This window comes from Tinamus guttatus, unplaced genomic scaffold, assembly GCF_059628265.1.
Source record: "Tinamus guttatus ecotype Peru unplaced genomic scaffold, ASM5962826v1 Tinamus_guttatus_pri_ptg000530l, whole genome shotgun sequence".
Taxonomy (NCBI): Eukaryota; Metazoa; Chordata; class Aves; order Tinamiformes; family Tinamidae; genus Tinamus; species Tinamus guttatus.
The window spans coordinates 2693011-2836887 of record NW_028289064.1 but is presented as its reverse complement, the minus strand read 5'-3'; the positions used below and the strand labels follow the sequence as shown (position 1 = coordinate 2836887).

General features: G+C 42.1%; 1 protein-coding gene across 1 annotated transcript; it reads left to right on the top strand.

Moving 5' to 3' along the window:
* The first annotated feature begins 26695 nt into the window (after positions 1–26695).
* On the top strand, positions 26696–125179 carry SVIL (supervillin). The gene is made up of 39 exons (XM_088534007.1): positions 26696–26711; positions 61342–61408; positions 66298–66389; positions 70971–71028; positions 71163–71314; positions 71704–72388; positions 78907–79824; positions 80149–80319; positions 80973–81007; positions 81863–81924; positions 82288–82427; positions 83180–83275; positions 84528–84780; positions 86099–86122; positions 87141–87621; positions 88929–89148; positions 93771–93903; positions 97632–97709; positions 104014–104164; positions 106798–106887; positions 106972–107058; positions 107899–108076; positions 108500–108672; positions 109887–110042; positions 110743–110879; positions 111374–111521; positions 111647–111792; positions 112582–112757; positions 112863–113007; positions 113331–113607; positions 115533–115684; positions 116852–116957; positions 117780–117987; positions 118600–118733; positions 119400–119555; positions 119915–120058; positions 123492–123613; positions 123980–124135; positions 124243–125179. Exons 1-39 carry the CDS (start codon positions 26702–26704, stop codon positions 124327–124329), a joined length of 6804 nt encoding a protein of 2267 aa, XP_088390133.1. The 5' UTR covers positions 26696–26701; the 3' UTR covers positions 124330–125179.
* The last annotated feature ends 18698 nt before the right edge of the window (positions 125180–143877 follow it).

Below are 143877 nucleotides of genomic sequence, written 5' to 3'. Positions count from 1 at the left end.
TCCTGTAAACCTAAATTGGCTTTCCAAGCAACTTAGACGTGCCTGTCCATGTAGCGCCTTACAGCTCCAGGAGAGCTGGCAACCATAAGGCTCAGCAGAGGAGACCTTATGAGCTGCAGTAGTAGAAGTTGCTGCTCTGAAAGTATTGCTTGATTTCAGTCTTCAACCTTTGTTTCCTTATGCTGTAGTTAATGATTTCCCTTGCACTGCTAGTGTAAGTGCTACATTGCCTGTCTCACTTCCCTGCCCCTTCCAGTGTTCTCTGTAACCAAAAATGTGTTAAATGCAAAACAGAAAAAAGCAGTGACAGGTACACTGCTAGTAAAGTGCCAGACTGCCCCATTACATACAATTGCCTCTAGCACCAGAAAGACCAACAAGTTTGGAAGGAACTTCCTTAGGTGTAAGTTTGAAATAGTAAGCAAAATTCCAAAAGGAAACAAAATATATTTGTGGAGGAATATCAAGCAGTAGAGATTTGTCTTAATTAGGCTACTGCTTTCAGGATTCTTTGTTTTAAGCAGTGGTGCCCTGGATGCTTGCGTTGTTTCTGTGCTGCTCAGGAGCCTGCAGTCTCGCTTGTGGCTGGCATGGAGATGTTACGGGCTAATAATCCGTCCTTCCTTTCCCACCTTACTCCACCAGACTGCATAATTGGGCTATTCCTGATGATATCACACTCCTGGCCTGGCTTAAACTACTTAAGTTTATAATATTGTGTAATTTGTGCTTTGCAGTAAATACTGTGGCAAATATTGCTTGGTAAGAGTTAGTAAAAACCCTGACCTGTGCAAATCTCAGTGGCTGAAGAACCCAGAGAGCTCAAAGCATATGGATTGCACAACTGCCCCATAGCCCTTCCCATCGCCCTGCGTGCCCAGTTCGCAGTGGTTAGGCAAGGGGAACCCCAGTGCACGGACTTGAGTTCAGAGCTATTTGTACCCTCTTCCTTCCTTTTATAGTGCAGAGTGCCAGTAGTTGGCCAACAAATGATTTGATTATTCTTAAATACACTTGTTTATCTTTTCTCCACAATATTTGGTGCGTGTTTGACTTTACAACTCACATGCAGATGCCTATTTTGTGTTATTTTTGTGGGTTGGCAGCAAGGGCGTTCTGGCTTCCCATTCCAAGCAAAAGCCTGGAGTATGGAAATAACTGTTGTTTACATGGAGTCCTGGTATGGAATGCAAGTTTAACTCTTCCAGCTTGAAATAAAGTTACTTTGAATAAAATGAGCTCTGAATTAAGTGGGACAGAATCCAGCTAAAAACTTAGAACTTAAAGATAATGAAAGTGTAGCATTACTAACCACTACTAGGTATGCGTTTCAGGTCGTTAAAACCTGTGGTTTGGAAGAGGGTAGTACTTGCCTGCCAATTGTATAACAAGCTGCATGCCTATAAAATGTACTGGGTAGTGTACTCTGCTTGAAGGGAGTTGTGTGGGCAGCGAGAGAGCAGATTAAGCATCCCAGGTAAGAGAAAAGCTTTCAGTTGTTAGTTTGCGAACGTGATCTGCCTTTCAATAGAGAGGTGGGTTAAAAAGAATTACTAGTGTTCCTGTGTTCTGTGACATCCTGTTTGAGTCTTGGCCAAATATCCCTTTAAGCTAAATCTTTGGAGCAGTATTTGGTTGGCCATGCCCCTTCTGGACTCCCAGGAGGCTCTTGCCACCAGCAAGCTGCTGAAATCAGAAGCAAAACACCAAAAGGTGGGTATATGCATGTGAAGTAAGGGAGCTCTGGATTTGAGTGCTTTTGTGCTGAACTTCAGTACAAAACAATACCATAACAGAGACACCATAAATATATTCCAGAATTAGGATTACTTGCAAAATTCCTAGAACAGCATAGACAGACACTATCATAAACTATATAAACTATATCACTACCATAAACTATATAAACTATGTCTACAACTGTAGTGTCTGTGTAGTAAAGCAGATGCTATGTCCTCTGAACAATTCCTTTGCAAAGTCTAACATGAGAACTTGCAGTCATGCCAGGCTCTACTGAATGAGATCAAGTAATCTTGGTATTGAAGTTAATTGCTCAAGGAAGCCCCCAAAAAGACCTTTTTCCATGAACAAGCTGGTATGAATTGGCATTCTTCCTTGCACAGGAAACCACAAATTCTTATTGTGGAAAACTTCTAGCTCTTGTAAAACAGCCCTTAACTTTGTGCAGTAAAGTTGTTCAGAATGTTCTAGCTTTTTTGGTGTGGCCTCTAGAGAGCAGCTGTAGGAAACTTTAGTGTTTTGATACCCACAAAATCACTGGCTCCAAGCTTTCCGGTGCCTTGCATTCGTTCTTCACTCAGCATGTAACTAGGGCTTGGATGCTTATCAATTACCTACAAGCTGAGACCCTCTTTATTCCATGTTTAGTATGTAGCAATTGAACATGATCCTTCTCATTACAAGAGCGTTGTGTCCGATTAGCTCCTTTGTTGCGGTTTCTGAAACTGCTTTACCTGGGAATCATCCTCTGTGGTAGGGGAGTTGGGTAGGGCTCACCTTAACTTATGTATTTTGCTTCTCACTGGTCACTTTTCTGGGTTTTCAGAGTGCTTCATTTCTTTTGAAGTTTGACACATTGTTCTCAGTTTGCAATGTTTCTTTTTTATTCCTATTCTTATTCTTCCAAAGATCTTTTTTGGTTGTTTGTTTTTTGTTTTAATATAAGACTCTTAAATGAGAACTGCACCTGTGATCTATGCCTTTCAGATACACTATCAAGAATATAACTCAAATTACAGAGTGTGTTCTTCTTTTCTTAGTGAACGCCAGGGCATAGAGATGTAGTGAATTGCCAAGGCTAGCAGTGCTAAACGTGCCTTTGGCTTTGCAGGGCAGGCTACTTGCTTGAAGCTGCCGTATCACATGATCTTCATTAAAGTTTTATACTTTCTGCTATTTTGGAGTGTTCGCTGGGCTCTCAAATACTGGAACGTTCCCGTTGCTATTTAAGGCAGGACATCTGTCATGATGTGTCTAGAGTCTGATTTCTCCAAGCCTTGGAGAAATTCTTGCCTTTATACTCTACCTATGTAGCTATTGCGCCTTCTACAACCAAAAACATAGCAAATAAATAAAGCTACAAAGAGGTTAAGAGGCTCATTGAAAGCCTGGAGAGCAGAAACTTGCCAGTAGCTGCTTTGTTCTGTTGTCTGGACTATCCTCTGGCGGAAGTTTATGTGTTAAGAATTTGCTAAACTGGACTGCATTAACCTTACTCTGTAGCAGCACATAACTTTCTATCCTGGGAGGATGTGCATGAAGTAGCCTCATGTGGAGCCTCATCTCGCAGGCCGAGTTCTGCCTGCGTTGGGCGCTTGCCCTCACCTTGCACTGCTCCCGAAGCCTGCGGCCTGCCCTCCTTTGCCTTTGGAGCCCTCCCTTGAGCAGCCTCGGCGCTGGCTGCCCTCTCAGTAGCAGTTGGTGTCCCAGCAGCTAGGCAGTTTGTGCTTTTTTTACTCAAGAAGCCAGTATTATTGAAATACCCTGTGCAGGGCAGGGCAGAAGTTGGAGCTCACATCTAAAAGGAGCAGACTGGTAACTACTTCCTTTCTCCTGTTGAAACCCTACTCTGAAAACTTGTTTCTAGAAGTGCCTTTAACAAGCTTTGAAACTTGCATTGTAGTTTTCAGGGCAACCCTGTGTGTGTGTGTGTATATGTGTGTGGCTTTGCTGTAATACCATTTTGGGGATGAAGTTTCACAAACGCACTGTCTCCGCGCCCCTCCCATTTCCCTCCTTCCTTCCTGCTTGCTCACAGCGCAGTGCTGAGCTGCCTGCCCGGCGTGGGGGCTGGCCTGCCCGTTGAACGTCTTTGTTAGCTGTTTTATCCGTGTCCGTAGTTGCTAGGTCAGCAGATGCATGTTCCGCTAGGTTACTGGACCAAAGAAGCTCCAGGAGACCCATAAAGTAGGAGGCCCATAAAGGTGGGAACAGCCCATCTGGCAGTGACAGTTGGTGGGACAAGGCTTCCTTCCTCTTGACTTGAGGACCTTGGGCTTCATGTTGGCTGTGCAAGTTGAGATGGAGCCCAACCCAAGAGAGAAGGAAAAACTAAGTGCCCCCTTGGTAGTTCATTTGTCTAACTGCAATGTGAACTTGGATTTTCCCATTGCACCTATCATTAGACAAATTTGAAACCTTCAAATGGTGCACTGAAGAAGTGTTTCTTGATGCTAAAAATGCTGGATTGGGAATTTGAAGTTGGCTTTTTTCCTTGTTTCTTGTGGTTCCTATTTTTTGAAGCCGTTTTTTTTAAAGAAACTACAGTTTTCAGGAGGCAGCACAGCTGGGAAAGGCCAGAAACTAATGTAGTTGTGTGACAGGATTTGGCTCTGTTGGAGTGCACATGGCAAGCATTTCTGTTCCTAATTTAAAATTGCAGACCCTTTGCTTGCTCGCCAGTTAGTAAAGATGCCGTGAGAGCATCTTTTAAAGACAGCATGAGCTATTGTGTTTTGTTTTTTTTTTTTTTTTCCTGGCACTACAATAGTTGTGGTAACAATGTGCATCCTCTGTGTCTTTAAAAGGTAGATGAAATTAGGAGAAGAGGGAAAAATGTTGAGGAGGAAAGAGGTTCAGGAAAACTATAATCAGGTTAATAAAAACGTGATCCAAAGTTTTGGAAAGCTTTATTAAACATAACGTGAGTACTTAGTTTACTGGAGAGATGTAATATGTGTTACTTGACCTGATGGCTTTGTCTTGTGCTTGTAGGTAAAGGCCTGTTTTTTCACCTAGTTTTGCAATTGGGGATTTACTTTGGCACAAAGGAGACAAGTGTCTTGTTTGAGTTAGCATAATGCAAGTGTCTGATTGGAAACGTTCCCAGCAACAATCTGATTCCTAGTCTTTGCTGTAACTGCTCAATAGTGCCACCAATGCATATTTGGCCAAAAATAAATAAAAAGTTATAACAACATGCATAAACTCCACGATTTATACACATTTTAATATGCTAAAAACTGTTCATTAAAATATTGTCTGAAAATGCAGTAACGATCTTTACCACGTCAATTTTGTGTTTTGAGTGTGCTCAATTCCTGAAAATTGCTGTTGGCTGCTGCAGGTATTTAATTGCTGGAGTGTTTTAGAGAACACTGCTTCCTATCAGTATGTTCTGCAGGATAATTTGTGTGTGTGTAAATATTATATTTCTACTAAAATAAAAAAGACACTTTCTCCTTAACGAAGCTTTTTCTCTTTGAGGAATAAATTGAACTATTTACGTTATGTCAAAAAAAAAAAGAAAAAAAAGAAAATACAATTTCTCGCTGTGTTCTGGTAGTAGATGCACATCTGCTATGCAGAGGGGAGACCGATGGCTGTGCCGAGCTGCAGGTGTGGGAGGTTGTGCTGCATTACAGGTGCCTGAAACAATCTTTGAGCCGTTTGACGCTTTAATTGAAATGAGCCATTTGACTCTCTAACTGAAATGAGCACAAACTACAACTACTTCTACTACAAACAAGTCTTAGTCACAGAATCACTTCTAATTGGTTACAACAATGTCCTGAAAATCTCATTAATTTTTTTACTTTAGTTATCACAGAATGGTTGAGGTTGGAAGGGACCTCTAGAGATCATCTAGTCCAACCCCCTGCTCCAGCAGGGACACCCAGAGCACAGAGCACAGGGCGGCATCCAGGTGGGTTTTGAAGATCTCCAGTGAAGGAGACTCCACAGCCTCTCTGGGCAGCCTGTGCCAGGGCTCTGTCACCCTCACAGGAAAGAAGTTCTTCCTCATATGGAGGTGGAACTTCCTGTGTTTCAACTTGTACCCATTACCCCTTGTCCTGTCACTGGCCACCACCAAGAAGAGTTTGGCCCCATCTTCTTTACATTCTCCCCTCAGGTAGTTGTACATCTTGATAAGGTCTTGCTGTCCGAAATATTGAATAATTCTGATCTGGGGTTTAGACTTGGAGAGATATCTGCAAAGTCCCTGTTGCTCAGAGGTGTTCAGTGCTAATTGTTAACAGGGAGCCCTCACTACCTGTCTGAACTGCAGGACATGCTACGTGAGCACCACTGACGTAGCTTTGATTCCCACAGTGTTGATGTTTTTGACTTCACGGATGGGAAATGCAAGGCTCTTCTTAAATGTGCTGCTAGAGCTTTAAAGATGGACCTATATGGATTATGCCTGCAAATGGTACTTCATATTTTCTCCAGAATTAAATGCAGCATCTGTTTGGTTCGTTCTGTTTAAATAGTGTGCCATAATTAATCCAAGGGGAAGGAAATGCCAAACTTTGCTTTGATCTTCGGGCATGAGATCTGACGTTATCTGGTTGCTCATGGAAATTTTAATATGCTGTTTTGTTTTAAATCCTCTTACTGACCTCAGTGTTGAGTGCTGTGGTTTTAGGTTGTTCTCTCTCTCTGTTCTGTTTTGTTTAAAAAAAAAAAAAAAAAAAAAACCAATTACCCACCACATATTTTATTAAGGGAAGCCTGTGTCTTTATGTGTACCTGATTCATGCGAATCTCAATGATGTTCTTGTTATTTTAGTGTGTTCACCGGCTTGTTTCAGTTTAGCCTTGGCCCTCTGCCTCATTTGTTCCTGCCTTGTGTGGTACCATCTATGCCCAAAACCATGGGGAGGGATTTTTGACGATCTCTTTGCTCTTGCGCACATCTTTAGCCTTATTCTGCACTTCAGGAAGGAGAGCTGTCTCGGGCTTGTCAGGAAGCCGTCATGCTCTAAGGCATGCCAGAGGAAGCTGAGATGCTTTAAAGAGCTGCAGATCAGAAGGCAGTCAGAATTGTGCTACTTTTCCTGTTCAGTAGTTTAACTTAACCTCCATAGTATTATCAGATGGAGAATTTCTGAAAATCCACCCAGGTGAACAGCAGTGCGATGGGCTACATGATTGCCAGGTGGTCGTAATTATACGATCTGTTTAAAAAAAATCGTAGGCTTCAGAGATTAAGATTGTTGTTGTTGTAAATAATATTACTAGTTATGTCATCATAAGATGCTTAAGCCCAGGAAGTAAATTTTAAAAAGCAATGTCTGTCTCACATGCACTGGCAAGAGATGATCTGAATAGGCCAGTACATGTCCTGCTAGGTAATGGTCCTGACATTAGTCATGTCCTTCTAACTTATCTGGGAGAACGAAATACTTAATGTTCCTTCTATTTCTGAATCTGGCCTTTTGTAGAGACTGTTCTCAGTTGTGACTGTTGTCTTTGGGAGGGTATTTGGCTATTTCTATTTTGGACTTTATAGTCTGTTTCTGTCATTAGTCCATTCTTGGGTGTTTGGGAAGGTCTGTACGTGTGTGGGGGGTTTTTTTTTGTATTTTTTTTTCATTTTTTCCCCTTGTTTTATTTGGCTCTGTGTTTCTCAGTTATTACAAAGACTTCATCTCTATACATTCAGACCCATGTCCCGTTGATCCACAAAGTCCTGGCAGCCCCCAAAAAATCTTGTTTTCTCTTGGATTTGGAAGATGCATATTTTAGTATGGTGCTTAATACTCCTGACCAGGAGTAACAACTTTTGGAAAAAGAGGAAAATGAGATTCTGATTTAGATGGCCTCTCCCTACCCTTGGAGGAAGAGCTACTAGAAAGAAACTGCTTTTCCATTATGGGTCTCGAGATGCACTGTTTTACTTCTCATTTAAGACTTTTTGGGATTACTGTGTGAATTGCTGTTCCTGGCTTTATTCAGACACACAGAACAGCCTTGCTCTTGCTGTGAGGACGCGCTGCAAGACGCTGCTCCGGCGCGGAGCTGTGCTCGCTGCGAAGCTGCCTGGGGCAGGCAGTTGGTGTGTAGCTCTCTGCCAAGCCCAGCTTTGATTCCTGCTTTGCTGAGATATGAAAGGGCCCGTGCTGTCCTGCACAAAGCTGGTCTTGCAGGAGTGCTGATGACAACTGAAAGTCAGAGATACTTTCTAGGCCCCGTAGCGGGCGGTACGTGATTGGTCACGTGGAGACTAGTTTAATGGAAACTTGGGCCATCTTACTAAGACTTAATTTGTCAGGAATTGACACCAACTGCTCAGTTGAAGTGAAAAGACTTTTATCCAACAAAGACGTTAAACAGTTTGTCCCCTCTCCTAAGATACTCCTGGATGGGACACTTGCTAAATGTAGAGCTGTTCAGATCTGTAAGGGTTGTTGGTGATAGGGTTGAAATGAAGTGGTGCAACCTGAGCCAGCTCCCTCGCTGCTTTCCCTTTTCAGTGCTTGCTGGAGCAAACCTGTCCCTCTGCAGTCCTGGTTAACTGCTGTAGTAACGGTTAAAACAAAGTGCAATATATTAAAGCAGTAACATATGTTATGCTACAAGTAGCTTTGGACTAACCAGATTAAATGGGAACTGAGAAGTCATCCACTTAAATAATGCTCAAGACCTTATTTCTAAGCCCTATTTAGAGCTAAATGATGCATCTGGGTTTCACAGACCTTCCCTATATTTCAGCTGACAGAGATGTTGGAGACGATGAAAGCAGATGGAAACTTTTTTGTTAGAGGGAGAAAGGGCATTTTGGCCTGAAGAAATGGATTTTCAAGATCTTAATGCTAGGTATTACTATTGAAACTTTAGAGTACTTTATATGCTGCAAAATGAAGCTACAATAAGGAGGTAACATGACTGCAAACTGGGGTGAAGGTGGGGGAGCAAACAAGTCAAGTGAATGTTACTGTGTGGTGATGAGGTCTTGCACGTATGCTTTTTGTAGAGGTGGTTGAACTGTAAATTGCAGCATAACCCGGTCTGTCCTCTGAACACTGCTACTAGCGTGAAATCAGACCATGCGGATGTCCCTGTGCCTGAAAGAACGCTTCCAAAATTTCACTGTGAAAACTTGGAAGAAAAGCTCATGAGCAAATGTGGAAATCTGCTGTGTGGTACTTACTAGATTAAGACAGTCATTGGTTACACGCCAATTGAAATATCTCTTTCATAAGTGTTGCTACTCAAGAGGTCTAAGAACTTCATAATTCAGTTCTGTAGCTGTTTCAGAAGATGTCCTAAATAATTGATGTCCCTCCTTAAGGGACTAAGAAAGGCATTGTAATGGAACCATTCCTACTGTTGTCACGTTTCAATTGCATATGAGCTTTATTAAATAATGAAACCTCCTTTAACTTATTTAATTACAGACATGTTGTAAATTTGGGGGATTTATGAGAATTTTTTGAAAGCTGGAAATGTTCTTGCTCTAATGACTAGTCGAATGTGGTGATTTACAGTAAGTCTCATTGCACAACCATGCTAGGTTACTAGTTGAAGGGGAGCTACTGTGTGACTTGCGTTAATGGCAGCTAATTTAAAATATAAAAGACAACTTGTCTGCCAGGTGTATCTTATTGAAAGGTGGTGTCACTATTTGAGCATCCAGTCAGTGAGGCTTGTATGCAGGATCTGTTTAAAGGCTTAAATTACGTTGCACTTGGTTACCCACGCTCTGGCACCATTTGGTTTTAATCTGTCCAGAACATGTTACATTGCTTAGCTTTCTTAAATTGGATTTTGGAGATGAACTAGTTTATGCAGATAGCTCAGGCTTTTAATTTATCTAATTGATCTGTGAAGGATGAGGAAGGAATTCAAGCTGAAGACAGAGAAATGGTTATGCCAAAGAGAGCTCAAACAGTAGGATCTGTCCTCAGAAGAGATGATTGACAATTTAACTGTGTCTGTCCTGAAGCAGTCTGACTAAACAGATTCCCACCTCTCTTCCTTGCAGATTCACAGGTGTGAGGTAACTCTTGGTAAGAACACATTGTAAATATGCACAGTTCTGATTTCTAATGGGATCAGGCTGAACAGAGAGGGAGTGTTACACAGCACATAATTTTCTCAACTTTTCAGGAAGAGTTTGAAAGAAATGATGGATTTCTAGACCAGCTGTAAATCCAAAATCTCGTTTGTTTGCGTTGCACGTTGTTATTGTTGTTCTTTTCCCTGCTTTTCTTGTAGCCCTTAGGCAGGGAAATTCCAAAACTGCTTTCCGTGAACTTAGATGAAATTCAAAGATAGTGCAAATGTTTACTCATTGGCATCCAGCATAGTGGGTTACCTAGCTGAGAGGGAATTGCTTTCTCATGTTGTGGCTAGCTTGTAAGAAGTTCACCTGCCTAAAAATAGCGCCTCAGTCTCAGTAACCTCAAGTGAGACAAGACCTTGTGAGGGAGGTTGGGTGCTGGAGGCGAGCGGCGCGGCCGCGCGTTGTGTGCGCGGAGGCTGTTTCTTCCCTGCTGGCTACCGAGCCAGCCCAGCATCTGCCCTGGCAATGTAGGGTAGGAGTCTGCCTGAAGGGAGCAGGAGCTGGAGGGGCAACCGTCGCAAACGACATTGCACAGCTGCTTTCTGCAGGTTTGATATGGGCAGGTCTCCCTGATGCCTCTCCCTGCAGAGAGGCGGGAGGAGGAAAGAGGCTCTGCCTCCTGCTTGCCCCCTTGCCGGGAGCGGTGCAGCCTCCAGGCGGAGGTCATGGCAGACCCGCTATGGGAATGGCAGCGCTCCTCCTCCAGCAGCTACGGAAGGCGTGGATGTGCTTCCCTCGCAAGAAGAGGGCACGAAGCTTCCTCTGCCCTCGAGCAGCTGAAGGACACGCAGGGAAATGGAGCGATGGCTTGTCCGTTGTGCTGGGCAGCGTCCTGGGTTATGGCACTCTGCTTCATTTTCAGATTGGAATTTGTCAACATTTTCAGATTGGAATTTGTCAACAAAAGCAGACTGCTTCAGGAAGTCTCATCACAAGTACTTCTTGCATTGTGATAAACACATAATTTCCTTTTACAACAAGAGTTCTTTATGAGGCCTTTTTCATTGTGCTGTTGTTGTTTAATAGTCTGCCAAACAGCAATCTACTAAACAGATTAATGCAAAGCTGGCAAATTGGGTCATAATTACAGTGCTTCCCTTAAATTGAGCATTGCCCACTACATACAGTATCCATGGCTGTGTTACTGGGCAAGGCTGCTCTTAGCTGTGGTGAAATGCACCATAAAATTTCTCTGCTGTTAGACCTAAGCTCTAATTTGAGATAACTACTGTAAAACATGAGAACCCTAGTCCATAAATAAACAGTTAGCAGGGCAAGCTTTTTAAGAGCAAAGACAGTTAGCAAGGAACCAAGCAAATCCCGCAGGACTTAATAGTCTGTACCATAATTACGCACTCCACTAAGTGAATACAATTTCCAAAGCTTAATTCATAAATAAGATCTGCTTGTTTATGTTATGTGATTTGTGATGTGATTTTCTAAAACAAACAAGGTTTCAGTGGGGAAGACTAAAGGCTCCAGAAGCTACTTAAGGCTTTGCAGAGGGGCTAATGGGTGCTACTTAACTATTTAAAGTATGTACGAGGAGATATATAGCAGTTGTAGAAATCATTTCTAAGAAGGAAACTCTTCTGTGGATATGTTTTGGTTTGTCTGCCCATATAGCTGTGTTTCCAACAGACTGCATTTCTGTCTGCTATAACTTTTAAATGTTGAGTGACGTTTTCACTGCTTATTCTGTTGGCTAATACATGCTGCTAAATATTTTCCATCTCCTGTTTTCTAATTGTGTTCATGCAGAGTGTCCCAATCTGTTGCTATTAGCCCATACCTATTAAAACCCCACACATCCTGTCCAATCAGTCCACCCTGGACAGTTGTGCAAGTGGAAGGAAAAGAAGATGATGTTTGCAGCAGTTTAGACAAAAGCATCTCGAGAACGCAGGCCCTGAGGGAGGGAGGGCAGGGTAGAGGTGTTCAGCCAGGCAGGTGGGGGCTTCTTCACAGGTTTCATGGTCTTTCCTGGTCTTCAGGGAGTCAGCTGAAAAAGCAACAGGGGTACATTCACCACACTGAAGATTATATGAAATTGTAGGCTCTCTTTGAGGGGGTGTTTTAAGAATGGGTTGGATGGACCTTCTCTGAGGGAGCAGAGATGAGGTTCTGAGGCAGGAGAGTCCAGGCCAAACACTTAAGTCCTCCCTTCTGCAGATGCAGAAGGACAAGCCGACCCTTTGCTCTTACTTCTCTGGTTCCTTCTGTGTTTGGGGAAGGGGCACCACGCAGCAGGTCTGTCTGAACAAGTGCCCGTGCCTGTGTGAGAGGTATGTATCCCTCTTCCCCTTCATCAGACGTAGCTACGGGCACTCGTTCAGATCCTGCCTCTCTTCTCCTGGAACTTATTAGCACGTGAGTGCTTGGCCTGGGCTCTCCTGGTTCAGCATGACTTCCTTGGAAAAGTTTCCCTTGTTTCTCTGAGTCCTTGGCTCCTCATACAGAACTTTAAAATTTGGGTGACCAGACCTATGAAACCTGAGACAGATATTCTGTGAAAACAATATCTTTTTTTTCATAGAGATAACATCCAAAAAGTGCTCCAGGGGGTTAACAGGAGTCTTGGTGCCTTTTTAACCTCTGTTTATTCATCCTCACGAGATCTCTCTGAATTTGAGGAGCTCCTTCGTGTCAAATGACAGACTGGCAGCTTGCACATGCAGCTGGCTGTCAGGGTCTTATCTGCATTTACCAGCCTTCTCCTTTACAGCAACTCTGTTTTTTGGACCTTGCACTGACGCATTTGTGTACTAAATGTGTGAGGAAGCAATTGATTTTTGTTGTTGTTGGTCTGACATGAGTCAGCGCAGGGTCAAAGGAGTGGTGGAGCAGAGGGAGGGTTAGGGAGGTGCAGCCAGGGAGAGGAGCAGGAGTCTGGCAGCCGGAGCCGAGACTGCTCTGAGCCCCTGAGCAGCCAAGGTCACACCAACCTCTCTTAGCAAGGAATTGGAACTGTCCCTCTCCTGTTATGGGACACTGGCCTGTGGTCTGTCACATGCAATAACCAGTAGGCTTTGGATTTGTTTTACTTGAGTTTCTTGCAGGTACTGCTTTATGAATTAGTCTGTTCTCTATAGGATATGTAAAAATCCAAATGTTCTGAGTTGGTCATAATTAAATCTTTGTATGTTTGTGTGCCTTTGAAGAAACGGTTAACTACGGATGCTTCTCCAGAAGTGTGTTTGTCAGATAGGTGGTGATCCTTCAGTTACAGTGCTTTTATGTATAAGGGCTACTGCCTCTATCAGAATAGTTCAGGAATTGGTGCTTGAAACAAATCCTTGCATGGCGTTGTGCTTCTGATTCGTAAACCCGGGTCGATGCCCTGTTGGCCTGATAACTCTCCCAGCCTGCAGCACAGCACTTTATCAATGGTGAAATACCAAGTTTAAGCATGAAGCATTTCACAAATCCCGGACACAAAATATTTTAGTAGATGCAACATCTTGAGCCATATTCCTTATGATTAAAGCCATGCTGAATGTAAGGATTTGAGGGAAGAGCTTACAGGTAATGCATGCTGTTTTCTATTTCTGTGCCTTGTTTTTGTTCAGATCCATTTTAGGAGGAATCAACTAGAAAACTTCTGAGTGATGTTTTTGGAGGTCTGTGCTAGCTATCAGTTTGCTTCACTCGTGCATTTTTACAATTTCTTTAGGGAAATGGCTAACCAGAACAAAATGAATCTGGATGCAACTGTATGCCATGTGTGTGCATTTGTTCTTCCACAGTGCACTATAGTTAGTTCAATTTGAAGGACTCTTTCCTAGGTCTGTCAAATTTTGTCAAGCTACATGCTTTTGTCAAGCATTTAACTTAATTGCTCTTTTTCTTTTCTTTTTTTTTTTTATTTGTTGAAACCAAGAAAAGCTTATTGCTGTTTAAATAAATAAGACGCTATTAGCGAAGTGTCTCCACCGGTCTAATATATTAACAAATGTTCCTCTAGGAGCAAATACATCATGTGTGAATTTTTATGTAGGAGGATTTTTAGACTGTTCATGTTTGGATGTTGGCCACAAGGTTCCTGTGAGATGACAAATGTGGAACATCTGTGTACTGATGCTCACCGCTGCTCTGCAAGTCATTCCATCACCACATGCATTGAATTAAGTACAAGAATTTTGGGAAGAAATAGTCGGAAGAGCATATTCCATCAAATATGCTGCAAGGATCTGTTGTATAAGCCATTGGAACTTGCTTATGTAATTCTTAGGCACTTTTATTTGGAAATTTGCCTGATATGCTTTACAGATTAACTTTTGCCCCTTTGGACTAGGAGGGTCAGGACTGGTACGCGCTTCCCTAATCAGGGGAAAGAGATTTGCAAAGCAGAAATAACAGTTTGGTGTTGGGAATTCTCAGTGTGTTGGTTTGTTTGGTGTGCTTGGCCCTGTGGGAGGTAAGCAGCAGGCCAGGGCGGCCTGCAGGAATGGGAATTTGAGTGTGGCTCAGTGGGCTAGGCCAAAATCCCCCATCTTATCTATATAGGAAGTTCCACCTCCATATGAGGGAGAACTTCTTTCCTATGAGGGTGACAGAGCCCTGGAACAGGCTGCCCAGAGAGGCTGTGGAGTCTCCTTCACTGGAGATCTTCTAGGTGTCCCTGCTGGAGCAGAGAGTTGGACTAGATGATTTCTAGAGGTCCCTTCCAGCCTCAACCACTCTCTGATTCTGTGACATTAAAGCAAACTTTTTTAGTCAGTATCTCTGAATTGACTGAACTTTAGCTACTAACATCCTTCTAATTCCTAGTGTTGTTGTTTGGCTCTGTGATAGAGTTGCAGTAAAAGATTTTGCCTATAAAAGGATTGTGGTGTACATGGAAAAGGAAGATGATTTCTAGAGGTGAGTTTGGGCCTTTCGAGTTCCGGACTGGTGGCCAGGAATTCCCTGTCCTCTCCACTATCTCCTGACCTGCACAAGGGAATGTGCTGTACCACATTGCTTCCATGACAAAAAGCTGTGGCATTGCTGCTGCAATAAAAATAGCAAATCTTCCTATGAAGATAACTGTTGTGGAGAAAGCAATTGTGGTAAACCTTAGCAGTTGTCTTCCTCAGATTTCAGAAATTGCCTTTAAACTTGAATATTTATCTTTATTTGAATATTTATCTGTATTCTGGGTTGTATTTACAGACTTAAATGTGGGCTCATAGGCAAAAAGGATAATTTTCAGTTGATCTGGACTGGATTTCAGTTAAGTGTCTTTGAAATGGTTTCTGAATATTTCTTACATACTTTGAAGTTGTGATGGCTCTTCCCAAGTCGTACTTGATTCTTTTGGCGTTTTCACAGCTTGGAGTGCTCTTGTTCCAACATAACCATGCATGCCTGCTTTTCAGAGAAAATGAGCCTGGAAATCTAAGTACTTGGTGATTTTTGAGAAGGTCACTTCACTTGGAAGCAGCTCCCAAAAGACTCCCTGCCTTTTAAGGGAGGGCTTTTCCATGGTCTTCTGGATGGGAACTTGGGAAGTGGAGAGTAGCTGTGTAAAAGGCTCCACAAAGAGCGTGGGTTGTCCCTTTCCCATCTCAATTGTCCCTTTCAGTTACACCAGTTATTTCAGTTAGAACTTGCTGCACTTCCACTGAATAGTTTTTATGATAAAGCTATGGTTGGCTTATGACAAAACGCAGAATTTTCATCAGTAGAGCTGGGAGGAAAGGTTTTTGCATGGCGGGTTTAAGCTGATAGTCTTGAAGCCAACTTGCTGTTTAGTGGGTTGGTTGGTTGTATTTTTTGTCCTGCACGACTCTTCCATCCCAGGCTGTCCGTAGTCTCTATAAGGAGCTACCCACCCTGGCTGAGCCCTGGAAGGTCTTCAGGGAGTGAGGGATCCCTGAGGACCTCTGTATCATATTGAGAGTGACGTTCCCTCAGGTTCCTAGCAGATCGTGTCCTGAGTGTTGGCTGCAGTAAGTGCATCTGAGTCGATGACTCTTTCTGCACCCCCTCCAAAACTGATATGGAGTCTGGGCTGATTTAATTGTTCTACTTGCCCCAGCCAAGTGCTTCTATTTCAGATGTTTTTATTTGAATACTGTAAAATTGTAGTTAAGAAGTAATTCTGTACATCCAGAACATTTAAGTGTTCAAAGCTAGTGTTCAAAGTAGTTAAATGTTGCTTTGATGTGAATTACTTTATGTAAACACAGCGGTAGCCTCACATCCTTTAAAGCACTTTAAGCTTTGTAGCTTCCCACCCGCAACCTGTTCCAGTTTTGTTAAACAATTGAAAGCAATCCTGTGAGACCCGTCTCGCTTCAGTCCGCTTTATTGCGTGAAAGCGCCCTTCAGAGTGCCGGGGAAATAGCTTGGTAAATGTTTTCTGAAGCTTTGAAGAGCCTTCCGATGTCTTGAGTCTTTATTACACTAGAGGTCAGTGTATGACGGGAGCTTCTGTGAGGCGGTGTAGAGTTTCTTGCAGAATCCTGTTTCATCAAATTTGAAACCAGATTCTAAGTAGCCTACTATCATGGAAAAAAAAACCAAAAACAAAACAAAAAAACCTTTGCATTAACATGTCTTATGATTTCCTTGGCTAAAAGGCTTGTTTGAACTTCCTGCTTTTAATTCTCCTTGCTTAAGGAGTATCTGAGCACTTCAATAAGAGCACTTTAATATGGTAAGCATGAACACACGATTATTTCAGCACACCTCAAGCACTCAATTTGCATTGCAATAACATTACTTTGGGGGTTAGATTTATATATGTTACTCAGTATTTACAGAAGCTGTCCTTATTCTGTGCGCTGTATAAGCTTACATGGTGGGAGAATTACCTGTGCACCTACTGTTCCTGTAGCTGTCGACTGCCTGAGTAGTGAGCTGATATCTTGAAGAGTTTCACCTGTGGCTTTTGGGGGACATGTAGTCATGCATACTTTTATCATGGTACTTGGAAAGACTGGCTCTTCAGCAGGTCTTTTCCAGCTCTCCAGAGAAATAATTTCTTGAAATATCTGGAACATGCAAAAGCATGTTGTTTCTGAAAAACTCATTGGGCAGAGAGGCCAAAACATATGGTCCAGCTATGACAGTGGTATGTGAAATCAAATGGAAGAAAAATTAATTGCAGGAGAGTCGGGGTGACTGTAGTAGATCATTACCCCATGTACATACTCAAGTTGTTCTTTTTAAAGATAGGGAAAAAAATAGCAGTAAGGGTAGTTTTGAGCTCTTGAATGTGTTTCTAAGAGAATTGGCCAGAAGCAGAAGCGTCTGTACCCTCTGGTCCACTTCTGTTGGATTCTTCCTAAACAACTGAAAAAACATGCAAAATAAGAATATGAGATGTTCAAAGTTCACAGGCAAGTGTCGGTCTTCAGGGTAGGTGAGGACATAAAGCCAAATCTTGCTATTCCTAACGGGGTTTCTCAGAGTTTGAGAGAGATCCATGAAGACTTTGTGGCTCCTCTCTATGGTAGGATGAGAAGGGGGATAGTGTAAAAGCATGACCAGTGGTTTGAAAAATCTGCCTTGCTCCTGGCTGCTGTCCAGTGTGATTTGTTGCATGCTTCTGACCCAGGAAGGGTGGTGGACGATGACACCTTGACTGAGGTAGCACGAAGGAGGTGTTAGATTCCGTTTTGACTGACTGCGCAGTGGTGATTCCTGGCCTCACAATAAGGCTGTTGCACTCCTCTGACTCCTTCCCAAGTCTTTCTAGGCTACATTTTTTTTTCTCTATAAGAAATGAAGATGTACTACAGTTTCTCAGAACACCGCCTCATCACACATCTCGTTAAAAGTTTTGTGGTATCAGGCTTATTTGGTTATATTTGAAGAGTCACAGAAAAGGATAGTTTTGCAGGATTAATGTGACTTAACATTATTAAACAATAACTAAAACTCCTCAAAATGTCTCTCCTTTTCCTGTCCTTTTGATATTTGAGAGAGTCAATGAGAAAAAATATCTTCTAGACTATATGAACCCATGTTGTCTGCTGGAACTTGAGAGCCCTTTTGAGAAAAGGGTCAGATTTGTATTCGGACTAAAAGAGAACTTCTTACATGTATTTAATTTACTTTTGACACTGGTAGAGACTTTGTCTGGGTCTTACTTGGTTTGTGTCTTTAGACTGGAATAAATTCCAGTTTTAACTAGGACTCTTTTGCCTTACCATTAATGTGTAAGGGCAGCCCGCCTTGTTCAGCCTGGGTTTCCTCTTTGTTGGGTCCCCTTTCCTTAAGGACAACTTAAGCACCTCTGAGATACAGCTCCCTTCTGTACCCTGGTAGGTTGTGATTGAGTGCAGGGCGAGAATGTCAGAAAAGCATTTATTGCAGGTGGACCAAGCAGATGAACCAAGGTCAGTTTAGCAAAATCTCTTTTCTCAATGCCCTCCACATACCTGCTTGCCTTTCTAGCCATTATACTTCAGGGATGTTTTAATTATAGAAAGCAATAATAAATGAACAAAAGTTAGAAATGGGGAAATAATAATATGTGGGCTTCCAGGATTCAAGGAGCTTCAGACTACCTGCCTTCTGCAAATACAAAGATAGATATGGATAGACCATAAAAACTGGATCAGTGAAAATATGTGAACAGCTGCATGACATCAGGGATCCTCATCAGCAGGATGAGTTGCTGCCTTACCTGTTCCCATGGGCTATAATTATTTTTTCCTTTCAAATAATTATTTTTATTTTGACCTCCTCTCTAGATACTTATTAGTGTCTGACGCATCCAGCAGCTGCAGTGGAAGCAGAGCAGTGATCTGATCACTCTTGGCAGTTGTTGCTCTGGTCCCTAAGGATGTCACAACTTGATTTTATGACTCTCTAGATTTAGAGAAAGGAAGTTTAATAAAGGAGCTACATTAGCCACAAGTGAAAGACTTAAGCAGTATATTCGATACTTAAATTTAACGTGCAAGTGAGCTCAGTCTCAACCTGGACAATAGCAAAGATAGCAAAAATTATTGCTACCAGTTGTCAGAGGAAGAAGGAAATTATCTGTTGGGCAGAACAGACTCTTTTCATGGAGGTCAGTTCTGTGTGGGGGAACTGTTCTGCACTGCTGTGTAGAAAGAAACGACTGCATTGGTGGCAGAGAACACAGTGACAAGCCAGGAGTACTTGATTATTCTAGGCTTTTCTTTTATGAGTGCAATGGATTGGCATGCTTTAAAATATTGTATTGCTGAGATAAGTCAACTAATTGAAACAACCTGACTTGAAGGCTGAAAGCTGCCCAGCCATACAAATAAGAATCTCTCCATGGAGATTTTACCCTGCAGGAAAGCAAATTTTAATATACAGAGCCAGTGATGACTTTTGGTTATAACAGAATAAAATGAAAGCGGTTATGGTTCAAGCTGGGGCGGGTCAGACATTGGGCTACGTGGCAGGTTGTTGTTCCAGGCTTGCTTGGTGAGTCAGGTGCTCCCTGCTAGGAGAGGTCTCGCTGCTGTCTTCTGCTCAGTGCTCCTCTACGAAGAGAACTGACTCTTCCAGTTGCATCCAAAGATCTTTAAAATACAGAATTTTGGTGGTAGATGCTGCTGTCTTGTTGTCATGTTCCATTCTGGAGCTTGTTGAGGAGGTGCAATACAGGCTATTTTCTGGGAGGTAGCTAACTGAAAGAGAAAACTGATAATTTCAAGAAATTTCCTCTAACTCTAATCTTCTAGTAACTGAATGGTCATGTTCTTCTAGGTTCCTAAGAGAAGTTGCAAAAGATTTTTTTTTTTTTTGGCCCCGTGCTGTAGCTACAGTACATCACAGATGTGCTTTGAAAAGCGCTAGGACTGGTGGGCTCCGTCTTGCCCATATGGATGGCTGGGGTGGCAGTGTGCTCTGAACTGCCTCTTTCCTTCAAGCGGGCCATCCCTTTTGTGCAATTGCCCTACTTCTAAGGTTGTTTTCATATGTCATAACAGATAGAAGTCCTGCTTGTTGTCTGTCTCCCTTATCTGAAGATAGCTGGGAAAAATTCGGTCTCTGAGTTAACTATGTTGCTCCTGTGTTTTCCATTCTGATACAAGTTACTGGCAAAGTACCTTTTTGGAATTACGTTTTTTTTTTTAATCTTTTGGAAACACTGTTTGAATGCCCTGTTCGGTCAAATTGGCAGACTTTTGCTGGGCCACTTTGTACACATTTGAAAAGGTCATGGTGGAGTGTAAAAGTTGTTTTTAATGCAAAACTTGTAAATTACATGCTGAAGTTTTGATGTGATAACTTAAGGCCCAGAGATTTATCCCTAAAACTGCTTATGGCAATTCTCTAGTATTCAGGACCAGTCATTAGTTAGTAGGAAGAGGGCAGAAAAGGAAGCAGACTTCCCTTTAAATTGCTTAAATACAGATGCCTCAGCTTGTGGTGCTGTAAAATATGTTTGTTTCACAGTAAACTTAAATTAGATCTGTACGTGTTGCCATGGATGAATGATGGTCCTGCTCATGCTGGAGTTAAAAATGTGCGAAGGTACTCATTGCCAAAATTGAAAACACCAACTGGTCATCTGATAAGGGAAGTGCAAGAGCAACTTGAAATGGTAAATCCAAGACGTAAATTAAAATGTTTTCCATCATCGCAAGTACTAATTTATTTGCAAATAGGAGTGCAAAAGAGATATATGTATTGGTGAAGTCCTTCGCTGTACAGAGAACAGGGCAGGCCTTGTTGGCTCTATTTGTTTTCTGTATATTTATGGCTGCTTTTTAAGTAGTTCAAGGGATGCTTTGCTACAAACATGGAATTTTCTGCAGTAATTCTTGCTCAAGGATTGAGCCCAAGTATCGCTGGTTGAATGATAGAAACGGCCCTGGGATGTACAGTTGTGGTTCTTATCTGTACTTCTTGTGTTATCCCTGCAGGAGGAGGAGGAGCAGGAGGAGGAATGCCTTTTGGATCGTGGGTCGCTTCACCATGATGATGAAGACCTCCCTGGAGAGTCTCGCATGGATGGCTAAGATTTAAGGTCAGTCTGTACTGAAAAATGGGTGCAGATCTGAGCCATGAACTTGTCATTTTTGCAGTCCGAGTTACCAGTCATGCCTTTCTGTAGAACTAAATTAAAGAAGAAGCTGTGTGTGCCTTGTGGGATGTATGTGGAGATAATAATGTGCAGTTGTATAGTGGGTAAGATCTCAGAGTAGCTTTTAGAGAGCTTTAGAAAAGACAGGTGGTATTTAAATATCTAAGAAGTGCTACTGCTTTAAGAATAAATCTTATCCAATGTGAAAGTGACAGTAAGAGCTCTTAAAGCTAATAGAAAAAAATGAGATGATAGTGTTGGGAAGAGCACTAAGTGCTCTGCCTACCATCTACAGCTGGAGACACCTCGCAGACCACAGCTGTGACCTCCAGGAGAACTCTAGAGTCTAACAGATCTGCCATAATTAGTGCTTATGTTAGTTATCAGCACCGTGGTCAGGTAAACAGGACATGTAGGCTTGAAGCAATGTGCTTATTGAAACCCTGTGCCCTCTCCTACTGTGAACGTATAGGAACATCCCCCACCTACCCCCAGCACATTCTCAGGTGATTTTTTTTTCTCCCTGATGTCTTTGGCAATATGCACAGCTTAAGAATAAAACCAGGCAGCTGAGAGTCCTTCTGAACAAAAGGTAGGGTCTGAACGAGGACTTCGAGCAGCTGCTTCTCTCTCATTCTGCCCCTGGTTTTAAAGCTCTGCTCTAAAAGACAGCCAATGTGCTGGAGTCCTTGTCCCATCTGCAAGTGAAATTGGTCTTGAGCATGGTGCTGTGGCTGGAAGGGGACATTGCTGTCACATGCACTCTAAAATCAAGGTGTTCCTTGTTTAATGTCATGTGGTTTCTGCTTCATAATCCAGAGCTCTAGACCTTAGTGTGCCAAAACAAATTTTTGCCTTTCACCTCTGAATTCACCTGGGTTTGGCAGTGACCCTGGGTAAAGCTGGTACTGTGTTTTCTGCTTGCTTTTATTTTGTGTGTGCATATATTTTGGATGGTTTTTTTTTTTGCGTAGGAGAAAATCTTTAGAGAGTGGATCTAACTCGAGTCTGGGATTGTCAGAAGTTGTAAGGCTTGGTGAAAAGTGTCGACCTGAAACCTGGCCTGCGTTCTCCCAAAACCTCCCTTCCATGCTCCCTGTGAGGGAGCCAACAGCTGGGATGGGTCCCCTGTTCCAGCCCATCTGTTGTTCTGTCCTCCAAATAAAATAGTTTTTTAGTGACATGTCTTTAAAATTTTAAATTTTAGTTGATTGCAGATCTGTAGTCTGTACTTTGTTGTGTACCCTTGATGAGTCTAGGGTGTATATTTGCAGTTTAGATATGTTTCATTTTTTTTCAATTCTTAGCTATTAAGATGCTTGAGTCTGGTCCTGCCAGCTATGTGGTCTCATGGCTCTGTTATTTACTTTGATCTAAATAATGTTCTAGATTCTAGTGTAACCAGTGATGATGCCTGATGGACATCCAGACGCCTCCAGCTGTCTGCCTTGTGGAACAGGCTGCTGCTGTGCAGCTCTGATGTGTGGTACTAGATCTCACAGATCGGCGCGATGAATTTATCTTACAAAACAGTTGCCACCCTCGTTTAGTACCCTTGTCGTGCTCAAGCTGTGTTTCTTGGAGTTGTTCCTGCTTTTTTATTCAGAAGAATCAATTATTTTTCTGAAAGCTGAAGTTATGAATAGCCCTGTGGTTTCCTCATGTTTTCATTGTTTAGAAACTGTAGGATTACACAGAGATATTTTTTTTTTCCTTGACTTCATCTGTTGTTTCCCCTTTCCTGGGGAGAAATGAGTTTCTTCACCTGTAGTATCTGATCTATTTACGCAGAAAACAGCCGTTCAGGGAATTCAGACGGAACCAAAGTAGAATCTAAATGAAATGTCTGTTCTTCGCAGGAAACTGGAAGTGAAAAAACCTATTGGTAAATTGTATTTTAAGAATATTTCAGGCTCCTTCTATTGTTTGGAAACTTGGTGCTCTGTCTGTCCCAGTCAGATCTTTCACATGTGCTTTATTTGTTTTCCCCATAGAAAATGGGAAAAGCATTTCCATAAGTGAATGCAAACCAAAATCAAAAAGAGCATTTTAATGCAAATCTGTGTGTAGCAGGTCCTCTTATTACAACAACGACAGAGTGCCCCAAACTTGTGTAGTACATGGGATTAATCTTGGAGAATTGTGCCATTCTTGTGAGTGAAGAGATGTGACTTTTTGGAGATGATCAGGAGGCTCTTGCTGTTTTGTATCTGCAAAATAATAGGTAGATTCTTTTTTTTTTTTTTTTTCTCTGAACTTTCCTAAACTTTCTTAAAATAGTACTTATGTCTAATTCTAGCTACGCTGCCTGGAAGGATTTGTAGTCCCACTGTTTCTCTCACTGTACGTACCTCTTGTTTCTTCTTGCAGATATGGTAGGCACTGTCACAGTTGCTGCTTCAAAAATTGGTGAGAACTGTTTTGCTTGTAAATTCTCATGGCTTCTGAAAGCTGAGGGAACTCGGTGTAAAGATTGGAAATTTGAATAAAAACTTATTTTGTTGTTTTTAAACTCTTTTTTTTTTAAAAAAAAAAAAAAAAAAAAAAAAAAGGTTGACGACCGAGGGCAGTGGTTATCCTCACAAATGCTTAAGAGCTTGAAAAGCCAGAAGGGCTTGCAGTGAAAACAAAGTCTGACCTAGTTTCTACAGAAAGTAGATTTGAAACTTGGACATGAAAAATGAATTGAATATTTACCGTTTGGAATCAAAGTATCTGTACAAACTATCCAAAAAGGTTTGGAGCGAACTTGTTCACAGTCGCTATCTGGATACTTACTATGCAATGAATTATTTAAATAAATTATTAAGTGAAAGTGAGAAGTACCCTAGTCTATCAAGACTAGAGTGTGTGCTGCAAACCATGTGAGCAGTCCTGTGAGCTAAAGTTTTAGAGGTGACGTGCTTGCTCCAGCGAAGACTTGAGTGAGTCGGGCCTCCAGAGGACCCCTTAGTATAATAAAATGGTTGTAACCCCTCAGAAGATGATGGTATCTGACCATGTGAATGTTTAAATTGTCTACTGAAAAAAATCCTTACGATTTTAGTTGTTTCTTTTCTGGTCATGTTTTAAAAATAAATAATCATGATTGTTGTTATTAAACAATTTATAGACTTGCATTTTTAAGATACAGTTTGGGAAGTTATGATAACTAAAACACAGGCAATCTGGATATATAATCTTCAGATTAAAATGTTTAGGTTTTCCCACAGCATCTTAAAATACTGTGTGATTAACTGTATATAGTAACTGGTTTATAAGATATCCTCAGTAAGCAATTACATCGATTTCACATTATCAAACCATAAAATGACAGTGTAAAAAAAGAAAAGGGAGATTTAGGGAGGTCATGGCATAGCTTGGTGCTTTGTTGCTGGAGATGCCTCTCCCTAAGACCGACCCGTTGTCTTGGGGTGTGGGAGATGTGCAGGACATGGTCACATTCAGCTGGGAAGTCACTTACCCTCTCCCTTCATCTCGTGTCAATAGACACAGTTTAAGAACAGGTATTTTGGGCTTAAAATAAGGGACACATGGAATGCCCAGTCTTTATAACGTGGTATCCATCACATTAATGTCAAATGTTGAGCTCCTATACTAATTCTGTCCAGCCTAGCTGGAAATGTTATGCTCTCTCTTCTGAAGATAAAGGATAAAACTGCTATTTCCTATTGACATTCTCAGGTGTCAGCTAGACATCCATTATGACTTAAATTCAACTCTCCTTCTGAATACTTTAAAATGAATGATACACACTTGTGTCATTTGCAAAATAATGCTGTGTGGTACCTCACAGTCTCTTACTGACCCAGAATTTACTTGTATTATTCTGAAAATGTTTTGCCTCAACTTACATGCTTCGCTGCTACAAAACTGTAGGACTAGATTTCTCAAAGCCAGGCATACAGTGAATGTCATCCTCTTGAAAGGGAAGTTTACTTTTGTACGGGCTATTTGTGATTGCACTTTTTGAAAGGATACTGAAACCCCCCATTTTTTTTTTTTCGTCCATTCTTCTGTCCAGTGCATTGGGGGTTTCTAGTAAAGATATTACTGGGTGAAAAACGTTGGGATAGGTAGCTTGATAATAGTAGCAAGGAAAAAGTAGAAGAGTGGAATAGTAATGGAAGGTTTACTTTTTTATCAGTATTATTTTTATTTTGTTAGCATACAAAAATATTTTATTTGCTTATGCCATTCCCAGAAGTTTAACATGTATTTCTGCACATGGCAGGGGTTATTGCTAAATAACCTTAGCTATTGATTATGGAGAGCAAAACAGCAACCTGGCAATTTGCAAATTGTAACCTTGGAAGAAACGCTGGTCCATTCAGTCTAAAATCTTTTTTGGCACTGGTTGCTTCTCTCTGAAAATAGAAACGTTGTAGTGAGGTTGAGGAGCAGTCTGTCCACCTGAGCATCTTCTGAATTTCCATTTAGTGACAGCTTTTGGTTTTGGTGCTTGGACCTGCCTTAGCCCCCTGCTTCTTTCTAGAGTTTTTGTTGTAGAAACGTACAGAAACTTTTATTTTTAAGCATATTTTGTTTCCCCAGAACTGTAATGACTCAGACTGTTGGTGTGAAGCCATGTGAAGCAAGAGTAGGTCAGGAAATCTGAGAAGTGATGACTCAATTCTACTGCTCCTGCTAATGCATTTGAATGTTGATTCTGACTTTTAACGGCTTCATAAACCTCAGTGCCTGAAACTTGCAGCTGACCCTCTTCTAACACCCGACGGGGAGGAGAGGGAGCTCCTCTCATTTCAGCAGGCCCAAGCAACGCTTCCAAAATCTGCTTGTGGTGGTATTACGGAGTTATGAATCTTAGGTTATCTAGCAGTGACTAACGTGGTGAGAGGGTAGCCTAATATGTCCACCCTTTATTTAGAAGAGGTAGCTCTTATCAGGAGATGAAGGGCAGCGGTATTTCATTCAGAGTGTTTGGTGAGTCCCCTGGAGCAGATACGGAGCCTGTTGGCAGTTGGAGCCGAAAGCTGCAGAAACTCGGCCCTCCGAGCCGCGCTGAGGAGGCTGCGCTGTGGAAAGCGGCGCTTCCCCTGGCCTGCCGTCTCCCCTGGCAAGGACACGCTCCTTGGGACGCCCTATGGTTTGATCAAAATTAACAAAGAAGAGATTTCTCTCATGGGTTTGTTTTTAACTCTGTGTTATCTCCTTAGCATGGTAGTTCAGAAATAGATGGCAACAGCTTTCCAAATTCTTCGGGGAAAGCCTAAGCTATGCCAGCTGCCAGGGAACCCTGGGGGCCGAGAGAAACTCCTTCCTTCCTTGCGGAGTTTAGCACAGAGCGTTGAGGTGTGCCTCTTTCAGACAGCATCCTTGGGCTGTTTGCCTATACAAAAAGAAAGTGCAAGAACAAATTCTGAAAATTTCAGGGGAGACCTTGAATTAGTGGGTTTGCGTTGGAGGGCACGGGCATTGGCATCGAGTGTGTGGCCCTGTTAACACAGGCAGGCAGTGCAGCAGGTCCGGGAGTCACTGAGGTCCGCGGGGCTCCGCTGTCCTCCGTGCCCTGCGCCCTCCCTTAGCTGCAGAGCACAGGGAGCTTCTTGGCTTGTGTCCATACTGCCAATTGCAGCGTGCGTGCAACGGTGAAAGAATGAACTACCCATCCTCCCAGAGCGAGAAAAGCAGCTTGGGCAAAACCTTCCCCATGGGTCCCTTTAGCTGTCGGAGGAGCTGGGATATGCGGAATGAGAGCGGCTCCCCGGAGGAGCCAATGGGGATGGGCAGGCACCAGGGCTCCTCTCCCGAGGAGGAGGGGGCAGGAGCTGCAGCTATAAAGTGCCCCGAGCCACCGTGTCCTCCACTGCATGGGGAAGGCTGCCTGCGTCCCGGCGCGCCCGAGGGGGGCCATGATTCTCACCATGGATGCTGGTAAGCTGTTTCCTACCTAAATTTGCCTCTCTTTTAAACGGGAAGTCTCTCCCTCCCTGCCCCTCCCCAGCTGGACAGAAATCTGTTGTTCTGTTAGAAAACTGAATTGGTCCAAATACCCCAGGCTTCTCCAGCCGTGTGCACTTTGCTGTGTGTTACTCTGTATTGTAATTTCTTGCCTGCTGTTCATGGAAGGAGTTATTCTCTGTATCATCTTTTGCCATCCAAGACCGTGGTGCCAAAAGTGCATGTCCTTTAGTATGTGCTTCCCTCTTCATTGAGGAGGCAGGCTCAGTAGCCTGAGAAGTGCTTTTGTCACCTTTGAAAGCAGAATGTGATAGACTTGGGGAGATGTATGCTAAATCTTAAGGCTGCTCTAATAGCCTGGCAATGAGTTAGTGATTTTTGGCTGTGACTTCCTCTGTGCTTACAGAAATTTTGTATTGAGGTAGAAGAGAGAGGAATTGCTGTGCTTCTGAGATAGAGTTCTCTTGTGTGCTTATAGTCAAGGAAGCTTATGTGAAAACAGCATATGTGAGATTTTTTTGGGTGCAAAAGTGAAATCATGTAACTTAATGCCTTGTGTGATAGGGAGAATGAATACTAGCAGTTGTAGAGTGGCTTGTGCAAAAGGAACAAGCAATCCCAGTCCTGCTCCTTGAGAGGGGGTGTGTTCCCATGTCATAACTCGCATCCTTCAAATTCCTCAGTAATAAAAGACCTAGGATTTTAAATAGTTATGGATAAGGCAGAAAGTGCCAGTGCTTGTGCTCTGACAGCATGCTGAGGACTGCTCTTTCTCTTACCACTTGCAAGAATGCTTGCTGCATTTTAAGAGCTCCTTTGAATATCTGTAGTCAGCAGTTGTTTCAGTCACTTTTTTTTTTTTTTACCAGTGCACATAAATATAATGCAATAAATCCTAAAACTGGTGTTCAAACTGATAAACTTACTCTATTTTAATCCACTTGTCATATGCCCAGTTTACTCCATGTTAATGCTCCTCATCCCCTGCCATTGTGGAGTGAAATAAATTTTGTTGGGTGTTTTCTAAGGTGTAAAGGGAAACTCTCAGTGCCGCCTCCTCCTGACTTTTTCCTCAGGCTTGCAGAAAGTGACTCAGTTGGGCTCCTCATTTATATGCTAGAGGGAATTTAAAAAAAAAAAGGGGGGGGCACTTCATTTAGCTTAATTGTAGTTACTTTGTCATCATTTGTATAGGCAAGATTAAAACCACAGACTTGATTTATTTGTGTGCGTGCGTGTGTGTGTTCAATATATGTTACATACTTAGTGAACCATTTAAAACTCAGGCTCTTGAATTTAGGTAAGATTTATCACAAGCTCAGAGAGGAGTGGGATCCCAGAGGGCTATAGGCTTTTCCAGGATGTGGAGGCTGGTGATTTTCATATTTTGTCACTCTTTAGGGAAGCATCTAGAGGTGTTAATGAAATTACAGGCCTTTCTTAAAGCAGATCAAATGGTGGGGATTAATAAATGCTTTTCTACCTCTTCCTCTCCCCGGCTCCTTGTGCATGAGGAACTGATGCCCAGATGCCAAGTGATGGCTGGTGTTGTAGGAGGATCCCTGGCAGTGCTCAGGACTTTAGAGGTGGCGTTCAGGCCTTACCTGCAAAACTTCTTCCCCTCTGACAGAGCCCTGGCACAGGCTGCCCAGAGAGGCTGTGGAGTCTCCTTCTCTGGAGATCTTCCAAACCCATCCAGATGCCACCCTGTGCCACATGCTCTAGGTGTCCCTGCTGGAGCAGGGAGGGTTGGACTGGATGATCTCTAGAGGTCCCTTCGAACCTCAACCACTCTGTGATTCTGAGAGTAACTTTTTGTTCTGGAAAGATCAGGGGATATTAATAATACGTAGTTAAAAATGTATCTTTTATTTGCAGATACTTAGTGCTTGCACTGCGTGCTGTTTCTTTGCACTGTGGTGTGGACCATAAGGATGTTGCTGCTCAGCTGAGCTTCCTTGGACCCGAACTAGCGTCCTCTTGCAGAACAGTGTCGCTGCATTCCTTCCTCAGGAGCTGCCCTTTGCCAGCAGTCCAGTGATCGTTTTCAGAGTTAGGCTGCCTTGTCTCATCAGCAAACCCGTGTTTCAGAAGGTCCTCATTCCCTTTTTAATTATGAATTCTCGAATTAGAGTTCTCAGCTTGTTTGTGAGAAAATGATCCCAAATACCTGAAAGGAAACATTGTACTGTGTTTATAACAGCAAGTTCCAGTGCTTCTTGATTTAAATTATAGAGGGAAAAAAAATGCTCATACTTCACTGCCTTAATCTGGGACACGGGTAGAGCTCCAAGCCGCTTATCTGCGTGGTTTCACTTGCCTTCTAAAGCTGAGCTTGTTGTTCTTGGAACTGTTACTTGTGTCAAGTTGTATGCTTGCATTACAAGTCAGGGCTAGTATCTCTCTGTGTCTCTGTGAATATATTTATTTTTAATGGGCAACAAATTCTTAAGCTATATCTAATACAATAAAACTTCACTAAGGTAATTGTAATATTTCCCTTTCCCCTCGCCTCCCCCAGTATTTTATTTTATTCTGCTGCATTTGTCTCTGCAGCTCTTATTTCCTTGTAGGAGCAGGACTGAAAAGCAGGGAGTGGGGGGGTCAAAACACAGGCTGCGGGACAGGGTTGACAGTGTAATTGGATTTGAAGCAGCTACAGGCTGTTGCAACAGCTGATTTGATCCTTCTGAGTTTCAAGAGCTATTTATGGTAGATTAGCTGTATCAAAGCTCTACTGTTCCAACCATAAAAGGTTGGTCCTATGCGAAGTTGCCACACTGCCTTTGGCTTAGTCCTCCGAGGTTGGAGAGCCTATAGCTTTTTGTGTGGATAAATCCAGTGATGGATGGAAATACTAAAAGCAGATCAGAGAATAACACTGCCGAGGACTTCAGATGGCAGCGAACTTTTAGAAAGAGATTTTCGCTAATAAATTTTTTGCTCTAGTGCTTGGAATCAGCCCTTGGGATATAGCTCCTGCATATTTACTGCGTTTGCTGAACACATGCTTTTAGAAAAGCACTGTTCTAATTTTATCTGACTTATCTGAATCATCTTGACTGCACGCGTCCTTGCCAGCCTTGCATATTGATATTTGGTAACTTTTGTTATGTCACTTTTTTGGGTTTTTTGGTTTTGTTTTCTTAGTGACTGCATGTAAATTATTTGGAAAGGAATCACAGCTGAAGCAAAGAACTTCTCTAAAGTAGAAGTTATGAAATTTTTGGCTAAAGAATTTCAGAATTATCAGTGCCTGTTTTGAGAAGACTTTGGCCCTTTCTGCTTCATCTGTAGCGTCTTCCCTTTCTGCTTTTTGTAAAGACACACAGTGGATTTTTTGCAAGATCCCCAAGTAAGTAGTACCTCATTTGAAGACCTTGCACACAGTCGTTCGAGCCAGTTGTTTGGGAATATTTGGGGCTTTGTCAGGTTGAAATGTGAGTGGGTTTATTCCAGCCTGTGCATGCCAGTCATTCAGTCTTCCTTGAGGCATTTTGTGTTTTTATTCTTGTGGTTTTGGTTAGAGGATGAGTTCATTCTGCTATGAATGGTAAGTCCTGTCACTAGTTGATCTGTGTGAGGTGACTTTTTCCCTTTCAGTTTTAATAGGCAGTAGCATTAGCCACAGTGCTACAAGTAGCTCCAAGAGCACTTTTATAAGAATGCCTTTTTTATTAGGATCTATTAGTATTTCTGTATTGTGCTTAAGGAGTTTTATGAACGGGTATGAATACTGTTTCATTAGGTGACTGTATTTTGACACTTGAAGCTTTCTGAAGAAAGCGGCCTTCAACTTTCAGTTTTTTAACTTTTATACCATATCAGGTCACCATAGGTGCAAATTGCTGGCAGTACTCCTACTATCCACTGGTACAAAAATACTAGCTGTTAAAGGAGGAGGGGGAAGGACGCAGAGCAGGTTCCTTGCTCCGAGGATCTCCTAGGTATTATATCTTAATACAAAGTCAGGAAGAGTGTTTTTAACAAGTGAAAGTTTTCTGCTTTAAAAATAGCTCTACTTGGTGCCTCTGTTTCCTTTTCGGAGCCAGCAATTATAAGGACATCTTCCATTTTCCTTGGATCACAAATCTGTTCTCCTCTGTCAAATGGCTCTGGAGTTCTTTTTTTTTTTTTTTTTTTTTCTTTCTCTTTCTTTTTTTTCCTGAATTCTACATACTTGTAGTATTTCCTGGAGAATATATCTGGAGCGTTACTCTTTAAAAATAATTCCAATCAGTTTAGTGCAAGATGAATTTATTTTTTTAAATAGTATTTCTTAAAATCTTTTCCTTTCTTGCACAGATGTAGGGGATAACCCCTTAAATACTCCCCACCCACAGTGTGTTTACTTATAGGAGACCGAATCTTTCTACATACAGAAGCAGTGAGTGGTAGAAGGAAACTATGTAATCAATATTCTCCTACAGATAACCTGTAGGCTGATTCTTGTTTAGTATTAACAGACATGGTCTCCAGTTTGCTACTGAACTTAAAACATTTTTACTTTGTTTCAAGTAAAGTAAGTATTTTTAATGGGCATCCATTTTGTTTCTTATGCAACCTGATTATTTTTTCCTTGCTGCTTGCATTTTGAAAAATGAGTCGACAAATTCCTGTGCCACATTAACATGCCCGTGTTGTGTTCCTATCAACCTTTAAAAGATGTTAGAAACTTTATACCTTAAAAGCCTAAAAGAAGACTATGAGAACATCAGACATGGAAGTCAATAACCCCTGAATCTGTGCAAGACCAGGAAGATGCTCTTAGACTCCTTAACTTGGCTTTCAGGCTCAAATGCTCTAAGGGTGCAATGCAGGAAACACTTTGCAAGCGCCGCTTTGTGCAGCAGATGCTTAAATTTGTTGGAACAGGTCAACTTCCTTCCTTGTTCTCTGGGGGTTAGATTTAAGCACTCTCCTGTGCTGTTTTGTCTTGAGTGGATTGCTAAATGACATTCCTGGCAGACACCTCTATTGTGAAGGAAAACTTTAGATATCTAGGAGACTTTCTTTCCTGGAAGGGCTACAGCTTTATGTATGGCATTTCTCTGTAAAATGCCTTATATTGGAAGTGTATATGGGATGAAGTAGTGGGGCATGCAGAGAGTTTTAATCTTGCTATTTGATCTTGAATTTTTGTAGAGAGAAGAGAGATTATAGTATAAACTGAATCTGTATACAGAGCTCCCCAAAATTATCTAGCTAAGGGAAAGTAAAACATCGGTGCACACTTCTTTTAGGTAGGTCAAGGACAGATTCAGAGACAGGGGAATTGTACCAGCTGTGACCAAGGCATTTGCAGCCACAAGCTTAGGGAGACTTTTGCCAGTTTTCTGTGTGGAAAGGATATGTGGTTTATCGTGCTTACATTGTACATATTAGCAGTTGAGGTTTCTCTCTTCCTTAGATTTATGTTAAGTGGTTTGAAGGCTTTTTACAGTCTCTGTACACTTGTCTGTGTAAAACATACTTACTAACATATAATTTGGGTTGTGATTTTAGAAATGCAACACTTTCATTATCTCAGCTTAGAACAGGTTCACAGGAAAGGCGCTTGTTTAATAACACTTCCACAGAGTGAACATAGGTAAAGAAATGCACAACAACTTATTTACAGCTTACATTGTTGGAATGTGTTCTGGTTCCCTGATTTGTTGGCTGCTGACAGCTGTGCATGGCAATTTCATTAAAATTTTAAAGAGGCAAAAGATCTAGAAAACTAACTTCCTAAATCCCTGTTTCTACTCCTTTCTCAGATGGACAGTTTAGAGTTAATTAACCTATTAGAAAGTCTTTTTTTAATGAACAAAGCATGTCCTAGTTGGAATCTGCCTTAAGCAGATAAGAATGCATTGGGTAACCAGTGATAAAACTGCCTCTGAGGTCATTCAATCACATGGTGTTATGTTTGAGGAACCTTTCAGGAGAGAGGGCAGAGTGATTATATATCAAAACTTTACTGGTTTATTTGGTCTCTTTTTGCTTTGATGATACCAGTTTGTATCAGTTTGTGCCAGTTAAAAATAATAAAATCTATAAAGTCAGACTTCAAATCCACACATTCAAATAATTCAGGTCTTCCATAGTTGTTACTCTTCAGGTATTTAAAAAAGCGTTGTGGTGAATGTGGACTTAAAGCATCATGTGTTGCAATAACTGCGATCACATACTTTGAGAAAAAACATCAGGCTACAACAGACTGTTATGCAGGAATTGTGCAACTGTTCCACAAAAATCAGCAGTCTGGCACCCAAAGCTGCCTGTTCCTAGTGCGCTCCTGCATGGGAACTTGATGCAGGTGCTAGGAGAGAGACTGTGCCAAGGTACTGGGAGAAGTTAACAACCCCATGGAGTTAATGACTGCTAAAATTGTTCCTAATGACTTATACCTGTAATAATCCTGGCAGTCAGCAAGGATCTGCAGGATTTCATTTTTGCTCAGTCATATCAGCCTTACATTTGGACAAAATCACTGTGCATTCCCCCAAATTAAACAAGGTTAGTACTGTCTCCTGTCGTCTTACTATGAGAGGGCCAGAGGAAAGAGCAGGGCAAGTGGATCCGTGTTCATTAGACCGTTTGTTCTGAAATACTTGAGTAGCATGTGGTTTACATGGTACTTTGCATCTTGTCCTTGCTGGCAAGAAGTGCAGTTAAGCTTCTGAGACACTTACAATAACTCTGTTAATTCTTATATATATTTTCATATATATGTGTGTGTATATACATACACATATGTATACATACATATACACAATATATATGAAATTACTCCCATCTGTTTGTTTAGAACTGAAGAGGAAAAACATCAAAAAAAGAAAAAAGGATTTTGATGTTTTTTTTTTCATTAGTGCCAAGGGGACCCACAAGCAAGGTGAGGTCTTGCTGGAGGCAGTCTTTCAGCCAGCTAGTGACACTCCAGTGGTACCTGGGAATTGGTTATGGAAATCCTGAACAAGTTTAGGCCTGGGGGTTGAGTCTTGAGCTCATCTGGCTTTGGTGTCAGCCATCGCACCACTTGCCTGCCTCTGCCTTCAGTTTCCAGCTGTGGGATTGCACTTGTAAATGCTACGTCTCTTCCAAACCTGACGATATGAGCAGCAATGTATGAGATTCATTTATGTATATATATAATTTCTGTGGCACAGATAGGTGGGCAAGATGTCCAGTGCAACATACCTGGAAGGAGACAGGACATCACAACACAACTGCAGCAAGGAGCTCTAGACCTCGCCTCTGCTACCCAGTTTGTTACTACAGGCAACCAGAGCTGAACAGCTGAAGCAGTTGTTTCCCAGCACCATCGGACTTCACCTTCTCTTCCTGCTCATTGGGCAGAAGGGTGGTTATTTTCTACAATGGATAAAGCTAAGCTGGAATGCTGTGTTTCCTGGAGTCAAACCACCTACAACATATAACTCCTTCAAAAGATACCAACTCAAGAATTCAGTGTTAGTAATTCTAAGCAGCATAATAAATTAAGTTCAATGTAGCTTATTGCATGCTTTGCCTTGGCAATCCTAATATTAAAAGCTAATTTAACTATATGGTTAAGCTGTACTAAAAATGCTTCAGTTAGGGCACATGAATTTGTTCAAGGTTGCATAAAATTGAAGTGTACTGTTGAAGACGCACAATAAAGAAGGTAGATTGGTTTGAGGTCAGTCAGAAGCTTAACAAAAATTCTTAAACATTTTGTTGCTTTCAGTGGGAATTGCATACTCATTGCCTTGAGCCCTGTAGAAAAATCCCTTAGTTTCATTCAGTGAAATCTGAGAGCTGTATAAGATGACTTTGAAAGCAGCTCAAACCCCGTTCTTCATTCTGATCACATGGTAAGGGTGGTGTGGGAGGTTTTGTTGATGTTTTGTTTCTGTAGCAAGGAATCTATATACCAGGGTTATGTTTCAGAATATGAAACTTCATTTTATAAAATAAGCCGGATGTATTTGAAGAGTGACCTGTCCAGCCAGAGATCTGAGGTGAAAATGGAATATTTGAGTTAAAGAACATTTGGGTTTGGGTTTCTGGGGAGGTCTAAGTTGGATTCTGTCCTTGAAGGGCAGCTAGGCTACCTTCTCCTGTTTCTTTGAAGGAATTGCAAAGAATTGGTGGTGTTGAAGTCTAAGAGAGCTCAACAAGAAGAGATTTGATGATCATAGACTCCCTTGTAACATACTGAAGAGCAGATAAGAGACATAAGTGTCCAGTTAAGAGTTGCTCTGGTAACTTGTCGTTGTCAACTTGAACAGGCTCCCATACGTGCAAGTGGCTGGCTCTCCTCTGACCAGCGGCTGAAGTCCTTACTGATGGGTCATTAGATGAAGTCACAACTCTTTCTGTGGTTCTCTTTAGGTAGGCACAGGAAAAATGATCTATCCTGGCACTTATTCAGAGCTATAAAGGCTTAGTTTTTCCACTGTTAATCATGTTTCAGGCTATTTGTACCATGCATCTATGTTGGCTCTAAGGATTTGTAATGGTTGAGTCAAAGGAGAAAACATAGTAGCAGGGTGTTCAGCACATTGCAGTGCTACTTCCCTGCCTCAGTTAGTAATATGTCTGGTGCATTGAGGATTGATAACAATTTCTAATTGCAAAAATACATAAACCCAACCCATCAATAAGACTTTCTCTATTCTTTTGGATACCTGCCCTGCTTTAAACAGGGGAGGTCAAGAGTGGCCTTGTCACTTGCTTGCCTGTTGGCTGGTGCTTAGGGTTGTCTCATGCAGTGTGGGTTCAGCTTCTCCAGACTGAGGAATTTCAAATCCATGTGTCTCCATTTCTTGTAGGAATGGCTAGACTATCCACAAATCATTAGTTGAGATTAGCAATAGTCTTTCCTACTTCCAGCAGTGAGGGTTGCTGTTTTAAACTTGATGCTGTCTATGTTAGATGCACTCAAGCATGCCTACAGGGTTGTGTTCCTGCAAAATTGTTATGTTTCAGGGTATGTGGCTTGTTCTTCAGACTGCTTTGAACAGCTGATGGTTTGGACTGGCAAATCAGAATAGTGGAGGTGGTAATGTCCCCTCCATGTGCTGTTATAGAGGTTGATGTCTTATGCTATATAGTTCTTTCTTTAAAATAACAGCTTAGGAATTCCTCCCGCTCACTTTTTCCTCCCTCCTTCCCCCATGGGGCCAAAGGATTGTGGAGATGTGAGCCTGAACAGTCTTTTACGTGAAATTTCTTATAGTTCTGTTCATTTTATTTAAGACTGAAATTTTTGTCTTGAGGTACGAAGGCTTACATACTGGCAGTGTCCGGTTGTTTGGACTGCTGAATTAAAAACAGGCATAAATGAAATTATGCTGTGATTTCTGAAGTCCTGATACAGAAGACTTGTCACAGGAAATTCACAGCTTGATTGAAGCTAGCACAGAAATAGCTACTTTCCACTGAAACTTTAAATAAATGAGTAGTTCTGAATCAGATCTAGGACAGGTAACTGAGACTTTTATGAATGATTTGCAATTGCCTGTAATGGTGTGATACTTAATGCAGACAATAAAATGTCATGACAACATAATTTTGTGGAAGTGCTTGTCAGGAAGGAAAGTGACTCTGCGTGTTCATCTCAAATGCTTGAGGTAAAGCAAGAACAATTAGGCTTCCTTGCCCCAGCTTGTCTTCCTGGCTTCCATGTTGGGCAGAGAGTCCCTACAAAACATTGGAGAGAGAGGGAGAGGCGGAAGCCAGTGCTGAAAGATCAAGAATGAGGAGCCAGGCTTTGGGATTGAAACCTAGAGCTGATTCCAAGGAGAACCAAGGGGAGCACTTAGAAGAGCAGCGCTCATTTCTTTTGTTTTTACTACCTTGATTGGATAAATGGGCTAGTTTAAACAAGATCTTGGGTCACCTGTCTGCTGGGAACAGGCAGGTCTGATATACTGGGCTAAGAGTCTAAAATTTAATCTGAGTACTGCCTCATGGGATTACACCCTAGGAGGCGTAAATGACTAGCGTTTAACATGACTATTTACAGGCCCTGCACCCTGACAGTGTGTCTTCAGTACCTCAGGATATCTTACTCCTTACTCACCTTTGAATCAGTGGCTGTGAAATGCAACCTGCTGCTCAACTGTAGAGAGTAACAAATACTTCTAGTTGAAATCAGGTCCAGAGGGATTAACACTTCTGGATTGCATCTCTCCTATGGCCTGAGGTAACTAGTTCCAACACCAGGCAGTTGGCTTGGGTTGCTTCTTCAAAGCTGATTTTTGTTTTGAACGGTATTTCCCTATTAGCAGGAGGACGAAACACCGAATGTCCCTTGCTTATGGCAAGACCACTGGTAAACGGAAACCTAAGCCTGGAAATGTGTGGAGTGGAGGCGCATCCGCCCTTGGGCGCGCACTGTGGCAGCGCTCGGCCGCAGCTTGGGCCGGGCCGCTTGTGTGAGTCTCCCTGAGGCAGAGGAGTGGCCTTGTCCGTTCCCTGGGGGTTGAGCGTGTTCGGTAGATTGCAGTAAAATACAGCGCGCTGGTGCTGTACCCGTGGCCATGGAGCTGTGCTCCCTGCAGGTGGTCTCAAGCTCTAAACATTAGGAAGTATTTACGTAATTCAGGACCCTGACCGTGGCCAAAACAGCAGTATATCCTATGAGAATGCAAGATGACCAAAAGAAAGTGTGCGTTCTGCTTTACCCAGCCTATCGTGCTTTTCCGTGTAGCTGAAAGCCCTACAACCACCTGCCAAGTTTTGTAGCTGTTTAGCTTTAAGGGTTGACAGCTACCCAAACCTGGTTTTGTGGCAGCATAGAGATTTAACTTGCAAATCACAAAAAGAGGCAGGAGAGGGAGGGCAGGGAGTGTTTTGCAAAACAGACTTGTTTTTCCTCCTTTCTAAGCTCTTAGAAAAACAAAAATCTAGCTTTTTAGCTCAAAGTTTCCTGAGGTAAATTATTTTAGCCTTCTGTTGTATAAAATAATAAAAAGCAGATTTGGCTTCTAAAGCAATTCTCTCTAAAGCAAAGTGCCCCTTCCCCCTGCACCACAAAGGCTCCCTCGCCCCTTAGGGCCACCGGCTGCCCCGGCAGGAACAATAGGTCTTTGTGCTGGGAGGATTCGGCACAGCCCCTCATGGTAGTGGGACTTTTTTTCCTCTTTATTTATTTTTTAAGAAACTCTGGGAAGGGAAAAACAAGGCCAAATAGTCTCATTTCCCAACAGAAGCAAACCACGAATATTGTAATCTGCAGTGATGAACCCTGAGTGCTGTCAGGGGGTGCTTGTAGTGCAAAAGTTTTGTACCAGGCTGCCCTACGAATTTACTGCTCTGTTCCTAAACATTATAGTTCCTAAACATCTAAGCCAAAGCTCTGGCCTAGGAACTAAAGGAGAGTACTGAGTGAAAAATCACAGGTGATGAATTTCTCTAAAGCTTTTTACTTGGGGTGCTTCTTACTCCCAGGGTTGGCCAATAGACCATTGTATTGGTCACAGTTTTAGCCTTTCTCTTTTTAAATGGGGTCATGACTGCATTCTTCAGGACTTCTGACCTTTCTTCCTGACTGCCTTAGAGTTGCTGGTCCCTTTTTCTCCCAGGATTATATATATTTTAATCATTCGAGTTATTCTTTATTTGTGGTTTTTCTCTCCCCTTTTCCCTGCTAACTTCGAGTAGTCCAAACTACATTTGGGGAAGACTTTAAATATTGCATTTGTCAAATGATACTTTTGGAAATGACTCTTCCAAATGGAGATCCTTCCATTGCTTTTTAAGCATCTGGAGCAGAAACATGAATAAACAAGAAACTTTTTAAAATTGTCTTTTATGACAAATCAAACTACTTACTATTTGTTTCAAAGTGAGGGGGAATCACATAATTGCATAAACTGTTCTAATATGAAGTCTTTTGGTTTGACAATGCCTGCAGAAACATCTATTTAAATTCCTTTTATCTGGAAATGACACGAGTAGTCTGAGCCATTTTGAGCTGCTCTGCTAACAGAAGACAGGCATAGCCAAGGAATAGATGAGAGCAGTGGCAAATACTGTTTGGCTTTCCTGCTTTCCTTTCCAGTTTGCAGGAATATTAGCATGAGGCTTTTAATAATTGATTATGAATGCACCTGGCTTCTTTTAATGTACCTTTGAATTTCACATGCCTTACAAACTTGTCATCTTATTAATAATTAAAACCAAAGGGACAGTACTATTTTGAGGAGCATAACATTATATAAGAACAGTCTGTACTGATTCATGTGTGTTTATTGACATGTGCTCCAGACATTTGTTACGTGACTCAAGTTCATGAGATCTTTCAGTTTTCCTGTACTACGAAGTTTTATTCGGGTGCCCATTTAAAGATGGAGATGCTGCAGGTCTGTGGATGGCTGGGTCACACTCTGGTGACACAGGATAATGCCCAAGCCAGGGGCTTAGAGCTCTGGTCCTGTCACAATTCAGAAACTGAACAAAACCAACTGTCAGATGAATTATGCATTTCAGTACATAAGACCTGTTTATGTCTCTTGGTAATGGAATAATGTGTCACAAACTTTATTTAGCTGTTGCAGAGTGCCAGCTTCACCCGACTTGCAGCATATGCTGAAGCAGACTGCGTGTGTGAACAGTTGTCTGAGCAAAACTCATTAAAGCCCTTGTGGCTTGGGCTTCAGGGCAGCTTCATTCTCTTACCTGGGAGCAGGATTTGAAGGCTGGTTATTGTGTGCAGCTTTTAATTCCAGCGGCTTGTAAGAAGAGTGAAACAGGAGGAGATAAGGGAGAAACTGGTTTTAAGGACTAGAAGGGATTACGTGTGTGAGGGAGAATAATGCCCGGCAGGGGGGATTAATCAGCATCCTTTGCAGTAGCGCTGGGGTATCTGCTGGGTCCATTAATCTCTATAAATGACCTGGATGGTAGGATTGACTGCAGGCTTGGTGCCCTTGCTGACAGGTTGTAATGCACTAAGCAAGCAGCAGGAGTAACAGAAAGGATTTGGGAATTGCCATGCCACTGGCAGGGATTTTATAAATCCCTGGAAATGTAATTCTGGCAAATTAATATTTGTAAACTAGGCTATTAAGACTTTAAAAGAACCTTAAGGGGGTGGTGATGTCAGATTCCAGAGTTAATTAAAGAGTTGGTAAAATTCTTGACTAACTGGATTGAACACACACTCACAGCACTTTCTTCCGTGATGCAACTTGGAGGGAGTCACAGTGTTAATGTAGGTTCTGAACCTCTTGAGTTATTCCCTGAACTAAGTATACCAGGGTAGAGAAAAGAGTGTTTGCATCTGGTTCCTGTGTAAGTAAATCAGCTTTGAGTACTTGAGTAGCTGGTCTTTGTCTTTTGTGCTTGTTTTTGTTTCTGAATTGACCACAATTTCTGGCTCCTGTGGCCCAAAGTGCCCTGCTGTGTTGGGAAGCCTGTACAGATGCAGCTCGCTTGAAGACAGCCAGTTGCTGGATACAATATCTTGTATGTGGTGTTAGCCAGACTAACTGTGGAGAATACCACTAACGGGAAGATAACCTCAGCTAATCAAGGCAGTGATGGATCTTGAGGATTGTTGCTTTGTTGCAAGGGCCTATGCCTCTTAAAAGCACTAATAAAAATATCTGTTTTCTGTTTTCTAAGATGGTTTCAAAATTGCTGAGGTGTTAGCAGGCTGCAGCTCTCAGTTCTGGTCCCCCTTGACAGAAAGGAACTGGGGGGGACGACAACTTTTTTGCTGGTAGTCAATGCACTGTTATTTTGCTGTTTCATTTTTTTTCCCATTATTGATTAAAACTTCAGAACAAATGCCAAAGCAAATCTCTCACATGTGTTCCTGTAGTAGTAAGATGGGAAAAGACAGTTAACTGTGTGGAACAGGGTAAGGTCCTAAATTTAAGACCTTATCTAAGTTAATGTTGCTATTATACCTCATAAAATATGTACATTTCTTTCCTCAAAATACACACATTTCCTTCCTTAAACAGAGAGGATGTAGAGGAAGAGCATCCCATTATGCTGCTTGAATTAAGATTTCTAGTACAGGACACCTATACTGGTATAAATGTTAAGAGAATCAGGAACAAAGTAATGCTTGGATAGTTTTTTTTTTTTTTTTTTTTTTCCCCCCTCCCCAATGTGATATAAATTTGAAATTTTGAACAAGTCAAACTAGTCATTTATTTTGGTTCAGGATTTGAAACAGCTGATTATCCTCTTTCTTTTGCCACAACAAGAAACACTGTAAACATAGGTGAAGGAATTGTTAAGTCCCAGCAAAAAGTCTTGAGAATAGCTGTAAATTTCAAATCAAGCTAAATAAGAATCCAAAAGTTTGAGAGGATTCAGGCCATAGTTGCAGTTTACTTTGGAGCTGCAATCTTGCCTTTTAAGAAGCAACCCTTCAGCAGCCACTAGGTTTAGTAGAGGTGTTATGTGGCCATGAAAATGCAAAAAGCCTCTGTTGTAATTTTAAAATGTGCTCTATTAAAAATAATGTAATATCATAAGAACTCTCACCAGCTGGGAAACTGCAAGAGGAAATTACTAATGTCTAGTGAGACTTGCTTCAATTTCGCGGGAAGGAAGATGATTTACTACCTTATCTTTCAGCAGCACTTGCTGTAATAGGGTGGCCAAAATGTCCCCTTTTAAATGTAAAGTGCAGACTGCTGTTTTGATAGTGTTCTGAAAGGAAAGAGTCTTCTGAAAGGAAAATTTATTCATAATTTGTATAATCTTGCAGTTTGAATGATTAAGCATCAAGTCTTCCATACTTCTCAGTCATACCATGGAAACTTTCTTCTACTATGCAATCTCTCTACATGAGATCAGACAGAGCAAATAAAAATACACGTTTTCAGGATGTGCCTTGTGATAGAAAACGAACTTCAACACTGTTCTGGACAAGAACCTTGTTTTGCAGGTAGTTTGCAGTCATTCAACATTGTCTTGACTGCTGAGCACAGGAGACACCGAGGCTGCTTTTGGTGAAAGAGCTGCTGGTGGTTTGGCATCTGGTCACAGATCTGTCCTCTGGGAAGAAAAGCTTTGTTTGGTTAAAGTCCAGGCCCTTCCTTAGCATATTAAACTTTTAGTAGGTATGTCCCTTTCTTTCTTCCACAGTTACCTCATTGTCTGCTTGATTTTCTTGTCTGAGTTCCTACACTTCCCAGGTGGGTAGTCTGCATTTTTATGCAGATGCAAACTTTGTCTGGTTCCAGATATTCTTTCCGGGCCTTTGGTTGCCTTCCCAGGAAAGGCAGTGTCTGGAATAATCAAATCAACTACCCATCAGGGGGTGGATGCAGATGAGACGTTATATTTCTGCCATCACAGCCAGGGGGTTCTGAGGTGCCCTGCTCTGGATCTAGAGGTGGGATGTGAGAGGCTGCATTTGTGGTAATGCTTTGTCAAGCACAAGTGCCAGGCACCTGTGGTGAGCGGGGGAGCAGTGCGAAAGCCGATGGTCTAACCCAGCTCAGCAACACAGAGCGCTAGGGGAGCTAAAGACTGTGCTAAAGAAAGTATCTTTAAAATGGTACATTCCTCTCTCTGCTTTGCTTTAATGCCTTTTTTATGGTTTCTGCATCTTGCCAATACCTGAAAGGAAGGAGACACAGGAGAGAAGGAACCCAAAGAAAATTGTATCCAAAAACTGCGCCCGATTTAAAAAAAAAAAAAAAAAAAAAAAAAAAAGACAGTTTGTTGGAGCTGGGTAACTCTCCTAGTTGAGAGCATTTGTTGGTGTGAGAGAAGGTATGATAAAGAAGAAATGCAAAACACATCCAGATGTCTCACCTGAGGTCAGGTGAATGTTGAGGGTTAAGGACTTAAAATTCTCCAGGTCCCTATTTCCCCTTGGTCATTTCTCCTGCTAATACTCCTTAGCCTCTTGGAATACAGGAATATTACGAAGATAGTTCACTTCAAGCTTCAGTTCCGTTTATTTTTGTCAATGCAGCCTGGGTCAGTGGCTGTGTAAAAATAGTCTCTGCCTTCCCTGGCTGTGGAAGTGAAGGGAGAAGTGAGCAGAGGAGTCATCTTGCAGGTACTGCAGTGGCCAGACAGATGAGCACTAAAGCCAACATGTGAACGGAGCCTTGTATTTCAGCACACTGATGGTTCTCAGCTTTTAGCTTTGTATCAGGTTGTTTGGCTGGATTCGAGTTAGCAGCCGGGCCCCTCTCCCCCTCGTACATAGTGCTGCTTGTGTCTTCCCAATTACTGTAGGCACGTTTGGAGCTCGCTCTGAAGAGCAGGTACATTGCAATGGTGAAGAGAACATTGTAACACAGGCAGTAAATGCACTAAAGTCTAAAGTACAGTAGTGTGAACTTTAAGATCACAGAATTTGCATGAAGACCTGGTCTCCACCTAAAAGTGAAAACTGGAGTTCACCTCTTGCCTTTAGTAATTTAGTAACTAATTAGAAAGATGAGGGGAATGAGTCTTTCAAAGTGCAAACTCTGCATTTATTCCCTGAGGGGAGGGCAGGAGCCCAGGGCTGTGCGGATGGAGCGGAGCCGCTGCTCGTTTTGCCAGGTTGCTGCGAGCTGCGTGTGGCCGAGCAGCGTTGGCGCGAGCGGGGCCCGGCCGGCGCGGCATTGTTTCCAAATAAAGGCATGTCTGGAAGGGGAGCCGGGCCGCCGCGGCCTTGGAGAACGGACCTGCACCGGGACCTGCTGCAGCCGCGCGACTCGTCTGCGGCGAAGGGCGCCTGTCCCTCCCCTGTCCCTTTTGCAGAGCAGAAGCAACTTTTCTGTTTAAGCTGAAAGCAGGCAGGCTGCTTCGACACTCAGGCTTTATAGCTGAGAGTTTAATAGCAGAGCCTTCGGACTGGAGTCACCACAAACTTAAGAAAATGCCCAGTCAATACATATTTGTTTGTATCGAGCAGCTCAAAACAAAAAAAAACACACAAAAAAAATGAGCCTTGTGTTCCTGTAAGGTATTTAAATGATAAATGAGCCTTTCCTTGTATATAAAAACTCAGATATGCAATGGATGGAGAAGTTGAACTGGTGCCTTTATTATGCAAGGCAATAAGGAGCTTAGGAGACTTTTAAAGCCCAAAGTTCATTTTTATCAGGGTTTACTACAAGTTTGAACTGTGATGTAATAGTGTTTTGCTGTATGATCTAAAGGCATGGCCAACACAAGGTTATTAGGAAGAGGTAATTTATTAGAGCAGCTGGTAGAGTGGGGAAAAAATGAGACAAGCTTGCAGGCACATGAGCGCTTTGTCAGGCCTGAAATAGAAGCAGCAGATTTCAAGGTTAACAGAAGTTAAGGAAAATTATTCAGTTTGAGATACATTTTGGACTGCCTTTGAAGAAGAGCCTGCTGGTGTGGTGTTCCTTCAGCAGAAGAGGGAAGGGTGAGGAGGGAACTGGTTTCCTGGGGAACAAGATACTGGTTTTACAACCTGTTAAACAGGGAGAGGCTTTAACATCTGTATCTGATGAGTCCATGGCTGGTTTTGGTTTCTAGAGGAATTATGAAATCTTACTTCTTAGTACTTTAAAACTTTGTGGGTGTTTTTTGTTGTTGTTTTGGTGACTCATTTCTAGGCAGATAGAGCTGGGTTTATCTAAAGGAACTTTGCCCTGCAAATCGAGCCGCAGATGTCCTTTGTCAGCTCTCTTTTCTGTCTGTTCCTACAGTGAAGTCGCCTGGTAGTCAGCGTGCAATGAAAAAAGAAAAATGATGGCTTTTTTTTTTCTGCCATTTACTCTCTTAAAAGCAAAAAGCATTTACTTCCAAAATCAGAATAAAACTATTTGAAGAGAAGCACTGAATGTTTTTTTCTCTTTCTTTCTCTCTCTTTTAATATACATAATTTTCTCAACAAGAACAGAATTTAAGAGAAATACTAAAAGGCAATTTCAGGGGTTTGCAGAAAGATGAGATGCTTTACTTGTGCCGGTAGTAACTAGCGGTCTACTTGTTTTTAAGCTTTGAATTAGGATGTTTTAGCTAGGTTGCTGTTACAATATATACCTGATAGTGCCTTTCCAGTGTATGTCGTGTAGTATGCTGCAGGGAGGAGAGGAGAACTATCCCATACTATTTTCCTCTTTTTTCTGTAGTGTTGTATCCTTAGGTGATTAATGATGTGATACCTGGCTTTATTGCCCCAAACTCATTATCATTTCAAACTCGGTATCAATTTAATGTTGAAGTGATTTATGCTGTGTGAGTGGACTCCAGGAGTCCTGGGAAGCCCTTCCCGCTGCTCCAGGCTACGTGGGAAGGGCTGTTTGCTCAGCTGTGTCCCGCTGGTGCCTCAGGGACCGAATGGGTAACCCCTGCATTTAACCTAAGATCTGGATGGGTGGAGGAGGTCAAAAGAGCTTAATCTAATTTAGATAAATGACTTGCCAGGAAGGGGCTTTAGTTCTGCTGGCCTTTGTCTCTTCTCCTGGAGCCAGCCTCCTCCAACCTGCAGGACCAAGGATTTAGAGAAGGTGCCCTGTAGTGGGAGCCTTTCGGCAGCAAATGGGAGGGTGCTGCAGTGGCTCTCAGCATATCCATGATCCTTGATGCTGTGGGATATATCAGCTATGTCTTGGCTTCCTTGAAGGCAGCTCTTCAGAAACATCCAGAGAACAAGGTATGTTAAAAAAAAAAACCCTTTCCTGTGGTGTTTGGGTTTTGTTCTCAAACGTCCCAAGCAATTACCTGTATTGCATTATGAATCTCCCCTACCACTGCCTGCTTTGGCCTCATTGATCTCAGGAGATTCCCTGTGGAGCCACATCAGATGTATAAACAGACAGCCTAGGTTGGGCATTAAGCCACCCTAAGACTAGTCTTCAGCTACTGGATAACTTTCAGCATGGCTTCTGTGTAGCAGGCTCAAGGGAAGCTAATATTAGAAACAGTAAAGGATATATTATTTTAATATTTGACCAAAAATGAATAGCGCAGGGCATGCAAATAGTGTTTGCAGAACCACTTACAGAAAAAGCATAATCTAATTGGAGCTTAAAGGAGCTGAGCTCTCACAAAGGTGAAGGCCTGGTTTGTGTGTCGTGCTCTGCGGGGTATATGTAGAGTGACACTAGCAAAAGGTAGCCAGCGTGCTCTGTAAAGCTGTAATGTGAGTATTTATAGGATCCCATCCTGATGCATTTGATAATACTAGTGTTTGGAAAGGGAATAAACTGAGATGACACTTGATGCGATTAAAAGTGGGGGGAAAAGTTGGAATTTGTAATAATTTCAGTAGATGGAGATGAGTGTAATTGCACAGGGTTCCTACCTAACAGGACCCGAACTGTGCCTTTTTGGTTTTGGTTTTTTAGTTCTCATTCTTATTTTCCCAGCCCTCACTCTCTGTAAGGATAACTGAAAGGAAGTAAAAGTTCTGCAACATTCTCCAGACTTGACAACTAAAGTGTTGCTATGAACAGAAGCTGCTAAGTCTTTAAATATAGGAAATGGAGATACGTATGTTGTATCCGTTCTTTTGGAGAAATTTGTTACGTTCTTGAACAATTTACCTTACTGGATGCTCCACTTGTTACCAAGCAGAGAGCACTGTGTCAATGACGTGCTTCACCCTTAGCACAAAAGTGTCACAGTTTATCAGCAACACAAACAACTGCTTCACTCTAAAATGCCATGGCTTACATTGGTGGGGTAGCTTTCTGGCATCCCTGGTTCTGATTCCCTTTGACATCCCAAAGTAAATCCCTTTCTGTCTATTATTGCCCTGCCCTACTGTGCTTGGGAGTCACTGTTCAAGGCTGCATTACTAAACTGCCTGCTTTCTGTTTCTTTTTGCTTCCTGACTTTTTTATTTTATTTTTTTCCCTGACGGAAATCTTCCATGACCCTTGAAATATCAGAAACTATGGGCGCTCTCCCGCTGATCCTCATAATAGCTTACAAGAAATGCAGATAGTTCTTGGCAAACAAAAAGCTCCACAGAGATTAACTATTAACTGGTGGAGAGCTCGCATATGGCAAACTGTTTAATGAAATACTTTATTTGCCCCTTGAGGGAGAAAAGTGTGAATTTGACTATAAAAATGAAATTATATTTTCCAAGTGAAATCCTTATATAATATCCTTTCTAGGAGCCACCTTCTACATTTGTTCAGTGTTCATTAAATAGCATTCTAGTACTCCAGATTTTCTTGGATAGGATTTTGTCACTTTACTGCATATTGTGAGCTAATACAACTGCTGGACTGACTCCAGTTTGTTCTGCCTGAAACCTAGACTTTGGGTATAAGCTGCTGATCAGAGTTTCAAACTTTTCAGGAAACAAAGTAGAGCTGAAGCAAACGCTGCAGCTTTGCACAGTGATCTCATGCATTGGTCACATGCTGTCAGGATGTTTAAGTTTCTTGTACCGTGCTTTAGTGTAGGCAGAATTTCCAGGCAGAAATACTGCTATAGTTGGACTTAAAGCTATTGGCAAGCAATGCACTTACAAGGTAGTCTGAATTGGATTTGAATTGTAGCCTTGACTGTGCTTTTCTTCTGTTTATTTGTCTATTTAAGAACCTGATTTTGAAGTCAAAGCAAGATATGTGTATGTTGAAGTACAAAACAAATTGTTAAATCATTTATTGAGAGGGAGCTGCTGGATCACCTAACTCATCTACTGTTTATTTTGTTCATTTTTTTTCATTAGCACATGTATTAAAAGAAAAATCAAGCCAGGTATAAAAAGGCAGGAGGAAAACAAGGATTTGGGATTTCAAAACCCTTTGTGTGAACTGTTGATGCACATGAATGTAGTGGGTAAATGTGCCAATGGTGCAATTGTGCTGAAATCAAGTTCCCAAAGGGCTGCTGGAAGGCTCCCTCCTGCAGGGGGGAGGCCTGGTCCATGCTGTAAGAATTCCTTTCAGCAGGACACTGCTAAGAACAAATTAGGTGAATTTGCTGAGTTTGTAGCTATCTGTATGTAAGTACTTAAAGTACTTAAAGCATAAGGCAAGGCTGCAGAGTTGAGCTTTAACAATAAGAGTTTCTTAGGGTCCATCCCAAGGCCCCAAGGCCTATTGCGTTTCTCTACGAAGGCTTTGATTTGGGGCAGGCAGTGTGTGGGGTGGGTGAGGAAGAGAAGTCTTGCTGCAACGTTCATCCTGTTTCCCCACTGGGAGAGGGGCCCAACAGGGGCTGAGAAACAACTGCAGTGAAACAGCGTTTGCTGCCCTGTCCAGACTAGCTGAATGTTTAGCTCACAACCGTACTGCAGTCGTGGGATGTGCCCCTAGTGACTGAGGATTTGGTAGCATCTCTGCTTCAGCAACGTCCCACTGAGTCCTGACAGCTGACGTGCCTTGTACTGCGCTTGCATGTTATTTCTAGCTATGTGTTTTCTCACTTTTAGACAAATATTATTGTATGTGTATTTCCAAAACCTGGGCTGTAAGCTTGCCTTGCAAGGCCCTAGTCCAGCACCCAGTGATGTGGAATCCTTTCTCTAACTGTTTGCTACTGTATTACTGTAGTAACTGATGGCTATCAAGATATCTAGGGGATCTTTCAATTTTTATGACTCTAATTTGTCCAGGCTGATTGTTTTTCCTCCCTCTCTTGTAAGTGTTGCCACTGTTTTCCATTACACATGCTTAATACCTTCCTTTCATCATCCAACACAGCATTCTTCTGGTGCTATTCATGGGATAAACAATTTGACTCATGAAGGGAATTCACCCACAAAAAAAGAAGTGTCCTGGCTATCAGCACACTTGCTGGATCGCACTCCAGTTGTTGGCCTAACCTGTACCGCGCTGCCGGAGCTGAGCTTTCTGCATGCTCTTGGCTGGTTTAGCTCTCAGGAATGCCCTGGTCCAGTGTATCCTCGATTCCCATGTGCAGAGCTCACCTAGTAAAGGGAAGCCGGCTAGTTTGGGCCCAATCCAGCTCAATGAACCCCCTGGAGAAGGAAAACAAGACCCTGCTTTAGCCAAGGATTCAAATGGGAGGCAGGAGGTGGTCTAGGGCAGAGCAGAGCAGTGGGGTGGGAGACCTGATGAAGAAGTTGGCTGGATGGGGTGGGAGAGAGAGCCCTTAGGGGAGAGCCTCACTGGGTGTCAGATGGGAAAGTCTGGGCCAAGAGCCAGAAGAGCCCTGCTATCTCCCTGAAACCCCATCTGTGTTCTGCCCAAATGTCTGCCCGCAGCATGCCAGTTTTGATTATGTGATAGGTACGTGTCTTCTCAGAGGGCGAGCGGGGAGCTGGCTCTTGCAAGGCCACCAGAGGACGTGGCCTGTTCATTTGCAGGGGAACTCTTCACCAAGGGACCCTGAACCATTATGCTGCTATTCAGGTGCCACCTCTGATTGTGTATGGACATATTTTCACTCACTGAAACTACCTTTCTGCCTTGTTCAGGAAGACTTTGGTGAAAACTATGCTGTCTAACTCTGCAGTCCAGCAGAACTGACTCAAGTTGCTACACTTTGTTCTGAACAGTGGAAGGGGCTGTGCTGCTTCGTGACTTATGGTGGCTACTGTGCCACTTGCATGCAGCCCTTTTGCCTCTAAAACTATTCAGCATAGAAATAACTAGTTTATTTTTCCCCATTTTTCACAGTTTTTAGCACAGTGGAGAAGATACTGCCACCTTTCCAAATTGTCCCCCAAATTCCTTTATAACATGTGGGACTTTTTTGGAATATTTTTAAATGTTTGGAATATTTTTAAATATTTTAATATTTGAAATTTAATTAAAAATAAAATTAAAATACAAATAATTAAATATTTTAAAATATTGAATATTTTAAAATGCTTGGAATGCTTTGAAATGTTTGGAATGCTTCATGCCTGCAAGCAAAATATGGATTTTTTTCCATTATAAACTTCCAATGTCAGCTATTATTTTACTTCCCATAAATTCAAATAGAAAAAGCATAAAAAATTATAGAACTTCCTATCATGCATTTACACAAATTGGCTAAAATTAACTCATGCCAAACACATAATCACCTGCAAGAGTGTCACAGTGGCTTTCTAGATCTAGCTGAATTTGTCAAGATTGACTTTTTAGAGCAAGAAACAGAGACAAAATTGCCACTAGATTTATGCTAGGTTTGCTGAGTCAGACTAGAGAAGTTACTGCCACCCATTTCATCTAGTACGCTGTGCATACCCAAACAGGGGTTTCCTCTAGCGCCAGCCTTGATTTCTGTAGTTCAGTGCTACTCTGCTTTTCTCAAACTTCATCCCTAGATCTGTTCAATGCACACACACCCCAATCTGCCTCACTCCTACTGAGCAGGTGTTTCCTACAATATTAATTATTAATATTAAAAAATAAGAATATACGGAGCCGCTAATCAGAGTGATTGGAGTGCAAAGCAAGATAGCTAGGTTTAGCACCAACTAGTGTGTAATTTGTTTTTAAAGTGTCTGACTGGCTCTTGTTACTGTGTCCCATTTCTTTGTATTTGTGAACCATATATTGGGTGAGAAAACACACAGTAGAAAATTAATAGTTTTGAGCCAAGATCGATGTATGCGTCTGGGCACAGCTTCAACCTGAAATGATAATGGCTAGGCTTACAAAATGTCAGTATGGTTTCCAGCTGTATTTTTTTAACACAATCTATTTATAAGCATGATTTGCACTTTAGCGGTGTGAACCTGGGTTCACTGCAGGAACAGAATATATCTGTGGTAGTTTGGTTTCTTTCAATGGAGTGATAATCATAGCTTGAGTTTAGTCATTGTGGATTGGAAATCTTTCTAGTGGTGAGACTCACTTGGTAAATGTAGCATTGAATCTAGTAGCATTAGACAGTTTCTTAGGCCTTACACAGTTTCAATATGTAGGGCGATTGTTTTGTTTTGTTTTTCCTTCAGTACTACAGAGCTGTGATAGAGAGTTTACAAAACACTAGGACTGAAAGTTTCCAGGCCAATGTGGAAAATCTCAGTTTGTTCTTCCATAACCTAGTGACACTTCCATGTCTCCCGTAGTCTTGGCCTCATCATTGCGTGCTCTCTCTGCTGAAAGGCAGCAACAGTCTTTGCCAGCCCTTTAGGGATCAGTTTGCAAGGACTTTTCATTCAAGAAAGAAAAGTTTATAAGATAGGGCTGTGGTTTTGGAGAAAGCTATGCACAAGTGACATGAGAACTGCGTAGGTATCTTGCTCTTCAGCTTTAGATGAAGCGCCTAGTGGGAGCTGCTGTGTGGGACAGGACAACATCTGAAAGCACCTTGAAAGTTGCCTTGGGGGAGATGCAAAGAAAAATCTAGTCTGAATGACAAGAGAGGCAGTGAGCAGCAGGAGCACTTTTTTTGCCAAATAGCTATTTTCAGTGAAGTGAATATTGCTTTAGAATCAACCTGACTGAATTCAAGTGAATCTCACCCTAATTGATCAGCAGTGCTAAATAATTAAATAGCATTATTCAGATGAGCCTCTGCGCTGTGCTTTCATCTGGTTCGCCTGGCTCCAGTGCTTGGCAGGTACGTGTCTGCTCTCGGAGCACCGGCAGGGCTGCCTACCCGCGCTGCTGGCCTACTTTCAAGCAGCTCTTGCAGGGAGAAAACCTGATTATTTCTTCAGCAAAGCAATCCTAAATAAGTGCTATGTGGGAAAACTGTACCCAAACATCATTTCCACATTTCCTGTGCTAAAGTAAAGCAAGATACACCCGTGTCAAAGCACTGAGGGACGGTCGCACCCCTCGGCAGGGTTGTGAGCCTCTCCTCAGGCAGTGCAGCCGCATCCACGTGAGGTGGCCCTCATGCCCTGGAGGACGCTGGCGTGTGGACGTTGTCCCCGCTGCAGGTGGGCAGCGATGCCGCGTGAGGTGGGCGCTGGGTGACCCGCGCGCCAGCCGCCCTTGCGTCGCGCGGGGCCTTATGAGGCAGCGCCGGTGGCGGGGCCGCGTGCGCCACACGGCAGCGGGAGCGCGCGGCCCAGCGCAGATCCAGCCCAGAGCCCTGGGGACACGGCCCGGCACGGAGAGACTGACAGCGCTGCCAGCAGCTGCTGTTCGATTTCGCTCCTCAGAAGAGTCTCAGCCTTGTTGGGCAAATATCAAGAAATACCCCTTTGCGTAAATGTTAATAACTGTGGCTCTCTGCTCTCTTTCCTTAAGTATTTTCACATGCTTAGTTATAACCTTGAGATGACAGCTCATGTTGTGCGTGTGCATATATAGGAGTACCTAGCAGTGGCCTATGCTAAGAAACAGTTTTTCATTCCTTGATGTGCTACGTGGTTTTAAAGATGCACCTGAACTAAAGAATGCCGCCTGGGTGCGGTGCTTTTCGGGACTGCTTTTTCACTCTTTCTTTTTTGCCTTCTATGGGAACTCGTTTTTGTTGGCTAAATAAGGGAGCATGGGCTCTCACTGCCTGTGCAGGTTTGCTGCATATTCGCCTCCTAAAAACTGGCTTTCACATGGAGGAAGGCTTCAATTAAAAACAAAACCCAAAACATTGTTTCTCTGTTAACCGTGTTATTCCTTTAATAAAATCCCTGTAGTCTTAGAGGAGCAGAATGCAGGCAGGTGCTGTGCGAGTTTTCCTGTGCAGCTCTAGTAATGCTCTTAAGATCTGACTTGTGATTAACTCGCTATTAGTGATTTGCCCCCCTTTCAGCTCTGTGCAAGCTTGTGGTTTTTGGAGGGGGGTTGGGAGCATACGAGGGCAGTAGGGAAGGTCACAGTTGTCATGAATTTAAACCCAGTCTCTGGAGAGCGAGCTCCAGAACTGCAGTGTCACAGATGCTAACCAGATTTTCTTTTCTCGTGAATTTTTGCTTAGCCACACCATTTGCAAATTGGTAAATGTGCTTGTTCATAGCAGCATTATTTTCAGTGACAGAACTTGTAGTTGTGCTGTCTTACCCTGACCATCAGCATTTTACTAAAGCACAGGCTTCTTTTTTTATATATTTTTTTATTTCCCCTCTCCCCACCATTGAATTTTCTTAGGGAGTATTGCAACATCCCGTAAGCAGGATGGCGCGGGGTCATGGATTTGTTGTCTGTAAATTTGCTGTCTGCTTGAGCCTTGGAAATGCCAGTTATTTTGAGGCAGGTATGCAGGGATGATGTGGCCTGTGAAATGTCAGTCGCCGTGGTAAACAAAATTGATGCTTTCCTTAGATGACTATCGAGCCGAGCTGAAGAGCTTTGTTATAAATTCCTCCACGGGGTATGTGGCTCTGCCTCTCTTCTCCTTTATTGGGCTTTTACGTGTGCGCAGAGATGCAGTGCAGAGGTGTTTGAGAGCAGCTGCGAGGGAAGTTGGTAGCGTAGCTGTGTTTCTTGCGTGGTTTGACTGTGCCAGGGCCGCCCTGTGCCTCCAGCATGGGGCCTGCCTGCTGCTGCTGCTGTTGCTGGCTCTGGGGTGAGCCTGCCCCAGGCCGAAGGAGCCAGAAGCACCAGGACATGGGAAATGTGCTCTGGAAATGCCGACGGACTCGCGGGGTGGACGATGCTCATCAGGCAGCATCTCACAGCAAGAGCTCATGCCCTTGGTCATTTATTCACTGCCCAAGTAAACAAGCTGTTGTTGCTTGTGGCAGGACTTCAGTGAAAAATGCCCATGGATCCCGGGTTAATCCCGTACCTGGAGGGCCTTTTGCTTGAAGGAATGTTCTCCTTGCTGTCTTTGTGTGGGTCGTTTTCTTTTTGCTCTGTTTGGGGTATTTTTATTATTACTATTAACAAAAATACCTTTTAAAATCTGAACTGCAGCTCATTTATAGCGAGCCATGGTGTGAGATGCCCTCAGACACTGCTGTCCTCCCAGGTACAGCCCTTTTGTTCTTAAAGCCCTTGAGCTACTTGATCATTTAAATTCCACCCGCTGCCAAAGCAGGTGCTCCCGGCTGACCCTCACACCCAGCCGCTTGTCCAGAGCCTGTTCCTCACGCTGGCGCTGCGCTGACACAGTGCTTTGCAGTTCCAGGCCCACTAGGTCTGACTCAATTTGGATGAACTATGTGCCTCACTGGTGCCGCAAGTGAGGAAGTTATGCGGCATCTGAGCTCCCTCAAAGAGCCAGTCCAGACTGTCTGATCCTACTGTTGAACAGGAAAACCTTGGCGCTCTTTAATCATGCTGCAGTCTTGACGTACAGTTTCATGAATAGTGAGAGATATGGGAATGTGGGGAACGTTAACTTTCATTATTCTGAAAATCTGTTGCCATCTTTTTCATGGCTGAAATTATTAACTCGAGTAAGATTTCTTGAAATAAGAAACAGTAGCTCAGAGACTGAAATGTTTTTTAGAGTATATATGTAAAAACATTTGTCTTCGTATTTTCATAAGGCACAAGTAAATATTCAGTGCAAAAAGGCCATTCATATTATTTTAACATATCTGTCACCTTATAGTAAAATACGTGGTCCCCTTTGACTCCTACTGATTAGCTTTTTTGATCTCTTTGCATGTGACCTGTTTTAAACTATATCACATGCATGATGAAATTTTGAAATATACCCAAAGACCTGTCCAAAAACATGACCACAAACCAAATACCAGAAAACTTGCCAGAATCATTATTTGAAAACTGTTGCACAGTGAAAGTGGAGGGGAAAAAGAAAAAAAGTGAGAGAGTGTAAACATGCTTTTCACTCAAGTGATGATACCATGTCAGGAACCTTTATCCGAGATTAAAAGTCTGTATAAATGACCTTCACTAAGGAAAACAGAATATCACTTGCCCATATACATGGGGAGTGTGCAGAGAAGGCAAACTTGGCTGACACTGCCAGCCCAGAATACACTTTGTATTTACAAGCTACGATGCTTGAAAATGACTCAGGACAGTAAATTCCTATTAAATAATTATGCTACATAAGTGATATTTTCCCCCTCTTTAGTTTTAGGCAAGTGTTAAATTATTTCTTGAAAATTTTGGCAGAAATTGCCAGAGGGTAGGAGAAAAAAGGAAAGTAAGAAAAGGCAAGGCACTTGTAGTGCCCCTTGCCTTTGGAAACAGATGCCAGCAAGGTGAAAGCTGGCAGGGGTTGTCTATGGGGTGAGCGAGTTGCCTGGCTAGATTGAGCAGTGGAGAACGGTTGTTTAATTCAGCTTTCTCTTCCAACCTTTTTCCCCGAAATCACCTCTAGCCTCTTGCATTCAGCACAGCTTGCTCTGCTTTGCTGCTCCACACATGCTCTCCCCTTGTTTGGGAGCACGACACTGGAATGAAATTCATCACCTGCTTCAGACCTCTAGCCATGAAGGGTAGATGAAAATTTTATTTCCTTATGTTGAGGTTTGTTTGTATTACTCATCTCAAATTTCTGTCCTGCTCCTGCCTACCTCACCAGCATGTTTACTGAAAGTTTCTTTGCAATCAGTGCATATTTTTCTCTGATTTTTGTTTTTATTTTTAGACTTTCTTCAAACAGATGCCATGGACTTCTTTGATTTTTGTTTTTATGATATCTGCATGTCACAACAAAGTATCTTGTCTTCCTTGTCACAGAGGAGAACTTCTAAATATAAATTTGCAAGTGATCAAAATCTAAAGAGAAAGACTTGATCTTGGTGGGTCCTGCTTCATAGCTCCTCAATGCATGAAGGTTTGCAGCAAGTTTGGAGCAGCTTTGCAAGCCATTTAAACCTCAGCTTTGATTATAGCGATTACTTTTGCCAGACAAAAGGAAGATATTTTCCTTCTCTTCCTGTGGGAGGCTGCAGAATGTTTAGCTGCCAGCTGGTCTTTCAGGAGCAGTCTCAGATTTGAAATGTGTTTGTGCTCAACCTCTAGCTCTTTGCCCAGATGCCTGCGGACCTCCCTCCCTGCCGGGCTGCCCCCTCACTAGCTGCTGAGCTGCTGTTTGCAGCAGAGGCCACTAGCTCAAAATGTAGTGAGTGTTGAGGAGGGCAGGAACGCTCCGGTGCCTTTGTAATGCAGCATTTTTATATAATTTGGCTGAGCATATTTATAGGTCCTGGAGACTGGACTACTTTGAAGGATAAAATACCCTTCCCGTTTCCCTCTTCAAACATTTGGAGCTTCATTCCTTTCCTCTGGGAAAGACTTCCTCCCAAACAAGTTTCCCAACAAGCAGGAAAAAAAAAATTCTTAAGGCTGACTTTCTTTACTGCTGCTTGCCCCTATTATGTTACCACTTTTAACATAAAGGTTTGTGAGTATCAAATTAAGATGTTGTCTTTGCTGACAAAGCTGTTAGGGGTCAGCAGAGCCTTTTGCAATAGGAGGAGTTGTGTGAAATTCCTTCTTACCCCCTTGTCTGTGAAGCACATAGCGCAGATGTAATGTCCTAGAGCCGGTGAAGAGAAGACTGAAAGGGGGGTCTGATCAACATGTACAAGTACCTGAGGGGTAATCGTAGGGAGGATGGGACCTGGCTCTTCTCTGTGACAGGAGAAGAGGCTGGCTCATCTCTGGTCCGTGACAGGACAAGGGGTAACGGGTACAAGTTGAAACACAGGAAGTTCCACCTCCATGTGAGGAAGAACTAGGGGTCAGTCCTCGGTCCAGTCCTGTTCAATTTATTCATCAATGACCTGGATGCAGGCACAGAGTGCTCCCTCAGCAAGTTTGCTGATGACACGAAACTGGGAGGAGTAGCCGATACCCCAGAGGGCTGCACTGCCATCCAGAGGGACCTGGACAGACTGGACAACTGGGCGGTGAAAAACCTCATGCAATTCAACAAGGCCAAGTGCAAGGTCCTGCACCTGGGGAGGAATAACCCCAGACACCAGTACAGGCTGGGGACTGACCTTCTGGAGAGCAGCTCTGCGGAGAAAGACCTGGGTGTCATGGTGGACGACAAGTTGACCATGAGGCAGCAGGGTGCCCTCGTGGCCAAGAAGGCCAATGGGATCCTGGGGTGCATTAAGAAGAGCGTCTCCAGCAGGTGGAGGGAGGTAATCCTGCCCCTCAGCCCTGGTGAGGCCGCATCTGGAGTATTGTGTCCAGTTCTGGGCTCCACAGTACAAGAGGGATGTGGAGCTGCTGGAGAGAGTCCAGCGCAGGGCTACAAGGATGATCAGGGGCCTGGAACATCTGCCCTATGAGGAGAGGCTGAGGGAGCTGGGCCTGTTCAGCCTGGAGAAGAGAAGGCTGAGAGGGGATCTGATCAGTGTATGTAAGTACCTCAAGGGAGGCAGTGAGGAGGATGGTGCTGGTCTCTTTTCAGTGGTGGCCACTGACAGAACTAGAGGAAATGGCCGCAAACTGAAGCACCAAAAGTTCCACAGGAACTTAAGGAAAATTTTTTTAACAGTGAGGGTGACAGAGCCCTGGAACAGGCTACCCAGAGAGGCTGTGGAGCCTTCTTCTCTGGAGATCTTCCAAACCCGTCCGGATGCCACCCTGTGCCACGTGCTCTGAGTGTCCCTGCTGGAGCAGGGGGTTGGACTAGATGATCTCTAGAGGTCCCTTCCAACCTCAACCACTCTGTGATTCTGTATGTGATTCTGTGAATGTTCCCAAGTCAAGAAGGGAATGCGGTGTGTACCCTCAAACACTTCCGAGCGGGAAATTTTGCACGGTAAATCAGAGGCTTTTGTGCCACATCCCATGTGTTGAGCTGCCCTCCCCATAGGGCATTCTGTACTTTAGAAAATTGGCTAATAAAAGGTACTTCTACTAAGGCCTCTCCATGGTGGTTCATGTTTATATATATATGTGTGCGTGTGTGTGTATATGTGTGTTTGTATGTATATATATATATAAATTTGTATGCATATACACCGAAACCTCAAGTGTTTCAGCCTTGTGTTTCTAGCTATGATTTCACTCTCCTAACAACCCGAGCTGTGTGTTTATTGGTACTAATTTAAATTCTCTTGAAGGGAAAAAGAAGGGAGGGAGGAAAAAAAAGAGGCAGTTGTTAGTACCATTAGTTGGATTGAGTTAAACGTGTGGATCTTTTTCAGTCACATATTTAATGCAGCTTTGTTCTTTTGATAGCTTGTGTGCATTAGGTGATGGAGTGATTCAACTGTGGAAGATTGGGCCAAAGTTATTGCCCTATTTTGAAAAAAATAATTCCAGAAGTTTAAAAGGAACTGTAAAGGATTCCCCGTCATTTCCTTGTTTTGAATCCAAATCCACCATATCTGTTCAACATAAAATATGGTAGCTAGACAGTATTAATTTTACACCTTCTGTCTCAAATTAAAATATTTTGAACCTTGGTGTCTGTTCTTAAATCCCCACCCTCAGCAGTAATTTTGCTCAGATGTTACCCATAAATCTTGTCCATTTTAAATGTTCCAACTATAGTTGGGCAAAATGTTTAGCATAATTATATGATTAACAGAGTCCATCTTTTTGGCAGCCTTGATGCTCGTTTTCTTTCTGTTAAGCAAGCATTGCAGTGCACTCTGATTAGAGATAGGAAGGTCTTACTCTTCTTTGTGGAGGATTTTTTAGTATGAGCATTCAGAGTTGTACATTCATTTTGCTGGAATATAATGTGTGGTTTGGCTGGATCTTTGAAGCTGTAATATTATAAATCTCCCAATCACCAGTGCCCAATCTGTTTTAGCATTCATGTGCCTAATTTCTGTTTGTAATCTGATTACTGGCTTGAGCTGCTCCAGCTTGCAGCCTATTGCAGTGCATTTACTGTACTCCCTGGGACGCGATAGCCTGACAGCTCCCGTCCTGTGCTATGAAAAATCTCTACACGATCTTGCTAAGACGGGCCTAGGGCTGGGGCTCGTTGCGAATTAGCTGCTTTTGTAGTTTCTCTTTGCTGGATCCTTTGTTTGTGCAACCATGTTCAGAAACCCTTGGATCTCCAGCTATTTGGGAAATGGTAAATACTCTGAGGAGCAAGGTAAGAGTTCAGAGGGGATAGAAGAAAATGCAATTCATCTGTGTGCTTTTAATCTGTTTTATCTGTATGTCTGTGTAAATACTGTTTGACTACATATCCTATAGCTACGTTAGCTACTTTAATAATCAGCATTCAGCTAGTCACCTAGACTGTTTCATTATTTCCTAAAGGACATTTTTTAAAGATCCGATTAGATGGATGTTCTAATTAGCTTAGCTGGTTACCGATTTAGGCCTTTAAATAAACTGAGTAACAATGGAAGGCTGCATCTTTTTTTTTTTTTTTTTTTTTTAATCCAGAAGTTTTAATCTAATTTCACACGTATTAAAGTAGATAGTGTTTTAATTATGTAGTTTGTAGCTAAGAGGGGGACTAGACTGAATGAATGGTTAAACTTGTAGGCAAATTTGATTTACACTTAAATATTTATATTTAAAATCAAGAGTGTATTTACTTAAAATTATTTTAATGGCATTACAAGTATGTTTATAATCCCTTAATGAAAGAAAGAACAAATGTTGTGGTAATGATTTTCCTTTTATGCATCAGAGACTATAATTTGGAGAGGGGGCTTATTAACCATTAATATAAAACTATGTTATACTGATGTTTCTGTGGGCATACTTGTTCTCATTTGAAGCATAGTTGTTTTACTCTTTCTTCTGTATTTGTATTTAATTTAAGACCATCCATATTGTAGTAAGTAAATTTCATTGGACTTTAATCCTCCCACATGGGATTTAATTTGGACAGGAGGAAATACATAAAAATAGCAAAACTATATAACAGAATGCAGTTCTCTGGATTTTCTGTGTTTCTTTTTTTAAATACATATAGGAAGAAGAGAGCTTGCTTCTATAAAATCCAGCAGAATTTAAAAACATTTTGAGGCATGAATATTACTAAATGTGTTTAATAAGGAGCAGGGGTTGGAGCAGTTTCTGTGCCCCTTTCTCAGCAAAGCTCCTGCTTCCCTCCCCCCAGTGAAGCAGCAGAAGCCACTTCCTTCTCTTCTCAGAGCCCCCCTCTATTTTTGGCTGGGATACGGGGAATTTCTCTGTGGTCTACTTGTGGTTTTCATGGTGGACAGCTGTCCTAGTGCCAAAAGCTACAGGATGGGCTATATCCCATCAGAACAGCCATAAATCTATGATATGCCTGGTTCTGATTAGTTCTGATTCCTGCTGAGCTGGGGGGTTGTGATTTTTGGGGGGAGGGAGGTAAGGAGGAGGTAGCGGGTCTCAGTGTTCATTAATGGTTAATTATTCCATGCTCTTTTCACAACAGTGTAAGTTTGGCCTTCTTAGAGGATGCTTATGATATGGAATATTCTTTTCTTTTTAATGTTGTAGGGTAAAATACAGTGTTTTATAAACCAGTTTTCAAGTCTTGTTTATAGTAGGCTGTTTTGGCCTAACAGAGTGTTTCTGTGCGACTTGTGAGCTTTACTTGCGAGCTTTACTTTCCATTTAGTTGGAATGAGAAGCTAAACGTTAACAAAAACAGGAAAAAGATGCATATTAAATAAAGAATGCTGCTTGCAAAATTGCTTGAAAATTGCAGTGCTTCATTGTAGCAGATGTCTTAAAGAATGCTCTTTAATACATTTTGGCTTCTTTATGAAGCTGCTATGTTAGATGCTCTTGTTTGTTTGTTTTGCTAATGTGGGTACCTGGAGAAGTGGCAGAGGGAAAGGAAGGGAAGACAGGAGGCAAAAAAAGTTTTGAAAGGCATAAACAAAAGATACTTCTCAAAGAATCAAGGCTCGTGTTGTCAGCTGTGATAGGCTTCATTTAAGCCCCTTCTGCATAAAAAGCAACATCCTGTCCAGATTTTAAAATATTTTTACAGGCAAAGTTTGCCAAGGTAGCTCTGCCTCTGCTTCTGGGTTCTTTTAAATTCTAGGTCATGTAATAGTTAGGTCCTGTCTGTGAATGAAAAAAAAAACACCATATAAATGAACAATCATTTAATTATTTAGGTTCTTGAGATAGTTGACTTAATGGGAATCAAGGTTTAAAACCATTTTTTTCCTTTAGAAATTTTAGTAGCTCTGTGTTTCAAAATCAGTTGATGCCCAGGGGCTCCTCCTGCTTGGCCAGTTCTTGAGGGTCTCTGCATGGAGGAAGCAGCGCTTGGTGAACAGGCCCCTTTCCAGCAGCTCATCCTGGGGACTCTCAGGTGTTGCTCCTGACTGGAAGGTGGTGGGAGAAGAAGGTGCCCATAGTTTGCTATTTATCAACAAAGGTTTGGAGACTGGTGGCTTTGTAATGCATAGTTTTTGAATACCAAGCTGCATCTGGCATATCTGTGCTCTCAGTATAGACATGGATTGTGCCTCTGCTGTAAAGTTATTCAGGAAGAAAATGGGAGTTTCCCAACAGTGGACAACCTTCAGACATCTGTCATGAGTGCTGCAAGAGTGTCATTGCACTGAGTCTGCACTCGGGCCTCTTGACTCCTGCAGTGAACGTGCAGTTTTTGTACCTTCTATAGCTAAGAAGATTCTTGCTATTTGCAGCATTTCTCATTTTCAGACCTCTTTAAACATACCTAGTGTTTGTTTTACATGCAGGGAAAAATGCCAATTAGTTTAAATGAGTCCCAGACTTGGTGCTACACCATGAAAGCAGAGATTGGAACCTAGCAGTTCCATAAACTGTTGAAATATTTGTTTGCTGTACTTTCTTCTGCCAGGCTCGGATTTGTCACCATCATGTCATGCCAGTTTATGCTCCTCGGACTAGGGGGAAGGCCTAGTGCAGGCTTTGTTGGTGGAAAAGGACTATGTTTGGAGAGTTTAATCCACTGTCCTGAAAGTTCCTCATTTATTAAAGGATCTTCCTTATGGTGGTGGTCTTTCTGTTTTCTTTCACAGATTTTGACAAGGAAAACTCGGTCAGATTTAAACCTCTGCGATTGCTTCAAAGGAAGAGAGCGCTAAGGTAAGGTCAGATTCTCCTGCCCAGTGAAGAGGACTAGTTGCACGATTTTAAGTGACAGTCATTGCTTGAATCTACATTTATTCTGTTGTCAGGGAAGGTGGTCTTTGTCCCCCTCACAGGACCAAGCTTTGGCATAAACCTGATGATCACAGTATATATTCAGACCACTAGCTGCCTCTTTCAGAGTGGGAATACTTGCAGCCGGCATTGCCAAGGAATGAATAAGTGGCTTCACTCTCTACCAAGCCATTGCAATTCCTGTTTTCCTTTCCTGGCACAGACATCATACAGACATTTAGTGAACAGGCTGAAAAACGGCTCTGTCTGAAAGGCAGGTTGGCCACGGTGGGCGAGTTAATCCCGCAGCTGTGCGGAGCTCAACGGCGGAGAGCCGCGGGGACACATGGCTGGATAACGTGTCTGAGCTCATGGTGGCTCCCGTTATTCTTCCTCTCCTCTTTCCTACTGCTTTTTTTTGTCCACCTCTGCACAAGCCAAACTCGTTCATACTGGAGGGGTATGGGGTCACACATTTGGGTCCTGCCCCTTTTCCCAGCACTCTCTTTTCTGCCAGCTCGGCACAGAGATCCCAGGCACCGCAGCTCTTGTTTTCCAGCATCTTTTCCCTGCCGTATTCATTCTTAAATACCGTAGAAAGAGAGAATGGATGTATAAGATGCATTGCCTTATGGAAGGCAAGTAGAGAAAACTTGAGATAAGAATAGTAAAGAAAAATGCAACTGTGGAATGATGGAAATTCTTCGGGAAGCAGAGAAAGGGAAAAAGAGCATAAGCTAAGCTTGCAGTTATGCAAACAGATTTCGTACATGTGTTTCAATCGTAAAATCTCAATATGTCCCATAGCTTTAATCCAGATGGCAGAACGCTGGGGCTGGTGGGATTTGAACCCAACTTCTGCTTGCTTTTGGGCACGTAACTAGGTTAGTGGGACAGCTATTTGGGAACTGTATGCTGCTGCTGCAGTGCATGAAGGTTTCAGAAGCAGCCCACACTTACCTTGGGGCTTGCAAGAAGAGCAGCATAACTAGGGGAACAGCCAAATGCTCTCCTCACATTGCTTTTAAAGAAAAGCTGTTGAGGTTATTAAATACTGTTGCCTGAGTTTTAATAGGAATCATGTGAATTCCTGAAGATAATGACTCCTTTAGGAACCCAATGACAAACCACACAAAAGTCCTGTGTGAAATGAACTCATGGGACATTGGGCTGTGGATCATGGTTCATGAAATACAATCACAGGCTGTATTTCAGGCAACGAGAGTTCCTCTTGCAGAATCCAGACTTAACAGTGACTTTAGGAAGAAAGCATTCTTGCACATTTCTATGCATTTCTGAAGCAGTTTTTTATTATTATTTAGGAAACCCTGAGTATGACTTAAATTATTTTAGTAATGAGTTTGTATGGCCTAACTGTCAAGTACAGAAACTTCTGGTGCTATTGCTCAGAATCCTAACTCACATTTGTAAGATGTCTTGAGAAATTTAGAAGAACAAGATGAGCAGTAAGCCTTGTGATTTTGTAGAACAGGGTTGTGGATGAGTTTGCAGGTACAATATAATTGGCAATCCACATCTCAGTATCTCACTTTTTTTTTTTGTAGCAATGGAATTGATGCTGCAACTGATCTTTTAGCAGAAAAACTAGCAAAACAGGGAGGTATCTGAATAGATTCCTTTGAGGAAGAAGGAAAGTCTCAGTGTGAAGCTACTCATGAACGCATTTTTTTTAAACCCTTGTGACTAGTGGCCTGAAAAAAAATTAACTATTTGGAATTGTTTTAATATCATTCTGACTAAATTTAGATTGCTAATGAACATTCTTATTGAATACTGACATGTCCTAAATATGTCTATTTTCCTTATTAGAGCTAATTTTCTATGGGTACCTATAAATACCCAGTTGCTTGTCTTGAGTGAATCATCTTCCCAGCAATTGCTCGACTTGCACTCCTATGCATGTGAAAATACAGTAATTGATAGATCAGTTTAAAACTTTCTGTTTTCAATATGCTAATATTTAAAACAAGCAGTGCTACCTTCTGCTTTATGAGAGTGCTCTGAAGATTGAAAATAAGTTCCCTGGTGTGGGTAAAATAGTCAGTATGATCATTTTAAAAAATAAATTAAAAAAATCTCAAAAAGGACCTTGAAAGTCAGTCCAGAAGGAAATGGGAAGTCAGAATGTAAGGAAAAGGGACCTATAAAAAAAAAAGATAACCTGAGATGCCACATGACCCACCAAGGGTTAAGCTTGAGAAGCTTGATTTATTACGAGAATTTTAATGTAACCTGCCAGTGAGCAAAGGTTGGGAGCCACCCTCTGTACAAAGGAGGATGGATCTCACAGGAAGAACTGGATGACCTTGAAGAGGAATGGAAATGGGACTTAATGTAATCATACTAAGTGCATCGTTGTGCATTTCTTTGGGCAGATGCATTTGTCTGCCACTTGCAACTGATGAAAGCCAAGCCTTGGCATATTAGTTTCTAACGCAGAATTGAGCAACTAATATAGTATAGTCATAAAAAGACAAATATGCAGCAGATCTGGGCATGTATCTGGCTAAAAATACAGTCATACTTTCCCTGATAAAAATTTTGCTTCCTCTAGGTATTGGTAAGACCCAGTTCTGGTCACTGTGTACAAAAACATGACTGAAAAATGAAACAGGTAGAGGTTTTTACAGATGTATCAACTAAGTGGAAAGTTTATCCTGAGGAAGCTTGGGAGATGTGGCAGAGATCCCTTAAAGAGAAGGAAGGTAACCAGGCCCTGCATGAGAACAAACGCATATAAATCTAGTGAAAGATGCTGCAGCCGGAATTAGCAGATCTCTAATTTGGGGCATTCAGGAACAGCTTGGAGGAAGGGGAGATCCTAACTAATTGACAATTATAGTGATTTTTTTGAGGTTTCTCAAGCAACTGTAGCCAGTAGGCTAGTGCCAGTCCTGATTCTGTATGTTTTACCACAGAAATTCATGTGGGACTCAAGTATAATGGTGGATATTAGTGCACAGTTATTTTAAAAAAGTATTTTGCTGTATGAGCAAATAGTTTTCTGTTCTGAGTCTTATGTTAATGCAATTTTGAAGCACTACACTGTCACAAAAGTCACAGAAGCAATTAGAGTTGATGCCAAATCAACCCCAAGAATTCCCAAGTCATGAGTTGGGAATGACTCAGCACTTTGAGACAAGTCTGAAGTAATCACATTACTTTGGTGAAATAGATTTTGTTTTTCATTTCTGGCCTTATGCCAGTATTATTCACACCTTTCAAATTCACTCTCAGCCAAAAGGAGTAGAGACGGCCTTCAGATGGACACCGGGAGTCCCTTGACTTTGGGGTTCTCTAGAAGCTGCGTCTGTGGACGCAGCAAATCATGTGCTGTGAAGTGTCACACAACAGTGAAAATTAGGAGCGTTTGTAATGTAGGGTCAGGCTCACACAAACACGGAGTTACCTGTCTGAGCCTCAGCTCACCTCAGGGGGAGATACATGTACCTATTTGCTTGTGGCTGGCATATGTTTTTTTTCTTTTGATTCCACTTAAAAGTTTCCACAATATAAGGATACAGAGCTTTTTGTAATCAACAGCTTATTGCAGCTCTTAATCTTCTATTTGCTATGGCTTATCTATAGTGGTTAACCCTGCTTTTCTTGGCAGCACCCAGAATAATTTCTGCAAGTACAGTTGTTGGAGACAACTGCAGCAGGTGGCTTCATGCCTAGATATGACATAGCCCTTCATAGTTTCTTCACAGTCATTTCAAGAGTTTGATACTTTTCTCAATGTCTCTTATAAAAGATGCTTCCTTATCACTTAAAAATCATCAAGTACTTCTCCTACCTCATGTAAAATGCTATTAGTCATATGTTAGAACTATTGTCAATGAGAAATATTCTGCTGGAATAGTGAGTAGAAATAACTTTTTGGTTGTTCTTTTCTAACCAAATATCAGTGAAAATATATTTGACTTTTTAGAATACTATTAAAAAACTGTCCTAAAGAAATACTCACTTTTGTAAGGCTGTGTAATTTGTCATATCAGAGTGACAGTACCTGGAATGGAACATCACTTCCTTGGCAAAATGAAGAGCCTAGGATCACCGAGGCAACCGATTGTATCTGTTTCACCTGTCCGTACAGTTTACTAAAGACTTTAAGAATAGTATATCTTTTTTTATGTCATTGAGATAGATAGATTAGAAGTCACAATGGCAGAGTATAGCGAGTCTCTAATTTTGTGAGTGGAGAGCAAATCTCATCCTGTTTAACCAGAAGGAAAAACACTCCGTCCAAAAAATCCATGTAACAGCTGTCTGCTTTAGACCATTATGACAGTTATGTTTTAGAGTTAAATTTTGTATATTTAATGAACGTAGTTAAAAAATATTTATTTTGATCTAGCTGGTCATTTTTGCCTGAAAAGACAAGGTACGAGACTGAATGACCTGCTGCTCATATCTATGTGTTATGAGCCAATGAGATCCAGAAGTCTTTGCAGTAACAGCAATAGGGCAGTTGTGCACAAGGATTCAGGCTGGACAGTATAATACAATGCTGTGTTTGAGAAAATGTTTTAAACATTCTATACAGGTTATTTCAGATATAAACACTCATAGAACATTTGAAAGCAGTCTTCCATTAGTTTAAGGAAAAGAGTGTCATAATCAGTTCCAAACAAGTTTGAATATGTTAGGTTTGGCTTTGTGAGTTTTTGAAGGGTTTTTTTAATTTCTTATGGAAAGTATTTTATTTGGTATCTCTGTTAGACTATCTTGCAGTAAATTGGTTACATCTTGGTTTTGCTTGATTTGTAGCAGGAACTTCCACAATTCTGTAAACCAGATGTTGCTTTCAGTTTTCAGAAAGAGTTCTCATTTGAAGACAAAGAAGAACTTGCAAACAGCACAAAGGATATTGATGCTAATCTCTTAGCAGTACTTCCCAAAGGTAGGTAAAAGGAACATATATTATGTTATAACATATGTTATAACATATGTTATACTTAATAACATGAAATTTAGTCTATGTAAGTGCAAAGCACTGTTAAAATCACTTAGACATAGATATTTTGTAAATCAGACTTATTTCCCTTGTAATGTGAACAGGAGATGAAACAGAAATTATGTTTTTTCATAAGCCCATGTTTTATCCTTACATTATTAAAGTTCAGTTTTGTTTATTTACTCTAGATTAAGTAGTAGTTATTCACAACTTCAGATAGGTTTCTTTTTACAGTTAGATTGGTACTAGATTCAAAGGTATTAACCTTGCTTGTATTCTTAGCTCTTTTCTAATTACCTATAACGTGTACTGGACTCACTGTATTTACATGAATGACCATACAGCGAATTTCATCTCATATGCTAAATGAGACTCTGTTGGAGAAAAAGTAGAGGAAAACTGTACCCCAAAGCCTTAGCAATGATGCTGTTTTAGAGGCACTTTATCAATTCCCCAAGTAGCTCGTGACAAGCTTGAACCATCCACATCATCAATTTGTTTGCAGTAGACAGTAAGTCTCACTACGGCCCAGTCAGGTCGGATACACCAGCTCCAGCATAACATGTTTTCTAAGCAAGAACAAAGGCTCAAATTTCTTGTTTTTCTCTTTTTTTCCTTAACCTTTTTTTCTTAGTCTGAATAACTTATGAAGAAAGCAGTGTCTCTTTGGACATTTTTGAGGAGAGGATTGAAATTCTCTTGAATTATTCAGAGACAACAGTCTATTTGTAAATAGGTCTTGTAAATATTTTGCAAGAAATATCAGGGACAGCATATTGCAGGACTCAGAACTTTAACTAGTGTGTTAGTGCTTCTGAAGCTGATGATATGTATGCTTGTCAGACAAAATAGTAGGCTAGATTTGCTTATCCCAGCATAGTGGAACTAAGTGCATTTCTCTTTTCACATGTTTTGTTGCAGAGCTCCTTTAGAAAAGAAGTCTTCTTCCAACATATAAGAAAATTGCTTAAATGTGATTTAATGTTATTATTTGAATGTTATTGTTATTCCTTGTTTAGAAAGAGACTTGGCTGACTTTTACAATGATGGAATAAAAAAACAAACAAACATACACTTGCACCATACAGACTTTGTGAGCACCAGTCAGTAAGAATAATTAGTCCTTCATTATTCCGTATATTTAGTTTTAAGATTATGATGCAGGCCTAGAGGGGCAGCAAGTCAGTTGTGAAAGAGACTTGACTTGAAAATCCTTCTCCAGAAGTTGCTTCTCAGTGAACTGACTTTAATTCCATGATATTTCTTTCCTAAGAAATGATTCTCAAAATAACTGTGTCAGATTTGATATGGGCTAGACTTGTGAAAAAGTCTAGGACCTTCGGATATACTTCATTTTAATATATATTCTGGGATGAGACGTGGAATAATGTTTCTCTTGTTAAGTACTTGGAATTAAAAGGTAAATTCTGTTCAGAAGCCCTAGAGTTAACAAAATTAGGATGACTCTTGTCAGGTGCCTTAGAAGATACCCTACTCGAGTGTTCTACTTAACATTTTTTAAAATTAAAGCCTAAGTCTAGGGCTGTTCCTGGAGTGCTGCTGCTCTTCCTCTTGCTCTTAACTGTAGTGACCACTGATTATGAAATATTTTGGCATAAAGTGACTTCAGATATTTTAATATGAAATGAGTTTTATCTATACTTCTTAATCTTTTCTTTCATACTTTAAGAATCAGATTTTGGTGCAGCTGTAAGGTAGGTGTTATCCTCTAGCATTATCATGGATGTTTTTGAAATGCTGTAGTTAGACTGGTCGTGTGAAAAACATTCGTGAACAGGGAATTGGCACTAATGTATTTGAATTGCAAATTAAAAAAGAGAAACCTAAGCTTGCAAGAGCCAACCAATGTCCTTGGGAGTAAAACTTCCCCTACAAGCTTGCATCTGTTCAGTTTTAATATTTTATTCAGCAAAATAAATCACTACAGTAGAAGACTTCCTGCATATTTTGAGGATGGGAGGCAAAGGGAGAATATTGCTCCAACTTCTCTTGCACAGAGCTCCTCCAGTGTTGGCCAACCTAACCTAAATTGCTGTCTGGAATCTCAAGTGTGGAAAAACGTGTAATGCCACATAGAGTAGCCCCCTGCTATTTTGGTCTCATCTTGTTTGGGAAGGTGTTGACGAGATGCTTCATGAGTCCAGGGCTCTTTTTAGGACTGCAAAGTGGTAGCAGAATCTCTGTAACTTCAGCTAACACTTAACAAGAGGGCATTAAACTGCCGCTGGTGGGCGTGCTTTGGATGTTCCACATGGCTCATAGACAGATGACGGGTTAACATGCTTACATCTCTCTTCTTTTTCCTTTTTTTGGAAAAGGGACTTGATTATACAAAGCTATGTTTTAGTGTTTCACTAAAACTGCTAAAAGCCCATTCTCCAGTGGTAGTTTTAGGAACTATATAAATCAATGACTAGGTAAGAGGTTCTATACAGAATGCAGTTTTATTAACTGTGACCTATGGAAGTTTTTGACATGGCTAAAGTGGCAGAACAGCTCTGGTTTTTGTTTTGACCTCTTTATGTCCATATTACCCATTAATGAAGTAGATAAACCCTAGTAACTGGGAAAAAAAATAAACAGGAGTAGATGTGACAGAAGTGAAAGCAAATAAATTCTGAGAGGTGCCTTCCTTTGGTATGAATGTGAGATGCAGGCTAGACTTCCACAAATTAAATTCTGTGTTTAATGCAGCTCCACAGCTAGCACAGCTGAGCAGACAGCAGGAGTAGAAACTGCTTTAGCAGTTTGTATTGTGGAAATGGTCTATAAAAACAAAGCATAAGGACTCATCTCTTCTTTGGCATTAGCTTGGGATGTAACTTCCGTGTTGGCCCGGTTCAATTCCCACCCATCTCCAGTGATCTCTGCCTGGAGCTCATTGGCTTTCAGCAGCTATCCTGATTTGTGCTGTCAACTTGGTCAACAGTATAGACTTAATCTGCTTTATTTAAGGTTGGCATTGAAGAGGGATGAAGCTGCTTGGGTTAGCACAGTTCAGGAGCTTTGTATTTACCTACTGTGTGTGCCACTAGTCACATCAAATGGGCATGTGCAACATCTTTCATGTCACAGTCACAGATTGAGCTAACCTGGCTTGAGGAGCTCAAGTTGGTAGCTTGAGTCTACTTTCTGCACAGATATAGACTAAAGGAGCTGTTTCAGAGAGCGCCCCAGAGGATTTCTTTCTCCTGTTAGTCGGTCCCACATTCCTTGTAGGCATCTCTGTAGTCTGGGACACTATATTCACACCTCGTTCATTTGCATCGGTCAGTAGTTGTAACCGGAATGTGTTCGGTTTTGCTGGCCCAAGGCATTTAACCTGGAGCCCTAGTGACTTTTCAGCACATGGTGGGGTCGGTATGACAGCTGATGTCCAAGGTACCCAAGTGCACCTGTGAGGTATAGGGCTGAGAGGTATCAGCACTTCTACTGATGACAGAAAATTTACTGCATGTGTGTGGGAACCCTGGCCTCATTACACACAAAAACTCTACCAATAAAAAAGGAGGTGAGAGAAAAAGTGTGGTCGACCTCAGTAGTGTTTTCTGGTGGATCCATCTCAGCAGTGGTACCCACAGACGCACTGGGACGTCAGCCCTGTCGCTGCAGAGTCGATCCAGCAGCTTTAACTTGCGCTCCCTGGTTGAGCGGGATCCGAACGGCAGCAGGGGGTTGTTCCTTGACAGCTTGGGCGGTTTTCCTCCCTGGTGGGGAGAAAACACCCTGCACTTTGCTTACTTAGTGCTCTCCTCTCCAGTGCGGTTTGCAAACATCCCTGATAACCATTCCCATATCTACAGCATTACTTCACCCCGATGCCTCCTGTTGCTTCACTGCTATTTTGTGAACTGTGACAGATGTCTGCTAACACGTAACATGACCAAACAGTTTAGGGCAAGAGAAGGAAAGCACATCCAAGGAAAACCACAGGGGAAAATTAGCAGAGGAGAAAATGATTAACCATGCAGGAATACAGTGAGAGTATGTGGTAATTTTCATATGTTGTCTCCCATTATGAGTCCTTGGGATTCTTGGGACTTATTCAATATAAGGGAGTGGGGGGAAGTATGGGGTAATGTTTTCCTTTAGATGTAGTCAGCATTTTTAAATCACTAACCTTTGTGTAGACAAAGTTAGCTGTAATTCCATATTACCTAGATTTGGAGCAGGAAATATTTGCATGTTAGTTTGGCCTCGGCTAATCAACATGTAATTTGTCCAGTTTACAGTAGATCTTAAACTGTTTGGGTGTTGTAACAGAGTCCAGCTTAGCCTGGAAGGGCTTGGAGGAGGCCTTTGTGTTTATGTATTTGCCTAATGCATTTTTATCTTAGCAAGCTTAAAGTAAGAAGACAAGGGGAAATGCTTATTCTTGCACAAAATCTATGTGAAAAACCCTAGCTTTCTTTAGCTGTTCTTTCTTATTTTTGAGCATTTAAACAAGTTTCTGTGAGCTTCTGAAACTTATTAGTCTATAAACTGTATAATCTTTTGTTGTCTCAGTTTCAGAATTAAGAAAACTCTTTGAACCAAACAACCAAGATATTTTGGAAATGAAAAGGTAAAAAAAAAAGTTTTTGGTTTGTTTAAAGGAGGAAAAAAAAAAGGAATAGCTTGTTTTGTTCCCTCCTCTTAGAAACTTTCTCTGCACATCTTCAAAGACCCCTGTGTTCACATTTTTCGCATCTTTTTCAGAAAAGAGAGAATAGCTAGGCGCTTAGAAGGAATTGAAAATGATACGCAACCCATGCTTCTACAAAACTGTCCAGGATCAGTCACACACCGCTTGCTAGAAGAAGATACACCGAGATATATGCGTGCAACTGATCCATATAGTCCCCACTTAGGTAAGTAATATATATCAGTCAATCTTGCATTGCTAATTTACTTAATTCACTGTCCCATTACATATGCAATACACAGTGTTTTATAGAGCTATGGTCAGATTTGTTTTAATTTATCTTTTAATTCAATCGGACTCTTATTTGAAAAACTCCATTATCTGTATTGTTTTAAAATAATAATTTAATACAATACTTTTAGTGAACTCTAATAACACACTTCTTAATTGCTGCTTTGTGTTTTTGGAGACACAATTGCCAAAAAATCTGTCTATACAATTCACTGTGAACTTTCTGATTCCTACGAAAATAGGAAACAGACACTGTGACTGGTGGGTGGGGTGCTCTACTGGATTTGGAGAGGGACTGGCTCTTATATGCTGCACTTTTGGCAGGAAGATCAAATGAAGAGGAGGAAACTTCAGATTCTTCTGTAGAGAAGCAACCCAGATCATCTAGATATCGAGCAGAAATCACAGGAGGAAGTACAGAGCCTTTGTATAGCACAGGAAACATGGATGCCCAGGGACTGGAGTCAAAAGCAGAAAGAATTGCTAGGTACAAGGCAGAGAGGCGGCGCCAGCTGGCAGAGAAATACGGATTATCTCTTGATTCTGATTTGGATTTCGATTACTCATCCAGATATACAAGAGCAAGGAAAGATCCTGACAGTGTGGAAAGAAAGGGAGTGAAAAGTGAAAGGCAAGATGATGAAAGCAAGGACTGTAGCTCCCTATATTCCTCCAGGACTGAGACAAAGGAGTCAAAGGGTGTGATTCCCGAATCCAAGGAGTACTCCAGCCATGAAAAGGATGGTCTTCTGAATAAAGAGGAGCTCTCAAAGGAGGAGAGTGGTAAAAAGGCAGAGGATATTAGTGCCATTAGACAGGCTTCTGACCCCTTAGCAACCTTGGATACTTGTCTCTCTTTCTCTGTTCCTGGGCGAGAATCTTCCTCCTATAATGAAGTGCCAATATCACCAAAGCAGCCCCCCAGGGAGACCCGCTCTTCGCCAAAGCAGGCAGCCTCACCAATCCATTTGCAGAATGACCAGCCCCTGCACGGTGACATCCGACAGGGGTAAGTGTGACCGTTGTTGCTTATATAGTGCAGTATTTTAACATGCTTACTTTCTGCAGCAGTGTCTATGGTATTTATGAAAAAGCATTACCCTTTACGTCTTTAGTGGCTTTTGGATGTGTCAGACTTGGTTTTTGCTTTGGGTTGGCTGAATCTGTTGACTTAGTATTTCTGATCTGAGTATGTGTATTTTGTATTAAATAAGTGCTTGGATTTCTCTTATATTTGCGGGATTTACGCTAAACTTAGGCCCTCTGGGGAGAAAGTTAAATTAAGCTTGAGATATTTGTGTAAACTCGAAATGGGAGTACTTACAGTGCTAAATGTGCCTCTTTTTCCATTGCCTGCTATAGCAACCCTTTAACTTTTTTTCTCTCCTTCTCTATCCTGCAATTGTTTGGGAGGAGGGAAGGTTGCATTGCTGGGTCCAAACAGCGGCAAGTTGTTTTCAAGGAAGAGTTGAATAGCTTCAGGGCAGCTTCTGCCCAAATAAAACGGGGATCTGAGCTTCAAAGCTCAAGTGTTTCATGGGTCAGTTGAAACAATAGTTGATTTACTTTCCTGCTGTGAAAGTGTAAAACCCTTTTGAACTGCAGTGGTTAATCTTCCAGATAACATCAGGGTACATACACAAAAGGGGAGAGGGGAGGGTTAAATTTCCATGCTGAACTTGCAAAACGTAACCTCCCCGTGGTGTGCTAAATTACTTCAGATTTGAGAATAAAATGCAGTAATAGGGTAACCTGATTCCTCAGGCAGGGAAGGGGAATTGTAGTGTAAAAGCAGAGTATCAAAATGTTATGGTAACTGGAAGACTTGACTAAGAACTTTTAAAAGACTTTCTCTTTTAAGGTGTAATTCTTTAATTTCTAAGTGAATATATGAAAAATAATCACTGTAAGTTATGTTAGTGTAGTAGATAAAAATGGTAAAACATAGCGAGCTCTTCATTGTCAAGTGATCTCCAAGTTGCAGAGCGGAGCTGACTGTTTCTGAACAACAAAAATGAGACAGCATAAGCAGAACAGTTTACTCATAACCATAGAAAGAATGAGTTCAGAAACAATTTACTTTGGCTTGGTTTCTTTATCCTTTCCATCATAATTACAAAAATTATTTTTTCATCTGAATGTCGTTAAACAATTACAAGTTTCTTTATTAAATGATATAAACACACCTTAAGCTTTGAATGTGAAAGCAATCTTGCATGTCAAAGCTTAACAATCTGGTAGACTGATCAAATCACCCATTTACAGAGCCTGTAACTTCTGAATTTTCCTTAGCAGCCTTTTTTGTTTTAGTTTATTGAATAAGACACACTGGTGGTAGCTTTTTAATAATTTTGCCGTAGTTTTCTGTTATTCGTGGGACTTTGTGACCCTGGTCACTTTCTTTTACATGGATACTTGGATACTAGCTATCACTGCTTTCTTCCCTGCCTTTTCAAGAAAGCCATCATAGGGAAAATTGAAGATGTTAATTCCAAAGTATATTCGCACCTTTGACCTACTTATCTTTTAGGCTTACAGTTCTGCTACTCCAGTAAGAAAAATATTGATCTCAAGGTCATGCATACAACTGAGAACAGAGTTGCATTGAAATTCCATGAGCTAATATATTCCAGGCTCCAAAAGGCTTGTCTCTGAACCAGCTTTGCCTTAGATACTACAAAATATCACACCTCATCTTCAAATGGCCAATTTGTAGATAAATCTCTCTTGACTAATCCAATTACAGATAGGAAGGGGTATTGGAACAAACTGCAAGGAAGAACTTGAGCAGTTCATGCTTTGTTTTGCAAGTCATTTCCTTTGTTTTACAAGGTGAAGGAAGAGACCAAATTTTCAGCCTTTTGCGTTTTAGAGCCAAGAGCATTTTGACTCCGTGTAAAAGAGCTGTGTTTTCTGCACTCTTGTTAAGCCGCCCTAGTGCCTGTTGCGGGGAGGGGAAAGCAGTGACGCCCGGGCCCCGCAGCCGCTCCGGGGCTGTCACCTCGCGTGCGGCCCTGGGAGAAGCTGCGCGGCGCGGCCGGGGGGCAGCGCCCGTCCCCGTGGCACAGGGCGCTGACCCATAGGGAACCACCACAACTGAACGCTCATTTCCTGGTACGCTCCCCGTCTGAAGAAGTCTTTAAATGGTCCTGTCCTCACAAAAGAGCTTTCCAAAACTGGTGTCCTAAAGTAATCACAGCTAGCAAGCGTGTCTTTCCAGCGCAGCTCTACAGGCCGTTTAGAGCAGGGCAGTGGCCTTACCCAGGCAATCAGGAGTCTGGCTGTTTCTCTTTAGAGCTGCCACTTCTGGCAATGTCTTTTTCATGATATATGATGCTGGAAAAGTTGGGCTGAAGAGCAGTAACTAAGGAAGGAATGTATTTAACTGGGGCGAAACCTTCCCCCTCCTGCAGGGTGGTGATTCTTCCTTGCTTGCTCTGCAGTAGCTCCGTGCTAACAAATGACAGGGGCAAAAGCAGCAAGAAGAAGTCATAGCATCCCATAAATCGCCAGTTGCATCATTACCAATTTCAGATTCTCTCTGGATGAGAATTGGGTTGGGATCTGGATAAAGCAAGTTTCTCACAGTTGCTGTCTTTCATATCTTTTAAAGAAAACCATCTGCAGTCAGCAAGATGTGATGTAGTTTCTTACAGCCGCCAAGAGCTTAAACTCTTTGGTCTCTTGTTCAGATACCTGTGTAGAAATTAAGTGGTATTTTAAAAACCAAGTTGCCAAAAGGCCCTTCTTATTGTAATCCCAGACAGCTTGCTGTGGTAGGGTATACTCGTGTGTATGATATTCAGAGATTTCTTGGAAACACTTGTCATGGTTTCTGAATGGCAAAGACACCATTTTCTATTTCCATGCCTAAAGTTACTGCTTAAAGTTACTATGTGATAATATCCTATAAGGTAATTTGCACAAGTAAAACACTAGTTAAGACCAGCTTTTAGATGGCTGCCATTTTGAAATCCACATTACAAATGTTGCAAAATTGTTTTTGCTCAGCGTAGCTTTGCTAAGTTCGAATAAGAAAACAACGCAGCTTGCTTTGGAATACATATGAAATCCCTGTGCCTTCAGTCCTAAGAAGATTTAATAATTAATCCTATTATCCATCATTGAGAAGACCAAAAAAAAAAAAAAAAAAAAACAGTGCTGAGAAGATACCACTTGACATTGTCTGCATTTCGCTGCTGCAGTGGCTGATTAACTCTGAAGGCAAAACATGGCTTGCATTCTTCTGCCTGCTCCCTCCAAAGGATGAATGGTCAAGTACAAATAACTGCTGCTTGTGCCCACTGTAGAACATGCCAAAGTACACATTAAGAGGCTGGAAGGAAGTTTGCTTGCTTCAAAGCAATTTAAGCTACTGGATCAGCTTCTGTGGAAGGATTTTGTCTCCTGTTTGGTGAATTCCTTCAGGGGCTGTTTGGGAGGAAAATCACAAGTTGTTTTAGCAGCCACTGGTTGACGTTGTTTGTAACAAATGTGATTTGCTTAAGGTGACAACTGAGAGAGCTCTCAAAATTAGCAGCACATTTTCTGCAAGTAAGTTTGTCTTAAGAATGTTCTTGGGCCCTTTCATGTGGCCTTCCTCAACTGATCTTATTAAAAGCCAGCTAAGAAAGATCAAAGCAAATGATTTGGAGCACAATTCAACTGTTTGGACGTTAATTCTGAAGAGCTCTGTGGTGATGCGAGGAGCCGTTTGCGACCTTGCTGTAGGGAAGGGAGAGCAGCCTGTGCCGCTGTGCGGTTTGTCTGCAAACGTTAGTGTGTCCTGACAGCCAGTGCTTGCAGGCCTAGACATATTTGGCATGATCTGTTCTTGCTGGGGGGCTGTAAATTAAGGTGGGCAGTAGAAATAGTTTTGAGAAAGTATGCAGAGAGAGTCTGCGTACTTCGGTTCCTACGAGCTATTAAAATTTGTTTTTATGGTTTTGTTTGTTTGCTTTTGTTTCTGCTTTGGAGTTAAATTTGAGAAAACCAGATGGAGTTGGGGCATTTTGTCCGTTTCCCAAGTTTCTAGTTTCCCAGTGATCCAGCAACACAGAGCGTGTTTGGGGAGGGGGCTTCCAGCCTCAGCTCTTACAGGCCACAAACAAAAAGAGGTTTGGAAGTAATTCCCTGTGCTATAGAGTCCATGTCATGTGTGCCCTTGACACCAGCCTGCGATGACGAACCGCTCCAGGATGTTTCTTTTGCCATTTCGCTCTTCAAAATCTGGCCAGGGAACACATGGCAAACTTACCTTTACCAAATATTTCATACTTGGAAAACTTCTAGATATTTGTGGAAATAAACTGGAACTTTGTTTCAGAGTTCATTGCCTTGTCATTTGGTAATATACTATACTTTTATTGTCATGAACAGTTTTCTGTAACTAGTTAAAAAAAATTGTTTTGAAGTGGAGGAGTGGGGTGGAAGAATGGGAGGAAAGAGTTGAGCGTGTATTGACGTCTTCTCAGAAATCACCTGAAGTTCTGTTTTCTGTAGTAGTGCAGGGAAAGCAAAACCTGAGTGGTTCCTTCAGAAAGATTCGGAAGGGGACACACCTTCACTTATCAGCTGGCCCTCCAGGTATCACAAAGTGTAGCTGTGTGGCTAACGGACTATAAGCCTGCCCTGTCTCCCCCTCTTCCCTGGCGTCCTTTAACACTCTGTCTTTTATTTTCCTGTAACAACAGTGAGTTAGAAAGTATTGGTTCTGGTGGCTAAACAACTGTTAAAACTTTTCCAAAGTATCTGCTTTAGTGTGACTTACAATTGTTCTTTTGGTGAAGAAGTATAAATGCCTCTAACTTTTTTTTTTCACAGTTACTGTACTGGTTTTAACTAATTTCTGCAGCTTCTTATCTTCTCACCTTGCACTCTGCAAATGAACAGTTTTCTATACTACCAGCCAGTTATATCTTTGTATTGCCTGTAATTAACAGCTTGACTTCCAAAGGAGACAATGTAAGAGAAGTAAGAATGTAATCTTGAAAACTAAAACAAGTTGTTGATCAGAGGTAGAAGCAGACGTGTTTTCCAGTTTGATGCCATGTGCCCTTGGCCCATCGTGAAGCCCATCGAGGAGCACGGCAGGGAGGGCTCCCATACAGCAGTGTGAATGTTCTGGAGAACACTTGGTACCCACGTAGTATTTACAGGATCACTTTTGCAAACTGAAGGCCTTTTTCTGTGCCTGTAACTCTGAGAAGTTTCCCTGATAAGTGCAGCAATCCTCAGAGATGAGAAACACCTAATACTAGAAAGGGTGGTGTTTGAGATAACTCTGGATATGCTGAATTATCCCTTTAGACATTCATTTACCCTTTTGCTGAATCTTTCTTTTAAATTATTATTTTTTTTATATATATAATGTAGGCCTAAGGTCTGTTGGCTGCAAGCCTAGCATTGCATGTGCTTTGAGCTGGATTACTTGTTTTCCACTGAATAACTAGTTTTGTATTTGAGTTTCTGCCCTTTCTCGGTGTTTTTGATTCCCTTTTGGGAGGGGAGAAAGTAAAGGATTTTCATTTTTAATATTATGTGTTATGATATTTGCAAATGCTTGCCCTGTAAGCTGTCTGAACTCTTCACGTGGCTTTAAAATCACGCTAGAGAGCTTACGTCCAGGTCTAATATAGACCAAAGGCTGCCCCCAGGTGCACGTGCTTGACTTCTGCTAGTGGGGTATGTAAAGGTGGGGTATGGCTCTGTATTTTGCATGCATGTTAGGTTCAGAAGGGCTTCTAGAAAATACACTGAAGTAAAGTAGCTTTTTTTGAACATTTCTGTAAGTTTTGCATGTTAGAATGTACTGAAACATTGAAAACAAAAAATCTTTTTCTGCTTTAGCCCACTAAGCAGCAACAGCCGTCTCATAGTTTCACTCAGAAGCTTTAAGGCTTGCATGTCCAGCCTTCTTCCTCACTTTGTAAAACAGGTTACTCTGCAGTGACATTTTAGATTTATCTGTGTGTGTGTATCATGTAAAACAAGTGAAAATAAATCTCTGGGGGGGGTGGGGAAAAACAGAACACTTGAAGAGCTAGGTGGAGATAACAAAATGTTTTCTAATCCCCTTCTCGCTCCTTCCCTCAAACATTGAGATGAATCTGACTGATTTTGAGAGACCCTCAAAAATGTTAATACCTGATCATGAACTGTCATTACCCTACACTTTACTATAAGCAGACGTTTTCGTTTAGCTTTGTTGTTGTCTGAGGCTATGGGTATGTGCTGTTTGACACCCAGCATGACCTAACAGGGTGCTGTGCATCTCCCCGGCTTGCTCAGTTACCTTCACAGGGGTCCCTGCATGTTCAAGGGCCTGCGAATGACTTAAATGTTTTTGAGCTGTGTTACGTCTACAGTTTTGGAGAGGAGGGTGGGAAGGAGGAAGGGGTGGCATCAGAATATTGATTGCTTTTTATTTTAATATGATTTTGCTGTCTGTACCCACAATAGGTGTCTGTGTTCCTTCCCAAATCGGGTATTGCTGTTCACAGCTTTAATCCTTTTTCTTTCTTAAAGAGTAAAAGTTAGAGAGAAACTGGTGAAAGAGGAAAGTGCTCGTGGAAGCCCTGAACTTGTCTCAGACACACTATCTCAGAGAAAATCCCATCCCGCGCCAGCTCACTACATGCCTCTTCAGACAGAAACATCTACCTTTGATAGGGGCGTAAATCAGCCCATCAGTTCAGTCCGCCAACCGATACACGGCTATATTCAGCCTGCTGGCGTTGCTCACACAGCTCAGCTGATGGCAACAGAAGAACCAGAAAACATCTCTGTTAGCAGCCTGCTCCTACCAGATGCTGCCAGCCTCCTCCCAAAACCCTCAGCAGCCGCTGCATCGCAGAGTGAAAAGAGAGAGGCACGAGATCGTGGAGCGAAGCCCAGTGAAGAAAACTTCTTGGAGGGTGAACAGGCTTCCAAAGGCCGAAGACCACTTTTGCCGTCTGAGATTCGCAAGCAAGGGAAGAGCCAGGAAGGAGGTCTCTTTGGAGGAGATCTGGATGCCCCTGTGGGGAGTTCCTCTTTCACAAGCAAGCCAAAGGGTAACGCAGAAGGTCAGAGAGAGCTCGAGTGCCTTAAGAGACAGGTTCCTGAGCAGCAGCCTAAGCCCCTTGAGAACATAGAAAGGAGTGAAGCGGTTATGTACATCCAGAGTGGGGCTGTGTCGCAGGCCGCCAAGGCGAAAGGTCCCGCTCGGAAAGTGTCAACAGCAAAGCACAAAGTCCTGACTCGCTCGATGTCTGACTATACTGTGCCTTCTAAGCTTGAGGCTTTTAAAACTAAGGAATTTGGTACAAGAAAGGAGGCAGAGTTTCAGAGTGCGGAAGCGAATGCACCAAATGGTGAGATTGGCATGGTTGACACAAAAGTCTCTGTTGCCCAGCTCCGTAATGTCTTCCTGGAGACTGCCAATGCCAACAAGAAAACGGATCTGTAGGTGACATTTCAAACGTTTTTGTGTGACACTTGCACGTCCTTAGCGAAATGACACACACTCAACATCAGTTGTGTTCGGCACTTAAGCACACAGCTTAGCTCTCACCAGTGTGTATTGGAGGCTGAGTTGGTTTGAATCCCGCTTTGTGCTTCCGCTTGCTGGTGCAGGATGCGATGCGGGGTAGCTGGAATGGCTACGTCTGTGCATGGTACCGGAGGAGCATGCAGAGTGGTCTGTAGTGAATTGTTTAGATGCTTACATCTATGCTTTACTTCTCTTCTATTTTTCTTTCCTATGCCATTTCTATCGTGGTTTAAAAGAGAATCTCGGTTTGAGATGTCAACATCAGGTAGCGCTTTGTCTGCCAACGCTGACCGTGAGAGAGGGCCACGAAGGCCGAGGCGCTATTTTACTCCTGGTGAAAATAGAAAGACTTCTGAGAGATTTAAAACTCAGCCTATAACATCAGCAGAACGAAAGGAGACAGATAGGTAGGCATGTCTGTAGCTTTGTGTAGCATTCTGGGGCAGGTAAATACAAACAGTTTGTAAAAAATAATTTTATCACTTGATAGCTAAAACACTTCACAAGGTTACTGTTTCACTTTATAAAAAACATATAATTATTTTTAGGCTTAAATTCCAAATAAATTGGGTGTGCAGTTTTTTATTAAAAAAAGTAGCCAGTTTGTTGTTAATGCCCCACTCCACACCTCCCCCTGTAATGAAAAGTGGTAAACAGTAAATCATCATAAACGATTATAGCTGTTTTGGTTCTTTCTGATCATTAATGCTTTTGTCTCTCTTTATATAAAAGATTCCTTTCCATTTACTCTGCTTTATCATTTACTTTTTCTGTAAACAACCAAAATAACACATTTTATTTTAAAAGAGCTGACAGCAAATCTTAGACTTCTGCAAGGTGACCTGGAAATCATTTTCCTTTATTTAAGTTTGGCTGCAATTGCTTGCCTTTCTGCTTTATTAAAGGATGTCATAAGTAGAAACTGTTGAAACTTGAAAAATAGACATGTTTTTTCTATTCTGAAAAATTTTGAGGTCTTGATACGTCAGATGCAGTTTGAATCTCATTTTTGCTGTCCCATTTCCAACTAACTTCTTTTTGTTTGATAATTTTTCACTAGGTCAATTTTTAGTCCAGAAATGCCAACTGCTGAAGGTATGTTGCTACACTCTTTTTTACAAAGGAAATGAGAGTGAATTTGTGTTTTTTATGAAGAAATGCTTACTTATGCAAATAAAGTTCGCTAGAAAATCAGTATCAATACCTATGGCAGTTGAAGTACAGCTCCTCCTTGCTCTATGCCTATTACAGACTTAAATTCAAGTTCTGTTTAATTCTGTTGTCACTTCCTCACTACTTGGTGAGGAAAGGGCAGGGGGAAATTGATAGTCTTTAGCATGTTTTTATCTGATTTAGACTGTTGATGAGCTAATTGATGATAAAATACACATTTTTAATCCAAGACAAATGGTTAAAAAGCCTTTACAGTAATGGGAAGCTGATATTGGCCAAGTGTTTTCTAGCTGAGAAAGTTGCAAGGTATTGCCTATTAAATTATATAAATTATTCCACCATTTACTGCTTTTCTTCTTTTCACTCATGGCAAGTCTGGCACAAATTAAGCAGCTAATCTCGTGAGCAGCTAAATTTAGACTTTTATGCCTTGTGCTATTTGAAAGCTGATATTCTCTGCAGCTTTGAGATGCTGGTTCTTACATTGAGGGGATGCTGATTTCAGCTGCTAAGCATACCAGCAGAGCCTTTGAAAAACAAGGAAACAAGCTGATAATCAGCATAACAACTCTGAGGAGAGATTGTCTTGTCTGTTCAAATGGTAGAAAATAAATGTTATAGTCAGCAGGATGATTGCTACATCTTAGGATAGTGGTTGGTCTTTCAGTATACAAATATTTTCTTAGTCTGTGTGGTATCATAGACCAGTATAAGAAAATTGCTGATTTATAAGATTCAACCTTTTTAATTTTTTTTCTCCCTCTCCCATCCTTGAAGATGAAGAAAAAATGGATGATCGAGCCAAGCTTAGCGTAGCTGCGAAGAGGCTGCTTTTTAGAGTAAGTTTTCCATAGTAGAAGGAAATGTTGGTTAAATGTTGCATAAACAAAAGACTGAGGAACCCTAAGTGCATTAGAATGAAGATTAATGCAGTTAGTCAAGTCCAAGTAACTTAACTTCATTTCTCCTGTCAAGACAGTAGACCTGTTGCTTTAAAGTATTTTTTTGAAACTATGATTCGTGCAGTTCAGATGTGTAGCTATTTTTAACTCCATGGTACTTACTGTGCAATTATATCCTGCTTCTAATTCAGAGGTGGACATTCAGGAAATTTGATACTTTGCATCCAAGAAAAATGAAAAAAAAATACTGTTTTAGTAACTTTTCTTCCAGGGTTTTAATTATGACATATGTGCTCTTAGGAAATGGAAAAATCATTTGATGCAAAAAGTATTCCTAAACCACCTGCAAGGAATTCAGCAGTGGAGAGAAGGCTGCGGCGTTTGCAGGACAGATCTCACACGCAACCAATTACCAGTGAGGAAGTGGTCATTGCAGCTACGTAAGTCGTCTTTATGCTCCAACTCTCATTTCTAGTTTTAAATATGGGAATAAGCTGGTGTTTTGTTTTGTTGCTTTATATGTAGCGTTTACAACTTGGTATCAAGGAAGAAGTTTATTCTTAAGGGCTGCCTTTCTTTAGAACTACAGGAGAAGCTGTATTGTAATTCCTTTCCAGAAGTAAAAGGATCAGTAAAGGATAAATTGTATGAACTGTAATCTGGTGGAAAGTTTGTGGAGCTGTAGTTAGGAAAAGGGATTAATTGTCATATAGGCTTGTATCTCAAGAGAAGAAGATATTTTACATTGAGAAAATCTATATAATTTGTTGTGAAACATTTGTATTGAGGAAAACCTTTTAAACTCTGAGGTCTCCAGTGGATTTTTGATAATTCATTTCTTTGCTCATATATCATCATTTTTCTGTGAGGGAAAGAAATATAAAAGTAAATAATTGTTAGGGAAAATAAAACAAGCATGTTCACCTACTCATTTCCTAAATGGTGGTTTATGTTGTGTGTAACAAGCAACCTTAAGAGATGACCCATTTGCTCCTCTAGATTTTAAGTTCTTTCAAAGTATTTTAAGTTATTTTGCAAAGTTCACGGCAGATAACTCAGTTAATTATAAATCATTGCTTTTTTTGTTTTGTTTTTGGTCTTTTCTGTAGTTAACCCTTAATGTATTGCTTTTCTTAATGCTTTTTTCTTCTCTCTCCCTGTGAATTTTCCCTCCCTTGGCAATTCTTTAAAGTGAAACTACCCCTGCTTCACGTTCTGTGAATACCCACACAGTAGTGACCAGAGTACCTAGTCCCACTGTAGTTAAGAGCACTGTACAACCTACCAGGTACTGGGCGGGAGAAACATGCATGTTACGTGGAGCACCAGATTCCTCGGTAGCAGATGCGTCTTTAAAATCCTGAATGCCTTTTCAATGTGTCAAGTTGTTACTCGTTTCAAGAACATTTAAAACATATTTGTCAACTTCATTTATGTCTGCATGATAAATCATTACAGCTGTTTGTTGTCAAGCATCTGATTTAGGATGTTTCTAACCACACTTAACTCTTCTAGATCATATTCTTCTATGTGAAAGACGTGAGCTTGCATGTGAGCAACCCTAGCAGAACCCTCTTTGCTCTTGTATTTTTTTTATTTTAATAAAGTAATGTCATCTTGACATAAAAACACCAAAGCTGGGTGCTTGATTTCACAAGCAGTACATATCCTCTTTGTCTGTCTCTACATATTTTTTTAGCTTACAAAATTAAAGGAAAGATAAGAAATTGCACCACCTGTAGGTAAAAACGCAGAATACTGTTGCCTTTTCTGAATGAGAGCAAATTTTAGCAAAGAACATGTCAGGAAAAAGAAAAGAATACTAATTCCAGAAATGTGGCTGAATTTAGCTAGAGTTGAATAAAATATATTTTTGTAGAGACAAATGCAGTTACAGCTTTTATGAATGAATGTGTCTGCCTTCAGCATTGGTCAAATTATTTTCAAAATTAATGCTATGTATTTCAATTGTTTCTTTGTTGTTGTTGAGTTACCAAACTCAACCAAGTAACTCAAGTGACCCTGAATTCTGTTCCATTTTAAATTATAAGGGGAATTACAACTTACGCTAACTTAAAAGCAGTGCTAACTTGCAATACAAATCCATCTTTTATTGTTCTTATTGTATATGCTCCATCAATTATTTCTAATAATTTGAATTTTATGCAAATTCCACTGTAGCATAAGTGTTGGTTCTACAGGAGGCATCTTAAACATGTCTCTGTAGCTCTGTATTCTGTATAAAGTGATTGGTCTGAAATGTTTGTCTTCAATCTTGAGTTCCCCTTTCAAAAGTGATGTGTCCTAATCAGATGAATTTCTGAATGAAAATTTAACTTTCTTTAAATCTTCAGCTGTTGAATTCATCATGCCAATGTTGAACCACTGCATAACCACTTAAGCTGCTATATTACATTGGCTATCGTTATGCTTCATGCGCAGTTCTTCTGCCTCTATCAAGCTGAAATTAAAGAAGCTGTCATGAGTTTGTTTTTTTTTAAAAAAAAAAAAAAAACTCATTTCCAGTTCTCTTTCTCCAGCCTGCAGGCGTCAACACACCAAAAAATTTTAGCTAAAGAAGAGATAAGAGCAGCCAAAGAAGCAATGGGTCAAGATCAGTCTGATGAACCAGACTCTTCCACCTTAAGCTTGGCAGAAAAGATGGCTTTGTTTAACAAACTGTCTCAACCAGTGTCCAGGGCCATCTCCACTAGGAGCCGAGGAGACATTAGGCACAGGAGAATGAATGCTCGTTACCAGACTCAGCCCGTCACTCTTGGAGAAGTTGAGCAGGTAGGTGTAATCTTAGATCTACTCCATTTATTTTCTTTCTAATGGAGAAAATATTTTCAGCGTAAAAGGCCATACCAGCTGGCCTTTCCTTTGCCTGAGCTGCATACTGGGGTCATGACACTCACAGGAAAAAGCTTGTCAGGAAGTTCTCTTCTGACATTGAGGAATAACATCCTCTACCTTTTTAAGTAGTTTAAGGTTTATTGTCTTCCTGATGTTGTACCTTTCATAGTGCCTGTTGCTTCCTATGAACTACTGCATGTCTTCTAAATGAAATTTCCTAACCAAAAGGATAAAAGTGGTGACACACATTGTGATTATCAATACTTCGGGGGAATTTTGGAACTTTGCCTGTGCATCTTTATGATAGTTTCCTGAAAGCATTGTATATTTCTGTTATTAATCAGGACTTTATTCTGTCACTTTCTTCCAGAAGGGGACATGAAAACCACTTTTTCAAAAGCAGAATTTCTTGTGAATTTCTGAAATTCACAGTTGAAATGGTTTGGTTTGTACAGTGGAGTTGATCTTCCTTTCCCATTCTGTAATCCTCCATGTTATTGGAACTGCAAAGAAATGCTTTTTTTTAGTGAAGTTCCAGCACAACACGGGCAAGCAGTGGTCTTTCAAAGCTGACGCTTACAACAGCACGAACATTGGTCCCATAGTATTGCAACTTTAAAGGGGAAATTAATAGTGAAACACATTTCCAGTTCATGTTCTATTTCAAGTGGTTGGGTCAATGTGTTAGGACACTCCTACGCTTCTCTTACCGTATGCTTCATTCATGATAATTCATTTTCCGTGCAGTAGTAGAATGTGTAAGAAGGCAGGATTGTTTTGATATTGGTGCAAAGATGCACAGATATATAATTCTACTTAATTTGCATAAGCCTGAAGTAGTAGTAAATGTTGGACATCTTTATCTTGATGAGACTTCAAGAATCTCATTTCCATTCATTTTCCAAGTGCCATCTGCTGTTGTAGTCTAGAGTCTATAACAGTTGGGCCACTGGCTTGTTTTGGGGCCAGGAAAACAATCAACAGGAATGTGTAGAAGCAGATGGGAGAGAAGCCAGTGATAAACACATTAGTCTGTGAGGTTTTTGCTGGATAAACTTGCACTTCAAGCAAGCGCACACAGAGGAAGCAGGAGTTGTCGCTTCTTTCTGAGCTGGCGAAAGAGCCACCTCTGAACAGAGTTGTCAAAGTAGATTGCTAGGGATGTGTTACCAAAGTGAATAATTGCAAATGTAAATATCTGCTAATAAAGCTAAAATGTTCTTACTGATCTCCTCTACATCTCTAATTCTGCTAGATGCGATGGAACAAGAATAAACTGGTAACTATTTCCTTTATCTTTCTCTGGAATCTTTGAGCTAGTGCAATAGTTTTGGTCTGCTTTCCATTCTGTTTAACACAAACTGTTTTGTTTGTGTTTTATGGAATTTGCATGTGCATCTTTGGTTTACAGTTGATTTGCTCCTACTTTTGGGAGCAAAATTTTGAGTCGTTTGTTGCTCTTGCATGCTGTTCACTAGCCCTGCAGTTTAAGAAAACCAAGAAACAATCTAAATATGAAGGCATGCTTGGCAGTCCCCTACACAGCATTTCTTCTCTTTATTTCTTCTATATTTCAGAATTTGGAATTTGGAATTTTTTGTTAGAAGAGTAAAAAATGATTCATCTTCTATAGAAGCCACCAAAGCAAATTTGATTTTTTTTTAAAATGCTGCTTAAAATTTAAATCCCGTGCGTGGCTCAGAGATGCATGAGGCAGCCAATGTTTGATATTCGGAAAGCTGAAGGTCCTGTGTGAAGGCGATTGATGTGACCAGACTGTCGTGACGGCCTCGCCTGTGCACGGTAGCACAGAGCAGAGGTTCTCTGTGGTGCTGAGCGAGCTCCCCCTGGAAGCTGCGTGCCCGTGTCGGAGCAGGGCTGTGCTAAAGCTAATTAGCCCTGCTGAGCTGCAGAGTTGATGAGCCTGGGCACGCGGCCTGTCGCCCTGCGCCTGGAACCCCAGCTAATTCCTGTGCCCGATGCTGTGCGCTACCGTGTCAGCACGAGGCCGTGCACAGAATTTGGCACGAGGTCGGACAGCACGCGTTCACGCTACACGCGCATCCTCTGTGACTAAAGATGCCCCTGGCCCTGTGTGGTTGTTTCTTCCTTGGGTGCAACTGCTCAATCTGCCATCGAATCACAGGGGCGTTGCTGACACCCTCATCTCTTCCTGGTGTGTGTTTATAGAGCACTCTTCGAATAGAAGCACATCTCGTGCCCTGAAGGGCTTATGTGATAGACAACAGCCTGGGGGAACTGATGATTTCCAAATTCAAGTTTGTTGTTGTTCGCAGGTGCAAAACGAAAGTGGAAAACTCGCTCCGCTGCCGGCTGCGGTCGTGACGTCCGTTTCGACAATGGCCTCCGCGGCCTCTGCGCTGTACGCGGGGGAGCTGCACGCGAAGGCGGCGGGCGACGGCAGCGCTGCCCCGAGGGCTGAGCCGAGATTCCACCCCGCAGCAGAAAACACGGACTTGGCAGGGAAGCGCGCGCCCAGGGCGGAGCAGTGGCAGCCCTCGATGGAAGCGCTAGAAAGCAAAAGAGCCTCAAAGAAGCACGAAGAGGAGAGAAAGAGGTTTCTAGCACGTGAAGCTAATGAAATTGCAAAGTACAGTTCCTTTGAGGAGGAAACCACACATCCTGTTCCTGAAAAAACAGGGGACTACCATAAAGAGACAGCGTACAGCTTCCTGAGGAAGGGCAGTATGGAGCTGTTTAATCCACAAGCATTTTTCCAGCCTCTGGAGCAGAAGGAATTTGATACAAGCATGCAGGGTAAGTGGGAAGTCAAAGAAGAATATTCCTTTGAAGAAAAGATGGATTGGGAGGAAGACTGTTATGAAAAGGAAGACTTTGCAAAGAGATGCAGATCTGCTTTTAGTGTCTTTTTAGCCATCAGCAGTGATCTTTCTAATCTCAAGCACCTTGGTGTTTCAAGTGTTATCAAGACTGAATACTCTTTCTTTAATGCTGTTTATAGGTAGAGATACATGTGTAGAATCTTCAAGTTTGCAAATAATTTTTGGCGACCACTATATTTTCTCTTTAGTGTTGTGACAAAATTTAAACCATTCTCAAAGCATTTTTTTTCTATACCCACAGCATCTTCAAATTTAGATGAAGTAAACTTGGACACTTTTATTTAAAGGGCTCTGGAAGTAATCTTAGTGATTGTGTGGTAACTAAGTTCTAACTAAGAAAGAACTTAGTTCTAAACAAATAAAACCTTACATTCTGTTGAGTTTGCAATGTCAGGATACAGGACCAGACTACCCTATGGTGCTAGAAACATTTGTGATGTTGTTCTCTGTAACTAATTTATGTTGAGGTTAAGTTGTCTCAGAAAAGCAGCAGGGGGAAGATACAGATCAGTCTGTATTTCTCCAAAGCTGTGTGTATTCTACCAAATTAAACTTCTGTGACTGTGAAGAGGCAGAGACAGGTATAAAATAGGAGCAGTTGTGTGTGATGCCTGTGTTATCATAAAACTTCAGAAAGAAAAATGAAGGAAGTCTGTATTCCCTTAAGGATAACACTAATGTTGAGCTTATCTTTCATCAAGGCACATTTTTCTCCATTTTTATTGCTGCCTTTAAAAATATTTAAATAAATAAAACCTCTTAGAAAATAAGAACCATATTAAAGTGTTAAATATTCCGCTAATGGGCTATTTATGCATTAAGCTGCTTTATGTACAAGCTGATTTCTCTTCTAAATTTTGTATCTGCTTCTCTTCCCTTACTTTTTGGTCACCTCTGTTTTTCTTCCGTCTATTCATTTTCCTGTTGTGATGACAGGAGGAGGAGTTTGTGCCTGCTTTATATGAAGCTTGGAATTTTGTACTGAACGTGATCCCTCTGCTTTATGTGAACTTCAGCCAGAAAAACAGCCTGTCTTTTCAGTGGATAATATTGAATGATCCATCTTTGTACTGTAGCTCAGCCAGAAAGTTTTCATCTGTTAGGATAGTATGTGATTTGAATGTTTAAATAACAGATTTGCTTCTTCGAAGCTAGCAATGTAAAAATATGCTTGATTATAGCACTGAGTATTATTTCCTCACTTTTCTTTTGAATGGACAGATCATGTTGAGTCTACTTCTGAGCTCACCAGCACATCAGCATTGAGGACAGTTTCACACACTGCCCCTGGGGGATCTTCTAGACTGCAGGAGCTCTCTGAGCAATTGGAAGGAAACTTTTATAAGAATCCCTGTGAGATATTTTCTGTTGAAGAGAACAAAGTGCAAGCAACTGAGGACGTCCTTGATAATTCCAGCAAAACGATGTCAATTAAGGAGAGGTAATTAGATTTCACTTTTTTGAAATGATCTCTATAAATACACCTAGAGTGATGGTATAAAAAGGAGCTTTAAATCTCTTTCTGAAAAAGCTGAGTAGAGATCATTAGACTTCATTAGATGTCAAATACTAACGGCAGAAACATGCAGCTAATCCGTCTGACATGCTTACAAGGCAGATGGTGAATGAGTATTACTGTTCAAAGGAATGTGGTAATCTGATTTTGAAAGAGCCACTTGAATAACCAATAAGTGGCTCAGAAAATGAAAGTAGTAAAAATACATATTATAGTTACATTTGCACTAATATACTTAATAAGCTTCCTCAGGCTCTGTTTTCAATTACAACGGTTATAATGTGATTTCTTTTGTTTTTAATAGCTGCAATTCTCTACTGAGAGTAGTCTCTTTAATAAGGTCAATACAGGGACTTTAGGGATTGACTCCGTGATGTTTCCCACTTCACTTTAGAAATATGTTTGCCATTTTGACTTCTGAAAAATTACTGCATATGTTTCAAAAGGTAATGAGATGGACACATTTGTAGAAGTGTTAGAATTATTTTTTTCCAAACCAAGATCATTCTAATTGGAAATAAACCCTGTGTTCTGTGCTTGGGCAGACAGTAGCATTCATGGTTGAACATGACAGCAATAGCTGCTGCTTGTGAAAGTCATTCTAATTTAAATTAAACTTTGAGAGCAAAAACTCAGGCCCAAACTACAAGGGGATCAGTAAGCAGGATTATGGTCACTCACTTCAGTTTGACACATGGGCCTAATCTTACTTCAGTTTTTCACCATTTGAGTTAGAATTGGTAAGTAAAAGTGGCTGTTTGCTTAAACTTTCACTGTGTGAAAACATTCTGCAAATATCACTAGATTGTTGCGATACTAGGAACTGCAATCCACTTTTTTAAAGAAGATTCCATAGCATTGTTCTTAAATTCCTTATGTATTTGAAGGACACATGAGTTATCCTCATAACATCCTTCTGCTTCCTTTTCTCCCTTCTAGAAAAGAGAGAACAGAAGGGCAGGGTTGCAGCTCGCACAGCTACACAGACCTTCCCATTTTGAAGGTTCTACTTATATTTTTCAGCTTACTTGTTTGTTCATTTTGAGGCTACCTTTTTTGTCTTCTGTAAATATGTCAAATGGTTGGACAAGTAAGACTTAAGTCCAGTAACTTCTGCACGGAGTGGTAAATGATCTGTCTTCCTTGATTCTGGTGGGGAAAAAGAGGTTAGGGCTAAGGGGAGATCCAAGCATTAGCAACTGTCTCAGTCCAAAATTTAATGCTTCAATTCAGTTGGTCTCTTGAACTAATTTTAAAGACTGTCCATCACACTGACAGTCTGGAATCACTCTATTTAGGCCTCCGAGACTGTCTAGTCAGTCCCAAAGCCAACACAGGAAAATGCCTATACTCTTGTCAGGAATTTGGAAGTTCTGATTCCACAAACACCTTAAATGGCAGAGCTGGTATCAAAACGTGTTAGTCTTCCATAACACCACAGTGGTCTACTTCTTGCCCCAGAATTCAAAAAGAAAAAAAAAAAAAAGGAAAGAAAAAAAATGCCTACAACCAGTCATTTTCTTTTGCTTAGCTATAGCTGATGCCAAGTATTCATAAACCTCAAAGAACATTTCTGCTAAAGATTAACTATTACACTTTGGAGTTCCTTTTTTCCTTTTACATTCACTAACTTCATCTTCCCATCCAGTGGATTTTGCTGGCTCTGTCAGGCATTCTTTCACCTTCCAGAGGAACAGCTTTTCCACAGATGTAATGATACTCGGGCAGGATACACACATGCTGGTCTAGATGAAAGTGTTTCTCCACAAAGACCTACAGCAATACGATCCTTGCGGAGTGAGTGCAGACCTGCTATCCTCAGAATTACCTGCATTACATGGAAGAATGGAAATCATGATCTTCAAGGAAGATAACCAAATATTATTTAAGCTTGCTGTTGCAGGCTAAATACTAGCTCTGTATTCTCATCTGGTAAAAATGTTCCACTTAACTCTTATTAGTTGAAAGTACAAGAAAGGGTAGAATATTTAAAACTTGGTAGTGAATGGAAGCTGCTTTAACCCTTGCTTCAGTTAGCAGATGTCCTGTGTTCTGCAAGTACGTAGTGTGGAAGTGAAGGGGAGCAAAGACTCCTACTTCTGAATAGTTTTATATATATTATCTAACTATATATATAGATAGATATATAGATATCTAGTTAGATAATATTGCCAATCCACAGATGTGTTACATATCAGTGGTGGAAGCCAGACAAAGCAGGAGTCTGGCCAAGTCCTTCAGGAAGAGAGACCTATTGGAGGGCTTTGTGGAGAGCTGCTTGTGTGTGACTGCCCCTTTCTGCACCCTCACGGAGAGCCAAGGCGCTGGCAGGCCCCACCATGTGCTCCTGTTGGCAAGTCAGCCTACGGCATGGCCACCACTGTCAGCAGCTGCAGACACCTCTCCTAACTGGAGGACCTCCAACCTTTGCTCATCAGAAGGAGACCAGCCTAAGCTATTGCTTTTCAGCCTCTTCTCATACATGGATGCCAGAATGAGACTTTCTGGTATAGGCAAGGCCCTGGTATAGTGGATTTATGCACTCTGACAGTCGACGTCCTTTCTGTACTTACTTTGCTTAGTTGGCCTCCAAGATTTATGAGGGACCTCTGAAAGCACCTGGCCGTGGCGAGCGTGTGAAAGCCAGGCCTGTGGCCAGGTTAACATGTTTCAAGGATAACACTAGCAGTTAAGGTATTGCAATATTGCCACAGAAGAGAGGTTTGTCACTTCTGTCACTTTTCCTGTCTGGATTCTTGCCAAAGCCTTTCAAGCAACACTCCTAGTTTAAGCAAAATCATTGTTGAACTTGTGCTTATATTTCATTAATCCAACCTTTTGCTTCTGCTATGAAGGTTTTTTACTATCCTGATGCTTCTGGAATTGTGATCATTCTATCTCAGCAACAGATGAAAAAAAGTCTTAAGAGCAAGCTGACCCAGATGGACAGAGATACAAAAAGCTTTTTCTAGAAAAGACTAAAAGTAATTTTTCAGATGAAGAAAAAAGGAAGTTCTAGAGGCAAGGGAGAAAGCAGTATGAATAGAACTGCAAAAGTGAATAATGAATGATTATTCATTATATATCAGAGGAGGAAAACTAGAGGTATGCAATGAAATGAGTAGACAGTAGGCCTTAGATACAAGGGTTAGTTGTCATATTTTTGCATATTTTTCTGGAGAATCAACTACTGTTCAAATTAACCTACCAAGCTGGTGGGCTGCCTGCAAGAATCCATTCAGCAGTTCTTGCATCTTTACTTATGCAAGGGGAGGCAGACCTCCAATTGCTGCCAAGTTAGAGCAGTTTGAAGCATTTCCAAGGTTTAAAATTATGTGTTGCTTTAGATTTAAACAGCAGAGAAGTTTTCAGTTGTGTACTGGACATATGTGGCTTTTTAAGGAGCAATTTCACCACTCGACACAGCAGATGTGTGGTCTTGTTCTATGAGGGAGCTGATTTGTTAGACATATAAGTGAGGAATGCAGAATTAGTGTGAATCCAACCTTATAACAGAGTAGAAAACAATGTCCTCAGTGAGATAGAAGCAGTCTTAGAATTATAATTTTTTCCTAAGCAGGAAAATCATGATTGTTGCATTGGGGTTTTTTTTGTTTGTCTACATCATTCCTTTTTTTTTTTTTTTTTTTTTTTCCTTTTTTCTGTTCATATGACTGCCAGTTGGTCATCCCTGAATGTGCCCATGTGGTTGCGGGAAGCAGCTGACTGAAACTTGGTTTCTGGCTAGATCTGTGCAGTCTTAGTTTTTTTCTCCTTGTCATTTCAGGACAAGACTTGGTATGAGGATATCAGGAATCGCATCTCTAACAAACCTCTATATCTTGTGCTTGGAATAGGTTGCCAATTCTTTAAATACTGAACCTGTTCAACCTTTAATAGGGATAAGAGTTTTGCATAGTCTTTACCATAATGCTTTAAATAAATTTTATTGCATAGCTTTTTCCTTAATTTTTATTCTACTTGAATTGCTAGTGGAGCAGTGCTACTGTTTGCGCAAGTACTACAGATACACATTTTATGGAATACTCAATTTCTGAAAGCTAGGAAATTCATATGGATATGAGTTTCCGAGGAATTAAATTGCAGGCCATATATCTGTGCTCCTTGTATTCCTTGCTGATTCCCCTCAGTCCAGAGCTATTCAACTCAAGGTTTGTACGGACACATAGGTTTTATTTCCAACAGAATTCATATCTGAACTAGTCCTCCTAAATGTTTTATAGTCAACAGAAGAGTGACTTGTGTTTGTTGCATTGTATCCTAGATTCCCTTGACTATACTCAAAATTTCCACTACCTGTCTTAAATCTAGATGCTTTTTTTTTATCGGATGTTTCCCACTCAGTACATTCAGTAAAGCCATGGTGTTTGTGAAACTTATACACATATGAAATTTAAATAGCTGTAGTAAGTGTTAGTTCCTAAAATTTACTAATATTTTCTATTGAAATGACAAAGATAGCTTTTGAGAATAATGTTAGAAGTATAATATTGAAAGCCACACGGTTGGCATGTTTTTTCTTCTAGGTTGGCATTGTTGAAGAAGAGTGGTGAAGAAGATTGGAAGAGCAGGCTGAGCAAAAAGCAGGAGTATGCAAAAGTGTCTGTCACAGATCGTACTGCACAGATGCAGGAAGTTGAACAGCTATTGAAGAAGAAGGTAATTCTATCCTTCTTAAGCAAAAAAAAAAAAAAAAAAGGGAAAAAAAACCCTGCTTGAAACACTACAACTTTGAAAATGCATCCAACTAGACAGGCATGCCTAAATTTAGCTACTAGCTCCTGCTACTCCTGTTAGGCTTGTTTAAAATTTTTTTTTTTCCTGTCATGAGAGCTCTTTAAATGAAAATATGACTTTGCTGTCTTGATACCTACAATATTAGTTAGAGAGTCATTACATTAGCAGAAGAAAAGCAGTAAGTAGGTTTGAAAGCCTACTGAATTTACAGGTGTAATGACTGAAATCCCTCCCCACACACACACAACATACATGAAATTTGTTTAAGATTTCAAGTATCAAGTCTTTTGATAAGGGTGAGCTTATTAACATTACACGTTACTAAAACTGTCATCTCCGAGTGCATCTTCCTTCCTTCCCTCTGCCATCATTTTGGCTCCTAGGAACACTTGAGTAAATGCAGGAACCTGTGGAGCGATATTGTCTTCTCGGTGTTAAGGAATGGAGTGGGAGATGAGTAGAAATGTGTGAAGGAAATCTTTGCTGTTAGCACATGCTGCTGGTGTCTCTACATCAGTTAAGTTGTGTGGCCCAACAGTGCAGAATTGTTAGCATTGAGGACCTGGTATCCATGCCACTATCTAGGGGAGTTTTGCCTCAGAGTAAAAACAGTCTGTGGATTTAGTCTTGTAGTCAGCAGCTGTGGTGTTGCATGGGCTCCAGGAGAGCACCCTGACTTCTTCTCTTCCAAAACTCTGTCTACTACTGAGTCTGCCCTGCAATGTGGCCCATGACCAGGAGCTGTGCTTCGAAAGGGTACTCCTGGTGCAGACTGAAGGGCTAATGAAAACCTTCCTCTTTTTGAGAGTCTAGTATTTTGAAAGAGATAGTATTGGATAAAATATTCTGTTCCAAAAATTTTTATTTTTAAGGGATATTTGCCTAGAGGACGAGTGAAGATAAAAATTGTTATAAATTTTGCCACTGGAGAGAGTAATCTTTCCATATAATCACTTAGTTGTGGAAATGCTGCTTCTCTTAAATAGTTGATAGAGGTAAGCAGACAGTAACAGAAGTTTTCCTTGTTCCATCCGTATATGACAAGTAAGTTGTTACAGTCTGTTGTTATTAAGGGTAATCTCTGTGCCTGGACATATGACTCATCAGTCAGTCCAGTGTGTGAACTGCAGAGAAAAATGAGAAAATTGGTTTTGAAATTTGCTTTGTGGCTTTGGGGTTTTGCTTTACTTTTAGTCGTGTTGACTTGGTCACAAAAGTTCCTAGCAGTTTCTAGTTTGAGGATGTCCTAAAGCAAACAGTTTAATGAGGAAAGCAAAGTTGCAGTCGCATTTTTCACAGACCGGTCTCCAAAATGACAACTGTGGAGCTCAGATTACAGATGTTCTCCAGCTAAAGAAAATGGGGCCGAGGAAAAAGCTTTAAGCAGCCGCCAAGAAGGTGGAGACAGAACCTTTGTTCTGGCTCCTGGCACCCAGCTCTCCCCTGCTGCAATCCCACATGCAGCAGCTTCAGGCCAGCACAGCGCGAGTCAGGCTCGGAGCGTAGGAGAGCGTGAAGGGCTGGAAGGGGCAGGCTTTGAAGTGAAGCAGTGGGAGCTGCGCGGGCACTGGGGCACCTGCTGTGCTGGGTCACGCTAGCACTTGGATATAGAGAGCCCTCGCCCAAGGATTTGCATTTCTGCCAAATTGTGGCTCATGAATATATACAAAAAAATAAATAAAAAAATTTCTCCAGCACACAGCTCCTTGAACTGTACTGATGTTAGTGATGCTGATTAATTATGTGATAATATTGAAATAAAGCTTTGCTAAGTGGACCAAGCTTCTTACAACATGTCATTGTCAGCTGTCCTTAAATCTGAAAATATTATTAGTGATATTATTCAAAGATTTGGTGTTTCTAAAGGGCTGTGAGATTGCAGTGTGCTTTAAAAGCCTAGTGCCATCTGTTGTTATTTTAAAGGAGGTTGTCTGATTTGTTTTAGAGGTTTGATTATTAAAGCATGGATATATAAAACAGAAAATGTTAGAGTACATTAGATTCCTTGTAAACCACGGCAGTTGATGTTTATATTCTTTTTACTAAAATAGTTATGTTTAATAGTGCTGTTTGGACAGTTCCAGTCAAAATACTCCTGCACAGCTGTCTGCCTGTTGAGATATTTCTCTAAATGTGTTATAGTCATTTACATGTTGCTAAACTGTGGAAAAGCCATAACCAATTCATGGAAAAGTTGATAGAACAACTTCAAATGAGGGCGAAAAAAAAAAGGAATAAGGAATTAAATGGTTTGGATGAAGATTGGAGGTTCAGCATCTGTTTTGATGATTGCTACACACAGGAGACAAGCTTGGAAGCCGTGAGACATTTTAAATTTTTCATATGTACAGTACAACATACTTGGACTATCTACAGAATAGCTTTAACATCAGGGGAGCAACTGTGAACTGTCCAGCTGAATAACTGAGATAAATGTTTTGGAAAAAATGCATTTTATTTGGGAGGAATACTTTGGATTTGGTATGTCTGTATTAATCTTCTTAAGTGGATGGAAGATCAGTGACTTCCAGGTTTTGTTTCCTGGGTGGAAAATATAGGTAACTTTAAAATACTTCCTTAGTATCAAAACACTGAGATTTACTGGAGTGAAAATGCCTATTTTATGGTCAGACATTTTTAAGAGTCTCTGATTAATGCCATTACCAGCTGCACTGCAATAGCATTAAAGCAGTGACTGGCATTTGAAAATGCACTTAATTCTTGTAGCAAACGCATATTGTAACTCAGTGCTGGTGTTAAGCACAATTGTACTAGGGTTGAGCAGTCAGTACAAATTACTTTGGAAATGAAGTTTATAAAATTTGATAGAATGCCCTTACAAAGTGACTTTTAGGCAAAAAATATTAGTCTTTCTGTACATCACTTTATCTCATTTACTTATAGGGCACTCACTATGTGCTTGTATCCAACTCTAACCAAAGCTCAAGCTGTAATAATTAGACTTCATTTTGAACAAATCCGTAATAAACTGCACTTTCCAGTGTTCTGTGCAGTGCTTTTTGTTTGCTTTAATGTACAGAAAGAAAGAGGAATTACGGATAATAATGCCATGTCTAATCAGCTTTGGGTAAGCCCAGCCTTGATGCAGGGGTTATTAAAGGTTGTGGGTGGAATGGCAAATTCACCTTCGACGAATGCTGTGGGTTTAGCATTTTCCTCCAGGTAGCTTTTGAGTTTCTATTCCAGTTTTAGCAACCGTTCCTTTGTTTTATCCAGAAAATAGAAGGTTAGTTGTTTAGTAGGAACTGACTAAACGTGCAGCAGAAATATTCACCTTGTGGTTGACTTGGTTCATCAATGGCATGTGAAAGCAGAGACAAAAAAAATCAGCGTATGAAAAGTGTATCTTCTGTCTGTGCAGTTTAGTTTTGTGTTGAGTTGTAGTGATACTGTTACTAACTTATATAATTCCTGCATGGAATGGCTTTGGTAAATGTACTGTTGCATTGTGAAGACATTTATTTAATCTCTAGCTTTTCAGTAGGGAAAAAGTTTCTAGAAGATTAAAAGAGTGAGGTTTGCTTCATTTTAAGAAATTAGGGGGAAAGGGATGACTTCTTTCCCCATCTCGATTTCTGACATTTTTTTTTCATTCTAATTCTTTTGCTCTGCTTCTGTCCTTATCATAGGAACCTGTATATGCTTCTACTTATTCTCCTGCTATACCTGCTGTCTATAAATTTCATCCTTTTCTACCCATTAATCAGGTGAGCAAATATCTGCATATTTCAGATTTACTTCCTTGAAATCGTTAAGCATTTTGGAAAGCTTAAAAACTTTGAAAATGCTGCTTTTAAAAAATATATAGTATTATACACTATGTTGCGTACTGTCCTTCAGTGTATATTCTGGTAGTGCTTCTTCTAGTATTTCCTTTATGAAAAGTGCATATCTGTTAGACTATCTAGATGAGAAATTTTATCAAGGAGATATTGTTGCACTTGTTTAGCACTGAAACTTGAAGTTGTTGAAAAGTAATATTAAGCAAGGAATAATATGTAACTGCTCAGCTTGTCTTGTAGAATAAAATGCTGTGTACCCTTCCTTTTCTTTAAGGGATGCCCATATACAAGTATAAAGCCTAATTTTTGGAACAAACAAAGTAAGCTTCTTTCGTTCAGAGGAGAATTCCCTACAGTGCTTTCCTTAGTCCCTGTCTGAAGGATACTTGTCTTGCCATATCCTTCTATTCCGTGAATGAAACTGCCTTCCTGATTCTCTCTCTCTCTTCCTTTTTAAGGTCTGTAGTGCTAGTTTGAGAGAGTCAAGCCCTCTGATCTCTGATGAACGTCCTCCTTGGAGATGGAAGGTGAAATGCAGTGTAAACTTACTGTTTGATTAATGGAGGGAGGAGTGAGACAGAAAATGGCATTGAGTTGTAAGATGCACGTTCCCAAAGCAACTTGTGCTATTGCAGCTGAGCTGTGCTTGTGCTTGGGAATAGAGTTCTGCTGTTGTAGTACATTGCTGAAAAGCTCTGTGTCAAGCTTTCCTTGAAGTCATGCCCCATTTCTGCAAGTCTGTCCTCGTAAGCTTATTTATAAAATCTAGATGATGAGAAATGTAAAATAATTTGCTTCTTTTCAGCTAGCTACCTAAGAAAGCGACTATTCTGCCTAGCATAAGTAGTAGTAATGAATCCAAGGGGCAGTTACTCGCTGCTAGAACAGAGGGTGAAGATGATGATGGAGAATATTACCTCTTCTCTGTAAGCTCTGAATTTAGTATAGTTTTATTGCTAATTCATTTCAGATCATCTCTTCATTTTGTAGTGACAGAGTTCACTAGCTTTATCTATGAGATAAATACACAGCTTAACTTAATTACCTTAGGTCCCTCTAGTAGTCAGTGAAGAGATGCAGTCCTTCCGTGGGATGTTCATCCCACTTATCTTAAGAGAACAGCTGTCCCCAGAAGTGTTTCTCTTTCATTGACCATGATGAGATCATCCTGCCCTCTTAGTAATCTTCTTCTATCCTAGTGTCCAGGCATACACATATTATTTCTGGCAAGATAAACCTTTATTTTTTGCACTAAACACCCGCTGAGTAGATTTAAAAACAGGGTGTTCAGTTTTACTCAGACCACTTTTGGATAGAAAGATGTGCATTTGCATTTGTATTTTCTGCTTATATCAAGACCCATATAGATTTTCAGAATAAAGCAATGCAGTTACTTTTGCATACTTGTAGACTGTTGAGTTTATTGTGTTTTTCTTTAGAAACCCGAATTAGAGCAATTCTTTGCACTACAAAGCAAGTCAACATTTTCGGACATCTCTTTGATAACTCACAGCTTTGACTTTGCACAAATTTCCCTTTTGAAAAAATGCATTCTTAGTTCTGATTCTTGGCTTCAGTTCCCTGAGCTAGAGGCAGTCGTATCCTCAATGTGCAAAACTATGGAAAACTGTAGTGCACAACATGGAGCAGTGCCTAGATACAGGCCACAAAAGCACTCTCAGGAAATGCACTGCAGTGCTGGACGAGCCCAGGATGATCATCCTGACTAACCAAGCAATGCAAGTAAAGTACCTCCTCCTAACTGTTCCCACATCAAGTCCATGAAACTCAGGCTGAAAATGGATCTTTTAGAAACAGCCTATTTTGATTCAAAAAACTACCACAGTATGGAAAAATCCACCACAATGAAGTATTTTTTTTCTTGTGTAATTACCCTCAAAAAAAAATCAGAATGTCATCTCTGATTAAGTCAAATACATTAAAGAAATCAGAGGTAACTGCGTTAACATATTTAATCATACTTGATCTCATCAAACTTACCATTCTGATTAGGCCTGTTTTCCATAATGCCATGTGGAAGGGCATTAATTATGCTACGGTTCTTTAGTGCCTTGATTCTTTACTGATTATGTTGTACAGCTGATCTGCCCATGATTATCTGGAACAAAACCCAGCCTAGGTGACAAGTACTTACTGACTTTGATTCTGCTTCTTCGAAGTATTGTCCCCCTATTATCCTGGCTTTTACCAGCCCTACAGAATTTCCCACATATGAAGGTTCGTGTTAAAATCTATCCTTGTGTTTGGGGGATTTCCTATGGCACTTCGTTCATGTGGTGCCAACTTCTCTGACTTTTTGTAGTTTAATTTTGTTTTAGGAATTTATTCTTTGTCTAAAATAATGCATATAAATGAAACATGATTGCATTCTTTTCACTACAGATTTTAGGGTATTTACTTGTATGTAGCTGCATTTTTGCTTAATGAAAAATATACTATTAGAGTTACTTGTCTTGCTAAACTTCTACTTGTTCCTGATAAAACTAAAATAACTTCTTGCTTTTGGCTTTATATTGGTGTCTTTAGCATCCTATATCAAGAGTTCACATTTTACCTCAAATTTTATACTTGATATTGTATCTTTCTTGATTTTTCACTTTTCAACTAGACAAATTTTATTTTTCTCATGATGTTTTCTCCCAAACAGAACATGCTTTAACCAGCTCATTCCTCTAGAAACACTGCCCTTTAGCAAGTGTAATCATTCTTACTTTAAACAACTAAAATTTTGTTTTTCAAGACCATAACCATAAATTAAATGGATTTTGGGTTGTTTGCATGTAATCACTTTTTCTGTTGTTGATTAATAGAGGCATGGAGAAGGCGAGAGTCGTGATGCATTAGGTTGAAGTCTAGTGTGGATTTGCTCTGAATTTCATGATGTGTGTCCCCAACCTGATTCTAGAAATTTGGGGATACTTTGCCCAATGGAACAGCTTGAAATCCTCCATAAAGCAATATTTGTTTCTGCTAAGATAAAGAGCTACTTACTCTGATCTGTCTTGAGACAGGCCTCCAGAATTGCTCATGATCTTTCTAATGATTTATATGTGTTGTTATTAACGCACAAGCATTCCAGATCTGTGCCTCAGAATTTCCAGTAGCTCTGCAGTCCCTGGAGCTTTTGGTAGTCTCTGGAGACAAAAGTTAAAATTAGTCTTCTTCCAATTTTATATATAAAAAAGGCAATAAAAACTTTAAAATCCCTAACTCTGCTTCTTCCTGCCTCTCCCTCGCTCCCTCCCCAGCCCCCATATTGAAATCAAAGCCAGGATCCTTATTAAGTTAGAAGAATGTTTTGTGTATGAAATTCCCCTTTTTGGTTTCATTAGGTATATAGAATCATAGAATCATAGAATGCTTAGGGTTGGAAGGGACCTCTAGAGATCATCTAGTCCAACCCCCCTGCATACGCAGGGACACCTAGAGCACGTGGCACAGGACTGCATCCAAGCGGGTTTTGAAGATCTCCAGAGAAGGAGACTCCACAACCTCTCTGGGCAGCCTGTTCCAGTGCTCTGTCACACTCACTGTTAAGAAATTTTTCCTTAAGTTCCTATGGAATTTTTGGTGTTTCAGTTTCCGGCTATTTCCTCTAGTCCTATCAGTGGCCACCACTGAAAAGAGACCATCACCGTCTTCTGCACTCCCTCCCTTGAGGTACTTATAGACACTGATCAGATCCCCTCTCAGCCTTCTCTTCTCCAGGCTGAACAGGCCCAGCTCCCTCAGCCTCTCCTCATAGGGCAGATGTTCCAGGCCCCTGATCATCCTTGTAGCCCTGCGCTGGACTCTCTCCAGCAGCTCCACATCCCTCTTGTACTGTGGAGCCCAGAACTGGACACAATACTCCAGATGCGGCCTCACCTGGGCGAGTGGAGGGGCAGGATCACCTCCCTCGACCTGCTAGAGATGCTCTTCTTAATGCACCCCAGGATCCCATTGGCCTTCTTGGCCACGAGGGCACACTGCTGCCTCATGGTCAACTTGTTGTCCACCATGACACCCAGGTCTTTCTCCGCAGAGCTGCTCTCCACAAGGTCGGTCCCCAGCCTGTACTGGTGTCTGGGGTTATTCCTCCCCAGGTGTAGGACCTTGCACTTGGCCTTGTTGAATTGCATGAGGTTTTTCACCGCCCAGTTGTCCAGTCTGTCCAGGTCCCCCTGGATGGCAGCGCAGCCCTCTGGGGTATCGGCTACTCCTCCCAGTTTCGTGTCATCAGCAAACTTGCTGAGGGAGCACTCTGTGCCTTCATCCAGGTCACTGATGAATAAATTGAACAGGACTGGACCAAGGACTGACCCCTGGGGGACCCCACTAGCCACAGGCCTCCAACTAGACTCTGCACCGCTGATCACCACTCTCTGGGCCCTGCCATCCAGCCAGTTCCTAATCCACCTCACTGTGCACTCATCTATCCCACACTTCCGGAGCTTGCCCAGGAGGATGTTGTGAGGGACGGTGTCAAAAGCCTTGGTGAAGTCGAGATAGACGATCCCAATTTCCTGCCCAGATCTCCGTTTGGCGTGTTGCTATGGTTTGTTCTACCAGCAGTTCTCAGAGGTGGCTGCACTTCTAACATCAGAATAGGTGCAAATTTGGAAAAAAAAAAAACAGAAATCACTTCAAAATTTTTCCTTCTTTTAAGTATTCAGAGAGTCTTCTAGAAAAACAATTACTAAGCGAATAGACTTGAATCTTGTGGTTTTACATGAGGCATTTGGAGTTCTAAGACGAAAATGCTCTGAATGCCTTGTCCTGATGACCACGCGTTGCAGGCAAGTGTTTGGCTGCCCAGCTTTCTTCCATAACGAAGTGAAGCAGACAGTGCTGCAAAAGGCTGTGGAGGTGCTTGGAGGGGAGGGCTCGCGTGTCCCAGGCCTTGTACAAGCTGGTTCTTGGCTTATTTTTTCTCATCTGGTTAGACGGTGCTCTTGCTAAATGCTGAAAACTAAAAATCTTCATTTTAGTGTGCCCCCGCTAGCCATGATTTTTCTATAATGTATTTACCTTGAATTGATTTATTCATCATTGCTCATTTCAAATATAAGAACACTTGGATGCACCTTTTTCTTGTATCTTGGGACTGACAGTAGTATTTAATTCATGTTTACAAGCTTTTTCATTATTTTTCATTTTCCCTGTGCAGTTTTATGAGCTAGAGCTGTTCTAAAACTTCAGATTTTCATACAGTTTCTCAATTCTAGCTGTTGGATTACAAAGAAAAATGCCAAATAGCACACAACTTGGGAGTAATTCTAGAGCTGACAGTTCTGTGCTGTAAAAATACCCTTGATGCTTGATTTCTATGTCATATAATCTCTGAAAAGTTACGTACCGTTTAAGACGAATGTGTTGAAGCAATATGTCTCTGGCCTGACCTAGCTGCTGCAGAATATGTAAATTCAGGCTTCTTCCTATTCCATTTACTTTCAGCAATGCTTTATGTTGGGAGGCTGCTAAGGTGCTTAGTGCTCCTTGTTGTCTCTAATCACTTAAGCTTCTGAGTGCCTCCTGCTGAAGCAAGCAAGGAAAGCTCAGGGTGACACTGTCCTCCTGCCCTCCCCTCCACCATTCCCCTCCTCAGCCCCCCAGAAAAGAGAAGGAAGGGAAAAATAAAAAAGTCATAATGATGCTCATTGGGGAAGTGGTGAGAAGAGCAAGCTGATCTAAGTGCTGAAGTGAGTAGTCTCTGGGGAGAGAGAAGGCTGCTAATCCTGCCTGCAGAATTAAGTTATTTTGAGGGAGCAATCCAGAAACCGCAAACTCAAGTTGTATTTTAGCTGTTCAGTGTCACTCGCAAATCTGCACACTTGAAAACATCTTTTGAAAGTCAGATTAGTGATCTCACTAGTGTGGCAAGTAACATTTGAATAAAAAGAAAACAAGGTTTAGAAAATTATAGCATATACAGAGTAATTTGTTTGCTTTACTTAGAGGTAAAGGAGGCTGCTTGCCTTGGGTGGCAGTTTGAAGAAAAGGTCAAAGAGCACACAGCGCGTGGACCAAAATTTCCCCTACCTAGTGTAGCGGGACAACAAAGTAATGGCCCTCGGGGTCCCTAAGCTGCATCTGTGGCTTTCCTTTATTAACTTGTATTGCTATTCTCTGGCCTGTGTAGCCTGTAGTTGTAATGTCCAGCCAGTCCTGTGCTCTGTCATGGCCAGTGTATCTATTTTTAAACATTCTCTTTCTCTACCCCAAAAAGCAGAGAATGGCAGATAACCAGGAGAGTCAAATGACTATTGAAGAAAGAAAACACCTGATCACGGCTCGAGAAGAAGCCTGGAAATCCAAGGGCAAAGGAGCAGCCAATGACTCCACGCAGTTCACTGTAGCTGGCCGAATGGTAAAAAAAGGTCAGTGAAGAAATAATCCAAATATAAACAAGCCAGGGCTTATCTGTCTAGTCAAAATAGTCAGGCTAAAGTTAAGCAGAAACAGTATCCATATTTAGCAAGAGGAGGGCTGTTTATCTGCAGCGGGGTATCATGTCATGAGGCTGTTGGCTGTAGCCACTCGTGGCTGCTGCTGCTCATGTTGCCCTGAGTCGCTACGCGACGGCCTGGCCTGCTGGCCTTGCCCTGACTGGCAGCAGTCAATCCCCTCAACACTCACCGTCCTTCTCGTGTCCAACTCAGAAGACACAGCTGGTTTATTCAGTTTGACTCATGCTTGAAAATCAGGTGCGCTGTCTGGAGACAAGTTGAGAAGTCCATCTGGTGCTGGTGCTTCCCCCCGTTCCTATAATCACTGGGGCTATTTAGCAAACACATGTTATTTTTATGGACACTGTTTTGGAAAACAACTTGAAGTGCTGAGTTGGACTGGTGAAATGACTGAACAGACTGTTGTACGGAACCAGGGAGTAAAATTGTCATGGGACCAGTGTTGACTTTTATGGGACCTCTTGGATTCAGTCGGTCGCTATGTCCAGATAGGGCCATTCTCCTGCAGTGGGCAAGAGTCTGTGAAGGTTGCCCATGGTAGAAATATAGGTGGTCATGCAGGGTACCCGGGAAGATAATAGCTTTTGGAAGAAGGCACACGAACTGCAGGATCCTTTATAGTTAGAGGATACTATATCTTGTGTGACGAGAGCCTTGTTATTAAAAACAACAACAGAGAACCTCAAGTTATATTATATAACAACCGAAAAAAACAGGGAGTAACTCGTTTATGGGTGCCCTTCCTGTTCCAGATGTTTTTCCATGGGACATTTTCTCCCCACCACCTCCTTTTGCAATCCAAGCCGTGCTCTCCTGGCAGATACACAGACAGATAACGCAGGGAGCTGCAGGCAGGAGCAGTATCTCAGCTGCTGCTTACGGTGTTCAGCTGCCAGGAAGCCCCGTGGTTGGTGTTCCAGGACGAGCCCAGGGTGGAGGGCTGCCAAGAACAGGGTCGAGTGGCCTGACAGCTCCTGGCTGAGCAATTTTACCAGATAGATTTATCCTTGGGTAGGAAGGGAAGCTGATACCTTGTACTGTTAGAGGGAGAGGGTGGAAAAGTCTCTTGAAAGGGTCTGTCTGGATTCTATGGTCAGCCTTGTGGAGAAAAACTGGGTAGTTCACTGAGAGCAACATCAAATATAGGCAGCCCAAGCAGGATTTTATTCCTGTCCACTCTTCTTGTTGCCTAGAAGTTGTTGTCATGATGAGCTTTAAATTTAAAAGAGGAAGGGAAAACACCGTGACTCACAAAATTAAACCTATGTTATATATATGTGAACAGATGCTCTGTTTTAATTATTTCTAATGGATTAAAAATTTTCAATTTTAACTGGAACGTAATTTTTTCAGTAACATCTGAACCTGTTTTCAATGTGACTTGTCATTAAGTCCTGGGACAGTTGCTTAAAAACTCTGTCAAAATCTGAGGAAAAATAGAGCTTCTTAAGTAGCTTTTTTTTTTTTTTTTTTTTTTTTTTTTTTGCGGGACGGGTGGGTAGAAAAGCCGCCTGATTGTATTCTTTTCAGTGTTTGGAAATGATGGATTTGCTTGGTCTTGCTTATATCTCCTTCATGTTTCAGTAAAAATAATGGAAACAGCATATTGACTCAGCACATCATCAGTTTGTCTAGTGAAAACAAAGTCTTAAACTTATGTTACTCAATAATTATTAAGCTGTGACTAAGTGGAAAAAAGATATTAGAGGATGTTTAAATATCAGTTTCTTCCTTCACTGCAATTCTAATTAATGAGCAATAATAGATGCAATTCATTGCTACAGTATCATTTTCCACCTAAACAAAAACTTTAAACCTTCATAGTCCCACTCATACTGGAGCTATGTAGATTCATATGAAAAGAACAAAACAAAAATTCTCTGCTTTTATCCACTGGGTCCAGAAAGAGTTGCATTATGTAAGTTACAGAAGAGTAGGGAAGAAAATACAAATTTAATTCAATTGGAATATCTCTTGATATAGTGAAGGCTCTTCATTCTAATTCCACTTCCTCATGTTCTTTAAAAAAGCCACAGGATCCAAAAGTAACTCCTTATTCCAGAGATGGCCTGCACAGGTCAAATGCATTTTGCTGTTTATTAATAGAGATGGATTTAAATAAAAGTACTAGCAACGTCTCAGTAGATTCCCTGCAAACGGTGCATATTTTTGTTTGGAATGGGTGCATGTTTCTAGAATGGGGCCTGTGGTAAAACTCATACCCAAAATAAAAGCCGTGGTAATTACCTTTAGAACTGGGGAAACAACTGTACTCTAGAGAGCTTATTATTTACTTTGCTTACAGGCTTCTGGAAACAAAGCTTGATTCTTGGGAAAGGGACAGTTTGGGATTGCTGTTGATTAAGGGGTAGAGAGGGCAGTACTGACACACTCGTAACATTTGTGGAGGCCAGAGAGGTACAAGGGACTGCCAGAAGTGGCAGCTGCCTCAGCTGCTTTCCCAAATAGCATCCCACGTTGTCACTGTTGGAGATGTATGTTGATTCAGTATTACATTCCTTATGTCCTCTGTTCTCATGCAGGTTTGGCTTCTCCGAGTGCCCTAACTCCAGTAGCTTCCCCTTTCTGCAACAGGCAGAAGTCTACCACCCCAGTTACAAAGCCCTTAGAAGGTAAGGAATAAAAATGCCTGAAATATTAAGACATTTGCGTTATTTAAATTCCATTTAACAATTTTTACTTTCTGTTTTACTTAGAAATTGAGGCTAGGCCTGATATGCAATTGGAATCAGATATGAAACTTGACAAGCTGGAGTCGTTCTTGGGAAGACTGAATAACAAAGGTTTGTAGAGTTACCAAAGAAGGCAATGTATTCACTATCTGACTTCAGTAAATCACTGGAAGTGTTTCTTAAAGTATCTCGTAATGGAAACTTAATATTTCTTTGCTCAGACTGTACTGGTTAGACAGCTTGTTTTCCTGATTTAAAAAGAATACCTTATATTGTTGCATTACAAATATACAATACAGTAAATTACAAATTCTGAAAAACTTTCTTCTGTTTTTTTCTGCACCTTCTTAAAAACACATGGCCACTCTGAGCAAGTACAGCTCCAAGTGTAGTGTAATCTTTCTGAAACCAAAACAGGACATAATACTGCCTCCAAGCACAATGTGCTACATCCATCTGCGTGCTTTTTTTGAAAACTTGCTTCCTGTAGCAGCTTATACAGCTCCCTCATAACTTGTTAGCTATAGATAAAGCTATCTAGAATTCTCTGTTTCCATCTCGTGTGTCTGCCTTCCATGTTGTAAGGCAAAAATCCATTTGTAATTTGTGGTGTCCACTGTCATAAACGCAGATGCTCACCCGAGGAAGCACTAGCAGTGTGCTGTGATCGTGACACGTTAATCAGTAGTCTCTTTTCTACATGTAATTCTGGTAGGACTTTTCGAGGGAAGGAATTATTTGGTGAGATGCAAGGTGGTTCCAACAAAAGTGGTTGCTTATGAGTAGCAGTTACTCTTTTATCATTCTTTTCTAACAGACTTTACCACCATCCTTCCATTCCCTCAAACTTTCTATTAACCAAGAAAAAAAATGTCTGTTTATCTCTTTTAGAGTTAGTCACCCTAGTACAGTTATTTACTGCGGGGTATTTTGCTTTGCTTTTTTCTGCAGTTGCCGGAATGCAAGAGACAGTGCTAACAGTTACAGGAAAATCTGTGAAAGAGGTGATGAAGCTGGATGATGATGAAACATTTTCCAAATTTTACCGCCACGTGGATTTCCCTTCTTCCTCAGTGCCTTTGGAGCTTGATGAGGACTTTGATGCCATCTTTGATCCTTGTGCACCTAAGTAAGAGCTATGACTTTATTGTTTTGAATCCGTGAGGCAATTGTTTCATGGTCTCTTAGGAGTCACAAAATGCTCTATTACTTCATTCCTCTCCACTGGTAAGGTTGTTGGGGTGGGATGGAATACAACACGCCTTCCTCTACTGAAAGGAAACACAGTTGAGAATTGTCCATTTCCTTAACTTCTTTAAACACAACACAAAGATGGTCAAAATGTTCAGCTTTAAGTCATTTTGTGATGTCTCAGTACTGTGCGTGTCCCTTTCTTAAGGATACGTCTCTTAATCCCTTCGCTGCCTGGATCAGCAAACTAACTCTGATTTCCTTACAAATGTCACACCCTAAGTCAAAGTACATCTCTTGTCATTGGATGCTTCTGACTAGGAAAATCAGCTGGTGATTATAAACACTACTTGTTTCTCAGGTTAATATCTTCTGTAGCAGAGCACAAACGTGCAGTTAGGCCTGTGCGCAGAGTTCAGTCCTCACGAAACCCTCTTAAAATGCTGGCAGCAAGAGATGATATTCTTCATGAATATACTGAGCAAAGACTGAATGTCGCCTTCATGGAGTCAAAGAGAATGAAAGTAGAAAAAAGTAAGTTAAAAGGATTATTTGTATAAAGCTTGTCTTGCTATTTAAATAATAAAGAAAACCAGAATAAATAGAGCATGTTCTCAGAGAGACCATAAGTTTATTGAGCTATGTAGGGCTGAATGTAGATTGGCTTGGGAGGTCTGGAGAAGCGGTCGTATTTGTCTCCCTCAGGGAAGGCTACCTACTGCCTCTTCCTCTGGCCAGATTTACTTGTTTATATTTAGTCATCTTGTGCAATGGGTGCACCCATCCAGAGCGAAGATGGAAGATCAAGCAAGGCAAAATCAGTGATACAGGTCACTCAAGCTAGGAGAAGAGAGCGTGTAGGCTGGCAAGATGTTTGGTCAGGTTCGCTGGCCTCAGTTTGGGGTCCCTATCTGCCTCAAACTTGAATTGGCCTTCCTGGCCCCCACTGGTTGACTTCCACAGAGGATCAGTGCTCTGTGGCAGGGTTTTCTTGTGACTTTGCCTGAGAACCAAATTGTCAGCAAGAGATATTATTGCAAACTCTACTCAAAGGTTTGTCAACCTGTCTTCATTGTTTTGGTGAAAAAAAATCCTTGCTGCATTTGAATAAAGGGTGATCATCTTTAAGAATTGCCTGTATTGATGAAAACATTAATTATACATGTAAAATTCTATTGCCTTTTGAAGAGAAGCATTCTCCTGAATTACAAACTTAGTGCTTTGTCTTTGGTTGAGAAATAGACAAAAGTTGCCAAGAATTTAGGCTTTAAGTTTACTGTAAAGCATCGCCAAGACTTTGAAATGTAAATAGCTGTTGCATCACACTGACTGAGACAAATTTGAAGAGAATTTCAGTTAATTAGCCTTGACTACTCTGGTCTCTTTTTCATCATTAATCATTTATATGGCATTGCAGAGCTATGCAGTATTCACGAAACATTGAGTAAGACATGTTCCCTCCCAGAGTTGATATTTCTGCCAAATAACATAATTTTGACAATTGGCTGTCAGATGATATCTAGAAACTTGGGTATTGCTAAACCCACAAAGCTTTTATGCTAGCAGTTGATCCAAGTTCAGTCTGGGTTTGCTGTTGTCACTGAGAAAGAAACAAAAAAGAAAAAAAGTGGAAATATTTTAGGAAAATATTTTAAAATGTAGAGACCAAAGCTTTTTTTTTTTTTAATATTTTTTGACCTTTTTCTGGTTTTGTTTGTTTGCTTTCCTTCCTATTTGTTATGAAAAAGTGTCTGCAAACTCAAATTTCTCGGAAGTAGCCCTTGCTGGATTGGCAAGCAAGGAGAACTTCAGCAGCGTTAATCTGCGGAGTGTTAACCTAACAGAGCAAAACTCCAACAACAGTGCTGTGCCATACAAGAAGCTAATGCTGCTGCAAATTAAAGGTAGGCTAGAACTGCTTTTACTTCCTCTGCAGACTAGACATAGTGGGCTAGCAGGAGTTGCTGTCTAGTTTATACTAAGAGGCTTCCACCTTGAAAAATTATGCCCACAACCTAAAGAGTGATAACTCTGTGACACAACAACAACAACAAAACCCTCTCTCTTAAGTTTGCCTTGTGGTCACTGGTACTGTCTGTGTAGGGTGCAGGCAGAATGCTCCAGGAATCCCAGTGGAGAATTTTGAAAGGTCCTATTTTTTCCAGGACTGCTCACAACTTGGAAGTTGTACTACAATGTTCTTACTCCACTTATTCTTACAATACATAGTGCCGTATCTTCTGCAAAATACTAGCGACTTTTTTGGCCGACATAAAATTCTTAAAACTTCACTGCCTAAGAAATTGTGCTGTAGCATCACTTAGGCAAATGTAGATAGCTCTGGAGTTTGGCTGCTGCTTTGCTATTTACTTGATTTCTTTCCTGGAGGACACACAATTGGCAAAACAAGAATAAAAACTAATAGAAATATTAGTTTGTAGAAGGCAACCCTTCTCCCATCATATTATTAATTCTTCTGTAACAATTCCTTTCTGTATATTTTACTCTATGTGCTGGGATCAATTTTCCAAAACAACTGGGCCTCAGAGACTGGCAGTAGTGTTCATAGCAGTATAATTAGTCTTGTTTTATCTTTATCTATAGGAAGAAGACATGTTCAAACAAGATTAGTTGAACCAAGAGCCTCCTCACTGAACAGCGGAGACTGTTTCCTGCTGTTAACTCCACATTATTGTTTCTTATGGGTAGGAGAGTTTGCAAATGTCATAGAAAAAGCGAAGGTTGGTACTCATTTAAATTAAACTAGAGTTTTAGTGTGTATATCTGCCTTTCATGTAATTAATTTTTCTTAGTTAAGTGGGACGTAACTAATGATAAGGAACACAGGCAGGATTCCTGTAAATATATTTTAGTCTGTGAAAAGAATGAAAACTTGCATAGGAGTGTGCAGGTTGCAAAACTGCGAGAGAAAATAGGATATCCTCAGGAAATGGATTTGCACTCAACCAAAATAACGTCTGAATTGCAGGATGTCCTTTTTATTTCTATGTCAGTTAAGTTCAAGCCTTGTTTTAAGGCAAATGAAAGAATGAGTGTATTTCTGTAACTTTTCCTTTAGTGTTTGTTTTTTCTTTAGTGCAACAGAAATATTGACCTATTTGCCTGCTCTTTGCTGTATTGTATCCTATCTGCTTTGGCCTTCTCCCTGAACGTGATATGCACGAGTACTCCAAAGACTTAAGCAATCTTGTTCAGATAACTGTTAATCTCTTAGGCTTCAGAACTTGCAACTTTAATTCAGACAAAGAGGGAACTTGGCTGTAGAGCTTCTTACATACAGACAATAGAAGAAGGAATAAATACCCATACCCATGCAGCCAAAGACTTCTGGAAACTCCTTGGTGGCCAGACAAATTACCAGTGTAAGCATTCTTACTTCTAGAATTACAGTATCTGATATTTATCGCAGTAAAACACTTGAGCTGGTTCTTCCCAGTGAAGAGAATTACATGTTAAAAAAGTTATTTTTGTCAATCTTTTCCTTAAGCTGCTGGCAGTCCTGAAGAAGATGAAGTATATGAAGCTGCAATAATAGAAACAAATTGCATTTACCGCCTTGTAGAGGATAAACTCATTCCTGAGGATGACTACTGGGGGAAGATGCCAAAATGTACCCTGCTACAACCAAAAGAGGTACTGTGCCACTTATTAGGCATGTAGTAAGTACAGGGGTATAGAGAATTTATGACTTTCAGTAGCTACAAATGCTCATAGAAAGGCATACTGAAAACAGTCCTCTGTGTTGCTATTTACAATATGATGTAAAATACAACACATTGGCTAACTACAATATGATGCAGTTCTCTAAGAAATTGGAACTTGTCATTTTTAAAGTGAAATTCTACTCACAAGCATGAAATCTCTTTCACTCAGTCATGCAGTGCAAAACAGGTGACATTTGAAAAAGAAAATCTGTTCTTAGCAGACTTTTACTTTGAAACAGCCATTGTACATAGCTAAGAAGGACTGAGAGCAGATTTCCAAAATGAAGACAGCATATAATAAATATACAAAAATAGGCACTTACCTGGGCTACATGGTCTTTTGCTCTTTTCCAGTGACTTTTCCAGCCACTTTTCCAGCATCAAATATAGGTCTAAACCTTGGTGAAAGCTGCCATAATTGGGTAGTTTTCAGTCATGCAACAGAATCATTTTTTTCCTAGTAAGACCTCTGTGGTCTGCTAGTGATTTGATTGCTACCTCCTCGTAGGGTCCCCACTACCTGCTTGCAGTCAGCCTCAGCAGCTAAATGTCACAGACCACTGTCCCACACGTAGCTTCATTGTGAGCTACCCGCTCAGACAGTTGGAGGGCTCGTGTTAAACGCTCTGGCAGCCCGTGGCCCAGGACACAGCCCTCACCCGACCTGGTAGCAGGTTAACGTTCTGATTCGGCTGTGTGGCTTGGGTTTGTTTTATAGGTGCTGGTGTTTGACTTCGGCAGCGAGGTGTACGTGTGGCATGGAAAGGAAGTTACTTTAGCACAAAGAAAAGTGGCTTTTCAGTTGGCGAAACACTTGTGGAACGGCACCTTTGACTACTCCAACTGTGATATAAATCCTCTGGACCCGGGAGAATGCAATCCCATCATACCCAGGTACCAAAGCTCAAGTTCAGGCTCATTGCGGAAACGTGTATAACATGCAGGCACTTCCTCTTATTCCAGAGTACAATTTGATTCTATTTTTGTTTACTTCTACAGAAAGGGACAAGGGCGTCCAGACTGGGCTGTCTTTGGCCGACTCACAGAACATAATGAGACCATATTGTTCAAAGAAAAATTTCTTGATTGGACAGAGCTAAAGAAACTCAATGAGAAGAATTCCAGTGAATCGCTTCACCAAAAGGTGCATATAGTACTCATGCTGTGTGTTTCTAACAGGAGTGACTTAGTTGGGGTGGAAGGCTGGGAAGGCAAGGATGCAGAGATCCTCATATTGAGGGCTTTGACCTGGTGGTCAGAACATCACACCTAAAGATTGGGAACCTGTAGAGGCAATTCTTACTCCCCTATACTGGGCAGCTGAATGAATGCTGCCACAGTGGTTTTGCTTGGCATCAAATGATGACAAGATACTGTGTTTTGAAAAGCAAGTCAAACTGTTTGAAACTGTAGGTCAAGAAGAAAACAGCTGTGCTCCAAGAAATCTTTTCTGTATTTTTTTCACAGGAAGAATCCAGATCTGATTCTAAACCTTATGATGTTATGCTCATGGTAGCTGTGCCCCAAACTACTGTGGGCACAGTCTTGGATGGAATGAATATTGGCCGTGGCTATGGATTTGTGGAAGGAGAAGATGGGAGGCAGTTTGAAATTATCACTGCATCTGTAGATGTCTGGCATATCCTGGAATTTGATTATAGTAGACTACCTAAACAAAGCATAGGGCAGTTCCATGAGGGAGACACATACGTGGTTAAGTGGAAGTACATGGTTAGCACAACAGGTGGGTGAACATTTCTATTTCATCCTGTTAAAACATTGACTGCAGCAAAAAATGCTGCTTAGTGGTGAGTGATCACTTCCTTGCATGTGATTTGTCCAGCTAAAGAAGCAGTTTAGCAGCTGTTTCAAAGATTAGAAATGTTAATTTAGCCATTCCAGCCCGTTAAGATGTAGAGCTTATGATAAAAAAAAAAAAAAAAACTTCAGCTATTTTTCATACATCAAATATAATATTGTCCATCTCTGCTTTTACCCAACAGCTATGTTGTACGTGTTCACAGGACAGCTCATTAAGACAGAATTGTGCCCACAGCTTAACACCAAAATAAATAGGCAGCTGGATTAATGACAGTGGTCTGAATGTCTTGCGAGAGAGGTAGGCTTAGCAACAAGAGAGAAGCTTTTGCTGGGTAATGGAGAAGAGTAACAGATGAAAGCAAAAGCCCTTGCCAACTCATAAAATTAAAGTGGCGGGGGGAAATAGCTGTCCTGTTTGCTGGTTCTGGAAAGCATTTGCAATGGGTTTCAATCTCAATGGAAAAATGTTAAGTATATTCTAATAACGTGCCTGAGAGCAGGTAAATGCTGAAAATCAGTCAGCTTGGGTTTTGGAACTCTTCGCCTCTGGCACCAAAATAAAGAGGTGGGTTTGTGGTAAGTGCAATAGGAATAGTATAAAAAATGATTGCTCCAAATAGGAAAATGTCAAAATTGGTTGCAGTACAAATAGCTATTCAGCCTCAGCCTTTTAGCTAGGAAAAAATAAGCTTTTCTTCAAGATCATTGGTTTCAGCTACTAGAATATCCAAGAAAAGTACTAAAGCCTGCAAGTCTGGGGAGAAATGAGGGAAACTAACACTGAACTGTTAATAGACTCTTTATATATGGGTGAAAATATATTCTATTATTCAAAAATTTAAAATAAAACATGATTTTTAGTTTCTTACCTTTTGTCTTGAAAATAATTTATCTATCAAAGCATAAATACCTGAATTTGGGTTGGGTTTTTGTGTAGTAGGCAACATTTGCATGGGCTAAATGCACAGATAAGGAAGAAAACATAAATTTCCGAAGTTACTACCGATTTGAGTATTTTCAGTTTGAAAAAACAGGATAATCTATCCTAAGGGTGTCAGTTGGATGCTACTCAATGCTCCTGAAGTCAAGGCAGTGGAATTTTATCTATTTTTTATTTAAATAGTCTGTTTTAAATCTCTTGATTTTGAGAATCTTGGTCTAATTATATCTGTTTGTTTGATATTCACTGGAAAGATTCGAATATTCCATCCGTGGTTGAAGTTCACTTGCTCTGAACATTATTGGCTAACTGTAGTAAATACTTTGTAAGGGGTTGCTGCTAGCCCTTTTTCCAGAGCAACAAGAAAATTTGAGTTAATTGAAAAAATCTTAAATTATCCAGTCTTTTTTTTAAAAAAAAAAACCTCTGCAGAACTCTGCTCTTGTATTCCTTGTTCTCCTGTAATTTTTCATTCTAACAGCCCTCTACCAAGAAAGCATTTTTTGTGCCTGTAGCATTCCCAGCGGTTGCTGTATCCAGTTTTGCTCTGTAGCCAGCCGGTCTCCTGCTGCCAAAGAGCAGAGTGTAATGTGGAAATGAGCCCTAAGGCACTCTGGTAGCATGACTGGACATCGCATTTTATGTGCACATTTGCTCAGGTGATGCCAGTTGTTGTCCTCCTGATAGCACCGGTTCTTTGCACAATATGGGCATCTCTGCACATGGGCTTATGTCCATCCAGATGACAGCAATTTTGTCACAGAGGCACATGGGCTTGGGGACTTCTTGTTCCTCCAGCTGGGCATTCTTTTTGCTGTTCTGAACAGTGTTGAACTGGCAGATTATAACCCGTGTGGTGTTCCTGTGTGTATCCAAAGTTGTTTCTTCAGCATGTGTTTCTTTTGCAGTTGGAAGCAGGCAAAAAGGAGAGCAGCAAGTAAGGGCTGTTGGAAAAGAGAAGTGTGTGTACTTCTTTTGGCAAGGGAGACACTCCACAGTGAGTGAAAAAGGAACCTCAGCACTGATGACGGTGGAACTTGATGAAGAGAGAGGAGCACAGGTGAGCTTGCTGCAGACCTAGGTGGAAATCCTGGTAAGATTTGCCTGCCCAAATAGCCACAGGTGGTAAACTTGGGTGATCTTTTTTGCCTCCTCCCTTTCTGTAAAGGTGGTATTCTTACAAGTATGAATAGCCAGGCCTACAGGTTGCTTTTGAAATTATTCCAACTTTGGACAGACATGAACTCCTTTATCAACTCCCAAATCCCTCTTCTGAAGATGGTATTTTTGAGGTCGGCTGAAGAATATCTTTTCTCTCCTCCTCCCAGGAGTAGGAGAAGCACAGTTAAACATTTTAGTACCTTCCCTTCCAGTACATGTTCAGATAACAGGACTATGTCTCCCTCATGCTGAGAACATGAGAAGCACTCTGTTGAATTCTGTCAGAAGCACTTTCTGCTAGGCCTAGACATGAAAATGCATTTGAAACCAAGTTTTGCGTTTGCTTACTGTGCAGTTATGGAAGTTACTGCCCTGTTGTGCAGGCTGGCTTGCTTTATCTTCAGGAGATGTTAAGCTTTGCTGTGGCTTAGCTGTTAACAGTGCACACGGCAGGAAGGGTAACGTTGGTTTCCTTATCTGGCTGGTGGTGTAACTGGTTCAAGCGCTGTGTAAATGCAGTGAGCAGTAATGAACAGGAGTTCACACGTGAGATGCTCAGTTACACTTGGCCTGGGGTGCGGGATGTGATGCAGCGCAGCCAATTTAGCAATTAGCTCTATCAGCTCCCTAACTCTGCCGTAAAGTTTAGCAAGCAAAGAGCATACCTGAGGGTCGCCTAAACTAATTCTATAGCAAATTTTAAACCTACTTCAGTTCCTACAGCTTTTCCAAAATTGGTTCAAATAAGCTGTGTATTTGAGCAAGATAACCTATCTATGACAAGAATTCAAATGGCTTAATTTAAATTAATTTAAAATACTTTTTTTGGGTATTGCTTATCCTCTGAAATTTTCAATTTTTTTGGATTCCAGATAGAGGTTTCTCTTAAGTAAGCATATGAAACTCATTGCATGTTGGTGTATGTGGTACTTTAGACAACAGTCAGCAGTTTTAAAAATATAAGGAAAACTGTCTTTGAGGTGGTCAGAACTATGTAACTGTTAATAATAGGGAGAAGTTTTACTTGCCTTGTGTTTTAAAGGAGAATGATGTTTTCAATTTCCAGGTGCAAGTGCTTCAAGGGAAAGAACCGCCATGTTTCCTGCAGTGCTTCCAAGGAGGGATGATCGTGCATGCTGGAAGAAGGGAAGAGGAGGAAGAAAATGCACAAAGTAAATCAATGTTAATTAAGAGTTTCTACTTTTTTTTTTTTTTTTTACCTTTCATTATTATTTAATCATTCTTTTTTTCTTTTTCTGAGAAGAATTTTAAAAGCATTATCAACTACCACTCTCTGTAGGAAAATAAGGAGCAATGAAAGCCATGAACTAGCTTTGTTATGCTTTCCTTTCAAGGTAGTTTTTTTCTCTTAAGCTTAGAATGGATTTTGTCACCCTAAAGCAAGCTCATCGTGCTGTATCAATATATGTATAAATCGTTCCAGTTGCATTTTAATTAAGTGCCTGTTAGCTTTTAAATATGTTCTTTTCTACACAGTCCAGTAAAATGAGTATTTTTATGAACTCGAGGTTCTCCTGTAACTAAAATACAACAGAGCTTCTGTTAGTTTTGTGCTAACTCCTCGGCTGCTGCTGTTAGTGTAGGAGAGTGTCAGTAGAGCTGTCGCTCGGAAGTGATCCGCTTCCCATCCGAGCGTAGCCTCCTGTGCCCAAGGTGCGCAGGCGAGGAGGAGCTCAACAGAAGCACCACTGCTTTTGCTTCCCTTTTGGTTCCTGTATTGGAGTAGAAAGAAACCTAACTCTTCAAGTCACTCCCATAGAAGGTTTCGTGTTGATTTTGTTCTGCAGCTTGGCTTCCTAAGCAGTGTTAGCCGAACTTGGTGTTTCCTCTGGTTCATTCTGTGAATAATACAGACATGCAATGTGTGAAATTTATCTGCTGTGAGACAGTGACCAGCTGCTCCAGGGCAGAAATCTTGAATTTGAATTCCATAGTACTGTGTAATACCTCTGTGCCATTCCTGTCTGCTCCAGGTGATTGGAGGCTGTATTGTGTGCGAGGAGAAGTTCCCAATGAAGGAAACTTGCTTGAAGTAGCCTGTCACTGCAGCAGCCTGCGTTCCCGCACGTCCATGATTGTCCTCAATATAAATAAAGCTCTTATCTACCTGTGGCATGGCTGCAAAGCACAATCTCACACCAAGAATGTAGGAAGAACAGCAGCCAATAAAATAAAAGAACAGTGAGTGTCTGATCCATACTGTGGAGATGTTTGTATTAACTGCCAGCTTACTAAAAGAGGAGTCTGTCTCCAAGAAAAGTTGAAGGAAATAAAGCTGTCCTCTCAGTACAGTTCCATCATGTAAGAGGCAGGAATGACAGAGAGTTGATTCTGTGGAGTGAGGGAGATGCATGTTCTCCAGTCTCTTTCATTTAGGATCAAATGCACTTTTAGGATCAAATGCTTTAATTACATTTGTGAAAAAAAAATCCCTTTCCATTTGGAGAGAGATGTTCAATAGCTGAGTAACAAACTAAATTTCAATTGATGAGAAGAACAGAAACAAGGAAAATAAACCTTGTGGATATCAGAAGAAATGAATCTGGGGAAACAGTGAAGAGGAGAGCAGTGAGAATTACTTGAGAGAGCTCATGTTAGCTATGGGAATGGTTGCTCAAATTCCACATCATTTGTTCATATTCTTGTTGTCATTTTCACAAAGACTGTGTTTACCTGGGGTGTGCCACGAGTCTGTAGGGTTGTCTTGGGGTGTAACTGGAGTGTCCAACAGGTTTGTGAAGCTGAATTTGGGGCTGCGAAGTTGGATTCACACCCTTCATTTGTGTTTCGTAGATGTCCCCTGGAGGCAGGGCTGCACAGCAGCAGCAAGGTGACAATACATGAATGTGATGAAGGATCAGAGCCCCTGGGATTCTGGGACGCACTGGGAAGGAGAGATCGCAAGGCCTATGACTGCATGTTGCAAGGTAGACCTGCATGCTGCTGTTTGACACTTAATTTTTACTTGTCCACAGTCTTGTGAGATTTAATGTAGAACTTTTGAAGAACTTTCGGGTAGCTGAGATGATCCCTTCAGAGAGGTGCTTCCCCTCCTTCCCCTGCTTTCTCCCACACCTACTAAGTATTACTGTTGCATATTAAAAGTATTGGAAAACTGAGTGTTTCATTTTCCCTCTTCTGTAGCCCCTCAGTATTCATGCAGCTCAGAGGAGGAGTTAGCACTGTTACTAATTCATTTTGCTTCTCTTCTGAAGGGATTGGAGGGTGGTTCTGTACACATTCTTGCTAAATCTTTGCTTTGAAACTGCCAAAAAAGGTAGCAGGGGGATTGATTTATAAAGTGGAAAATTTGTCATCCAAAAAGTAAACTCTGAGAGGGTTTGCTTCACTTAACCCACAAACCAGCCAGCTGTGAAATGGCTGACAGTAATTAGCCAGGATCACATTCAAACTGATGGCAGGCAGCCGTTTAGCGTGGGTTCACTGCAGCTATTGCCAGTCCCTCAGGATATCAGGTCGACTTGCTGGTTATTCAAAAACTGGAGAATTTACAGCCACTTTAAAAATTGATTTTTACATTTGCTTCTTTTTTTTCATATTAAAATCTTCTTTTTTGTTGTTGTTGTTTAAAGATCCTGGAAAGTTTAATTTCACCCCCCGCCTGTTCAGCCTCAGTAGTTCATCAGGAGAATTTTCTGCCACTGAATTCATATACCCTTCAAGAGACCCCACTGTCATCAATTCCATGCCATTCTTGCAAGAGGATCTTTACACTGCCCCACAGCCAGGTATGTGCTTTAAAATAGTTAAGTAACAAGAAAACAAGTAGCTTGGGCAGCGATTCAGTAGCTACAGTCTGTGCATATCTGGTGCTTATACAGACTAAGCGATAAAAGTAATGATTCCATGGTTGAGATGCTGAGAGCTAATCAAATGTGTATCTCAAAAACTTGCTGTAAAAAATACATCATTCAGATCAAAGGAGCTGAGTTCAGCTGAGTTTCACTCGATCGGTAGCCAAAGAGACTAGTGAACTTGGAAATGATTTCCCTACCGACGCTCACAAGCACTCAAGGAGGAGGTTGCTTAGGGGATTCAGGTTGCTGGTAAGTGGCTGATGATGGTTTGTGGTTTTTTGGCTGCTCAGCACTCTTCCTCGTGGACAATCACCATGAAGTGTACCTGTGGCAAGGCTGGTGGCCTGTGGAAAATAAAATAGCTGGATCAGCTCGAATCAGATGGGCTACGGACAGGAAATGCGCCATGGAGACTGTGCTTCAGTACTGCAAAGGTAACAGGTTGCTGTTCCAGGCTGCTCCGAGTTCGTGTTACCTTCCACATGGTTATTCCTAAATCAAAAAGTAGTTCTTTTGTAGCAAATAAACTTTGCAGCTTGTGACAGAGATGGGGACAACTGTCACATTCTATCCTGGGCACTTGTACATTTGAAGAGGGGATATATATATTTTTTGTATGCTGTGGTGATGAAGATAGACCAGTCTCTCCTTACTAGCCCATGGGTCTAGTGAGAGGAGTAATTGCTATATTTCTACTTTGTTTTCTCCTGTCATGAAGGAGAGTTGGTGACACCTGGAAGGAGACCTCTGAAAACCAGGAGGTGCTGAAATGTGATTTTATTAAACTACATTATTGCTCTGTATGGTTCATCTCCTGGTTTCCCTGGGAGTGCCAGTGCTGCTAATGCTCCCAGAAACTGGAAGCAACAACAAGGTTTGTCTAGGAAGAGGGCAATAAAACACTTAGAAGGGTCTTTGGCACAACTATTGAATTCCTAAAGAGGAGGCCAAGCTTTCCTCCCTCCCCTCTCTTTCTGTAGGCTGGACAGAGTGATATGATGCATCTCAAGATCAGTTCATAAGACCTGCTCCACAGCAGAGGTGAATGTCACATGGAGCAGCCCACGCAACAAAGTGCCCACAGTCACTCAGGCTCATGGGGGAGATGGAAGTAATATTCTTGACTGAGTGCTGTCATCTACTAATGAAAATCATGTTTTCTGGCTTGCCCCAGCTAAGCTGGAATCTGATATGTGTTTTGAGGCTTGGATGTTTTTCCAGATTTCTTGAACTTCATTGATTTAGATGGTGGGATATGACGTTAGTACTTCCTGCATTGGATTGAATTTGCTGCATCTGAGTTCCTTCTGTGCTAGACACACAGTGGAAAGCTTTTCAGTGCCTTCTTTGTGGCTCTTAAGTTTAGAATATGCATCATAGGAGAAGTTGTTTTTGGTGGGTGCAACTTGTTAACCTTTGGCCATGACTTTGCAGTACTGGTGGCTATTCTGCCTTTGCCTTGGGGTTCTCAAGAGCTTCAGCCTGTGGCTGGGTAGGTTTGAAGCCAGTTTGTGTCTGTTAAAGACCTCTTCTACATTTCTGCCTCTCTGCCAAAGTCACCATGCTCTCCTTTAGCGTGAATGGGCACAGTGCTTCCCTGTATGAATTAGGCTGTCCTGGTGGCCCAGCACTTTTCATGATCTGGGTTTGGACAGTTCTGCCCACCAGTTCTGACATTCTACTGAGGTCAAGCTGTCAGCACTGACTTAACTCTTCTGTGTCATTACTTACCAAGATGGAGAAATTAAGTATCAAGAAATATTAATCCTGCAATTATTTTGACTATCACAATACATTTTGGGGAACAGAAGTATCTTAAAAGGCTTTTATTTCTGTTTTTCTATTTCCCCTTCTGCCCCTCTGTTTTTTTTTTTTTTTTTTCTCCTGACTTGCAGTGTTTAATTTCACAGTGGTATGAAAAACATTGATTTGCAGCCCTGGATATCTCTTGAATTTACCTAGCAATTTTCCATGTACATAAATCTTACTTAAGTTGTGATAATTTCTTGCAAGATTTGGTGGTTTTATTTGCCGAATCAGCACAGTGCTTGGAGGCTGAGCTGCAGAGAGCCAGAAGAGAAGATACCTAGTTCTCTTCAGTGAGGACATCAGCTTGTACTGAGGGCAGAGTTCACGCAGTGGAAATGTTTCTCCACTCACACACTAAGTCATCTTACCAGATGGCTCCACCTATACTGGAATGTCATCAAATGAAAGTCTCCTTACGTCCTTGCCAAATTACTGAGTCTGGAGCAGTGCAACTGGAGCAGGCTGACAAGTTATTTAAAACGCAAAGTTTTGAAGTATTTGCCAAATTATTTGTGGTGGAATGAGTATATTCTCAATAGTGAAAACACGTGGAAGAGAAAGCTCAAAATCAAATATTCAGATGACCAATCTCCTTGTCTAAATTGTGTAGTTAAAGGATTCACATTCTCATATGTTTGTTAGGCAGCTCCACGGAGCTTTTATCTCAAGTATTCGGCCTCATGCTAACGCAGCCTCCCTGATCGGTTCCATCCTGAGCTGTGATGTAGAGCCAAACCCGCAATGTTCAGGTTGTGCAAACTCCCTGGAAAGGAGATGTCCCTCTGCTGCCAGGCTCTGCGCTTGCCCTAAGCGTAGCTGCTGCCTCAGAGCCGTGGGGCCTCTTGGCAGTGGGTCGCTACCTGCCATCCTTTAGCTGCTCCTGCATCCTGGCTCACCAGAGTGCAGGCAGAGACCACGGCAAGCAGGTCTTTCATAACTGACTTGTCCTGTAAAATCTTAGCATATTAAAGGTGCTTTCAGATTGCATATGGGGAAAAACAGGATTTTGCAAGAAATTCTTTTTACAGGAAGCTACAGCCTTGGAATGTGAGCTAGTGTCTTGTTGCTCTCTGTTAGCTTCCCAGACTTTGCAATATCTGAGGCTTTTCACTGCCTGCTCAGAAGAAAAAAATTATTAGACTGAGTTCCTTAAATCCCAGTAAGATAAAGGTATAATAGTTTTAGGGATAGTAGCTTGTCTCCACCCCGACTGCCTCTTTCCAAAAATATTCAGAGTTTATCAGTGCTTTTGAGTCTTGGTGATAGGATAAAATTCAACCAGTCATGCCTTTTTGCTTGTGCATGGGGTTAATGCAATTTCTTGGACAGAGCATCACTTCGTGTGCTCTAGGTGTCCCTGCTGGAGCAGCGGGTTGGACTAGGTCCCTTCCAGCCTCAACCATTCTGTGGCTCTGTGCTTCTGGGCAGACCTGCTGCCCTGCCCCGTACAGCACACACTAAGCACCCCTCTGTATTTACATCTCTGTGTTTAGCGGAAGAGAGGCTGTCTGAAAGTCATCTGTAATTATTGTGCAGCTACTGCAAAGCCTTTGTTAGCTTTCCCATTGCGTTCCTTCTCATTTGTAAATACAGTCACTGTAGCAGACCTTAGGACCCCAGGGTAGGGCCTGCTTGTGCAGTCCCCAAGAAGCCTTTAAAATTAAGTTTTGTGTTCTGCTAGCAGAGCATTCCTGGAGGATATCCGGAAGCTCTATTTACCTGAATTTGGCCAATTGCAGGCCATTGCACAATGCCTGCCATATTCTCTGTTTCTGTAGACGCTGGGTTAGGAGGCAACTGTGATTTTATCCTCTGTGCATAGTTTGGTCTTTAGATTCTGCAACAGTGAAAGGCAGATTTAAAAATATTGAAATATATGTAAAATGTGCCATACCATATCAAATATCTTGATGAAATAATGCTTCAAATGACTGTGGCTTTTTAGGAAAAAAAACTAAACAAGCTCACAAGGTGTGATACTGCAAAGCTCACAAGTATGTGATACTGCAAAGTATAAATATGTCTGTTTATAACCTATCTTTTTTTTAATGTTTTTAGGAAAAAATGTAAAGAAGCCCCCAAAATCATATTTAATTCATGCTGGCCTCGAGCCCTTGACCTTCACTAATATGTTTCCAAGTTGGGAGCACAGGGAAGACATTGCAGAGATCACAGAAATGGTAAAAAGCACTGCATGCTCTTTCCAATCTTTATTAATTGGATCTGATATCTGTAACATTTTTTTTCCTGTGCAGACTCCTACATTGTTCAGGCTAATCCTTTGTATTTGGGGGTTTGACACCGTAGAAGAGCCGTGACGTACTAGCAGCCAAGTTCTGAGTGAATGGGAATATGGGAGGCATTCCTGAGGCATTCCCCATTGCTTTTTGATTAAAAGGGGGTGGGGGCAAATGGAAGTGGTGGGCAGGTGTTTTTTGTTTTGTTTCTGTTTGTTGCTTTGTTGTTTTTTTTCCTTGTTTTTTTTTTTTTTTTTTTTTTTCCAACGGTGTGACCCTGAGCTTGTTGGTCCCCCTTCTTTCCCCCAGGATGCCGATGTTTCTAATCAGATAATCCTCGTGGAGGATGTGCTGGCCAAGCTGTGCAAAACTGTGTACCCGCTAGCAGAGCTCTTAGCTAGGCCTCTGCCTGAGGGAGTTGACCCACTGAAGCTTGAAATTTACCTTTCGGAAGAAGACTTCGAGGTAGGGAGAGACAGGCAGCCTGGCCCTGCGTGTGTGCACCTTGCTGTTACGCCATGGGGCAGTTTTGTTGATTTTCACTAATGGCACGTTGCCTGTTTTAAATGCAGGTTGCATTAGACATGACGAGAGAGGAGTACAACGCGCTGCCATCGTGGAAGCAGGTGAATCTGAAGAAGGCAAAAGGACTCTTCTAAGCCGTGGTGGTGATTGGCGTGAGCACTAAAGGGATGTCCATTTTCACTTTCTATACCCCTAGCAGAATTTTACCCCACACTTGCAAAAAATAATCTGAAGTTATTAGTGACTACCTATGTGGAGGTGTGTAATACTGTAAAGGTCGGAGAGAACTCTTTGGAAATAGAAATTGATTCTGACTGTAAGGGTAACGTGTGTAAGCTCTGCTCTCCTATGCACTTAAACAGTAGTTTCTTGAGCTACTGCTGCAGCTGTCCTTTGGCTATATACAATACTTGCCATTTTTGTTTTTGAAGAAGTTCTCTTTGTAAAGTGTTATTTTGTTAGTTTGTGGATTACAAAGAATTTATATTTATATAAACACATAGAACAAGTATGTATTTAACAATGCAATATATATTCACTTTCAAGACTTTCATGTCAAAACTACAGATAAGTAGCTGGATGGCAGTTGCTTGTACTGAACTAGCTATACCACCCATATGTATCTCTTGTGCATTCTGAAAAAAATCTCTTTGCAATAGGTAAGAATTGTTCTCAGTGCTGCTTCAGGTGCTAAACTGAACAAAGCGTTTGTATTTATAGCATGGGTTTCTTGAGAAACTATGCGAATCAACCTTTATACTTTAATACCCAAAAATGTATAGTGCCTTGTTTTTTTGTGTACAGTTTATATACAAAAAAGATTGGTCTGCATTTTGAAGATGGCTTAGAAAGGTCTTCTATGTTACTTTTATAATAGTAGAAATAAAAACATCTCAGTTTCTAATACTTGTTGTAAACATTAAACATGTCTTTTGTGATATAAGAGCTAAGTAAAAGCTTCTGAATAAACTCTTAGGAATGCTCTAATTTGTCATTGTTTTGTACTGTAAACTTCCATGACATGGTACTTTATCATTTTTTTTTAACTTTAGATATTGAGAGGTCTTGTACACAGTTGTAATTTGAAAAGCAGATAATGTAGGAGAACTCATTATATGAGATAGAATTAGGTTGTGCAGCGCTTTAACTAGCACTGCACACTGGAACAGGCATCAACTTTTATCCTTCGGGTTGCCCATTTTTACAGATGACACAGATTATTATGCCAGTTCTCCTCTGAAAACCTTTTTGACCTTTGTGCAATTGGGAGTAAAACGTGGTCTGAAATGAGTATGGCATCGTCTCCGTTCTTTCAATGAGCACTGGAGTCAGAGTTGTTTGAATTCATCTGATTAGGCTATTGGATAGAGCAGTACAGTAGAATTTTTGTTATTACTTGACAGGTTTTTCAGGCGTTTGGCAGCTTCACAAGGACGGCTGCTGTTCCACGGTGAGAGCCTGGTGGCTCTCACATTCTAAGTGCTGTCAGTGTGAGTAAGTTGCCTTCTGCAGTGCTGCAGCCGTTGTGAAGCTCCTCCTGCCTGTTTAAGAAGTCAGCACCTGCACCGGTGACTGCTGCTGCTTTTGTAACTCTGCTCTTGGGCCTAGAGAAATGAAGTGGTGTCTTGGAATGCATAAGGGATAGGTGTCATGGTCTGTGATAAATATTGTTCCGCTGATAAAAATAGCCTCCTTTGGCATCAGCTAAGTTGTTAGCTAGCCTTCTATATATATATATATATATATATATATATATATAAATCAGAAGTCTGGAAGTACACAAGTACTGCTCAGCTGATACGAGATACTATAAATGAATTTTCAAAACTGCTGTATTTTCTTTCATTATTGGTTTCTGTCAAGAACTGAAAATAAATAAGCCAAGAAAAGATGGCAAGAGTGTTCAGAACGAGCACTGCCACATTTCTTACCCAGCCTCTAGAATGAGGTGAGGTGGCTAGATGGGTGAGAGCTCCTCTGAGGTCTTTGGCCAGGTCTTTTGCTTGGGATACATTTTTTGGTTTGAAAAGGCATGTTCTGGAGTGCTAGTGACAAGACTATTCTTCAAGCACTAAAGGCTTTCCAAAGTCACCACTGTATTAATGCTGTTATCCAGGTGTTTTTACACATGTGCATTTTCCTTTCAACTCTCTCTAGTGGTAAAATCAAGCAAGAATTAAATCAAGCAGGAATTAAGTTCTGTTTATTCATGTTCAGTCACTGCAGTGGGGGGTGGCAGGGCCCTCTGTTTTGTTTTCTCTCCAGCAGTGAGCTGATCTGCATAGTGTGATTGACCTTGTTTTTCCCTCTGCCAGGGTAGCGGCATTTGCTTTTGTGTTCCTGAAAGCATCGTCAGTCCTCCAAGTTGTTACTCAAGGGCAAGACTCATCCTTGCAGCCTTTGCAGGACTAAAAGACCAGCGAGCAGAGAGACCTGCTGGCCCTAACAGTGTGCAGTGCTGTTGATCCACAGAGTTACCGTAATTTAACACAATTTGGTCTCTCCTGTGCCAGTGGGTGACAGGAGGGGCTGTAAAAAAAGATGAAGCCCAACTCAGTGGTGCCCAGTGACAGAATGAGAGGCAACAGACCCAAACTGGAAGAAGGGCAATTATATGATGTATAGAAATGTATGGAAAAATTTCTTACTGTGAGGGTGCTTTAGCACTGAACAGGTTGCACAGAGAGGTGTGGAGTCTCCACAGAGAGATTCAAAAGCTGGGACACTGTGTTGGGCAGCCTGCTCCAGGGGTTGGACCAGATGGTTTCCGAAGGCCCCTTGTACCTAAGCCATCCTGGCAGCATAGAGCAGGTCAGTGGGAGGCCTCGGAGCTGGGGTTCTGCCTTAATTTTCTGCCCTCCACTGTGGGGAAACTGGGACTAGAAATGCTGAAAAGACATTAAAATATTCAACTATTATTTCAGGATTGTATTAGAAACAAAACTGAAAGAGGTTTGGTTTGGGCTTGGAGAGTGGGAGGGAGTTATTTGTTCAGCTGAATCTTTTAGTGCTGTTTGGTTGTTTCCGATGGTCTCCAGGGTACACACCTGACAATGCTGAGGGCTGAACTCTCTTACAAGGGCTCTGCGTTTGAAAAGATAGGATTTTGAACATGACATTCTGGGTTTTCTCTCCTGCAGGCTTTGAGCAGAGTCTTATCTCACATGGTTTTAAACTGTTCAATTCTGACTCTTAAAAATACTGCACTTTGATTACACAAACATTCCTGCACATTTAAGGATTTGTTAGCAGTGAAATGGGCTGGAAACATGAATACATCAATATGCCAAAGCAACAAATAAAACATTATGTCTGGAAAACTTCTGGCTGGTGTGCCTCAGGGAGGAGAAGGAAAATGACGCATAGATAGGGGGAAGAAAGGAACCTAATCTTTAATGATTGAGGTTTTTTTCACTACCTGCCACCCTGCTGGTCTCAAAAGGTGGCGTCTGGCAGAGCAGGAGCAGGGGGTGAACTGAGCCTGGCTGAGACACCCCGTGGAGAGATGGTTTCTATTCCAGGCGCCCAACGGGCAGGCTGGCTGCGAAGTCATTCCTGGGAGCTGCTGCTCACATTAAACCTCCTTGGCTGGAGGAGGCAGAAGGAAGAATTTTACCAGACTCCCCTCTTTACTCTAAATTTCCTTTTGGATAAAGCAGCAGCTGGAATGAGTTTTGGGTGCAGGCTGAGCTGTGTGCTTGGTCCCCCAGCTTCAGCTCTGCTCGGGGGTGTCGGGCCCTCTGCTTCCCGTGGGGCAGCCTGAGGTGCTGCCAGGAACAGATGTGGCCTTTTAAGCTTCCTCCTAAGATTCAACTTTAGTGATTGATGAGGATGAAGGAGGTGCAATGCCTCTAATGCCAGGTAGCATTTTCCTCCTCTGATCTATTGCCCTGGTCTTTTTCTCTGTCATATTTATAGAGGCAGTGGTTTTAATGCTAACTCTGTATTGTCTCCCTGTGATTTAAGTGGGGTAGAATAAGCACCTGGGAGAAAAACTAATTGTGAATAACTATCCTGATAGCACCCCAAGGAGGTGGTGGCTACAGCCCCCCAGAGGAGATTGCCTGATTTACACTGGGTCCAGGGTTAAGCTTTGTTAAACCCCATGACTGTGGGATAGTGTGGTCACAGTGTTGATTTCTGTCTCTCCAACCAAAATGTAATGTCTCTGTAATAATAATAATAATAACCCCCAAAACACTGAAATATTAAAATATTTTTCCTTTATGTCAAGCCTTAATATGATGTGTGCTTACTTCTTGCTAGCACTGCCCAGGGGATCTCAAATACACTTTAATTTTCTTTGAACTCGGGATGAGCAAGTTCAGAAACCTCTCCACAGAGAGAGCTACAGGCCGAATATCTGAGCAGGAAATGAGGCTGGTCCTGAGATGGAAAGGATGAAGCTGCAGCTCTTCCTGCGGACGGTGACCATGCCGGTTTGCCACTGCTTTACCCCACAAAGGAATCCGCTGTCTGAGCATGTTGTCCTTGCCCACAGCACGAGACATGTTGTCCCTCTCCAGCTCAGCACCTCTGCGGGTTCACGAAGGTGCTGGTGGGAACACAGCGCTGCTGCTCTTGCAGGTGCTCCTCAAGCTCCCAGCTGGCAAGGCCCCAGCCCTGCTCTGTATCGGGAACATTTTGTGCCGGATTCTCCTGTTTGTTCTCGTGCTGCCTTGGCGGGGCAGGGCGGATGTGCAGCCAAGCAGCAGTGTTTCACCTGCGTGGAGGTGCCGGCCCTGTCTGCCCGGGCGTTCCGCCGCGCCGGCCCGCAGGAGCAGCATGGTCGGGAGCCGGCGGTGCGGGGTGTCCCTCACAGGGTCTCCCTCACCCACGGTGGGCAGTGTCCCTCACAGGGTTTCCCTCACCCACGGTGCGGGGTGTCCCTCACAGGGCTTCCCTCACCCACGGTGCAGGGTGTCCCTCACAGGCTCTCCCTCACCCACGGTGCAGGGTGTCCCTCACAGGGTCTCCCTCACCCGCAGTGCGGGGTGTCCCTCACAGGGTCTCCCTCACCCGCGGTGCGCGGTGTCCCTCACAGGGTCTCCCTCACCCACGGTGCGGGGTGTCCCTCACAGGGTCTCCCTCACCCGCGGTGCGGGGTGTCCCTCACAGGGTCTCCCTCACCCATGGTGCAGGGTGTCCCTCACAGGGTCTCCCTCACCCGCGGTGCGCGGGCTGTCCCTCACAGGGTTTCCCTCACCCGCAGTGCGCGGTGTCCCTCACAGGGTTTCCCTCACCCGCAGTGCGCGGTGTCCCTCACAGGGTCTCCCTCACCCACGGTGCAGGGTGTCCCTCACAGGGTCTCCCTCACCCATGGTGCAGGGTGTCCCTCACAGGCTCTCCCTCACCCACGGTACGCGGTGTCCCTCACAGGGTCTCCCTCACCCACGGTGCAGGTTGTCCCTCACAGGGTCTCCCTCACCCATGGTGCAGGGTGTCCCTCACAGGGTCTCCCTCACTGGCAGTGCGCGGTGTCCCTCACAGGGTCTCCCTCACCCACGGTGCGCGGTGTCCCTCACAGGCTCTCCCTCACCCGCAGTGCGCGGTGTCCCTCACAGGGTCTCCCTCACCCGCAGTGCGGGGTGTCCCTCACAGGGTCTCCCTCACCCGCAGTGCGGGGTGTCCCTCACAGGGTCTCCCTCACCCGCGGGGGCTCTCCTGAGTGCGGGACTCGTGCAGCATCGATCCCGGCCGGCCTGCAGGCAGGACCCTGAGGGGCGGTTTGTGCAAAGCTTTACAGCTCATTCCTGCCTAGGGTCACCCCTTAGACTGCTGCAGGCAGACGTTTTCACAGGAAGAACCTGATGCTGTACAGATTTCTTACATCTTGCTGCAAAAAGATTCAACATCTAGACAAAAGAAACAGTTTGCTGCTGTCTGGCTGCTACATGCAATCTGGACGTTTGAAGGAAACTTCCCTTTATCTTTTTTTAAAAGAGAGAGAGATGGTTACAGAGCTCTTGTCTGGCCACCTGCATCATCAGCCCTGCACCGTTAACTACCCCATGGTTTGCTCTCTCCTCCTCAGGGATGTGCAGGGACTGACCCCCAGGTTACCGACCCTGAGGAAAGCTCCAGCAAACATACAGCACTGCAGGAGCAGGGGCAGGAAAACACCTTCTCCTCCCTTTTTCCATTAATATTGGCTTATACCAGATAAATTACCTCAGAGCTGAGGCTCTTCGGGTTCAATTTTACACTTATCTAAAGCGTGGTGCTTGCTCAGCCTCTGCCTCTGCAGCGGTTGGCTCCACACTGTACTAATGAGTACATTAGTTTTCAGTGGCAACTGCTGAGCCACTTGAGCTGTGATAGGTGCACCCTGGTTTTTAATCACTTTAATTTAGAAATTGCTATATAAACTAGTGGTTGTTTACATATCTTGATATTAATTGTTTTTATGCAGTCAGTAAACATACAGTATCCTAAACATTATTGCTATTATTGCATTGTTGGTAATGGTGACATACTGCTAAGAAAAGCATCTGTTTACCAGCTCCATAAATTGGATGCGCAATATAATAATGTCGCTGAAGTGGTAACAGTTTATTATAAGTGCCTCTGTTCTCATGGAAAATCATTGTTCACTCTGTGCTTGTTAAAATTCTCATCACTTCCAGAAAGAAAAGTAATTGATATGGCTTGGTTTATTTAATTTAAAATATTACCACACAATATTTTATCATCTCATTTTATTTTATCATCTTATTTCTATGGCTTTTTTCTTTTAATTTAAGTCATTCATGTAAGTAGTTCCCAAGTAAAATCTAAACCAGTCCTAACATTTTTTTTTCCCAATTGGGATTGCTCCCCCTGTTTCAATGAAGTCTTACAAAAAAAAAAAAAAAAAAAACAGATTTTCTTTAACAAAGCCAGCTTTTTTCTTTCTTTCAGAATTGCTAGTGTCTCACCACCCAGTTAGATGATTCTTCCCCCAGTTCTTTCAAAGCAATTTACTAGCAATCAGGGAAAGATGATCCTATTTCAGGAGGAGTTTTCAAAAATGTCACTGCAGATCAGAAGCTGAACCATGCTATATCACATGACACACCCACACCAAAGGAATAAAAATCTAAAAACTGTTATCACACTCCAAAAAGGGAAAGCTATGAAAAACTGTTTGAGATTTTGACCTTATTCAGACACCTGCTTTGCTTTGGAACAAAAATTTCCATGAAAATGGACTTTTTGCAAAACTTTTTTATTTAGATAGGACCATTTATTCTGCCAACACACAGCTTTGGTGAGTGAATGAGGAACTTGTAGGACAGACTTGTAGAAGTAGATGCACTATCCTGGGCAGTGAGTAATTCACGGAATGAGCAATGCAAGAACCTGCAGCAACAGAGTGCAGGAATGAGCTTTGGCAGTTCAGAGTCTAAACAACAGAAAGCAGAAAAGCTGGGGTACTTCAGGAATTATCTGTAAAGCAGAGACCCTCTGGAACAGCCATCAGCTTGATATGATTGCATGGCCAACTGGGAAAGGGAAAAAAAAAAAAAAGTGAATCCAAGGAAAGAGAATTGCCAAGAATCCCTGCCTCTGTATTCCAGTGTTGTACACTGAGAGGGAGAGCAAAGCACCTGCCATAGGTCTTGGTACTTTATTGCACAGAGTACATACTACAGAAGAAGAAGTCTGCCCTTAAAATGCATGTAAAGACTCTGTAGGTGAGGTTTATGAGGAGCCCATATCACACAGTCAAATAATATATCACCTTTCCAGCAACCCTCGCTTGTTTATGTTGCCAGACATAAGGCCAACTGCAAAAATAATATGTAATTTCACTTGTTCCAAACTGTGAGTGGTCTATGGACAGGGTGACCTCCTCCAGGTGCCTGGGGGCTGGGAGAAGGGATGCTGGGCAGTCAATTTCAGAATATTTTAAAATATTTTTTTCCAGTATTTCATGCATTTTTTTGTGTTTGAGGACCTTACAGCAGCTGTTTTATTAATGGAAACATAGAACAGGCGGTGGGCTGTCAAGGTCTGGTAGCAGCAAGTATGTTTCCAGACCACGTTCACGATGACCCAAGTCAGCAGCAGCTGAGTGAGAAAGTGGGACTTGTGGAAATACACTTCTGTTTCGGGCCTCCTCTCTCTGTCCTCAGAGGGGTCTTCTATTTCTTTGTTTCTTCCTAAAGGGCATGCATGAAACCTTCCCCTTTCTTAGCCAAACTCATTAAGAAATGTCAGAAAGCTCTTAAAGCAGCATTCGCAGAGCAGCATTGAGCTGTGTGCAGGGAGGAAGGCAGGCAGCAGGGTGTTTGCTAACGAGAACACGCTCCTGGTAGCAGGAACTATGTGATTGAGTCTTCTTGGAAGGAGAGGGACAAGGAAACCTTTTGGGGGAATGCCAGCATACAGTGATTAAAATGTGTTTTCATTTTATATTAAAAAGCTGGCTGAAAGCTGCCAGCATTGGTTGAATTTACCAGAAAACAGCTCTTGTTTCATGTGGTAATGGTCACGCCATGTCATGCCTGGCGACCTCGTGAGGGCACATGAGGGGCTAGGGCACTACACCACACACAGGGCTGGCCAGCCGGCGCCGCGGGCCCTGAGCAGCGCCCGCAAGGCACGGGGACCTGGCTGCGCTCCTGCCAGCACCGCGCGTGCCAGGCCTGGCGCCTGCTCCCCTGCCTGGCGTCATGTGGCCGGCTGACTCCCAGGATCCCTTTTAACTCGTGTGCCCCCCTAAACCTAACCCTAACTCCCCTGAACCTAATCCGAATGCCGGCTGCTGCACTGGGTGCACCCCGGGGACTTTCCCGGGGCAGAGGGGTGAAAATCCTGCTGCTCGACCTCGCTGCGGGCAGGAGGGCCGGGCACCCTCCCCTGGCGTCGCAGTCAGCGGCAGCTCCGGCACCCGGACACCGGCTGCCGCGGGCGCTGTTGTCACTGAGGAGGCGCCTCGCGCCGTCCGGGACGCTGCCCCGCGGCAGGCTGCTCCCGGGCGCTCGCACCTGCGGAAGCCCCTGACATGGAGGCCCGCGGCCGGCAGGTGGCACCTGCGGCCCGGCCCGGCCCGGCCCTGCCGCGGGGCCACGGCTGTTCCTGCGCCCTGAGGGGCTGGGGCGGGCGCCGCTGCGGGCACCCGGCGCTGCCCCCGCGCGGAGCCGCCATCACGGCGCGGCGCGGAGTGGCGGCAGCTGCGCGCCGGGCCCCTTCCCCCTCCGGCACGGCCTCCAGCCGCCCCTGCCGCGCGGGGAGCGGAACGTGACCCCACTGCAGATGTCCGCCGGCCTCCGGCGGGCTGGCGGCTGCGGCTGCCTGGTGCCGAGAGCCCGGTGTGTCACTCGGCGCGGCGAGGGCTGCAGCGCGTCGCGTGGAGGCTGCAAGCGCCTGAGCCCACCGCCGTCCCCGCGGAAGGGATTATGGCATGGATCAAACCGGACAAGGCTCTGCTCTATTATTCAACATGTAGGCTCGGCATCAATAATTCACTGTAGAAAAAAAAAGCAGATACTTGGGGGAATACTGAGAAGATGTTCCTGGAGCCAGCTAGCTGCTGCTTTTACAAGGTGTCTGCTCGTCTCTGCAGTAACTTGGCTCCAGCTGCACTACTCACAGCCTGGGGTTTGCCGGGGTGCTGAGGAGAGCCCGCTGCAGGGCACAGCTGCCGTGTGCTGGTGACACGTCACCGAGAAGCAGCATTACAGCTTTGCAAGGGCTGATCTTCAAGACCCCTTTGAACAGCCTCCCCTGCCTCATCCAACGTTGGTGTCACAACTGCCTCTGGGCACACTGTCCCTCCCTGCACAGAGCTGCTATGAGAGCTGCCTTAGCGCCTCCTCCAGCCAGGGACACCATTTATGTTCAGCAGACCCTGGGGGCTTGTTCCTTTAGACAGAAAGTCTCCAATCTCAGTCCTTTGGGGAGGCAGAGCCATCATGGTCCCTTCATGATGAGCCGGCTTTCAGCCACGCAAGGTTGGGCTTCAGCACTGTTACCTCTAGGGTTGGTCCCTTGTCTCGGAGGCGCCTCAGCTTCTCTCCTTCTGTCTTCCAGGAGTGCTCCATTGCTCAGCTTGTCTTGCAATGCACATAGCCGCTAAGGGAAATACTGCCCTGTGCCAAAAGGCCTTTCCAGACAGAGCACAGGGGTCACGAGCTCTTCCCGGGCCTGGTGCACAAAGCACAGCCCACAGCTGGCAGCGGTGGCTGGCACTCAAGCACGCACCTCCATCCAGCATCACTTGATGGGGCCAGAAATTTTCAATGAGAGTGGGAACAGGAGTGGTGTTTTGGGGAGCACGTTCTCCCAGCTGCTCAGCTGCTGGAAATGGCTCCTGGTAGAAACAGGCTCTTTTTATGCCTTTCCCTGGTCAGGGCCAGGTGGAGACGTGGAACACATGCATGTTTCTAGTGGCTCTTTCTTACCTCGTCCAGCAATATAATTGGCACGTTGACTCGATCAGCGTGCAGCTGGCACGGCTCAGATATGGCTCCCTGGCCCCCCAGCTGTCCCACTCTGAATCTGCTGGTTTGCTACCATCTCCTCCTCCCTCCGGCGCTGCGTCAAGGGCTGCCAAGGTGTCCCGCTCGCCCTACCGCCGGCACTGCCCTTGGTGCGCACAGCTGCGGTGAAGTCCCCCGTCCTGCAGCCACCCCTGCTGCTCCCTTCTGCACCACCACTGGGGTCTCTCGCCTTTGAAATTGGCAGGAAATGGTAACTTGTGAAGAGAAGAGAAAACACCTGCTAGCTTTTGGTGCTCGGTTTTGCAACAGTACTTGTTCTGCATACATACCTGCTTATTTGGGTGTTTAGGGACAAAAAAAAAAAAAAAAGTTGGAGAGAGTCTTTTATTCCACTGCTGAAATACTCAGCCAGAACATAGTGCAGGAGTTTGCAAAGAAAGCCACCACTACTGCCGCAAACACAAAAAGCTATTATTTTTAAGCATTTGATGGGCTGAATATACAAGTGCTTTCTGGCTTGCAATGCGAAAACTATTAGAAAGGGCTAAAGGGACTAACCAGAAGCAGCGTCGTTCACTGTCGTGTTTTCTCCTACATACAACTTGAGGTAAGACACTGTAAGACACATTTTAATATCCAGGAGAAGCAGACAGGAGGAATCAATCATCAATTAAGAATTAAGCAACATTTGTCTAGGACATGGTAAATGGCAATGAGAAATTAGGTTAAACTGAGACCCCTCAGTCCAAACAAAGACCAATCAGTTTCAACACCTTCCCTCTAAAGCATCAAGCAATCACAGGCACATATATAAGAGTGGCTTGCATCCCACAAAGCTCTCCTTAATGGAGGTAATGAGGTACAGGCCAGAGCATCTCTGAAAATCTGAAGGCTGAAAATGGACAAATACAAGAGTGGGCAGCAAAAGGGGTCAAAAAAGCCAATGTAAGAGGGAGCACTGCCCAGGGAGGGCAGGGGCTGTGTGTGAGTTGGAGCTACTCGTTGTCAAAGGAAGCAGTAGGTGCTCAGTGGCTCTTGGTGGTTTGTGCATTTCCAAGGCACAGATCCAAATGGGCAACTAAACCCCGGCTTGTTTGTTCTCTCTCACTTGTTCTGACTAATTCATGGCATTTCCTAATGCACATATTGAAAGTGGAAGGAGGTGGGCCTTGCCTGTTTGGTCTGAAGCAGGTAGTAATGAGCCACCTACACTCTGAAACAGCAGAGCTCTCTGAGCCCGCAGACACCCGAGGTGGTAACACCGCAGCATGCAGCCCAGCACTGCACAGCACTTAGCAACATGGGTCTAACTGCAGCACTGATGCATTTCCCTGGCATTAGAGTGAGCTTAAAAGCCTTGGCTTTGTTAGCTTTCACAGTGCTGCACTGACATCAGGGGACCTGCACTGGCTCCCAGCCCACCGCTCGGGGCTGTTTTCCCTCATTCTGGTGATGAGGTAAGGACAGACAACCTGATAGCTTGAACGGCCAAAAGCTTTCAAGTCTCCTTAGCTCAGTTACTGTAGTTGAAATCCCCCTGGTACCTCAGCTTGTGCACGTGCCCACAGAGGTGGAAGAGACCCAGGAATGACTAAGCTGAGGGAAGGCATGTACCTAACTACGTTTGGCTTCATCACTATAACCATATGCAGTGCCCTGCCTGCCAACTCTTACTCTCTTCCCTTTTTATCCTTCAGATTTCCCAGCTCTTACTTTCATCCCTTTTCAGCATTCAGATTTCCAGAGGTGCTTGCACCTGACATCACATCATGATGACTCCACATAGGTTAGGGCTGTGTGTACAATAGAAGAGATTTGGGGAAGCAAATTTATAGTCAGCACAGCTCCACTCAGTTCAGCTGGTGGGGCTGGTGATTCAACTTACCCAAAGGTGCCAATAAATCAGATCAGATAGATAATTGTACTCAAAGTTCTTTCTCCTCACTGGCTGTAAAGGAGCTCAGGCTGTCTGTATCATGTACCAGGCACTTAAACTCGCTATTAAAGATCTGTGGGTCACATCACTTCAGTAGCTCTGTAGAACTGGCCCTGCCTGTCCAGGTGTTGGACATCTGGGTACCAGGGCACATTCCACAGCTTAAGTGCAACTTAGTAAATATTAGTTTGCAGGATCATTTGCCACCTAGTGAAACGTAAACCGCTTCCTGCTAAAGAGCCCTTTTTCTCAAAGCTCAAGGCAATGAAATGAAGAATGCTCACATCGTGTCAGCAGACATGATGCTCAGTTGTCAAGTGGGAAAAAGCCCCAAGGAAGTGAGAGACGCAATGATGAAAGGCCTCGAATAGCATGCATGAACCAGGAGTAACTTTTACATAAAGAACTAAAACAAAACTAAAGTCCATTTTGATTAAATGGTTGGTTTTGCAAAAGCAAGTCACCTCTTGCAAAGCAGCACATGTAGGTGTGAAATAATTCAGGCTATTTCTGAATGGCAAAATGTGCAATATCTAAAGCACAGGCCTCCTTGCTGCCAAGAAAGACCACAGGTTTCCAGTGACAGGTTTTATCAGTCTTTCATTCCTTGAGCTCTTCTGTTGCATGGATGTTCCTCTGCCTGGTCTCTGTCTTCAAAACAGACATATACATGCACAGTCCCCAAAATAGGTCCTGAATTCAGTCGCCTCCACAAAGGTGGTTTCAAAAATGAAGTTCAAAGGTGCTGAACATTTCTGCTGTCAGGCACATCAGACCTAGAACTCCATTCTTTAGATGGCATGATGGCCAAAGTCACCGATGGAAAGTATTAGCACCTGTCGTCTGAAAATTGGGATACTTTTTTTTTTTTTTTTTTTTTTTGTCTAACTTGGAGTAAATGCTTGAAAAATAACGCCTGCTGATCATTGCCTGAGGAGCAAGGGGCACTTTGTAGGTCACTGTGGGAGCTGGAAATCTGCAAGCCGCCACGATCCCGTGGGTCAGCTGGCAACTGCTACACACTCTGCCTTGAAACCAGGCAGGCTTGAAAAGGAAAGGCCATTTGTTAACTCAGTTTGTCAGTGTAACCTGCGAGAGGAGGGATCTCGTGGACTGGGTGGTTTCCTTGCAAAACTGGTGGTAGAGTTCCTGAATGTACATCCTGGCTCATCTTTGCTTTCTCTGTGATTTGGCTCAATGAATCTAAAGCAAATGGGGGAGGATGTACCAACAGCCTGGGAAAAGCTAGAGAAGTTAGAAGTATGAGCAGGAAATAACAACATTACTCAGAGCCTGGGAAAGTTGAAGTTAATACATTTGGGGAAAATAATCCAAAATACTGCTAGTGAATAGGACAGAGAAACCTGGAAAGCAGAACAGCGGCGGCAGGTGAGTTTGTTACCAGCCGTTGCTGCCGTGTGGAGCAGGACAAGCCCGTGTGGTTCGGGGCTGCCCACAGAGGTGTCCTGTTGGACAGCGAGGATGTGCTGGGGCGACGCCGTCGTCCCTTGCTGGGCTGCACCTGGGTGATTTCTGTGATTTTCTGTGCACCTCAGGACCAGAGTAACGCCGCCAAACTGGAGAGCTTTTGGACACCACCAACACAAGTGAGAGGTGGGAGGCAATGACTGCATGAGGAAAGCCTGAAGGAATTCAGTATAAACAACTTGTCCAGATGATGACTAAAGGAGGAGGATATGATAACCCTCTGCAAGTATTTGAAGGCTATAAACAGCAAGGATGGCTCATTTGGGATAAGATTAGATGTAATGGGATGAGAGACAGACAGGAAAAACTGTTTTATCCTAGGACACGGTGTTCTGAATGATGCAATGTACCAGAACACAGTGGAGTTTCCCAAGGTGGGTGGTGGAAGTCCCTGTGGCATTTGTCAATCTATCTGCTCTAATATAAAATGAAAACCAGGCCAGGTACGATGGGAAGAGTCCAGTACAGGACAAATAGATGAGCTAGTTCATCTAGCCTAGGGCCTTTTACTCTGAGGTTTGCTGTTCTGTTGAAAAGCAAAACTTATATTCACAGCCTTGCTTAAAATTTCTGTCAGAAGTAACTGAGTACAAAATTAGGTGACAACACTTGTTTTTTTCCACAGTTTTTTTTTATAGGTTCATATAACAGAGGAGGTGTACAGTCCTCAAATTCCATCCAAACGGAATGGGGGTTTTGTTGGGTACAGTTGAGAGGATGTAGAACGGGGTAGTTAGCTGTAGTCAAGTACTACCTGCAGCTTGTTATCAGCTTGTCTGCAGTGCAAGGGGATTTCATCACATGCTGGATTCCTCTGGAAATCAAGTGCCAGCTCAGCCAGAGTGATAGTGACCAAGTATTTCTCCTATCTTATGGGTTGATTGATCTCTGGGAAATGAGTGGAATAGGCCTTGCATGTTCCAAAAGAAAACGGAATCTCCAATGGGATCAGTCACATAAAAACGGAATTAGCACCACTTTTCCTAGGCTCAACCCAGGCAGATCCCATCCTCTCCATGGATGGAATGAGATGCTCTTACAGAAGGCCTTTCCCAGCAGTAGTTAGACCATCATGGGCAGGTAGGAGACACATACGCTGCTCTACTCAGAGATCCATCCTCCAGCAATCCCAGTTCACTGCCACGTGGGAAGTGTCCTGGCACCGTGGGCTCGGCACCAGCAGGTCAGCACAGCAACTGAACTATCTTAAAAACAGAGAACTACTAAAACTGATACAGGCAAGGAGGATTTGCCCCTCCTTCCTTTCAACACCTATCTTGGATGCTCTGGGTCACACAATTTGTGCTCCTGTGAGCATATGAGCAGCTCAGGTGCTCAACCTCAGGTGCTCCAAGCTATGCTGCAAGGGAAATGTCTAAAAGCATAGTGCAAATACCCACTATATTTATTTATTTATTTCCCAATAAAGCCCATGGCTAATTTAAATGGGTGCAAAGATTTAAATGGAGCAAGTGTTTTTATTATGAAAAAAAAAAAGTTGTGAGGCAATAAAGCACATCTAGAAATATATTTCCCATACAACACGCTGGAAGAGTCCACAGGCCAGGTATTCCCAAGCCAAGCTGTAATTCCTAGGATTGCAGCTAGAGTGAACACCAGGGACAGAGCACATCTGCACCACCGCGAGATTTTTATTCATAGTACAGGTGAGGTGCAATTTTTCATCTCATGTTTTATACAGGCCCTTTGCACATTATGGCTTTTCCAGGCACTGTAGAGGAAAATTTCAAGACTTGGATCCAATCCTGTCACCTCCCGATGGTTCTTCCCTCTCCAGTGGGAGTGGACTCTTCCAAGGCAACAAAGGAGGTTATTTTACCTCCCTCTTTCTGTCTTTCTCCTCCCCTCCAACAGTGGTAATCTGGAGAGAGAGGTATTCAGTTCTGCTCAAATCCTGCACTTCGGCTCATTAAAATGTCAGGCACAACACAGAGCTCTCAAAATTCCCATTGATATCAATGGATAATTAAGTCAGTGGGAGTTAGGGAAGTATAAAAATCCTACAACTTTTTTATGATGAGATTAGTGATCAGAGTAGCTTTAAATTACTTTAAATTCCTCTAATGTCATTAAGCAGAGTTTTCAGGCTGTCCTGTCCAACATAAATATACAAACATTTCAATAAGTTTTCCCTTCTTGTGTAACACAGGAAATAAATGTGTGTTTGACACTAGCCCAAGCTCTGGTGATGGTCTACTCCAGGTTTTCATGTGTCTGGAAGTCTGCAGTACATGAGGAAAAGGGATTTTTCTGCTGTTTTGAGCTTTGTTAATGCATCGCACTGACCATTTAATAAATACAAAGTAAAGTAGAAAATAAATCATTCTGAGAGATGCCTAAGGTGTTCTGAAAGCTGAGTGCAAAACTGTCATTGAGCTTCTCTGAGACAAAAACCCTTCCGTCACTTATTTTCATTCTACCAAATTGATTTATCATTTACTAAGACCCAGTTTTTCTTAGTTCTGCCACATCTGGGATGCTTTTCTTTCCAAATCCTACCTAATGCATTTCTTTTAATGAAAACAAGACAGTAGTCTTGAAGAAACCTCTAAAGAAAGAAGTAGAGTAGGACCTGAAAGCAAGCCCTGACCTCGACTAAGTTCCAGTTGTTCCAGTTTGGAAAACGAAGCTATTGCTGGCTATTACTGTCTGCACATTTAAAACAGTCTCTGTCCTTTTCCTGTTCAGGTATAAATATCTATATAATATATATATATATCTTTTTTGTAACTGAGACTATTACGTCCCCAAATATGCTTAATAATTTTTCTAGCTTAACTCTCCAAATGCTTTTAATGAGAACTGTCTCTCTTATAATAAACTGGCAAAATGGAAGCTTATTAAATATAATCAAAAAGTTTCTCGTGTAATAAATCATAATAATATTTTATTGTGTGTGAAAGTGCAAATGATTCTCGGTACTGCTAAACAGCCCATATATGAACTTCTTTTCCAGGATATTACCGAGGAATTATTTTTTCCCTAGGTTTTCCTCAAAGAAAAACAAAGAGGTAGGATTTCTGCCTTGGGTCTCGCTTTCTGCTGTACTAGGCATTTGGAGGAGAAGCCCAAGGGCCCTGGCAGCCCCTCTGTTCTGACGTGGCACAACCATTTAATTAATATATTAAATAGGCACATATATGTGTCAAAATACCAGTTGTGGTGGAAACAGTGTAACGCATAGCTTGAAGTAAAGACTCATCTTTGCAAACACTTTTTTCCCCCAGGTTGCTTGCTGCCTTTTGAGCAGTGAAGGGGTTGTCGTTTTGGAAGCAGAACATACACTGAGGTCCCTCGTTAAATCCTCTGGCTGAGCTACAGCTGCTGAAGGCAACAGTGAGACCTGTCCAGCTTCTTTTGAAAGGCATCCTCTTTTCTGGGCATGTTTCAGGCACACAGGTTTATTGCAGACACTGAGCTCTCCCCCAGAGGGTAGGGGCAGCACTTTGGCGTGGAGCATTGCACGTTTCTAGGACACTGAAATTCTGCCAGAACAAGTTATCTCGCTCCACCTGGAAACCAGTGAAAAGGAGATTTCTTTTTCTCTGATTCTGCGGTGTTTCAGCCACATGAACTTGGAAATATGAACTGCCAAGTTCACATGGTTTGAGAAGGCTCAGATTAAACCTTTGAGATCTTGCTGTGCTTTCCAGAGCTTTCACCTCTTCTTCTTTCTCTGGCAGTCCTTCTCAGCCCCAACAGCCCGAGGGCCTGACACAAAAAGTCCTAAGAAAAATGCCTCAAACCCGGTGCTGTGGCTGCCATCTGGCACGAAGCCCCTGTACGTACACACGCACACACACTTCTCCATCTGGGACATCTTCCCTGCCGAGCAGCAGTGTCCTGTGCAGGCAGCAGAGGGCAAGCAGGCTTCTCCCGCACCCGAAACACGGTCTCCTTGCAGTGCCTCTTGCCCTGGCAACATGTGAACTCAGGTCATAATGTGCTCACACTTTAAAAAAAAAAAAGGCACAAAAACCAAAAAAATCCCACCTTTTAGAGGCACCAAGGGTTGTTTTAAGTGTAAGGAAGGGCACCAACACTAGAAACGCTGGTCTGGAAACTGCAAAGTGCGGCACCCCGCTCATTCTCTGGAGCTGTTGGGTCAGGAGGAGCCCTGCTGCGTGCTCCGGGCTCACAGCAGCCAGCGCTGCCCGGGGCATTGACTCCTGTCCCGCTCCCTGCCCCATCACCATGCAGAGGCAGCCAAAGGTGCCAGCGGAGCAGGGCGCTGGCGTGGCTGCAGGTGGGGGAGCTGAAGGTGCTAAATGTTGCAGGATCAGGCCAGGCATCAGGACGAGGCTCTGCAAGGCAGCCTTGCGCAAAGCCGTCATGTTGGTCCTTGAGTACTGATCATTCGGACTCTGTACACCCTAAAATCACACTAGATGACAAGGTCCTGGCCACGGGGAGCTGATAAAACTGAGAAGGTATCTGGGGAAATCTGTGAGGCAGAAAGAAAAGAAGAGCCTGGAGGCACAACTGCAATTTTAAATTCCCTCTCTCCTCTAGAGTTTCACAGTCTACTAGGTTTGGCCTAAGCTGACATGAAAGAACCAGTGCGTTTCCTGTAACATGTGAAAAATGACATACACCCCAGCAATATCAATATTATTATAACTTTTTTAAAGTGGTCTTCGCACCTAATTATTGCTAAAAATATGTATTTCCAGATTTATAGTTCATCTTAGCCTGGCTTTCCTCATTAACCGTGACTGGAGTTTTGGGAAGAATGATGAGATAACTGCGTCTCCCTGGCAATGCCCATCACTGCCCAGAGCTGAGTCAGTAGTGCCAACATGCCACCTGCATCTTTAATAATGTCAAAGGGAGCCAAAACACTGACATCTGCTCATGAAGTTTGCACTTTAAGTGATTTCTCAGATATGCAAGTCAACAGCCTCTACCTGGAGCCTTGCTTGGAAAATGTTTGACATTTCTATAGCAGGCATTTGCTCACTTAGGAAAAAATTATCCAGAGAAAATAAGGGCTTTGCTACTCGGCCAATTCTTACGCATACTGCAAGTGAGCTCCACTTGCCTCTCTTCTCTCAAGTTGTCATGTTTCTACAAGAGAGCCTCACCACAGCTAGCAATCTGCATGCACGCTTTCTCCCTCCCACAGGAAATCTGCTTCAGTGCTCATAAACTGGCATATTTTGTTTTATTTTCTCTTGATAACCAACTAACAGAAGACCAGTAAAACAGATTCTTTTTATTATTTAAACAGAGATGTTTGTAATTGCTCAATAATGTAACAAATCTTGTAATGGGATTTCTATTTTCACCCAAGTACAAAAATCATTGGCAGAACTTCAGTATTTCTTACAATTTAAGCAAGCCTTTTTAAAGCTCAACTGTATTTTAAAATGTCCCATCTTTTTCTAATAGCTTCATGTACATGCTGTGGGGATTGGGCCATATAATCACATAAAGACTTGGATAAAATCAAATCCGGATCAGCTGCTTTTTCAAGAACAAAGCCAAACAGTTTTTTTTCCCTTCTCTCAAAACAAGAAGCAAGGCTGGAGCCAAACCAACTACCAGCCAGCCAGAGGCTAAAAGACAGGCCTGGTGCATCTGCCACTGCTTTCATCTTGTAGCACGAGGGACACTGGCTGGGAAGAGGCACCCGGGTCACCACAAGCCACCCAGCCATGCGCTGGATCTTTAATTCCAAAAAGCCAAACATGCACCTGTAAAAACACTCGTAAAGCACTTTCCCTGTGTTACAAAGCAGTTGCTGTCAGTATATTAACCATAGTTACTGAGCAGTCTAAGCTGCATCTTCGCAGATCTAAGTCAGACTT

Bases quoted from the DNA above. Each gene is read 5' to 3' on its own strand.
- SVIL (XM_088534007.1), top strand. The intron at 104,165-106,797 runs GTCAGTGAAGAA...GTTCTCATGCAG, and splicing joins TGGCCGAATGGTAAAAAAAG to GTTTGGCTTCTCCGAGTGCC. The intron at 117,988-118,599 runs GTGAGTGTCTGA...TGTGTTTCGTAG, and splicing joins GCCAATAAAATAAAAGAACA to ATGTCCCCTGGAGGCAGGGC.